This window comes from Hyperolius riggenbachi, chromosome 7 (assembly GCF_040937935.1).
Source record: "Hyperolius riggenbachi isolate aHypRig1 chromosome 7, aHypRig1.pri, whole genome shotgun sequence".
In the NCBI taxonomy this organism is placed as follows: Eukaryota; Metazoa; Chordata; class Amphibia; order Anura; family Hyperoliidae; genus Hyperolius; species Hyperolius riggenbachi.
Genome location: NC_090652.1, coordinates 146369562 through 146513740, shown reverse-complemented (window position 1 = coordinate 146513740; position 144179 = coordinate 146369562). Strand labels below are relative to the sequence as shown.

The window sequence follows — 144179 nt, the reverse complement described above, 5'->3', positions numbered from 1 at the left end:
ACCCCCCAAAATGCGAGGACAGTAAACATACCCCACAAATGACCCCATTTTGGAAAGTAGACACTTCAAGGTATTCAGAGAGGGGCATGGTGAGTCCGTGGCAGATTTCATTTTTTTTTTGTCGCAAGTTAGAAGAAATAGAAACTTTTTTTTTTTTTGTCACAAAGTGTCATTTTCCGCTTACTTGTGACAAAAATTAATATCTTCTATGAACTCACTATGCCTCTCAGTGAATACTTTGGGATGTCTTCTTTCCAAAATGGGGTCATTTGGGGGGTATTTATACTATCCTGGAATTCTAGCCCCTCATGAAACATGTCAGGTGGTCAGAAAAGTCAGAGATGCTTCAAAATGGGAAAATTCACTTTTTGCACCATAGTTTGTAAACGCTATAACTTTTACCCAAACCAATAAATATACACTGAATGGGTTTTTTTTATCAAAAACATGTTTGTCCACATTTTTCGTGCTGCATGTATACAGAAATTTTACTTTATTTGAAAAATGTCAGCACAGAAAGTTAAAAAAAATCATTTTTTTTGCCAAAATTCATGTCTTTTTTGATGAATATAATAAAAAGTTAAAATCGCAGGAGCAATCAAATAGCACCAAAAGAAAGCTGTATTAGTGACAAGAAAAGGAGCCAAAATTAATTTAGGTGGTAGGTTGTATGAGCGAGCAATAAACCGTGAAAGCTGCAGTGGTCTGAATGGAAAAAAAGTGGCCGGTCCTTAAGGGGGGTAAAGCCCTAGGTCCTCAAGTGGTTAAAATGACTTTTCAGCACTTCAGCAATTAAAAAAGTACTGTCAAAATTATTCCATCAAAAATATTTTCTGGTTTGCTAGTGGCTTAAAAGGCATTTTATTTAAGTGTAAAAATATCACCTAGGAGAAAATTTAGGAGAAAAGGTGAATTGAATAAGGACCAATGGGGTTGATGCACATAGCTACAGTAATAATGCCATGCCCAGGCAGCACACAGCAATATTAACGATACTACTGCCAGCAGTGTACCATGCGTTGCGCAATTAGCACATCCCAAGGTACATAGGTAACATGAACGTTATGCCAGTAACTTGCAGTATGCAAGTAACATAATGAGCGTTACCATAGTAATGATCGAGTTACCCATGTACTGCAGGTCACATTAAATGGACCCAAACCAAACATTGTTTTTAATTAAAAATATTTAGTTGCACCACTCTGACACATACAAAGATAAATAAACACTCCTTCAAACCTATGATCATTTCAGTGCATGCTTTTAACCCTTTCTCTTTTCATAGCTAGGGTTATACTGGGGGCAGCCATTAGCAATTCCTCCATTGCCATTTGCAATACACCATCTACTCCACCAGTTTGCCGGAAAAATCCCGGCAATTTGAAAGGAAGGGAGTGGTTCCTCCAATCAATGTAAAATATTTTATATTTGTCATCATGCAGCTGAAAAAAGGCTGCTATTTATTATTATACTTTAGAAAATAGATTTTATTTCTGAAATCTTGGGTTTTTAATTTGGGTCCACTTTAACTGCACAATGCGTGGTACACTTATGGTATTAGTACCGGTAATATTTCTATGTTGTGTTACCATAGCTATGTACATCGATGAGTGTTACAGAAAGCAATTAACCACAAAGGGTGTGCTACCAAGTATTACGTTGAGGTTGCCGATAATAATTTTCGAGGTCATTTTTGATGTTTTTGTGGGATATCTCAAGTTTGTTTTGTTTTCTGGTCTTTTCAGTTCCAAATAAAGAAATAAACATGACAATCCCAATTAGTAATTGCAACAATTTTCTGGTAGAAGTGGTGTGTTTTTTAACATAAATGCAAGAGTACTAATATTTTTGGCCATGATTGTATGCTTGCCTGCACCTGGGCCTGTGGAAAAAGTGAGAAGTCTATGTGCATTAGGCTTTCGGGGCACATGTTGCCCTATGTTTATGATACATAGATAGCTTGCCTGTAGCATGGCTTGGATCTGCTAGATTTGTGGGGATGTAAATCAAAATGACTGTAACATTAAAAGGACCCTGAGCGCTCATTAAAAATGAAATAGTGACTTACCAGGGGCTTCCTCCAGCCCACTGCAGGCCGCAAGGTCCCTCGGCATCCTCCTGGCTCCTCTCCCGGTCCCAGCTGGTGGCTCCATTATGGGATAACTTCAGCCTGAAGTCGTCAGGCCTGCTTCCCGCTTTGCCGATATGCGTAAACATGCCGGCAGGCGTGAGAGTCCTGCGCATGCGCGGGTCAATATTAAGAAAACTGCGCATGCGATTACACATATTGGCAAACCAGGAAGCAGGCCTGATGACTTCAGGCCGAAGTCGTCCCATAACGGAGCCACCAACCAGAACTGGAGAGGAGCCAGAAGGAGGCCGGGGGACCTTGCGGCCTACGGTGGGCTGGTGGAAGTCCCCGGTAAGTCACTGTTTCATTTTTAACAAGTGCTCAGGGTGCCTTGAAGTTTATATTTTTCAGGATTTGTTAATGAAATGAGAGAAGGTGAGGATGACTACAAGAATATATAAGAAACATACGCCAGGGAATGTGCCATTACCTGCTGTCAGTTTTTTTCTGAGACATCCCTAAAATAGAGCATTTTCCAGTGAACAATTGCTTAGAGGAACCGCTTGGATATGAGAAGATGAGGCTGATGATGTATAATAAAAAATGGTACAGTATATGGGAAAAGAGATTTGGAGAATCCTGTTTAAAGTAGAACTGACCACAGGCAAAGCTACCTAAGATAAGCACACAGGTAAATTCACATTTTCAGACAGTGAAAGGCAGGCTTAACCACTTGCCGACCATGTCACGCCGATGGGGGTGGACACGGCGGCAGCCACAGGACCGCCTAACGCTGATTGGCAGAAGGTCCTTGGAGTGTGGTTTGCGGGCAATTGCCCGCTCTGATGGCAGAGCTCCGCTCCGCCTTCAGTCTCCCAGCGGCAATCACCGCTGGGACACTGTTAAATTAAAAAAACTGTTAAAAGCGAAACCACCGTCTTTTATTGCTGTACAGTGCTGCGATCTAAGGCAGCGCTGTACTAGGGACAACCGTGTGACACGGCTGTCCCCTCCAGAAGCAGGGAAGTGATTGGCTATTATAGGCTGAAGCCTATGACAGCCGATCACGCTGATTGCCTGGCGGGGGGAGGGAGGGGGGGGGGGGGTTGAAGAAAAAAATAGGCATATTTATTAAAAAATAATAAAACAAATATTTACAAAAAAATAAACGAACATCTGGGGGACTATCAGACCCCACCAACAGAAAGCTCTGTTGGTAGGGAGAAAAGGGGGGGGGGGGGGATCACTTGTGTGCCGAGTTGGACAGTCCTGCAGCGAGGCCTTAAAGCTGCAGTGGCCTATTAAGTGAAAAATAGCATGGTCTTTAGTAGGTTTAACACTGTGGTCCTCAAGAGGTTAAAGCGAGGGGGAATGGGGAGAGGAACAGACAATGCACAGAGTATGTGAATCCAACATGAGCATACCTCTGTGTTTTACTTAGGTAGCTTTGCCTCAAGTCAGGCATACTTTAAATAGAAGCTATAAGAAAGAAAAGGCAATGGACAGGTTGAAATTAGTCATGGGGATTAAGGAATTAGATCAGGGTAGAAAAGAATAGGGAAAAGAGTAGTGTTGGTATTTTAATCTGGGTTTCCTAATTCAGAAACACAAATTATGCACACACCACACTTCAGTAGCTCAGCTAGTGGAGAGGGTCACAGGGCTGCCGCCCACACTGCATTTCATGTGACTCCAGTGCTTCCTTCTTCCAAGCCGGAATGAGGGAGCATCGGAGTCTCACAAAGCGTGGTGTGAGCTGTGCATGACGGTATCAGTGAATAATGTCGCACAGCGCCTATGCATAAAAATGGCGCCGCATTAAAAAGATACGCTTATCGCTATTTATCGTTAGTACTGCATAATAATGGCGCACAGGGAAAAAAGAAGAAAAACGGCACACACTAACGTTATTTATTGTCACGGACGGTTGCGGGGCCGCAGACGCGTCCTGGAACCGCCCGTGAAGAAAAAGCGATCGCACTCGATTCTCTGCATCGATTGCGCTTCAGATCAATAGAACCAAGATTTGATGTGTAGTATCCCTCTACCTAGGAACAGCTGGGGGATCTGTCTTAGCTGAGTAAAAGCCTGGGGGGAGGTGTTAATTAGCTTGGACATATTCCCTGTAGAAGGCACAATTCCCCTGTTAGCAGCTGGCAGGAAGACTGGCCCTGTGACTGCTGATTAAGCCAGAGGTGTAAACTCAAAGTTTGTCTAAGCTGATCTCACATTCAGATGTTAATTGAAGGAGCCAACAGGGCCTTTCATAGAGGGGATCCCAAGAAGCAGACACAGCTGGGCGCCAGTCAGCCTGGCTCCAGCCTTGGCAGGAAGGAATGAATGTACTATATAATCTTTTGCCCATTTACAGAATACAATAAATAGGGTGGTTATGAGAGCGGTATCATTGGATCCGTAGGGTCATGCTGGATCTCTTGATACCAGTCGAGAGGAGCCCGGGGCCCCTACAACCCAGGTATGAATCTACCCAGGACCCTGATCTGCTGCACTAGCCATGTCGGATATCATATTAATCTGTATTTTCCACCAAGTATGAAGCTGTTACCCCCCTAAATATAACGTGTATGGTTCAGGAGTTACAGCATTTCATAAGTTTAGCCCTAAAATCTCTCAGAGGGAATGGACTGGCATTGGTTGGTGACTCGGCATTGCCACACCCCCAAACCAGCTTCATCAAAAGCACCTGGCCAGCAGGCGGGCTGCGAGTCCTCCCATTCCATCCAGATGAGAACATCCTGCTGCCAGCCAGAGGACCTAGGGCTGGTGGCCATTTTGCTGACCCATCTGAAACAAAGGACACATGTGCTAGCGGCCATCTTGATTGGCATCTTCTGTAACCTGGAACAGAATTCTGCTGAACTTTGATTGAAACCAAGAGCTTTAAGAACTTGAAACCGTTTTGCTTGAACTTTCTGATTTTCCCACAAAAGGACATAGGTATTTCCACAAACCATAAGTATTTTCTCCCTTTTTATTTCATACTGGCTATTACTGTCTTAATAATTGTGATTTTAATAATTGTCTGTATATATTAATTATTTATATTGCGTGAATAAACGACTTTCTCCAAGTCATTCACTGTCCGCGACCCTGCTTATCAGCACACACAGAACTGATCCCGGGTCTCTGAAGATACGCTACTGTTTGTTTGTTGTTGGCTAGACAGAATACCGTGTGTTTAAACCGTTTTATTCGCAGGACTAGTCAGTCAGTAAATCAGGTCCACTGGCCCCTACCAGTGGTGGTGGCAGATACCGTGGAATCGTGTGTACGTTGTAATTACCCGTATCTCACAGGCGCCCTCGTGGTTTGTCTGCGACTATCTCTTAACGGTTCCGACGCATTGACTGCGACCAGAGTTCGCACGATCTGTGCGCTGGCATCGTTTAGAAGGCTAAGTGCGGTCAGACCACTAGGGCTCTTGTGACATTTATCAATAGTGGCACACACTAACGTTATTTATCAATAGTGCCGCTTATTTGCCAAACAGCAGATGTTATTGCCCACGGTAATGTTATTTATCAATAGCGCCCTACATAAGCCAAACTGCAGACGTTATTTAACTGCAAAACAGTGAATGGATTTAATGTAACACTGTTTAGGTTAGGGATAGGCACCACGGGGGGGGGGGGGGCCTTAGGGTTAGGCACCACCAGGGGGGTCTTAGGGTTAGGCACCACCAGGGGGGTGGTTAGGGACCACCAAGGGGGTGGTTAGGGTTAGGCACCACCAGGGGGGTGGTTAGGGTTAGGCACCACCAGGGGGGTCTTAGGGTTAGGCACCACCAGGGGTGTCTTAGGGTTAGGCATCACCAGGGGGGTCTTAGGGTTAGGCATCACCAGGGGGGTCTTAGGGTTAGGCACCACCAGGGGGACTTAGGGTTAGGCACCACCAGGGGGGGGGTCTTAGGGTTAGGCACCACCAGGGGGGGTTTAGGGGTTAGGGATAGGTACAGAGAGGGTTCTGTGTGTTAACGCTAAATAACGATAAGGCTTTAACGCTAAATAACAATAAGGCTTTAACGTTAAATAGCGATAAGCGGCAAACGGATTGGCGGAAACACCGTACGCCATTATTCGCAGGCGCCATTTTCAGATGGATCCGTGTGTGACCTGCCCATGACCATCTCCACTAGGTTTGGTGCTGAAGTGTTGTGTGCGGCATAATACAGGTTTCCAAATGAACCACTTGAGGACCCACCCTTTACCCCCCCTTAAGGACCAGCGTTATTTTTTGTGATCTGTGCTGGGTGAGCTCTGCAGCCCCCAGCACAGATCAGGTTTCATGCAGAGCGATCAGATCGCCCCCCTTTTTTCCCCCCTATGGGGATGGTGTGCAGGGGGGGTCTGATCGCTCTGGTGGGCAGGCTTGTTGCGGGGGGGGCACCTCAAAGCCCCCCTCCGCGGCAAAATTCCCCCCTCCCTCTCCTACCTGCTCATCCCCGGTGATCGGGGCTGCACAGGACGCTATCCGTCCTGTGCAGCCAGTGACAGGACGTCCCCTGTCACATGGCGGCGATCCCCGGCCGCTGATTGGCCGGGGATCGCCGATCTGCCTTACGGCGCTGCTGCGCAGCTGCGCCGTACAATGTAAACAAAGCGGATTATTTCCGCTTGTGTTTACATTTAGCCTGCGAGCCGCCATCGGCGGCCCGCAGGCTATTCACGGAGCCCCCCGCCGTGAATTGACAGGAAGCAGCCGCTCGCGCGAGCGGCTGCTTCCTGATTAATCAGCCTGCAGCTGGCGACGCAGTACTGCGTCGCTGGTCCTGCAGCTGCCACTTTGCCGACGCACGGTATAAGCGTGCGGTCGGCAAGTGGTTAAGAAACCTGGATTCGAACACCAACAGTAGAAATGAATACATATTAACTAACTCTGGTCCTCATTAGAACCAATTGTTGGTATTACAAAAACACTGGGAACATAGGTGGAGGATCCTAAATGATGGAATATTGTTTGCCTGCCATACTAGGGGAATAATTGTGGAGTTAAAAATCAGAATATTAAAATGACCAGACAATTAAATTAAATAGGACTAGTTTGCTTGTAAGCAGAGAGATAGTGGAATGAAAAAGTGGTCATTGTCATGTCTGTGGAGTTATTCCAAAAACATTAATTATTTGATAGTAGGGACATTAAGAGGTATGATATTAAGTTGTTTATCGCACATGACTGCTGGTGCCTGCGGCAGTCCTTAACAATAGCGATCAAGTATGGTTTTTCCAGCATGTGTAATCACGAACATGCTGTCAGAGACACTTGGACACACTTTGGCACCCAAATCGATGTCAATTAATAATTTCAGTGATGTAAATAATAAGTGTGTACCAGAGGCATAACTATGAATCATGGAGCCCTGCAGTAAAATTTTAATTTGGCCCTTTAAACGTTCATATACTTTTTCCTGGTTCCCCTTGGTGACCTCCCACGCCCTTGGAGACCATCTGCCAGGCTTTATAAAACAACTGGGCCCATCATGATCATCCACAAGAACTGATCTAGAAGATGAACTTCTTTATTGGAGGAAAAGCTCTGTCCAGCTATGGATCAACCTGTGATTGCAGGGTCTGCTCCCCTTATAGTTACTCCCCTGGTGTTACTATTACTAAACAGAAAACCAGGGTATGACCACAGGGCTGTCTGTATGGCTGATATTGTAATGAAACCCCTCCCACAGTGTGATGTCATGACCATGGTCCTGACAGTTTGCTGTATGTATGGCTGATATTGTAGTGAAACCCCTCCCACAGTGTGATGTCATGACCATGATCCTGACAGTTTGCTGTCTGCGAACCTTGTTGCATTGTGAGAAATAATGGCTTTTTTTTTTTTTACAACTGCCAAGCAAGCAATATCACCCTCTGTGCATAGAACTCTCAGTAACGAACATTCCGTACAGATCACCTGGCAGAACGAAAGATGTCACCACCAATGCTAAATTTCAGAATGTAAATCAGGAAGAGGAAAGATTTTACAATGGGAAAACATTGACTAAATAATCTATAAATGAATATTGTAAAAAATAATCATTTTTATTCATTATGTTATTTTCACTACAGTTCCTTTTTAAAACTATGACTTAAAGGGAAGGTCCAAGCAAAATAAAAAAATGAGTTTCACTTACCGGGGGCTTCTACCAACCCCATGCAGCCATCCTGTGCCCTCGTAGTCACTCACTGCTGCTCCAGTCCCCTGCTGGCAGCTTGCCGACCTCAGAGGTCGGCGGGCCGCATTGCGTACATTTTTACGCATTCCCGCTAGTGCAGGAACATTAACACATACATTTTTACACGTTAGTAGTTCAATGCGTAAAAATTTACGCATAGAACCAGTAATGCGTAAAAATGTATGTGTTAATGTTCCTGCACTAGCGGGAATGCGTAAAAATGTACTCAATGCGGCCCCCGACCTCCGAGGTCAGCAAGCTGCCAGCGGGGGACTGGAGCAGCAGTGAGTGACTACGAGGGCACAGGATGGCAGCATGGGGCTGGTAGAAGCCCCCGGTAAGTGAAACTCATTTTTTTATTTTGCTTGGACCTTCCCTTTAAAGCTAACCTGAGACGAGCGGGGTAAAAGAATTCATACTTACCTGGGGCTTCCACCAGCCCATGTTCTCTGTTGCCCTCCTCGCCATCCTCCTGGGTGCCTTTGTTCGTCTGTGTCTGACTGTCAGGCTCTTCTGCGCATGCACTTGATATGTCACGTCGCCGGGAGCATTCTGGGCCTGCACAGGTAGTAGTGTGCAAGCACAGAACACTCTCTGCAACATGAATGCAAGTCAATGGCCTACTACATGATAACATGAATGTTTTTTGGGAGGGGCACAGACATACAATTTGCATATAATGTTAATCAGTGGAAACACAGAAAAATGGCATGTTACAAAAAAAAGAACATCTGATTTAGAGGTCAATTAGATACTGTATATTGTCATGTAAATTAACCTTATTGACATGCAAGGGGAAAAATCGCATTCCAAAATATTTATTAAAAGCGATCAAACAAAAGAAGAATTATAACTGAAAACACGGCCGAAAATCGCAGGGATAAGTGTGAAAGCAGCCTCAGTGTTTATGCAGCACCGAGTGTACAGCACAAAGACAATGCGATGCAAATCAATCTGCTATGCAGATTAGATATGATGCACATTTTTATGCTATGCAGATTAGATACAGCACATTGCAGGAGAGGAATAGAATAAGGGCTAACAGATTACGGTTTTAGGAATACACCTTGCCCTTGTCTCTATGGCAATGTTGAGAAGTGTTTTTGCATACCCAGGAGAGTAAACTCTTGTGCACTTGGGAAAAAAGAACATTATCATTATATACTAGTATTCTGAACCACAAGACGCCCACCAGTTATAAAAAGACACCTTTAGTAGTATCTATTCTTAAAGGGCAACTGAAGTGAGAAATATATGGAGGCTGCCATATTTATTTCCTTTTATACAATATCAGTTGCCTGGAAGTCCTGCTGGTCTATTAGGATGCAGTAATGTCTGAATAATGCCAGAAACAAGCATAAAGCTAATCTTTCAGATCTGACAATAATGTCAGAAACACCTGATCTGCTGCATGCTTGTTCAGGGTTTATGGCTAAAAGTATTAGAGGCATGGCCGGATTTCTGGCAAGGCCACATAGGCCATGGCCTAGGGCACCAGATAACCAAGGGGCGGCCTGCACACAGTGGGCATTATTTGCAGGGCATTATTTGCAAGTGTCCAAACAAATGAAAGTGGTCAGGATAACTGCACTATTAGTACCAGCTGGCATCTGCCTGTGCTGTGCTACAGGCAGCTGCAGTCCGTTAACCAAACGTTTGTGAACAGTGTGTGACTAGCAAAAAGCCAGACCTTGTGCAATAACATAGCAGCAGCTCCAGACAGTTACAGAAGGCCGGGTCTCACGCACTTGGTGTGGGGGATGAAAAGACCAGGGGCAGCACCAGCAAATAGTACAGAATACAGAAGGCAGCGTCTCACAGTACCATTTCTTAATTATTGATTGGCCAGCGCTGTTACCCTGGAGAAAGCAGTGGGTACAGGACTCACTTTAACGTGTTGCTGACCCCACCCACTGTCCAATTGTGAGCCACTTTTGACTATGTGTGTGTGGTGGTGGCTCCCACCACGCCCATCACCTGTAGATCGCTTGATTGACCAGTTTCCCCGTGTGACATGATTGATTCACTTCACGTTGCCATGGAGACCCTGGCACTAGCCCCAATAGTGGACACCATCGGCCCAAATTTTTTTGGATGGGTGTGTGTGGAGAGAGGTGGTAGGATACGGTTTCGGTTGGGGCGGCTGGTAATAGTCGGCCTTGGGCGGTAAGAAGTACAAATCCGGCCCTGATTAGAGGTAGAGGATTAGCAGGATTGCCAGGCAACTGGTATTGCTTAAAAGGAAATAAATATCAACCCTCTCCATGTTTTATTGGGTTGCCCTTACCCAATTCTATATTTGGCTCAAAATGCCCTTGTTAAAGAGGAACTCCAGTGAAAATAATGTAATAAAAAGTGCTTCATTTTTACAATAATTATGTATAAATGATTTAGTCAGTGTTTGCCCATTGTAAAATATTTTAAATCCCTGATTTATATTCTGACATTTATTACATGGTGACATTTTTACTGCTGGCAAGTGGTGTAGCTGCTGCATGCTGTTTTGGCAGTTGGAAACAGCTGTAAACAGCTATTTCCCACAAGGCAACAAGGTTCACAGACAGGAAACTGCCAGAAGTACCTCGGTACTCAGAGCTTCTTGTGGGAGGGGTTTCACCACAATATCAGTCATACAGCGCCCCCTGATGGTCTGTTTGTGAAAATGAATAGATTTCTCATGTAAAAGGGCTACGGATTGGGATTAAGTTCAATTCTTGGTCGGAGTTTCTCTTTAATTACATTTTTACGGTAACCAAAATAAAAATAGCAGCAGCCTGGAATACTCAATCCTTATCTTTTGAGGCTATTAAAACAGACTTGGCAACATTTTATTCTTTGAAAAGCTGAGAGCTCGTATGAATTAAAACATGAAAAAGTATCATAAAATCTGGGATCCCTTAATCGCTTATCTGTTAAGCCCTGAACAAATAAGAATGGTGGGTAACCAATGCTACCTCTACCTGGTTGCCTCCATAGACACCAAGTATAAAGGAAATCAGTTTTGGCACTCCTCGTCTCTAGTCTCTATACACTCTCTAAACTTTCTTGACTTTCTTAAATTTCTCTCACCTTTTTTCATATTCCTCTGTACTTTACTTCATCTCTCTACTTTTCTTAAAGGTATCCTTCTCAAATGCAAACAACTATGCTAAGTTGCAGATACAATAGCCCTCTACCAAAACTTTATTGAAGGCTATAGTATTAAAAGCCTTTTTTCCTTTCTTTTTTTACGGGCTATCTATGGTAGTAAGTACCCAACTCAATGGGAATAACGTTCTCGCTAGTTAAAAAGCATACCTGTCCTCGCTGGAGGACTGGTCTCATAATCATGGGTATTGAACAAGTCAATCTAGGTTTGTTTCCATTCGACCCTGCTTGGGTTAGTGACGGATGGTAGACTTCCTACATAATAGTTTATTGGAAAATCTCCTGTCTACACTTTCATTTTTTAATCTCCCGATAAGTTCTAAGATATTTTAGTTGGATTTAACATGATCAATCCAGGGACCTTTTTTTTGGCCTTCTATCAAATGGTATGAAAATAATGGTTGGTAATGAATGTTACTATGTTGTACATATTTTTATATGACTGATTTAACGTGAAGTTCATCTAATGTCTCAGAAAGTTGCTGTTAATGTATTGCCTGCAATGTAAGCTGTTTATACCTCTTTACAAAAACCTTCAACAAAAATAATTGAAAATAAAAAGGAAATAAATATGCGAACACTGGGAATCCCACGCAGGAGGTCCAATCACAGCTGGCGCCACCATAGACCGTAATAGGAATTACTACTATAGCGGTGCACAATGAGTAACTTCAGCGCCGTCAGAAGACAGAGCTAAAGTTACCTCTAAAACACTGTAATTCAGTCGCCAGCAATCACTGGAAGCTGAATTATATCAATCCCCACCATCCACATCGACCTGGAGGGGGAATAGCGGCTTTTTAATAGGTACACATAAATATGGCCTCCTCCATATCCTTTCTTGAGTTGCCCGTTAAGACATCTCTATAGCTGGCAGTTTAAAATGGAATCTCTAATTGTATTATTTCATTAATAACATGTAGTAATAGCGTGAAACTCGTCGTCCTTTAAAGTGGTCTGAAAGTCAGCATTTCTACTTTGCTCTAAAAGATTCCTCACAGCTTGAAAGCTACTGTCCCAGTTTTTTTTTTTTTTTTTTTAGCAGAGCATCACTGAAATGGTTAAAGCACTTTGTCCTGCTATTCAGCTTCAAATTTGCATCCAAACTGTAGATAACAGCATCTTTATTTAAATTCCAATGTTGTTACAATTTGTGTAAACACAGTGTAACAAGTGAAAAGGAGCTCTCTGTGAAGCTCTCTGTGCTTCAGGCACACAAACAGCTCAGAACAACTCATTAGAAGATGTTAATATATAATAAAAAGCAGTTTGAATAAAATGCAATGCCAGCTTATAGGGCACGATAAACTACACTTTGGAAACTTGTAATTTGTAAACAGACAATATTTCTTATGCACAAAATCAAATATGATAACTGTATGAGTAATAAAAAGTAGGAAAACACATTTTTATTGAATGTTATGTCAGCGTTTCAGACCACTTTAAGGGCCTGTGCACACTGACTGCGTTGTGCTGCATTTTTAAAATCGCAAGCAGATTTTACATCGAAAGGCCTTTAGAAAAATCATGAAAATTGTGATGGCCTGTACACACTGAAGCAATGTGCTTTTAGAAAAACGCAATTGAAGTGACTGCTGTACTTTTTAAGCGCTTGCGTTTTTGAAGGGCAGGTAAACTGCAATGCATGTGATTTTCGTTGTATTTTGTAAGTAAACAATCAGGAAACCAGGAAAAGATAGCCTCGGCAAAATCACAATCGCATCACAAATGCACAAAAATCGCAAGTAGTATTTTGCTTAAAAAATGCAATTGCATCATTCGCAATTGAGTTTTTCAGCGTGTACAGGCCCTTAGTGTAAAATAAACTAAATAAAAAAAAAAATTCCCTACATTGTTGTCCTTGATTGAGCTAAGCCATATTAAATTTTAAACTTATTTTTATATATTTTTGGGGTGCCTCCTCCTCCCCTTAGCTATGTTCATGCAGCTAAAGAAACACTTGCCTAGCAGTCTGTCTGTACAATTATTATTACAATAAAAAGTCACAAAAATAATCTGCACACTGGTTACAGATGTTTGCTCACAGGTTTGTGTGCTATCATCCTTGTTTGATATAACTATAATATTATTATTATTATATAGCAGGGGAATCCCTGCCAACTATCTGAAATGCCACTGCATTTAAAATATTTTAGAAGAAACACCTACCGTAATTCTACATGAGTGAAAGTCTATTTTACATTTTTAATACACCTAACAATTTTTTTGAAAATGATAGGGAAAATGCTGTACTGTATATCTTGTGATTCAAAATGCTATAGATAATGATAATGCTCTTTGCATGTTTTCCCATCTGCACAATATTCTACTCTCCTGAGTATGGAAATGTAACTTCCCAACATTACCATAGAGACAAGGGCACAGTGTATTCCTAAAACAGTAATCTGCTGAGCAGTACAAAGATAGCGGTGGTGGTATTCTCAGTGGTATTTATTCAGCCTTCTATTGAAACCTGAATAAATGTGTAGTGCTGTGAGGTAAAAGATCCATATAAAATGACTAGTGACAAAAAGTAAATTAGTACAGTTTGTTCACATATTGGGATTTCATTTTTGTTATAGATGAATTAGTGAGCATGTTACACACTAATGTTAATGAACAGTGCGTGCATGTGAACTGTGTAAATGAAGAGTGCGTGCATGTGAATTGTGTAAATGAACAGTGCATGCATGTGAATTGTGCTAATGAACAGTGCGTGCATGTGAATTGTGTAAATGAACAGTGGGTGCATGGGAATTGTGTTAATGAACAGTGGGTGCTGGGAATTGTGTAAATGAAGAGTGTGTGCATGTGAATTGTGTAAATGAAGAGTGCGTGCATGTGAATTGTGCTAATGAACTGTGCGTGCATGTGAATTGTGTTAATGAACAGTGCGTGCATGTGAATTGTGTAAATGAACAGTGCGTGCATGTGAATTGTGTAAATGAACATTGCGTGCATGTGAATTGTGTAAATGAACAGTGCGTGCATGGGAATTGTGTAAATGAAGAGTGCGTGCATGTGAATTGTGTAAATGAAGAGTGCGTGCATGTGAATTGTGCTAATGAACAGTGGGTGCATGTGAATTGTGTTAATGAACAGTGCGTGCATGTGAATTGTGTAAATGAAGAGTGCGTGCATGTGAATTGTGTAAATGAAGAGTGCGTGCATGTGAATTGTGTAAATGAACAGTGCGTGCATGTGAATTGTGTAAATGAAGAGTGTGTGCATGTGAATTGTGTAAATGAAGAGTGCGTACATGTGAATTGTGCTAATGAACAGTGGGTACATGTGAATTGTGTTAATGAACAGTGCGTGCATGTGAATTGTGTAAATGAAGAGTGCGTGCATGTGAATTGTGCTAATGAACAGTGGGTGCATGGGAATTGTGTAAATGAACAGTGCGTGCATGTGAATTGTATAAATGAAGAGTGCATGCATGTGAATTGTGCTAATGAACAGTGGGTGCATGTGAATTGTGTAAATGAACAGTGCGTGCATGGGAATTGTGTAAATGAACAGTGCGTGCATGGGAATTGTGTAAATGAAGAGTGCATGCATGTGAATTGTGCTAATGAACAGTGGGTGCATGTGAATTGTGTAAATGAACAGTGCGTGCATGGGAATTGTGTAAATGAACAGTGCGTGCATGGGAATTGTGTAAATGAACAGTGCGTGCATTTGAATTGTGTAAATGAACAGTGCGTGCATGTGAATTGTGTAAATGAACAGTGCGTGCATGTGAATTGTGTTAATGAACACTGCGTGCATGTGAATTGTGTAAATGAACAGTGCGTGGATTTGAATTGTGTAAATGAACAGTGCGTGCATGTGAATTGTGTAAATGAACAGTGCGTGCATGTGAATTGTGTAAATGAACAGTGCGTGCATGTGAATTGTGTAAATGAACAGTGCGTGCATGTGAATTGTGTTAATGAACAGTGCATGCATGTGAATTGTGTTAATGAACAGTGGGTGCATGTGAATTGTGTTAATGAACAGTGGGTGCATGTGAATTGTGTAAATGAACAGTGCGTGCATGGGAATTGTGTTAATGAACAGTGGGTGCATGTGAATTGTGTTAATGAACAGTGGGTGCTTGTGAATTGTGCTAATGAACAGTGGGTGCATGTAAATTGTGTTAATGAACAGTGCGTGCATGTGAATTGTGTAAATGAAGAGTGCGTGCATGTGAATTGTGCTAATGAACAGTGCGTGCATGTGAATTGTGTTAATGAACAGTGCGTGCATGTGAATTGTGTTAATGAACAGTGCGTGCATGTGAATTGTGTAAATGAACAGTGCGTGCATGTGAATTGTGTAAATGAACAGTGCGTGCATGGGAATTGTGGAAATGAACAGTGGGTGCTTGTGAATTGTGCTAATGAACAGTGGGTGCATGTGAATTGTGTTAATGAACAGTGGGTGCTTGTGAATTGTGTTAATGAACAGTGGGTGCTTGTGAATTGTGCTAATGAACAGTGGGTGCATGTAAATTGTGTAAATGAACAGTGCGTGCATGTGAATTGTGTAAATGAAGAGTGCGTGCATGTGAATTGTGTTAATGAACAGTGCGTGCATGTGAATTGTGTTAATGAACAGTGCGTGCATGTGAGTTGTGTTAATGAACAGTGCGTGCATGTGAATTGTGTAAATGAACAGTGCGTGCATGTGAATTGTGTAAATGAACAGTGCGTGCATGGGAATTGTGTAAATGAACAGTGCGTGCATGGGAATCGTGTAAATAAACAGTGCGTGCATGTGAATTGTGTTAATGAACAGTGCGTGCATGTGAATTGTGTAAGTGAAGAGTGCATGCATGTGAATTGTGTTAATGAACAGTGGGTGCATGGGAATTGTGTAAATGAACAGTGCGTGCATGGGAATTGTGTAAATTAACAGTGCGTGCATGTGAATTGTGTAAATGAACAGTGGGTGCATGTGAATTGTGTAAATGAACAGTGCGTGCATGTGAATTGTGTTAATGAACAGTGCGTGCATGTGAATTGTGTAAATGAACAGTGCGTGCATGGGAATTGTGTAAATGAACAGTGCGTGCATGTGAATTGTGTTAATGAACAGTGGGTGCATGGGAATTGTGTAAATGAACAGTGGGTGCATGGGAATTGTGTAAATGAACAGTGCGTGCATGGGAATTGTGTAAATGAACAGTGCGTGCATGGGAATTGTGTAAATGAACAGTGCGTGCATGGGAATTGTGTAAATGAACAGTGCGTGCATGTGAATTGTGTAAATGAACAGTGCGTGCATGTGAATTGTGTAAATGAACAGTGCGTGCATGTGAATTGTGTTAATGAACAGTGCGTGCATGTGAATTGTGTTACTGAACAGTGCGTGCATGTGAATTGTGTAAATGAACAGTGCGTGCATGTGAATTGTGTAAATGAACAGTGCGTGCATGAGAATTGTGTAAATAAACAGTGCGTGCATGTGAATTGTGTAAATGAACAGTGCGTGCATGTGAATTGTGTTAATGAACAGTGCGTGCATGTGAATTGTGTAAATGAAAAGTGCGTGCATGTGAATTGTGTAAATGAACAGTGCGTGCATGTGAATTGTGTAAATGAACAGTGCGTGCATGTGAATTGTGTAAATGAACAGTGCGTGCATGTGAATTGTGTAAATGAACAGTGCGTGTATGTGAATTGTGTAAATAAACAGTGTGTGTGTCAGGCCTGTAGGAATATCCACTCAGGAATCAGCTCCAATGCCCCAATCTACCTCCACACGCTTCACCCTATGTGGCGCGTCCCCGCTTGAACGAGAGGTGAGAGACAACACCTACCCGACTTCGGTTACATCCAGGCCTTTAGTGTGCAAGGTATTGGAGCTGAATGCAGGGTGAGCAAATAAACTTCCAGGCCTAAACAAGAATACAGAGTAGCAAAGTCCAGCAACAGTCCAGGGTCATACAAGGCTAAACAGAGAAGTCGCAGTACAGAAGGGCCAGGCAGGAGAGAGGTCAAAGAACGTATCCAAGGTCAAGGCAGGCAGCAAACAGTTGTAACGATAATCCAGGCAATTGGTCGGTTCAGGCAGCAGACAAGGGGAATCCAGTAAACGAGCAGAGGTCAAAATCCAGATAATCCAATATAATAACAGCAGGTAAACAGAACACCCAGCAAGCTAGAGCTATCACAGGCAGCAAGCAACTGGCACAGCAAGGTTTAAATACTGACAGCATCCAATCAGTGGTCGGCCACATGCACACAACAGCCAATCACATGCAGACATTATTCTTGTTTAACTCTCCTGGTGGTCTATTAAAAACCGCCAGGGGGCAGCACAAGAGTTTTTTTTTATTTTTTATTTTTTAAATCATGTAGCGAGCCTAGGGAAGTATAGTGTAGCATGTAGCAAAGTGTAGCAAAGTGCTAGCTGCATGTAGCAAAAATAAATTATGCAAACGGCCCAGCAGGGCCTGAGAAATCCTCCTGCGCGGCATTACTACGTTCGGGGTTATCGCCAGGAGGGTTAAGTATCAACTGAGAGAGAGATCAGCTGACACGGGTGGCAATACATGTCAGCTGAGTACTCACCAGCAAAACATCTTGACTGTTTGTCAGCTATAGCATAGTGGTTAAGAGCATTGCCTCTGACATGAGAGACCAGGGTTCAATCCCAGCAAGGGTCAGCATCCATATATTATTATTTATTACATAAACCTCTGCCTTAGTGTCAGCTGACTCTACCTCTGTCGCCGCCTCAGACCATACTGCGGCTGAGAGGAGCGATCTCTTACAGTGTGTGTATGTGAATTGTGTTAAGGAACAGTGGCCATTATGCAATTCACTTTTTCTTCTAGGTGATATTTTTAACTTAGTTAATAAAAGGTTTTTTAAGCCACTAGAAAGCAATGAAATACTCAAAATAATTTTGTCAGTATTTTTCACCAACTTTGGGTATTTTTTCAGCCTGACAAATGTCGGAAAGTTATTTTAAATAGAAGATGAAAAATTATCCCCTAGGAGAAAACTTGGGAGAAAAAGTTAATTGCATATGGGCCAGTGTGTGTCTGTGTATTGTGTTAAGGTGATCTAATATATTGTAAGTTGTAATTCTATACATGAACTCTGTATTTGTGTGCAGATACAGAGTTCATATGTAAATTATGTTAACGTAAATTATGTTAAAGTAATGTGGAATTTGATTGGTCCATTTTCAAGCTACATAAATTTACATGAAACACAGAATTATTGACCTAGACATCGTTGTCAAACTCGATTAATGATAAATACCATTGTAATTACAGGCGGGAAATAATAATGAAACAATATTAACGTTAAAAATCATTACGTAATTCAACACTACAGCTTAACCCAACCCTACCCTCACATAGAACCCTCCCCTGGTGGTGCCTAAAACTAACCACTCCCCTGTTGGCTCCTAACCCTAATTACCCCCTCGGTGGTGCCTAACCCTAATTACACCCCCAGTGGTGCCTAACCCTAAACCCCCAGTGATGCCTAACCCTAACCACCCCTCTGGTGGTGCCTAACCCTAACCACCCCCCCATGGTGTTGCCTAAAACTAACCACTCCCCCTGGGGTTGCCTAACCCTAACCACTCCCTCTGCAGAAACATGCTTTTACACATAGAAACAATAATATATTTGATAACGTAAAATCTGTACATATGAATGAAATAATATGACAAAATGTATAACGTTGCAAGCTTCTAAAACGATAACTACCGTATTTCGCGCCGTATAAGACGCTCCGGAATATAAGACGCACCCAGGTTTAGAGGGCAAAAACCAGGGAAAAAAATATATACTAGTCCTGGACCTGGTGTGTCCATATTCCAGGAGCGTCTTATAATGGTGTCCCCTTCTGTCCTCTTTGACCTCCTGTGTGTCCCCTTCTACCCCAGGTGTCCCCTGTGTATCCCCAGGTGTCTTCTTCTGTCGCTGGGTGTCCCCCTTCCGCCCACTGTGTGGCTGCTCTGTCCACTTCTGTCCCCAGGTGTCCTCTATTGTGTTTTCTTCTGTGACTGCCCCCCACCCCCCCTCCTGACCTCTGTGTAGCCTCTGTCCAGCCCCCTTGTCTGTATCTGCCTACGTATTACATGTCCTACTTCCTCCCCTCCCTGTGTGGTCTCTCTGTCTCATGCTCGTGGATTAATGTCCCCCCTTCTGTTACCTGCGTGGCCGCTCTGCCCCGTATTATGTGTCATGTGTATCAAGTCTTTCCTTGCGTCCCGCGCGGCCGCTTAGTCCCACCCGCACCTCCGTCGGTGTCTCCCCGTGACTGTTAAGGGTAGTGCCAGACAGCGTAGCTTACTGCATCCGCGCTGCCCGGGGATCGCCGATGTCCTCACTTCTCGCTCTAGTGACCGGCGCTGATGTAGATGACGTCATCTACATCAGCGCCTGTCACTAGAGCGAGAAGTGAGGACATCGGCGATCCCCGGGCAGTGCGGATGCAGTAAGCTACGCTGTCTGGCACTACCCTTAACAGTCACGGGGAGACACCGACGGGGGTGCGGGTGGGACTAAGCGGCCGCGCGGGACGCAAGGAAAGACTTGATACACATGACACATAATACGGGGCAGAGCGGCCACGCAGGTAACAGAACGGGGGACGCGGCACACCAGAGTGACACATGCGGCTGGGATTATGCAGGGAATCCCCGATGATGCGGCGGGTCGGCGGCTTGTAACAGCGGGCGATCGTAACTTGGGGATTCCCTGCCTTTGTCGTATAAGACGCAGTGACTTTTTCTCCCCATTTTTGGGGGAGAAAAAGTGCGTCTTATATGGCGTAAAATACGGTACTTCAAAAACTATAATGTTATAATGCTTTAACAATATTTTTCGCGGCGCCCATTTTTCTTCTTTTTTCGCTGTATTAACAATAATTGCAATAAAGTCTATGGCAGTGCCCTTTTCATCCACCCTCGTCCTGCACCCTTTTTTCCTGCTATCGTCAAAACACTTGCACACTTGTTCCAATTAAGTTGTTTGGAAAGTATTACAATTAGAAATCTAGCTATGAGCATTTTCATTTTTTTTCATGACAAGCATACTGTAGGTACTGTTTGGGAAAGGTACACATGAATGATGTATGCATGGGAGTGATTTAATGTGTAAATGAGTTATTTTATATATTTGGTTTATTGGCCTGTTCAGTAAGGCTGATTGAGCAGCACACCAATGTTTCCCTTGGAAAAGGATCTAATGTCAAATGATGAATCCAAGTGTGCTAGTGTCAAGACATCTGGCCAAGAACCCATCATTGTGACAAGACAAAGTTACTCGACAATTGATGGCATAAGAGCTGCATAAGTAAGGGATGATGCCAAAAGACTGTACTATAAATAGTGCAGTTGTTCAAAGTACTGACCTGCTGCCAAGATAGAGCACTGTACAGCTTAAGTTTAATTCAGACACAGCAGTATATATGGCCCATAGCTTAACCAGTCCACCACTGAGGAGTTTTTCCCCTTATGCACCAGAGCAATTTTCACCTTTCAGTGCTCTTCCCTTTCATTCGCCAATAACTTTATCACTACTTATCACAACAAAATGATCTATATCTTTTTTTTTCACCACCAATTAGGCTTTCTTTGGGTGGTACATTTTGCTAAGAATTATTTTTTTAAAAATTTGTTTTAATGGGAATAATAAGAAAAAAATGTAAAACATTATTATTTCTCATTTTCAGCCATTGTAGTTTTAAAATAAAACATTCTACTGTAAATAAAACCCACTAATTTTATTCGTCCTGGTTATTACAACGTTTAAAATATTTGCCTAGTACAATGCATGGTGCCAATATTTTATTTGGAAATAAAGGTGCATTTTTTCAGTTTTGCATTTGTCACCAATTACAAGTCCATATAGGGCAAAAATAAATGTAATATACCCTCTTGACTTACAGTAGCAAGAAAAAGTTTGTGAACCCTTCGGAATTATATGGATTACTGCACAAATCCTACCTAATAAAATCCCTGTGTCCCTTCGTCCTCCTCCTGTGTCCCTGTTTCCATGCTTTTGCCGAACCGCGGATGTGCGGCACCCAGGTGCCTATTGGGACAGGAGGAGGATGGGGCCAGGGGGTGGGCATGTGCACGGGCGTGTGTGCACACACTGCATGGGTGGGCCATGCGCGCGGGCTATGCACGCTCATGCGCGCTGACATACGGCGGCGATGGTGACAGGGGCGGGAGGGGAAGGGGGTTGTGAGGGAGACCTAGCGCCCATTATGTTAACGGGCCTTAGGTCTAGTTGGTCATAAAATCTGATCTTCATCTAAGTAACAACAATAGACAATCACAGTCTGCTTAAACTAATACCACACAAATAATTAAATGTTTCCATGTTTTTATTGAACACAACCATGTAAACATTCACAGTGCAGGGGGAAAAGGTATGTGAACCCTTGGATTTAATAACTGGTTGAACCTCCTTTAGTAGCAATAACATCAACCAAACGTTTCCTGTAGTTGCAGATCAGACTTGCACTACGGTCAGGAGTAATTTTTGACCATTCCTCTTTACAGAAATGTTTCAGTTCAGCAATATTCTTGGGATGTCTAATGTGTGTAATTTGCATCTCCATCAGGTTGAGGTTGAGGCTTTCGTTGTCATCACTATTTGAATTTATGCTATATTAAAGTAACTGAGCTATCTATTACAGAGTGGTGCCGGTCCTTTTGATATTGCACCGTTCAAGATCCCTTGGTACAGGGGTGAGGACCTGGGTACGCTTGAACTTTTTGGGCCGTTTTTGGTGCTCCTGGACTTTGTATGGACTCTTTGTATGCATCTCCCTGATCTCCATGTTTTATGTCCATGTCAATAAAAACATGGAAACGTTTAATTATTTGTGTGGTATTAGTTTAAGCAGACTGTGATTGTCTATTGTTGTGACTTAGATGAAGATCAGATCACATTTTATGACTAATTAGTGCAGAAATCCATATAATTCCAAAGGGTACACGTATTTTTTATTGCTACTCTACATATTAAAAAAGTTCAGTTCAGTTTTAATGTTCTTTGGGCAATTATGGGAGAGTATGGGAGGTAAGGGGTTAAGTTTAAATGCTTGCATGAGTCTTTTTATTAAAATAAATGTATGTAGGTTTCATTTTACTATTTGGCCACAAGATGTCCTAGTGCATTATTTCCTGTTAGAGTACTATTAGTAAGGGAACAGGAAGTAATGCATGGACGTGTTACTTCCTTAATTACAATGATGGCAGGCATCTCATTGATGCCGACGATCATTGACATGGGGACTACGTTCCCATTCACTAATCTCCCTACTAACGGCCGATGATGCGAATGAGTGCAGGAGCACGCACAGCGGCAGTCGTGGTGGAGATACGTATATATTTATGCCCCTGGAACTAAGATAAAGTCTTCGGGGTGTAGTTATACTGTATAGTAAATGTTAACTGATTAATAATTTTTCTCCTGAGTTTTCTCCTAGGAAATATTTTCAACCCTTACCAATAAAATATCTTTAAAGAGAAGGTCCGAGCAATTTAAAAATAAAAAATCCTATTAACTGGAGCTTCCTCCAGCCCCCTGTATCCATCCTGTGCCCTCGCCGCAGCTCCGGTGGCTCCCGGTCACCTCCGGTGGAGATTCCAACCTCGTCCGGTCAGCTTCTTCTGCGCTCCAGCGTGCGGCTCACTGGTCGCGCTAACATCATCCGGACTATACAGCGCAGGTGCAGCAGTTCAGTCGGGATGATGTCAGTGCGACTCTGAGAGCTGCCCGCGCAGGCACCGTGGATACCCTGTGCCGGAGGTGACCCCGGGCTATCGGCAGTGAGCGGAGCTACAGCGAGGGCCGAGAACGGCTGGCAGGGGCTGGAGGAAGCCCCAGGTAACTGGATTTTTTTTCCTTTTAAAGTGCTTGGATTTATCCTTTAAAGCTCTCACCATGTAAGAAAACACTCAAAATACGATTGTTATTACTGTTCTACCTATTTTTTAGTACTTTTTCAACTGCTATGTGTTTTTTTTTTTGTTTTTTTGTTTTTTAAGATAAGATTAAATATTATCTCCAGAGAGAAAACTCAGCAGAAAAGTTAATTAGATTTGGGCCCATATGAGAAAGGTCACCTCCAAAATCACACATGGGTTGTATCACAAATGAGTAATTATTTTAAGTTTGAGGATTTTAATTGAATTAGGTCTAATATTAATCTTTTAAATTAGCCTTAAAGGACAACTGTAACGAGAGGGATATGGAAGCTGCTGTATTTCTTACCTTTTAAACAATACCAGTTTCCTGGCTAGCCTGCTGATATACCTTTAGCCATAGACCCTGAACAAGCATGCAGCAGATCAGGCCTTTGTGGCTGTTTGCGGCGGTGCATTGAGTACAGTGAGTTTGGTCTGTTAGTGTGAAGCAGTACTGTAATTACACTACCTGATCCATGTATACACACGCAAGATGTTTTCAAGCACTTTAGGCCTTCAATTTAGGAATGTAATGTGATTTCTGCCCTTTAGGGATTATAACCCTGCTGTGCGTCAAATCTGTAATTTTCCCCGGGACTTTTAGCGTGTATCCCACCCTGCCATGTCCCCCTCCAGGTGTTAGACTCATTGAAACATCTTTTCCATCACTTTTGTGACCAGAAACAGTGTTTGTAGTTTTTCAAGTTCGCTTGCCCATTGAAGTCTATTGCAGTTTGCCGAGTTCGCCGAAGTTCGCGTTCGCGGTTTGCAAACCCAAAATCTGAGGTTCGAGCCATCTCTAGCTGCAATGGCAAACATCCAATGATGCTGTGGGCTGTTCGGGCAAATGGGGGAGCATGCATCAGGAGACAGAGGAGGAAGACACACTCTTGCTCCTTAAACAAATTATTGTCCGGCCAGATGTGGAATAAGGAGGAGAGTTGTTGTCTCTTGCTCCTCAGTCTATCTTACTGCGGCACGCTCTTCAGACCGTGGAGGGAGACTTCAAATAGAATACTATTCTCTTTGCTTCCCACAGCTGTGTCCCTTATGGCTGCTTGCCTGGTGCGGTAGTGGCAGGACCCAGCACCGGGAAAGAGGGAGGAGGTGACCAGCCAAAGCAGCCTATTTGACTGGCCGGTCACTTGCCATAGATAGTATTCATCTGCACCAGGTCACCTGACTCAAATAGTGCCAGAGCCCAGCAGCAATGCAGCATAGCAGGTAGCCAGATTGCCGGGACTTGAGAGTATAGGCAATGGTGGGGACGAGGAATCTTAAGACCACCATATATGGGGAAATATGGTGAGGAGGAGGGGGTAGAGGAGATCTGATAAATGTAAAAAAGTGTTGTCTGGAGGAATAGAGCTCCTGAGTGCCACAGCAGCAACCTAGTCATGGCTAAACACTCAGGCCAGTCTCCGACCGACCGCCCAGCGGTAGGGACCAGTGGTGCTCACCGCCAGGTCGTGATCACGCTTACGCGTGGATTCACGACCATTTTGACGCATTCCGCCTCGGACACGCTAAGCCGTGAATAGATTTTCAACCACGAAAATCTGCTTCGGCTTTGCGTGAATGCGGACAGAAATCCGCATTCACGCTCGTGAAACCCTGCGCTGAAGTCGTGGTTAGTGGAAATGCGTCAAACTATGCGGAAGTGACACATTGCAGGCCAATCAGAGGGCCCCAGCCAGGCCCTACCAACCAATCACAGGAGGGGAGCTATGCCCTCCCCTCCTGAATATAAAGCGGCGGCCATGATGGAAAAGCTCTGTCCTTGCTAGACTGTGGTGCTGAGAGGATTATCTCCAGGCCATTGTTGTTTGAGCAAGTGCATTTATTGTGTTAAAAACAAAGCGTTTTTTTTGCTAACACTGCTCTTATACTGCACACAGTTAGCTAGTCAGTGAGTGATTGCTGTAGTTAGTTGTAGTCCGTGTAGTGTAGTGGGAGTGTGGGAGTCTAGTGATTATTTAACTGTGTAGTGCAGGCAGGTTCAGTGCTGCAGTGTAGTCAGTGTAGTGGGAGTGTGTGTAGTGCAGGCAGGCAGGTTAGTGCAGCTGCAGTGTTCACTTGTATATTCCAGTGACAGTTATACACTTGTACTATTTGCAGGCAGCCAGTCACACCGCCGGCGCCGCCACTCTCTGCCAGCGCTGTTCATTCATTCTGTCAGTGACCTTGTGCCGTGCCCAGTGCCCACTGCTCGCTCGCTGGCATATAAGCATCTCATTACACAGTGTGACATCCTTGTGTGCCCACTGCATCCTTCAGTGACCTAGTTGTATATCCAGTGCCCACTGCTGTGCCCACTGCATCCTTCAGTGACCTTGTACTGTGCCCACTGCATCCTTCAGTGACCTAGTTGTATATCCAGTGCCCACTGCTGTGCCCACTGCATCCTTCAGTGACCTTGTACTGTGCCCACTGCATCCTTCAGTGACCTAGTTGTATATCCAGTGCCCACTGCTGTGCCCACTGCATCCTTCAGTGACCTTGTACTGTGCCCACTGCATCCTTCAGTGACCTAGTTGTATATCCAGTGCCCACTGCTGTACCCACTGCATCCTTCAGTGACCTTGTACTGTGCCCACTGCATCCTTCAGTGACCTAGTTGTATATCCAGTGCCCACTGCTGTGCCCACTGCATCCTTCAGTGACCTTGTACTGTGCCCACTGCATCCTTCAGTGACCTAGTTGTATATCCAGTGCCCACTGCTGTGCCCACTGCATCCTTCAGTGACCTTGTACTGTGCCCACTGCATCCTTCAGTGCCGTTGTACTGTGCCTGGTGCATCCTTCAGTGACCTTGTACTGTGCCCACTGCATCCAGTGATTCATTACTAGCAACATGTCTGTCGCGGGGTGAGAGGAAAGGGAGGTCAATTGCCTCAGCCACTTCTGGGACTGCTCCACGTCCAGGGAGAGGACGCCCAGCTGTACGTGGTCGTGATGCAGCAGAAAGGGGGGCAGCAAAGCCTGGGCCGAGTCAGCGGACGCCATTGTCCAAATATTTTAAAGTTTCTGGTCCCCGTGTGGTGGTTGAGCAAATGCAACCTGACGTACTCATGGACATCATGACTTCCTCCCAGACCTCTACTGTGAGCACCACTCCAAGCAGCAGCAGCAGCAGCAGCCAACGTCCCACGCTTGTTGTGACATCCACCCCAGCACCCACTGGTCAGCAGCCCTCCCAGGATGACAGCGTTCTGTCCCTCAGTCCGGCATCTGGGAACCTGCTGATGCAAGAAGCTCAGGACTTACTGGGGACTGATGTGGCAGAGATTGAGATCGGGCCACAATCACAAGCGTTGTTGAGTTCTGGTGATGAAGAAGAGGGGTCTGTGTCTGGGGATGTAGGGACAGAAGAGGAGGCGGGGGAGTCAGAGGAAGAGCTGGATTATGATGATGCTGCTGATGATGACGACGTTGTGGACCCTAATTATGCGCAGCCAGCTGAGTCCGGGAAAGAATGGTCAGAGCAGGATGACGAGTCACCTCGGCCTAGGCAACTACCACCAGTATGTTGCCATGGTCCTTCTGTGCTGCTGCTGCTGCTGCTGCTGCTGCTGAACTGAACGCCCGCTTTGTCCTCCTCCTCCTCCTGACTCAGTCGCTACCACGGTACCACCAATGCACTCTGTCTGCGTTATCACTGCCCGGGTCACCGGGTGCATTTAATTTTTTGGCCAGCACTATGACACTGTGCTACTACTACTACCACCAGTATGTTGGCATGGTCCTTCTGTGCTGCTGCTGCTGAACTGACCGCCCGCATTGTCCTCCTCCTCCTGACTCAGTCGCTTCCCGCTGCTGCACTCTGCGTTCACACTGCCCGGGTCACTGGGTGCATTTAATTTTTTGGCCAGCACTATGACGCTGTGCTGCTACTACTACCACCAGTATGTTGCCATGTTCCTTCTGTGCTGCTGCTGCTGCTGAACTGAACGCCCGCTTTGTCCTCCTCCTCCTCCTGACTCAGTCGCTACCACGGTACCACCAATGCACTCTGTCTGCGTTATCACTGCCCGGGTCACCGGGTGCATTTAATTTTTTGGCCAGCACTATGACACTGTGCTACTACTACTACCACCAGTATGTTGGCATGGTCCTTCTGTGCTGCTGCTGCTGAACTGACCGCCCGCATTGTCCTCCTCCTCCTGACTCAGTCGCTTCCCGCTGCTGCACTCTGCGTTCACACTGCCCGGGTCACTGGGTGCATTTAATTTTTTGGCCAGCACTATGACGCTGTGCTGCTACTACTACCACCAGTATGTTGCCATGGTCCTTCTGTGCTGCTGAACTGACCGCCCGCATTGTCCTCCTCCTCCTGACTCAATCGCTTCCACCAATGTACTCTGTCTGCGTTCACACTGCCCGGGTCACCGGGTGCATTTAATTTTTTGGCCAGCACTATGACGCTGTGCTGCTACTACTACTACCAGTATGTTGCCGTGGTCCTTCTGTGCTGCTGAACTGACCGCCCGCATAGTCCTTCTCCTGACTCAGTCGCTACCACCACTGCACTCTGCGTTCACACTGCCCGTGTCCACTGACAACTCTGCTGCGATGTCATTGCTAATTGCTGCAAAAAAAAAAAAATTACAAAAACCTCTCTGGGGCCTTCTTGGCGTCAGCCACTCATCCTCCTCCAGCGGTACCTTCGCCGCCAAGTGCCATTGGAACTCGCCTTCACCTCTTTGATTGCTTAACGCATATATCCCTTTTTAAAACCATGTATTACCAATTAATAGCCCCATTTACAGTGGTGATTTGTCTTTAAAAGCCATTAAAAAAAAAAATTTGGAATTTTTTATGTTGAAGTTATGTTGCCCCTTATCACCTCGATAATCCATGCAATTTGGGGGATTGTAGCATGTATGGGGGCTTTGTTATTAACGTTAAAAGAAATTCCGCCTCCGGGCGGGAATCCACGCGTGATTACGCCATTCACGGCAGAAAATCCGCGTGGTTGCGTGGACGCGGACGAAAATCCGCATGCGGCGGGGCCGAATGCGGATTTTTTTTTTGCAACCACGCGGATTGCCGAATTCGTGGATGAGGCACATCCGAGCACCCCTGGTAGGGACATCACTGCTCTAAAACCCACCCCAGTGCAGAAAATATAGCAGAAATAAGTATCCTTTGTTCCTTCTCTCTTGAATAATTGTGTTAGCTAGCTTTTTTGCCCCGAATAACAATAGGTGTTATTTATACACCTCCTGTCTCCGTTGTAACACCCCCGCTTTCAGGGCCGGCGCTACCATTAGGGCAAAGGAGGCAGCTGCCCCAGGGCCCCAGAGCTTGTAGGGGCCCCCAGTGGCTACAAGAGTAAAAAAAAAATTCAAATCGGCCTTATAGTTTTTGAGAAAATCGATTTTAAAGTTTCAAAGGAAAAAAAACACATATAAAAACCTGCCGACTTTAAAGAGAATCTGTATTGTTAAAATCGCACAAAAGTAAACATACCAGTGCGTTAGGGGACATCTCCTATTACCCTCTGTCACAATTTCGCCGCTCCTCGCCGCATTAAAAGTGGTTAAAAACAGTTTTAAAAAGTTTGTTTATAAACAAACAAAATGGCCACCAAAACAGGAAGTAGATCGATGTACAGTATGTCCACACATAGAAAATACATTCATACACAAGCAGGCTGTATACACCTTTCCTTTTGAATCTCAAGAGATCATTTGTGAGTTTCTTTCCCCCTGCAGCTATCTTCCACTGAAGTGTCAGGCTGTTTCTTCCTGCAGAGTGCAGACAGCTCTGACTGTATGTAATTCCTCAGTATGTGAAAACCCAGCAAGCTCAGAGGAGGATTTATCCAGCTTGTAAAAGATAAGAGAGAAGAGAGAAGCTGCCCTAATCCTAAATAATACACAGGCAGTGTGCAGAGAGGGGCCTGGAGGGGGGAGATGCATCACAGAACCACAACACTAAAGAACTTGGCAGCCTTCCAGACACAGGCCTGACAAGTCTGACAAGAGAGAGATAAGTTGATTTATTACAGAGATGGTGATAGTAGAACGTGCTGCAGTAAGCCAGAACACATTAGAATAGCTTTTGGAACTTGTAGGATGATAAAAAACAGGATGCAATTTTTGTTACGGAGTCTCTTTAATGGTTAATAGCAAATCCACCTTAAATACTAGAAACCCTAAATTGCAGGATATGTTAAGGAGATCATTAGGAATAAGAGGAAACAACAATTTTTCAAAAAGACCTTATAGTTTTTGAGAAAATCGATTTTAAAGTTTAGAAGGAAAAAAGTATAGTTTTAAATGCGGTAAATATAACTTTTAGTAGCAAACCCAACGGTAGTGTAATTTTACATGCATCAAACGAAAGCGCAATAAATTTCCTGACAGGGTTTCCAGGGGGTCTATACGCAGCCGCAGCGCTTTGGCCAGGGATCGCTATACAGCCGCAATATGGCTGTATGAAGATCCCTGGCATTTTTTCCTATTTTCCCAATTTTTTTTATGTTTAGAGTGTGGGAACTTTTTTTTTAAAAAAAAATTATGTGGGGTCCCCCCTCCTGAAACTTTTTAAACCCTTGTCCCCCATGCAGTCTGGGATAGCCAGAATGTGGAGCTCTGACCGATTGGGACTTCACACCCTGACTATACCAGCTGCAATTTTTGTTCCGGGGTATATGTTGGGGGGGCCCCCCCCAGGTTAATTTTGCCCTGGGGCCCCATTGTTGCTTAAACCGGCCCTGCCCGCTATCCAAAGACAGCAAGACAACAACAAGGTGGCATGTAAACCCTCTCCTCCACCCCACCAAGTACAGAAGAGGGTGAAGAATTGGGTAATCTCCAGAACCCCCCACTACAGAAAAGGTAGACTCTGTGCTCTGCCCACGGGGTGCAGAATTAGGAAGCCTTTCCCCCCTCGCTCAGTGCAGAAAAGGAAGTCTGTGTAAGCCTTCTCTCCCACCGATCCAGAATGCAGGATTATATGGCCTCTAATCTACTACCCCCCTTCTGTAGAACCCTGCCCAGGTGCAGAATCAGCCCCCACTGGTGCAGAATTAATGTATCTGTATTCTTGCCCAGGCAGACGCAGTCACTCCTGCAACATACATACACTTACTCACTCCTCCCCCCCCCCCCCATTTAATTACATGGCCTCTAGCCTCCCATGCAGATCAAACCATGTTTCATTATGCCCTGGAGTCTGCTACCCGCTTTCAACTAACTTGATCCAAGGCAGGCCTCACTTGGAGAATGTTCACTGGGGCTTTTTGATCTTCTCCTAATCAGCCTCAGTAGTATCGCCTGGTTTACACAGGTACATATCTACATAGCAGCAGGTGGAGTTATATAACAGCTGCGGAAAATTGAGCAGGAGAGTAGGAAATCTGGTCTCAGAAGCCGGAACAGCAGAGGAGCTGTGACAAACAGCTAGGCAGGCGGAATAAGCAACTAAGCTCAGCCACGGAACAGACAGGTGAGGGTCCAGCAAGGCTTAGTTGCACCAGTGTAACCCAGTGTGGTTAGCAGGAAGTAATGAGAGTATAGGTGCTGCAGACAAAAGAGACCAGCGACAAGTGATCGGCGCTTGGAGAAGGGAGGCAGGTGAGCAGTACCTACCAGTCTTCCGCTGTGTTTACTCTGCAGTGGAGGGGGAGCATAGAGGGAGAAGTCGGGCCCCCTCCCCTCGTCTGAGTCCCAATGTGGCAGTGGTTCCCCCCTCTATCACCTATACCGTGGGCACTTATGCCTAGCTAATCTATACTGGGGTCACTTTTACCTTGCTAACCTATACTGGGGGCATCTATGCCTGCCTAACCTATATTGGGGGCTCCTATGCCTAGCTAATCTATACTGGGGGCACTTAAACCTTGCTAGCCTATACTGGGGGCACCTATTTCTGGCTACCTATACTAAAGCCACCTATGCCTGGCTAATCTATACTGGAGACACCAATGCCTGGCCACCTATGCCTGTCAACCTATACTGGGGACACCTGTGCCTGGCTAACTTATACTGGGGGCACCTATGCCTGGCTAATCTATACTGGGGGCACCTATGCCTGGCTAACTTATACTGGGGGCACCTATGCCTGCCTAACCTATATTGGGGCACCTATGCCTAGCTAACCTATACTGGGGGCATTTAGACCTTGCTAGCCTATACCGGGGCACCTATGCCTGGCTACCTATACTGAAGCCACCAATGCCTGGCTAACCTATACTGGGGACACCTATGCATGCTACCTCTACTGGAGCCACCTATGCATGGTAACCTATACTGGAGCCACCTATGCCTGACTACCTATACTGGGGGGGGGGTAAATACCGCATTGCTAATAAAGTTTGCGAGTTCACAGGGGAGGAGCAATTTTTACACCCACGCTCTGGGTGCAATTTAGCCTAGAAATTGCCCTGCCAACTTACCTTTATTTTGGTCTACTAACAAAAGACTTTCTTGGACTTAAAACTTCTAATGGACATGATTATTCCATAGAAGTGTCTGCGTTAAGCTACGTTTGAGGGCGTGATGTAATAGATTTATTCAAACATGATGTGGACACATTACATTGAATGTGCCAGTGTTGCTTGCAAATTTTTGCCCAAGTCATTTTCGCATCGAAAATCCTATTTTCGATTTCGGCAAATTTTCGCGAAAATCTTTGGAAATATTCATGTTTTCGACCAGCATCGAAAATTGAAGAAACTTCGCTTTATGCGGACGCTTATGCCCTTATGCGGAAAAATGTCTGCAATAATCCGCAAGGAACTTCACTGTATGCGGACGCTTATGCCCTTATGCGGAAAAATGTCTGCAATAATCTTCGCTGAATGCGGACGCTTATGTCCAAATGCGTAAAGATGTCCGCAATAATCCGCAAGAAACTTCGCTGCATGCAGATGCTTATGCCCTTATGCGGAAAAATGTCAGCAATAATCCGCTTATACATGCGTGGCGAAGCTTTGCATAGTGGTACTACAACTACGTGGAAATATGTATGCGATGAACTACGGATTTAATGCGAAAATAACGGGCATTATGCAGAAATTAACGCGAAAATATTCGAACGAAAATTCGCCTGTCGAAACAAAATTAGGCGAAAATTCTGCAAAAAGAATTTTTGCATTTTCGCTCATCACTGGAATGTGCCAACTTCATAACGTGAGGAATTGTAATGATTGTAATTCATCAACTTTTGCATTGTCATAGATTACCATTATTTCTGTCAACTCATCAGTTATGTCCAACGCACTGCATGCCGTGCGTCTTGATAACTTGACACGTTAAAGGGGAACTGAAGTAAGAGGTAGACGGAGGCTGCCATATTTATTTCCTTTTAATCAATACCAGTTGCCTGGCAGCCCTGCTGGTCTATTTCTCTGCAGTAGTATCTGAATAACAGCAGAAACAAGCATGCAGCTAGTCTTGTCAGATCTGACTTTAAGGCTGGTTTCACAGTGGGACGTTACAGGCGCACGTTAGAGCAGCCTGTAATGCATCCCACCGCACAGTAATGAAAAATCAATGGGCTGTTCACAGTGCCCACGTTGCGTTACATTGTAACGCTGCGCCACAAGCCAACGTACTGCATGCAGTCAGTGGCGTAGCTACAAACCTCTGGGCCCCGATGCGGAATCTGGATGTGGCCCCCCCCCACGGCAACAACAGCCCCCCCTCCCCCGGCAACACCCGACGCACACACATATCCGAATCCCTATAGCCAGCTATAGGTCCCCCCAGTATAGGTAGCCAGGCATAGGTACGCCAGTATAGTTGCCCCCAGTATAGGTTAGCCAGGTAGGTGCCTCCAGCATAGGTAGCCAGTATAGTTGCCCCCAGTATAGGTTAGATAGGCAGGCGCCGCCAGTACAGGTTAGCTAGGTGGGTGCCTCTAATATAGGTAGCCAGAATAGTTGCCCCCAGCATAGGTTAGATAGGTAGGTGCCCCCAGTATAGGTTAGTTAGGTAGGTGCCTCCAATATAGGTAGCCAGTATAGTTGCCACCTGTATAGGCTAGCTAGGTGCCCCGAATACAGGTTAGACAATTAAGTGCCCCCAGGTTAGATAGGTAGGTGCCCCCCAGTATAGGTTAGATTAGGTAGCTGCCCCCCAGTATAGGTTAGATGAGGTAGGTGCCCCCCAGGATAGGTTAGGTTAGGTAGCTGCCCCCCAGGATAGGTTAGAGTAGGTAGCTGCCCCCCAGGATAGGTTAGGTAGGTAGCTGGCCCCCCAGGATAGGTTAGGTAGGTAGCTGGCCCCCCAGGGTAGGTTAGGTAGGTAGCTGGCCCCCCAGGATAGGTTAGATGAGGTAGGTGCCCCCCAGGATAGGTTAGGTTAGGTAGCTGCCCCCCAGGATAGGTTAGAGTAGGTAGCTGCCCCCCAGGATAGGTTAGGTAGGTAGCTGGCCCCCCAGGGTAGGTTAGGTAGGTAGCTGGCCCCCCAGGATAGGTTAGGTAGGTAGCTGGCCCCCCAGGATAGGTTAGGTAGGTAGCTGGCCCCCCAGGGTAGGTTAGGTAGGTAGCTGGCCCCCCAGGATAGGTTAAGTAGCTAGCTGCCCCCCAGGATAGGTTAGGTAGGTAGCTGGCCCCCCAGGATAGGTTAGGTAGGTAGCTGGCCCCCCAGGATAGGTTAGGTTAGGTAGCTGCCCCCCAGGATAGGTTAGAGTAGGTAGCTGCCCCCCAGGATAGGTTAGGTAGGTAGCTGGCCCCCCAGGGTAGGTTAGGTAGGTAGCTGGCCCCCCAGGATAGGTTAGGTAGGTAGCTGGCCCCCCAGGATAGGTTAGGTAGGTAGCTGGCCCCCCAGGGTAGGTTAGGTAGGTAGCTGGCCCCCCAGGATAGGTTAGGTAGCTAGCTGCCCCCCAGGATAGGTTAGGTAGGTAGCTGGCCCCCCAGGGTAGGTTAGAGTAGGTAGCTGCCCCCCAGGATAGGTTAGGTAGGTAGCTGGCCCCCCAGGATAGGTTAGGTAGGTAGCTGGCCCCCCAGGATAGGTTAGGTAGGTAGCTGGCCCCCCAGGATAGGTTAGGTAGGTAGCTGGCCCCCAAGGATAGGTTAGGTAGGTAGCTGGCCCCCCAGGGTAGGTTAGGTAGGTAGCTGGCCCCCCAGGATAGGTTAGGTAGGTAGCTGGCCCCCCAGGATAGGTTAGGTAGCTGGCCCCCCAGGATAGGTTAGGTAGGTAGCTGGCCCCCAAGGATAGGTTAGGTAGGTAGCTGGCCCCCCAGGATAAGTTAGGTAGCTAGCTGCCCCTCCACCCCCACCTCTCCCTCCCTTCCTCTCCCCCTCAGATGCAGAGTGCGCGGCGCACGGAAGCGCTGTAGGCAGAACTCACCTCCCGTCCCTGCGCCTCTGGTCTCCTCCCGCTCTGTACAGATGTTGTTACACACTGCTTCCTGTTTAGCCGGAAGCAGTGTGTAACAACATCTATACAGAGCGGGAGGAGACCAGCGGCGCTTGGAACGCAGGCAGGTGAGTTCAGCCTACAGCGCTTCCGTGCGCCGCGCACTCTGCATCTGAGGGGGGGGGGGGGGGGCCCGGGGAGAGGAAGGGAGGGAGAGGTCGGGCTGCCCTCCCCACGGCTGCAGCTCCCCCCTCCCAATAACGCACGCAGCCACGCACGGATCTCCGAGAGAGTCCAAACGGACATGGGCCCCCCGGGCCCCTCCCCCGCCTCTTCAGGAGCCGGGCCCGGTCGCCGAGGCGACCGTTGCGACCACAGGCCCTACGCCCCTGCATGCAGTACTTTATACGCGGCTGAGCCGCGTTAGACTGCTGGCACATGCTCAGTAATGTTGGGAGGAGCGGAGAGCGGCCAGGCACATGGCTAATTAATATTCACTGCACGTTGTGACGTGCAGTGTTTACTTCCTGGAGCGGCCGCTCTGTGCGGCGATTGGCCGGCGGGACCACGTGATGCGGAGAGCTCCGCTCACGTGGTCTCCGCAGTGACTCTGCAAGAGCAGGCGCACCAAGAGCTGCTTGTAACGCGGCTCTTGGTAGCGTCCTGCTCCAACACCACCGGGCGTTGCGTTAGGGGCACGTTATGCGACCTTAACGCCCCCTCTAACGCAACGTCCTGGTATGAAACCAGCATAAAGTCTGAAACACCTGAACTGCATGCTTGTTCAGGGGCTATGGCTAATAGTATTAGAGGCAGAGGATCAGCAGGGCTGCCAGGCAACTGGTATTGATTTAAAGGAAATAAATATGGCAACCTCCGTATACCTCTTACTTCAGTTCCCCTTTAAAGCACTGTGAACAGTGCATAATCATAATGTTGCCTTGCGTCTCGCGACGTTATATTGTTCCTATAACATCGCACCTTAACGTCCCACTGTGAACGAGGCCTGATATTTTACTATATCAATCTGTTCATTTGCTACATATTTTTTTAAACTTTTATGTAATTTTGTTAATATTCTTAATGAACTATAAATACTTAAATTTAGTCAATGTTCCCACTCCAATATTGAAATAATTCAATGTAAATATTCTCTTGAGACTTGATTGAAGATCTGACTAACAACGCCCGCACATGTCGCTCCATGCCGCCAGCACTTGCTACACTATAGTATAGTACACCCTAGTATGGTAAGCCCAGCAAAGCATCTTGACCCTCTTAAGTCACCTGGACGTAGCTCCTACGTTTAGAAAGTCTTTAGATATAGCCGCTTTAGGAGCTATGTCCAGCACTAAAACCGCCACTGTAAATGATAGAGCGTGCATGCATACATGCACATGCAAGTCTGCCGCACTACCGATCAGAGCAAGGGACCATGTGGCCCCTCTACCCAACCGGTGCCCTCTGAAGCCGCAATGAACACTGTTACAAGTTTAACAGCGATCATTGAAAAGCGCCACCATACAGGAAGTATTTGGCTGAATAGAGTACTGGTTAATGGCTCTGCCTTTGACATGGGAGACCAGGGTTCAAATCCTGGCTAGGTCAAGTACTCAAAATTCAGTAAGGAGTTCAAGGCAAGACTCCCTAACACTGCAGGGTGGCCTCTTGAGCGCGTCCCAGTGGCTGCAGCTCTTGAGCGCTTTGAGTCTGACAGGAGAAAAGCGCTATACAAATGTTCGGATTATATTATTATTATCGGATTATTATTACTTCTTGTAAATGCATGTGCACGCGGACGTGACCCCAGACCTGCACCACTGATTGGGCAAAGAGATCATGTGATCCTTTGACACTTGTGGCTGCAGTGATTGGTCCAAGGGATCATGTTTTCCCTTGGCCAATCAGTGTCCACCCAGCCTTCAATGAACACTGTTACTGCTAGTGTGTTCATTGATAAGAAAAAAAAAAGTAGTAAAAAAAAAAAAAAAATGTTTAAAACGGTAAAAATAAAAAATAGTACAAAAAAAAGTTGTTCATGTCCTCCCAAGGCAATGATTGGTGCAGGGGATCATGAGGTCCCTGACAATCAGTGTGCCTGAAGATCCATACCCATGATGCGATGTTTGCGGCAACTTTTTTTGCGCCGGGCGACTTTTTCACAAAGAATGATTGTTTTTGTGATATTGAAAAATGTAATTTAAACGAAAATTAGTGAAACAATGTTAAGTGACTTGCGGCGTTTGTGACCATTATGACGGATCACTGAGCGACTGATCGCTCAGATCCCCATTGCCGGCTGTGATCATTTTATCTTCATTAAACGACCGTTCATGCCTTTGTTACCATGGTGGTGAAGATGGATTGGTTAATGATCACTGTTCACCATTGCTCCCCGATCCATATTCATGGAGGCTTAGCTAGGGCTTTCAGCGCCCGGGGACAAAGACTATGAATGCGCCCCTCAAGGCGGGACCTGCGCGCCACGCCAAAAAAGGGGCGTAAAATTGTATCTCAAAGCGCTATAGCCAGCATACATATGCAAACATCAAAGTCCCAGCGAGTGCACTATCACCAGACTTAGGTAAGCCTTTCAAAAGTCAATACATTATTGTTCAGCGCACATCTTTCAATTTCCATTGATTAAATCTTCAAAAACACTGTGTCTTGCAATACTTTCCAGCAGCAGCCTCCACCATGGACACCCAATATTAAACAGACTCACTAGACGTATTGGCTACTGTTAGACTGGCCAACCAAGTCCAGGAAGCCTAGGAACTTCAGGATCCTGGTGTCACCACTGCCAGATACCAATTTTTTCTCATTTGCAAGACCTCAGGAAAAACCTCACATAGCGTGATACTGTTACTAGGGATGCTCAAATACGAATCCGGGTTAAATCCCGATAGTTGCTATATGGATTTCTCCCAGTAAACCTGTGCGAGGTGGGCGGGAGATCAAGCTTACCTGTCTGACGTCTTCTTCGTCCGTCCCTCGGCGCCTCACAAGATGCGGTCCACGCGCACCACGTGACTACAAACACTTCCTCCTTCAACCCGGAAGGTGGAAGTGTTTGTAGTCACGTGACTGCCGCGTGGAACGCATCGTGGAAAGCACCAGGGACGGACGAAGAAGACGTCAAACAAGTAAGCTTGGCCAAGATGGGCGTGATGATGTACTGGTTCCCACCACCAGCTATTACTTGTCCTCCGCTCGTGACGCCGCTCCGGGGGTTCGTTCTCCATTTCCTGGTACGTCCACCTCCGCCCGATCGATTTTGCCACTGGTTTGTGACTCATCAGGGACACCCTGAGATCTCACAGCAGTTAGTTTCTGGGGAGTGTCTGCAACACCTCAACCAAATAACCATGTGTGCTAGAGCTCAAAACAAGAGCAATTTTATGGTAGAGAAAGAAAGCCCTTAAAGAATAGCACCTTCCACAGCAAATTTTGGAAAAATCTAACAAAATTCTTTATTCAACACTAGATATAATAGTCACAATATTGATGATTCAATGAAAATAAAACAATTTAAAAAACAAATAAATGTTCCAACATGATCCCTGCTGCATATGAAAAAAAACACTCTAAGGGCTGGTGCACACCGAGCGGCTTTTTCAGCGTTTCTGCAGCCGCTTGCGGCTGCGGATCCGCTTGGTCAATGTATCTCAATGGGGTGGTGCACACCAGAGCGGGAGACATTTTGCAGAAACGAAAAATGCCTGGGTGAGGCATTTCTTGGATTTCGGATGCGTTTCTGCCTCAATGTTAAGTATAGGAAAAACGCAAACCGCTCTGAAAAACGCCTGTTCAGAGCGGTTTTGCCGGCGTTTTTGTTACAGAAGCTGTTCAGTAACAGCTTTACTGTAACAATATATTAAATCTACTATACTGAAAACCGCAGCAGCAATCCGCAAAACGCCATAGAAAAATTAAAAAAAGCGTTTCAAAATCTGCTAGCATTTTGCGGATCTGCTAGCAGTTTTTGGTGTGCACCGGCCCTAAATGCAATATATTGTATAATGACACAATGCTGCTGTCAGACATAACACCCCACAGTGGGCTCAGTATTGAGCCCAACAGGGGGAGAACCCGGGTTCAGTATACACAACCTAGTGTGATGCAAGACAACACCTGTGCAATAAAATCTTAAAGAAAAAACATATGAATAAATATCACATACTAGCCGACCTGCGGCGTAGCATACGCCGCATAATTATGAATGTCGGTCCTACACTTGTCGCCGAGCAGGAGGGGGTAGCGGGCAGGAAGGGGGTATTGGGCAGAGCAGTGGGGAGGGGGGTCGGACCCCCCTCCCTCACCTGGGTCCCCCAGCTGCGCTCCCCCTCTAGCTTAAGTTCAGCAGCAGCCGCCGCTATTAGTAAGAGGCAGCGGGCGGGGATGACTCACCTCTTCTGCGTTCCAACGTGCGTTCCACTGTCGTCACTTCCTGCAATGTCGCCCACTGTATTGTAAGTGGACGGCATTGCAGGAGGTGTCGACAGTGGAACGCACGTTGAAACGTGGAAGAGGTGAGTCATCCCCGCCCACTGCCTCTTACTAATAGCGGCGGATGCTGCTGAACTTAAGCTAGAAGGGGTGCGCAGATGGGGACCCAGGTGAGGGAGGGGGGGTCCGACCCCCCTCCCCGCCGCTCTGCCCAATACCCCCTTTCTGCCCGCTACCCCCTCCAGCTCGGCGGCAAGTGTAGAACCGGCCCTGGGGGCAGGGCGCTGCTTCTTCTTCTTACTTGGACCGGCCCCTTCTTCTTGCTTGGCCCGGCCCTGGGGGCAGAGCACTACTTCTTCTTCTTGCTTGAATGTTGAGGCACTTACTCAATTATATATATATATATATACAGTGGTTTGCAAAAGTATTCGGCCCCCTTGAAGTTTTCCACATTTTGTCACATTACTGCCACAAACATGAATCTATTTTATTGGAATTCCAGGTGAAAGACCAATACAAAGTGGTGTACACGTGAGAAGTGGAATGAAAATCATACATGATTCCAAACATTTTTTTTTACAAATAAATAACTGCAAAGTGGGGTGTGCGTAATTATTCAGCCCCCTGAGTCAATACTTTGTAGAACCACCTTTTGCTGCAATTACAGCTGCCAGTCTTTTAGGGTATGTCTCTACCAGCTTTGCACATCTAGAGACTGAAATCCTTGCTGTAAGGATCCGCTCAGCTGGCTGCACAGGCATGCAGCTGTTTGACCATTCCTCTAGTCTGAAGGTTACAGGTCTCTGGAAGAGAGACCTGTCTTTCCTTTGCAAGTTTCTGGTCTGTTCTGCTGTTGAGGAATTTGCATACATTCGTTATGCAAATCCCCTACCTGCCTCCTGTGATGACTGGCACTATATAAGCCATGTTTTTCCCAGAATGCATTGCTGCTCATTTCCCCTACATGGTTTGTTTGAAACACTCCTGGAGTGTCAGCCATTGTTGATCTGTTAAAGTTTACCTTAGGGTAATTCTTGGAACTGTACTAGGCAGTTTCCTAGTGCAGTTAGATCGCATATCTGTTTTGTTTGTCTGTTGCGATTGTCCTGTCCCAGCGGTGGTCAACAGGAAATCGTTCTGTTTGTCTGGGTGCTAACCGGAGCAGCGGTTGCTACTGGTAGCCCCTTCTGATCTGTCTTTCTTGGATCGCACTAGCCTCTAGCGGTAGTGGCAGTGGATCCTTCTGATCTGTCTTGTCTGGATCGCACTAGCCCCTAGCGGTAGTGGCTGTGGATGATCTGTATTCTGGAGTGTAAGCTGGAGCAGCGGTTGCTACTAGCTACCTCATCTGATCTGTCTTGTCTGCATCGCACAAGCCTCTTGCGCTAGCGCTGTGGATCCTTCTGTTCTGTCTTGCCTGGATCGCACTAGCCTTGCGCTAGTGCTGTGGATCCTTCTGTTCTGTCTTGCCTGGATCGCACTAGCCTTGCGCTAGAGCTGTGGATTCTTCTGTTCTGTCTTGCCTGGATCGCACTAGCCTTGTGCTAGCACTGTGGATCCTTCTGTTCTGTCTTGCCTGGATCGCACTAGCCTCTAGCGGTAGTGGCTGTGGATCCTTCTACCTTATTCCTGTTTCTCGTTTGTCTGTCTTGTCTGATACGAACGCTTGCTGTAGGCTCGGTGAGGTAACCGTTAAGCAAGCGTTCGCGTTCTGTTTCGTGTTTGTCGGTTGATGGTTAGTTAGGCGTGCTTGTCTCTGTTGTGCTTAACATGCGGAGATCGCGCTGTAAACGCGTTCGCAGTTGCGAATGAGTGCGGTGTTCATGTTTAGTTAGCGTTTGTTTTTTTCGTTATTTCTCATTGTCGTTTGCTGTGCCTTTGCTACTCTTGTGTTCTGTTCTGATCTGCCTTGTGTCACTTCGACACAGGCGATCGCCTCTCTCGCGATTGCGTTCATACTTTGTTTCTGCGAATGTGTGTTCACCGTCGCTGGGTGGCGACTAGATTGGGGAACACACATTTAGCCTATCTCTGTGCTCTTCTCTTTAAGGGCTATCTTGCCCTGCATTGTTGCAATTCGGACAATTCTCATCTGGCGTCTGTGGCAGCGTGGAGACCTTGCTCCTCTGCGCTCCACAGCTCCACCTGCCGGTGAGAATTTCCCTCTACTGGTGCTTGCACCAAAGCTGGGTTCCCCCCTTTATACGCTTGTGGAGGATTTCTGCCGCGTCGGCGCACGCTTTGTGCGCTGATCACGGAGATAGTTCCACAATCGTTACACTTGCCCATTCTTCTTTGCAAAACAGCTCAGTCAGATTAGATGGACAGCAATTGTGAACAGCAGTTTTCAGATCTTGCTACAGATTGTCGATTAGATTTAGATCTGGACTTTGACTGAAACCTGACTAAAGAAAGAAGTGCGCAGACTAGAAAGGAAGTGGCGAAAATCTCAGAATTCAAAAGATAAACACACCCTTGTCTCTCACCTGGAAAGCTACGAAAATGCGATCACCAAGAAAAAATCCTCCTACCTATCACAGGAGATCGCAAAGGCCGCCAACAGACCAGCCCAACTATTCCGCACAGTTGATAGACTATGTAACCCATCCTGCCTAAAGCCTACTATAACTCCCTCAAAGGAGCTATGTGAGAAATTTGCTTGCTCCTTTGCTGACAAAGTATCCTCTATTCGGTCTCTCATTCAGTCCACAGCACCCAAGACTCATGCAACTCCTGGAAATAGCTGTAAAAACAACCTAACACCCTGGACTGACTTCAAAAGTATTAGTGAGGAAGAGATCTCAGACATCCTCTGTCGCCTCCGCCAGACAACCTGCGACCTGGACCCTGGACCAACTAAACATATGCTGAAATGCCCTGACCTGCTTGGTCCAGCATTTCACAAAATAGTAAATTGCTCTCTGCAAGTAGGGAGGTTTCCTACCTCTTTAAAAGAAGGAATCAGTGCAGTTTCTAGGCTAAAATGCACCCAGGGCGAGGGTGTAAAAATTGCGCCCCTCCCCCCCGGAGCAAGGTATGGGTGCCCGCAGTATAGGTTAGCCAGGTCTAGTTTCACTTAGTATAGGTCCCCCCAGTATAGGTAGCCAAGAATAGGTACCTCAGTATAGGTAGCCAGGCATAGGTGAGCCAGTATAGTTGCCCCCGCTATAGGTTAGCCAGGTAGGTGCCTCCAGTATAGGTAGCCAGTATAGTTGCCCCCAGTATAGGTTAGATAGGCAGGCGCCCCCGGTATAAGTTAGATAGGTAGGTGCCCCAGTACAGGTTAGCTAGGTGGGTGCCTCTAATATAGGTAGCCAGAATAGTTGCCCCCAGCATAGGTTAGATAGGTAGGTGCCCCCAGTATAGGTCATTTAGGTAGGTGTCTCCAATATAGGTAGCCAGTATAGTTGTCACCTGTATAGGCTAGCTAGGTAGGTAGGTGCCCCCAATACAGGTTAGATAAGTGCCCCCAGTATAGGTTAGATAAGTAGCTGCCCCCCCCCCCCCAGTATAGGTTAGATAGGTAGCTGCCCCCAAGTATAGGTTAGATAGGTAGGTTCCCCTCAGTATACGTTAGATAGGTAGGTGCCCCCCAGTATAGGTTAGATTAGGTAGCTGCCCCCCCCCCCTTCCAGTATAGGCTAGATTAGACAGGTGCCCCCCAGTATAGGTTAGATAGGTAGCTGCCCCCCAGTGTAGGTTAGATAGGTAGCTGCCCCCCAGGATAGGTTAGATAAGTAGCTGCCCCCCAGCGTAGGTTAGATTAGGTAGGTGCCCCCCAGGATAGGTTAGATAGGTAGCTGCCCCCCAGCGTAGGTTAGATTAGGTAGGTGCCCCCCAGGATAGGTTAGATAGGTAGCTGTCCCCCATAATGGAGGGGGGAAGCACCGTAGCCGCGGGGAGGGCAGCCCGACCTCTCCCTCCCTCTCCCGGGCCGCCCTCCGTGCTCCCCCCTCAGATGTATAGTGAGCAGCAGCAGCCAGGGAGGGAGCGCTGTATACAACATACCTCCCTGGCTCCAAGCGCTGCTCTCTCGTCGCCGGTCTTCTCCCATCTGCCTACACGCGTATACATACGCTGCTTCCGGCTAAACAGGAAGCAGCGTGTGTATAAGCGTGTATGCAGAGAGAAGAAGACCGGCGACGAGAGAGCAGCGCTTGGAGCCAGGGAGGTATGTTGTATACAGCGCTCCCTCCCTCCCATCCTACCCCAAAAAGGACCTGCGTCGCCTGCAATAAGTGCAGAATGCTGCTGCCAGATTGCTAACAAACCAGTTTCGCCACTGTCACATTACACTGATCCTTCGCTCACTGCACTGGCTACCAGTAGAATGGAGAATACTCTTCAAGATTGGACTGCTGACATTCAAATCCCTGCACAATCTGGGCCCTGGATACATGAAGGACTGCACCACACCTCTCACAACCTCAGATCAGCAAGTTCTATAAACATGGTCACTCCCAGAGTGCACCTCCAAAAATCTGGAGATAGAGTCTTCTGTCATGCTGCCCCTACTCTTTGGAACTCCCTGCCACACCCAGTAAAGACAGCACCATCCCTGGAGCTATTCAAATCCAGACTGAAAAGCCACCTGTTTAGCCTGGCATTTCCGGACTTATAAAATTCTTCCTCTGTACCATGATGGTCTGAGCCATGCTTATGCGCTTTGAGTCCTATGGGAGAAAAGCGCTCTACAAATGTTATTTGTTGTTGTTGTTGACTGGGCAATTCTAACACATGAATATGTTTTGTTTTAAAGCATTCCATTGTTGCCCTGGCTTTATGTTTAGGGTCGTTGTCCTCCTGGAAGGTGAACCTCCGCCCAGTCTCAAGTCTTTTGCTGACTCCTAGAGGTTTTCTTCCAAGATTGCCCTGTATTTTGCTCCATCCATCTTCCCATCAACTCTGACCAGCTTCCCTGTCCCTGCTGAAGAGAAGCACCTCCAGAGCAAGATGCTGCCACCACCATATTTGACAGTGGGGATGGTGTGTTCAGAGTGATGTGCAGTGTTAGTTTTCCGCCACACATAGCGTTTTGCATTTTGGCCAAAAAGTTCCATTTTGGTCTCATCTGACCAGAGAGCCTTCCTCAACATGTTTGCTGTGTCCCCCACATGGCTTGTGGCAAACTGCAAACGGGACTTCTTATGCATTTCTGTTAACAATGGCTTTCTTTTTGCCCCTCTTCTGTAAAGGCCAACTTTGTGCAGTGCATGACTAATAGTTGTCCTATAAACAGATTCCCCCACCTGAGCTGTTGATCTCTGCAGCTCGTCCAGAGTCACCATGGGCCTCTTGACTGCATTTCTGATCAGCACTCTCCTTGTTCGGCCTGTGAGTTTAGGTGGACGGCCTTGTCTTAGGTTTACAGTTGTGCCATACTCCTTCGATTTCTGAATGATCGCTTGAAAAGTGCTCCGTGGGATGTTCAAGGCTTTAAAAATCTTTTTGTAGCCCAAGCCTGCTTTAAATTTCTCAATAACTTTATCCCTGACCTGTCTGGTGTGTTCTTTGGACTTCACGGTGCTGTTGCTCCTAATATTCTCTTAGACAACCTCTGAGGCCGTCACAGAGCAGCTGTATTTGTACTGACATTAGATTACACACAGGTGCACTCTATTTAGTCATTAGCACTCATCAGGCAATGTCTATGGGAAACTGACTGCACTCAGACCAAAGGGGGCTGAATAATTAAGCACACCCCACTTTGCAGTTATTTATTTGCAAAAAATGTTTGGAATCATGTATGATTTTCGTTCCACTTCTCACGTGTACACCACTTTGTATTGGTATTTCACGTGGAATTCCAATAAATTTAATTCATGTTTGTGGCAGTAATGTGACAAAATGTGGAAAACTTCAAGGGGGCCGAATACTTTCGCAAGCCACTGTAGATATGAAAATAAAGTGCACAATTGCTATCCAGATATAAAAAATAAAAAAAAATAAACATACTGTTTGTCTACCAACCCCCTGATGCTGGCTCAGCTTTTCTCAAGGAAATAGCAGAACTTGTATCTTGCATAACACTGAAACTCCCTAGGTGGCTAATGGCCCATACTCACGAGGGACTTTTGTCGCCTCAACACGCGGCGCGCGCGTGTTGCGGCGACAGGTCGCCCGTGAGTATGGGCCGTCGCGCGCGCGCGCACCCCGAACTGTCGCCCGTCGCTCATGTCGCCATGCGATTGAAAGTTTCAATAGCATGGCGACAGTCGCCGCCGCACCTCCCCCGCAACTGTCGCTAGTCCGCGTGAGTACGCGGACTAGCAACAGCAACCTCCATTGTTGTAAATGGAGCTTCCGGCGGGGGGAGGAGGAACGTCGGCGACAGCTTCCGTCTCGCTGCTGGTCCCTCTTCCGCGTGTGTACGCGGAGGGACCTGGCGAGGAGCTGTCGCCGGCCTGTCGCCCACACGCTCACGTGTGCTGGCGACAGGCCACTTCTGCAGCCCGTGAGTACGGGCCATTATTCTGGGAGACTTTAACGCATCGGTCGATACACACTCTTCCCAATTAGGAACTGAGCTACTTCTCTCCATGAATGAACTGAGCTTCTCTAAAGCCGTCAACCTCCCTACCCACAAAAAAGGACACACTTTGGACCTAATTTTCCATTCAGAACTCCTAATATCCAATGTGGAAATTGATCCAGTAGTTTGGTCAGACCACCACACAGTCCACTTCTCCTTTACAGCACCGGCTACAAAACACCAAGTGAAAGAACTAATAAAATATCGTTCCTTGAAAGGTTTGATACCCCAACACCTTCAGAACAGCCTCAATCCAGGCGGACTGACAAATCACAACTCAGGCCTTGAATCCATGGTCCTTAAATATAACCACGATGTCTCAGCCGCTTTTGGCGCCATAGCTGGCTTAAAGATGCTCACCTGAAAAAATATCAAACGATGATTAACAAAAAGAAGTCCTTATTTCTGTCTCACGAAATTGCAAATGCAGCCAACAGACTTGCCCAACTCTTCCGCACGGTTGACAGTCTCTGCAATCCATCTTGCAGGAAATCCAGCATCAGACCTTCACAGGAACTGTGCAAGAAATTTGCCCACTTCTTCTCAGACAAAGTCTCGTCCATACGATCTGCCATTCAATTCACAGTCCCAGAAACCCATGCAGAGCCACATAACAGGTGCAAAAATAGTGTACCACCATGGTCTGATTTTTAGGTAATCACTGGAAAATACATCTTGGATATCCTCTCAAACCTTCGCCAGACTACCTGCGATCTGGACCCTGGCCCCACTAAGTTCATGTTTAATTGCCCTGAACTATTTATACCGGCATTCCACAAAATAGTCAACGGTTCCGTACAACAAGGGTGGTTTCCCTCTACTCTGAAAGAAGCAATCGTCAGGCCACTACTCAAGAAACCATACTTAGATCCAGATGCTCTAAACAGCTACAGACCTGTCTCAAACCTCCTCTTTCTGGGAAAAGTTATTGAAAACAAAGGCTGTATACCTCCAACTTGAAGCCAGGCTCTCCAAAAACAACATCCTTGACCCTCTACAATCTGGCTTCAGGAAATATCACAGCTGTGAAACAGCCCTCACCCAGATTTGCAATGATCTGCTCATTGCAAGAGACAAGGGTCAATGTTCCATCCTGATTTTGCTCGACCTCTCAGCGGCTTTTGACACAGTCGTTCATGAAATCCTGCTCAACAGGCTACAAGAGTACTGTGGCATAGATGGCATTGTTCTCCGGTGGTTCAACTCCTTCCTGGATGACAGAACACAAAGGGTAGTCTTAGCGCCCTTCCTCTCCAACCCTGTACCACTAAAATACGGTGTACCTCAGGGCGCAATATTATCCCCTTTACTTTTTACCATATACATGCTGCCACTTGGAGAAATCATACAAAAACATTGCCTGACATATTATTGCTACGCTGATGACACCCAGCTATATTTGTCATTCAAACCTGGCGTCACAGACCCTACTCCACAAATAAACGCATGCTTAGCTGAGCTTCAGGAGTGGATGAATAATAATTGGCTAAAACTTAATGCTGACAAAACTGAGGTTCTTGTTATCCAGGGCCAGGGCTCAACAGCAAAGCAGCCCCAGTCTCAACCAACACCACTAAGGATAGGGAGCTTAGACCTGAACAACTCAGACTGTGTGCGCAGCCTGGGAGTACTGATTGATGGGACATTAAGCTTCAGGAATCAAATCTCAGCTGTTGTGAAACATTCCTTCTTTCATCTAAGGCAGGGGTCTCAAACTCAATTTACCTGGGGGCCGCAGGAGGCAAAGTCGGGATGAGGCTGGGCCGCATATGGAATTTCACAATCGCGGCGCATCGCCGCCTCTGCCCGCCCCTTTCACTCTTCCTTCACAGAGAGGGGCGGAGAGGCAGCGATCTGTGCAGCGATTGACGTCAGGAGGGGCAGAGCTGAAGCTGAAAGCTGATAGTGGCTGAATGGAGTAATGGTTAAGGGATCTGCCTCTGACATGGGAGACCAGGGTTCGAATCTCGGCTCTGCCTGTTCAGTAAGCCAGCACCTATTCAGTAGGAGACCTTAGGCAAGTCTCCCTGACACTGCTACTGCCTATAGAGCGCGTCCTAGTGGCTGCAGCTCTGGCGCTTTGAGTCCGCCAGGAGAAAAGCGCGATATAAGTGTTCTGTGTTTGTTTGTTTGTTTGAAAGCTCTGCTCCTTCCAGGAAATGCCGGCGGATTGCCCCCAAGGCGATTTGGGGGCTCTGCAGCACTCGTTTAGCGGCGGGTATGCGGCGGATTACTTGGGAGCACTGAAGCGAACTATAAGGAGGGCCACAAAATATTGTATCGAGGGCCGCAAATGGCCCGCGGGCCACGAGTTTGAGACCCCTGATCTAAGGAATATTGCAAGGATTAAACACCTAATTCCTTCAGAGGATCTTCGAACCCTAGTTCATGCCTTCGTCACATCAAGGTTAGACTACTGCAACGTCCTCTACACAGGCCTGCATATGAAAGAATTACGCCACCTGCAATTAGTACAGAATGCCGCCGCAAGGCTGTTAACGAGCCAACCCCGCCATTGCCACATAACACCAACCCTGTGCTCACTCCACTGGCTACCGATAAAATGGAGAATTCTGTTTAAGATTGGCTTACTGACATTCAAATCCTTGCACAATCTGGGCCCTGGATACCTGAAGGACTTGTTGCAACTGCATCACCCCCCCCCCCCCCCCCACAATCTTAGATCAATAGGACATAACACCTTGGTCACCCCCAGAGTCCACCTCAAAACCTTTGGAGACAGAGCCTTTTGTAAAGCTGCCTCTACACTTTGGAACTCCCTGCCACACCCAATCAGGACAGCTCCATCCCTGGAAGCATTTAAAGGAGAACTGTAGTGAGAGGTATATGGAGGCTGCCATATTTATTTCCTTTTAAGCAATACCAGTTGCCTGACTATTCAGCTAATCCTCTGCCTCTAATACTTTCAGCCATAGGTCCTGAACAAGCATGCAGCAGATCAGGTGTTTCTGACAAATTTAGACAGATATGACAAGATTAGCTGCATGCTGGTTTCTGGTGTGATTCAGACACTTCTTTAGGCAAATAGACCATCAGGGCTGCCAGGCAACTGGTATTGCTTAAAAGGAAATAAATATGGCAGCCTCCATATCCCTCTCACTACAGTTCTCCTTTAAGTCTAAACTGAAAACCTACCTCCTCAGTCTGGCATTCATGAACATCTGACTATCTCCTCTGTAACACAACCTAGCCTGCAACCCTGTATTAATCTGAGACACAACTATGCGCTTTGAGTCCTATGGGAGAAAAGCGCTTTACAAATGTTATGGTATTGTATTGTATTGTATGAGAAGATGTCTGGTAGAAAATTGAGGCAAAAGAGCAGCCCATAGGAGAAAGAGCATAAAGTGGAGTAGTGCAAAAAATAGGAGATGCTTTACCCAGAAATGATATAGGTCCATCTCAGAGGCACAGCAGGGAACAAGGAATCCCCTCAGAGGACACAATCTCATTAGTTTTGCGGGCTTCTCCCCGCTTTATCAAGGAGAGAGGATCCTCACACTAGGCTGTGGAAGGTGCTATTCTTTAAGGGCTTTCTTTCTCTACCATATATCTCTCACAGCAGTTCTCAAATCCTCAAATCTGTGTTCTGAGGTGGAAGGAGGGGGTCACCTAAATTGAGAGGTCATCTAAATTTGGATGCAGTGAGCGCTGACAGTGGCGTAGCAATAAAGGGTTCAGAGGTTGCGACTGCATTGGGGCCCTTGGGTCAGAGGGACCCCAAGGAGCCCAACTTCAAATACAGTATTAGCTCTCTATTAGTCCTGTGCAGGTAATAATAACTTATACAGATGCTTTGAATAGTATTGATCATTAACAAGCTGTTCCCCAACCCCTGCATGCACCTCTAACACTGTGGTTGTACGATGCACGGCGCCCAACTCTTGCATCTGCTTTTGTCGTCTGGGACTTCATGCAGATGCAATCACACATTTTCCAAATAAAATCTGCATGTGTAACTGGCATGTCACTGCATTGTTTGAACAAGATGAATGCGTTCCAAAGGCTTTGTTCCAGCAGATGATGATTTTTTTTTTTATAATATTTCTTCTGCTGTTTGCGGACTGCAGGGTAGAACATCATTGCCTGGTCAGCTCTGTCCACCCCACTTACTGTTTTGTTGTAGTCCAGGATGACTTGGGGTTTGTCAAAGACTTTGCCTCCTCACGTTCTGGTGGTGCATCATGGACAGTGCTGAGCACACAAACGTCCTTCTTGTCACGCCAGTGGAGTGCCAACATTTTTCCCTTCTGCCAAGCCACAATGTCCCCAGTTTTTAGTATTTTCTTGGCGAAGGCTGTTGGCATTTCTCGACGGTTAGTGCTGTAGGCATCAGTTTTGTTTCTGATGAGGATGTCAAAAACTTCAGGGGAACTATAGAAGTTGTCTGTGGTCACACAGTATCCCTTGTTCATCAAAGGCTCCACTAAAGTCAGCATAGATGAAGTCGCCAGTCCGTAGCTGTTGAAAGCAGGGTTAAATGTTGTCCCTTTTTTGGTATAGATAATGCTTTTCCATATGTATCCCGTTGATGCCTTGCAAAGCATATAAGACTTGACTCCAAAGTGGGCCCTCTTTGATGCAATATACTGCAACCAGGATAGTCTGCCCTTGCAAGCCATCAGGCTTTCATACACACTTATGTCCCTCTCAGGTACATAAGTGTTCCAAAAGTTTTCCACCACCAGCTGGTAAACCTCCCAAATTTTTTTCAGCTTTGGCGCAGGGTGGGTGGACTCGTCGAAGTTGGTGTTGTCCGCAAAGTGCAAACACTTCATAATAAGTTTAAAATGGTACTCCGACATTACCGTGCCAAAGAAGGGGGTAGCAATGATCTTGTTTGTAGACCAATACCACTTCTGCAGGGGCTTCCCCACCACCCCCTGCAGAATAATTAGTCCAAGGAACAGCCACAGGTCCTCCTTGGTGACCAGCTCCCAAGTCCTGCTTCGTTAAAAGGGCCCTTGTGGAGCAGCCAGTTCTTGCCTGGCATACCGGTTCGTCTCCACCACAATTTTGTTAATGACAGTGTCATTGAAAAATAGCTGCAAGTACGCCAGGGGGTGGCTGTGATCACACTCAACCTTCAGGCCAGGCTCCCCAGTAAAAGGGAAATGTGGGGGTAATGGCAGAGCCTGGGTAGTGTCTATTGGGCACCACACCCATGCATCACTAACCTCAGTGTCAGTGGTGATGGAATCACTGTCGCTCTCCGAGTCAGACGACGACAGGTTACTGTCAGTGGAGTCCGCGAGCGACTGCAAATCAGAATCGTTGTCCTCAAACTCAATAAGCTCTCCCGGGGTGAGACGCCTTGAGGGTGACGCCATAGCAGGTGACGGGCAGGTGACAGGCAGTGAAAAATCAAATCCAATGTAGAGGCGGCAAGCAAAGAGAATAGTTGTAGTCCAGGCAGAGGTCGGCACAGGCAGCAGGCAAATAGAACAGTTGTAATCCAGGCAGAGGTTGGTACAGGCATCGGTCAAAAAGAATAGTCGTAATCCAGGCAGAGGTCAGTTCAGGCAGCAGGCAAAGAGAGTAGTCAAAATCCAGGCAAAAATCAGTACACATGTAATCAATCAAAAGAAAGTAGATCAGCTGATCAAAAAGCTCACAGCTCACAAGCAGGGAAGCAAATGGCTACTATGCATTAGATACAAATGTATTTCATACATGTGTATTCAATACATGCACAATTGGGGACAATCAAAGCCTGTCATGTTAAACATTTTAAATTCCCCTCCCCCATGACGTCATGATGCCCGACATCACGTCGCCAACACCGCCGCTCCGCCCATATGGGCATCCGGCCGGAGAATGCCCACAAATCCTGACTCTGTGTGAGGTGGCTGGGGTTAGGCGTAGATAGGGGAAAGTTAGTGTTAAAGGACAACTGTAGTGAGAGGGAAATGGAGGCTGCCATATTTATTTCCTTTTAAGCAGTAGTAGTTGCTTGGCTATCCTGCTGGTCCTCTGCCTCTCATACTTTTAGCCATAGACCCTGAACAAGCATGCAGAATATCAGGTGTTTCAGACATTATTGTCAGATCTGACAAGATTAGCTGCATGCTTATTTCTGGTGTGATTTAGAGACTACTGCAGCCAAATAGACCAGCAGGGCTGCCAGGCAACTGGTATTGCTGAAAAGGAAAAAAAATATCGCAGCTGCCATATACCTCTTACTACAGTTGTCCTTTAAGCATAAACAGGGCATATCTATAATCGCGCAAAAAATGACGGTAATGGCATGAAATAATGGTGATAGAATATCGGTAATTTTTACCAATATCCTATTATCCACTATAGTAGAATATCAGTAATTTAAACAATATTCTGCTATTACCAACCGTACCCTAACTCTCACCTGAACCCTTTGCTAACTATGCCTTATGATATCACCCCTCAATTACTCCTAACCACCAACCACCTACTCCCAACACTATTCATTATCTATCTATAAGAACTGCAAAAAAGCTGTGGGCGCACCTTGAGATTAATCTATTTCTGTGCACCAAGTTTGTTATCAAATGATGTGTATGTGACCTCATTTTAATCATAATGAGTTGTAGAATAAATTTTGATGTGTCTTATAGCTTGTCAAATAAAAATAAGTAGTAAAAAACTCATTCCATTATGAGAAAAATGACATACAATTATGATCAAACTTGGGAAAGTTTCAGGAAAATTACACGAGGCGGTAGCTTACAAAACACACACTTATGAATAGCCCTGGTTGTTAGCTTTCCATAATGGTGACATTTGTGGCCCTTTTCTACTGTCCAGACTCTTCTGGGGCTATGCAAACAAAGAATGGTGCTAAAATGCTTTGTGGAAAAAATTGGCCTGTTTAAAGCCACTTGGACACTTCGTCGTTAATGGCATGCTAGATGCCCAGATAGTTATCAGATGACTTATATGGGGTATCCTTTTAACCGTGAAGACAAATGGTAGAATAGATTATAGCAATATTTTTTTTTTTTTTTCATATATTAAGTACTAAAATAAAACGGTTGTAAAAATAAAACGAAGTGACAGAATTTAAAACAGAATACATCAAATGTTACCTTAAGGACTTTTTATAATATGTATGCCATGAGGTTATATTACTGTTATTTTTGCAAATGAGGTCTTGTAATTATTGCTAGGGTACAATGTGAAAACAAGAAACACAACACAGAAAAAAATACACCTTTACTTCCAAATAACGGAAAATTGTATACTTACCTAACGGTAATTTTCCTTTCCCGATGCATCCATGGCAGCACAACGGGTATTAGCCCCGCCCCAATACCCCACTGGACACCTATATATATATAAAAGACTAACTGACCCTACCATCTATGTCTTGTAACCTCCCTGAACAGTGGGTGGGTCGGTTGTGTTACAATGGATGCATCGGGAAAGAAAAATTACCGTTAGGTGAGTATACAATTTACCATTTTCCCAATGCCTCCATGTCAGCACAACGGGATTTAACTAGGGCAGGAATCAGTCATTAGCCTTCTGAATCTAATGAAATCCTTTGTAAAGTTTTTTTTTTCAGTCCACAGCAATTCCTACTCATTGTAAAGGAAGATAAACTGCTTTGTCAAATTTTATTTATGGTGAGGCCTGTGGACAGGTTTGTGAATTCATGCCATTTTGGAAAATTTAAAATGAAAGGAAAATGGAAACTACTGTTGCATCATACGTTATGTGTGTGCTGTATTGCATACAGACAATAAAATATATGCTTCACTGTAACATACATGTGGTAATGCACTGCGATCCTGTGTGTTAAAATGCTTCTGTTAAACTACAGTGCCCCGCTGTGAGCTCAGCCTAACTCCCTTGGCAGGCCCATTTCTATGGGCGTGCATATAATACAACTGCTCGGGGCGGGCATAGCAGAGTTACAACTCACCTTCTGCGATCCCCCACAGCCCCTTTCTTCTTCCTGTCCCAGGTGTCCGTCGCATTGGTAACAGCGCCCCCTGTGATAACTGCATGTCATTGCAGGGGGTGCTGTTACCAACTCAAGGGGTGCTTGACCGCACACTAGCAACGCAACCAAAAAGGTCGCAATGCAGCATTACCAATGCATACAGCATATACAGTAGAAAATACAGGCAATGAAGAGTATGTCGCCAAGTATTACTGAGCATGTGCAAGCAGTCTAAAGCAGCTAAAAACGTGGATAATGCACAGCATGCACATAGTTCCCATTAATTGATGTATGTCTCCAGCAGAAAAACCAACAACTTCTTATTAGAGGCCGCGGTTTTTCTGATGAAAAAGAAATAAGTCCCCCTTGTACTTCCTGGAAGTAAGCCTCTCACTTCCAGGGCTAAAAAAAAAAAATCTCACTGTGGCCATCTTGTGGCCAAATAGTAAAACTACATCTACATACATTTTTTAATAAAATAAGCCCACATTATTACATTTAAAAGAAACTGTTTACCTCCCACACCAAAAATTACCCCCAAAAAAATTACAATAAAAAAAAAACAACAACATAAATAATCACCTAAGGGTCAGAACTTTTTTTAATATGCATGTGAAGAGGGTATATTACAAACATTTTTTAAATTATAAGCTTGTAAATAGTGATAGACGCAAAACTGAAAAAATGCACCTTTATTTCCAAATAAAATATTGGCGCCATACATTGTGATAGGGACATCATCATCAAATGGTGTAATAACCGGGACAAATGGGTAAATAAAACGCATAGGTTTTAATTACGGTACCATGTATTATTTTAAGGCTATAATGACTGAAAACTGAGAAAAATGACTTTTTTTCATTTTTGTTTTTATATTCCTATTAAAATGCATTTAGAAAAAAATAATTCTTAGAAAAATGTACCACCCAAAGAAAGCCTAATATAGATCAATTAATTGTGATAAATAGTGATAAAGTTATTGGCGAATTAATGGGAGGTGAAAATTGCTCTGATGCATAAGGTGAAAAATACCCACGGGCTGAAATGATAGATAAGATGTTAATTATTCTGACTTGAATAAGAATTAAATGCAAAGCACAGTGTTGTTCGCAAATTTTCACCAAAGTCATTTTCGCATCGAAAATGCTATTTTCAATTTCGAGAACATTTTTTTTAAATTAGCTTGTATTTAGGCAAAAATCTATATTTTTACAGTGAAAAGCGTGAAAAAAACTTTACCTACCGCAAAGATGTTTACTGCAGAACCGTAAAAAATGTATATTTTTACTGTGAGAATTTCTGAAAAACGCGAAAAATAACAAAACTTATGCAAAAATAATTATTTTTTTTATGCAAGTTGGAAAATTTTGCATTGCATTGACAATGTCTATTGACCAACACTTTAAGGCTTTGTCTACATCTAAAATCGAAACGCAAGGGTTTTGTGATTTGGTGCACAATTCTTTTTTAGCACCTTCCGGCACTTGCTTTTAAAGTGCTTTTCTAAAGTGCTTTTACAGAGCGATTTTTTTATTCACTCCCTGATGTAAGTCAGGAAGTGAACTCTTTGACCCGGAAAAGAATGAATACAATGTATTTATTCTTAAAATCGCTAAATATGGTACAGGCACAGACGAAACGCGCTGATATGAACCTTCTCATAAAGATTTATTGCACAAGCGTTTTGTGGGTGATTTTGAAAATCCTTGCGCTTGAAAATGACCAAAAACGCCCTAGATGTGAACGAGCCTCTTTTCCATGGGCAGTTGAACTGTGTGTGCTCAGCAAGCAGTTACTTGGCAGCAGTGAGCAGTTACCAGGCAACAGTGAGCAGTTACCAAGCAGTAGTGATCATTTACCAGGCAGCAGAAAGCAGTTGTGAGAGTTTGAGAGGCATTTCACTGCCTATAAACTGCCCATGGAAAAGAGGCCTAAGGCCTCTTTTCCATGAACTGTTGAGCTGTGTGCTCAACAAGCAGTTGCCAGGCAGCAGTGAGCAGTTGCCAGGCAGCAGCAAGCTGTTACCAGGCAGCAGCAAGCAGTTGTGAGTTTGAGAGGCATTTCACTACCTGTAAAGAGTTCGTGGAAAAGAGGCCTAAAAGGCCTCCTTTTCACGAACTGTTGCGCTGTGTGCTCGGCAATCAGTTACCAGGCAGCAACAAACAGTTACCAGGTAGCAGTGAGCAGTTGTCAGAGTTTGAGAGGCATTTCACTGCCTATCAACAGTTCGTGGAAAGGAGGCCTTAGGCCTCTTTTCCACGAACTGTTGAGCTGTGTGCTCAGCAAGCAGTTGCCAGGCAGCAGTGACCAGTTACTAGGCAGCGACAAGCAGATACCAGGCAGAAGTGAGCAGTTGTGAGAGTTTGAGAGGCATTTCACTGCCTAGAAACAGTTCGTGGAAAAGAGGCCTTAATAAGAACCCTATATGACTGAGTAGTAGGGACTAGGTCAATAAGATGCAAGTAAAGCCTGGTACACACTTCAATTATGATTGGCCAGCCACAGACCAATTTTACCAGATCAGTGTAGTATGAGAGTAAACAGATAATGGGCTCTATTCTCCATGAGGCATGCGGTAAAGGATTTTTTACCGCAAAATTACCGCCAGCGGTAATCTCCGCATTTTTTCCACATTCACTAAAATTTTCCGCATGTGGGAACTATGCATAAAAAAAATTGGGGAACATGCGTAATTACATAGTAAACATGCGGAAACCATGCGGAAAACAGGTTGCATAAAAAAACTTGTTGAAAAAAAAATGAAAATGAAAGTCCATCAAACACAGCACTCATCAATTATATAAACAGGTCCAATGTACACATATATAAAAGATGTATTACATTGAAGGCACATTAAATTGGGAATCTAAAACACCTATAATGGTTATCAAGAACAGTTATCCCACTTATGCTACTAGTATGTAGTAAACTGAGTGTTACTTGAAACTCCACATTTGTATATACAGTACCAATATAGGAACCGAAAACCAGTAGCCACCCTGGCGTTCTATTTCCCCAGGATTTCCGTGCAAAAAGTGGTTCAATTAATTTCCAATAATTTTCAACCAATTTTTTTTGCAATCATTTTTTTTATATTGAATTCAATACAGGTTATTGTATTGAATTCAATAAAAAAAAAGTGTTTGCTGCGAGATTTTGATGATGCTGTGTGACATTGGTGCCATCAACGCCGATCGACGGGGGACATGTGATCGCCAAGGGAGAAGCAAAATCCGCCAAGGGACATGGAAGAAGGCACTGGAGAAGCTATCAGAGGTACGCGGCGAGGGATCAGCATGCCAATGGTGAGTATAAGACCCAGATGTATAGCCAGATGTATTAGCCAGATGTGCAGCCAGGTGTAGTTAGCTAGATGTTTTGCCAGGTATATAGGGAGCAAGATGTTTGCTGGTGTATAGGAGACAGATGTGCAGCCAGGTGTATAGGAGACAGATGTGCAGCCAGGTCTAGGGAGTCATATGTATAGGGAGCTAGGTTTGCGGGTGCCTCTGCCCCCCCCAACCCCATTGCCCCCAATGCCCCCTAACTGTGGCCGGGTGTCCCTTCTGTGGGGGGGGGCTCCCCTTCTGTGCTGGCTGGTAGTGGCCGGCGGGGATCCCCTCTGTGGGGGGGGGGGGAATCCCCATACTGTGCGTGTGGGTGGCCCTTCTGTGTGTGCATTGGGGGGGGGCAGGTATCATCCTTCTATGGGGGCTAGTCGTGGTGGGTCGGGGACACCCCCTTCTGTGGTGGGTGGGAGGTGGGGGTCCCCATCTATGCGGGCTGTGGGTGGCCTCTCCCTCCTCTTCCCCCATCCCTCCCTCTCTGTCCTCCATGCCCCCCCTCTCACCCCTGATCCTGTGTCCCCCCCACTACACACAGCATACAGAACTAGCATCCAGCCACCCTGGGAATCCCTGTGCAGCCGGCGGGGCAGAGAATGTGTGGGGCTGTGCAGGGATTCCCCTTCTTTGCCGGCGGGTGGCTGGTGCGGGGATCCTCTCTGTGCGGGGGGCCGGGGATCCCCGTACTGTGCATGCGGGGTGACCCTTTTGTGTGTGCGGGGGGGCGGGTATCCCCTTCTATGGGGCTGGTCTTGGCCGGTCGGGGACACCCCCTTCTGTGGTGGGGGGAAGGTGGGTGTCCCCATCTATGTGGGCTGTGGGTGGCCTCTCCCTCCTCTTCCCCATCCCTCCCTCTCTGTCCCCCGTGTCCCCCCCCCCCCCCCGATCCCGTGTCTCCCCCCTGTAAGAAGCCCTGATCTACTCACCTGAGGGCTTTCTCCTGCGGCGGCCACGATGGACACCCTCCTCCTCCATCGCGAAGTCTCGTGTTCTCTGTAATTACAGTACGCAGCTTGGTGACGTCACCAAGCCGCGTACTGTAATTACACAGACCGGGACTTCGGCGATGGAGGAGGAGGGTGTCCATCGTGGCCGCCGCAGGAGAAAGCCCTCAGGTGAGTAGATCAGGGCTTCTTACAGGGGGGAGACACGGGATCGGGGGGGGGGGGGGACACGGGGGACAGAGAGGGAGGGATGGGGAAGAGGAGGGAGAGGCCACCCACAGCCCACATAGATGGGGACACCCACCTTCCCCCCACCACAGAAGGGGGTGTCCCCGACCGGCCAAGACCAGCCCCATAGAAGGGGATACCCGCCCCCCCGCACACACAAAAGGGTCACCCCGCATGCACAGTACGGGGATCCCCGGCCCCCCCACAGAGAGGATCCCCGCACCAGCCACCCGCCGGCAAAGAAGGGGAATCCCTGCACAGCCCCACACATTCTCTGCCCCGCCGGCTGCACAGGGATTCCCAGGGTGGCTGGATGCTAGTTCTGTATGCTGTGGGTAGCACAGATCGCTACCCACAGCGTGCTGGCAGGCATCCAGCCATCCTGGGGAATCCCTCTGATGAGGGAAAAGTGCAGCCGGCGGGGAAGAGAAACAAGAAATCTCCCTGGCGGTATTGACGAGCTCAGCTCGTCAATACCGCTTTCAGCAAGTTTTTCCTGGACGAGCTGAGCTCGTCAATACCGCCAGGGAGATTGTAAGAACCTTGTACTGCTTAATATCACCCAATAGTAGGGAGAGAGTGTCAACTAAGACCCCCCCCCCCCCCCCACCTATCCCTGTAGAGTAAGGAGAGAGATAGAGAAGAGAGAAAAGGAGAGAAAGAAGAGAACTGAGAAGAAACTAGAGAGGGGTCAACCATGAGGCCAAGATCCATTTTCTGAATAAGCCAAAAATGTTATGTTCAAAAAGATATATCACCCCACACCTTGTTAAATATATGCATTTTATCCTGAATTTTAGCTGTCAGATATTCCAGATTGTCAGTGCAGTTTCTAGGTTAAATTTCTCCCAGGGCGAGTTTAAAAAAAATACGCCCCCCCCCCAAGAAATTGTGTGACAGCCACCCTAGAACCCCAGCTGGCCAACAAACCTCCTTTAGCTCGAGAGCCCCCCTCCCCCCAAGTGGCCCATGCAGGTCTTCCAAAATCCCCTCATCCAAAGAGACCCCGGGACCACCCACCCCACCCCCACCTTCCCAAGTAATTGTGTGGCACTGGCAGCAACCCTAGCACCCCAAGGCCCTGACACTCAAGGCAGATCAGGGAGTCAGTAACACTGAAATTAATTTCTCAATAGTGCAGGACAGAGAGTCTTCTCAATAGTGCAGGACAAAAGACTTCAAATGATTCTCTACTACTGCTGATGATTACAGTATGCATGCAGCATGCCAAACACAGTCCTTAGAAAGCAACTCGCTATATACACGACACGACCACCCCATAAAAAAACAATGTTCGAGAGACTGGCCACGACTCCATGCACTTGCTAAAAACAAACAACTCCACATCCCCCTCATCATCAGAAGACTCAGACACCTGAAAGATAGGTTGGCGGACTGGAATGAACTACATGCAGAGCTCCCCAACTCTGTCCTCAAGGCCCACCAACAGTACATGTTTTGCAGAAAACCACAAACATGCACAGGTGAGGTAATTAATGTCTCAGCAGAGCTGATTAACTACCTCTGTGGATTTCCAAAACACATGCACTGTTGGTGGGCCTTGAGGACAGGGTTCGGGAACACTGAACTGCAGCACAGGTTGGTGGACTGGAATGAATGACAGGACACGTTGGTGGACTGGAATGAATGACAGGACAGGCTGGTGGACTGGAATGAATGACAGGACAGGCTGGTGGACTGAAATGAATGACAGGACAGGCTGGTGGACTGGAATGAATGACAGGACAGGCTGGTGGACTGGAATGAATGACAGGAAAGGCTGGTGGACTGGAATGAATGACAGGACAGGCTGGTGGACTGGAATGAATGACAGGAAAGGCTGGTGGACTGGAATGAATGACAGGACAGGCTGGTGGACTGAAATGAATGACAGGACAGGCTGGTGGACTGAAATGAATGACAGGACAAGCTGGTGGACTGAAATGACTGACAGACAAGCGACTGGACTAACTGACAGGACTGTGACAAATACTGGGGCGTCCAGAATGTGAGTGTGACAGGGCGGGCAGAGTGGAAAGAGAGGGAAAAGTTGAGAAGGAGAGACTGCCAGACGGAAGGTGGTAAAAGGGAGAGAGAATGCCTATGGATACAGTGACCAGATTTTTGTAGGCTCAACCTGGGACAGGGCGGCAGGGGGGAAGGGGAGGGGGCGGGGGGAAGGGGGTGGGGTGGCGTGCGAAGCACGCCACGCCGAAAAATGGGGGGCTGCTGCGGCGAAAAATGTGTTGGCTGCGCCGTGCCAAAAAATGGGCGTGGCCATGAGATTCTATGGGCGGGGCTAACATAATGATGTAACAGCGAGGCATAAGAAAGCAGTGTTTACGCCATGATGTGGTCAAACGAGGATTCGCATCTTGGGTGTGCAGAAACTGTGTGATGCTATTTAATAGTATACCATAACCCCAAAGCAGTAAACATAGCCAACTATGACCATTAAATAATAAATGCAGCAACAGTTATCCCAGATACCACAAAATAAACGCAATGGGCAACATGTCAGCACAAAATAAACGCATTGCGGCCAACATGTCAGCACAAAATAAACGCATTGCGGGCAACATGTCAGCACAAAATAAATGCATTGCGGGCATTGCAGGCAACATTTCAGCACAAAATAAACGCATTGCGGGCAACATGTCAGCACAAAATAAACGCATTGCAGGCAACATTTCAGCACAAAATAAACGCAATGGGGGCAAACATGTCAGCAAAAAATGAACACATTGCGGGCAACATTTCAGCACAAAATAAACGCAATGGGGGCAAACATGTCAGTATAAAATAAACACATTGCGGGCAACATTTAATTCGGCACAAAATAAACGCATTGCGGGCAACATATCAGCACAAAATAAACGCAATGGGGGCAAACATGTCAGCACAAAATAAACGCAATGTGGGCACATTTCACCTGGAAAGAAAAGCATGTACTCACCTGACAGAAGTCCCCTCACGCAGCCGGCCTCTGATGTGTGTGCAGCTCCCCCGGACGATCCTCCCTCAATCTCCCGCTCTCACAGGCAGAGCAGGGCTATGGCAAGATGGCGTCCGGAGGCGGAGCCCTGTACTGGAGACACAAATAGTCTCCAGTACAGGGCTCCACGTCCGGACGCCATCTTCCCGTAGCCCTGCTCTGCCTGTGCCGGCTGGAGGACAATGCAGGCTGGTGGAGCGGGGCTGCGGGGAATGAACTAGCGCAGCGTCTATGAGGCGCTGCGGCTAGTTCATTCAGTACGGGGGCCAGAGTCCCGAGGCCGGGACGTCCCGCTACTAAAAGTGGGACCTTTCCTGGGACCGCATGCAGCCTGGGACAGCGCCCCCCGAAGGCGGGACGCGTCCCGGGTAAAGCGGGACGTATGGTCACCGTAAAAAGATAACATAACAGACAATATTACCTCCTTCTTTTTGGTCATTTGCCTGGACTCTGCTGCTCACTGAAACACACTGCTGGGCTGTGGGCTGGCTCTGTCCTCCATGTGTCACTGATTCCCTCGGAGACATGCTGGCTCATCTGTGTCTCTTCTCTCCCCCTCCTGTCAGCGTATGGCTCACTGCTCCCTGTCCTGTTGCTGAGACACGCTCCGGTGCTTACAGACTTCCTTCTCACTTGAATCTGTCTCCTCTCTTGAAATTTTGCGCTGACCAGTGACGCATACCATGACAGACAGTGCCGGGGAGGAATGAGGAGGAGGGGCAGCACTGCCTGTCTGTAACAAGATACAGCAGCCCATGGGAGGACCACCAGGAAGCATAGGCACTGCACACTAGCAACATGCCTGGCTGGAGAGAGCAGGGGGCGGCGGTCATGGCAACTATTGTACACACTCTCTCTCAGAGAGAGTAGTACAGAGATAATCTGCGCGGCTGCCACACAAATAGCCACTGGATGCCCAGGAGGAGTGTGTGAAACACGGTGATCGCGCTGGTGTACTGTATTAATCAGCCGGCACCGCGTGTCACTGGCTCCCTCTAGCAGTGTCCTCCATCCTGCGCCCCTCTTCCTTCACCTGCCGGCCTGCGCTCAGTGCAGTCGCACGGCCCGTACGGTGGTAGAAACGGCCATGCAGATTGTATACATATTTAGTTCTAGTTTGGAGTTCCATCATATTGGGGGGTTGTACATCCTTCCAGTGCTTGGAGATCAGGCAACGAGCTGCTGATAGAATGAAGGAAGCCATTTGTTGAGATGCACCGGGGTTTTATACCACATCATCATGATTTTGTAAATATTTTCCTTTGCACGCAAATGGATGTTTTTGCTGCATTCTGCCAAATCTTTAACCAGGAGTCTGGTGAGGTTGTAGTTTGAAACGCTTGGTCCCAGTATAGCATATATTTATGTTGAAGCTCGGTTTGATGTCTCTTGGGATCATTAAGCCATGTATAGAGCATGGAAATTAATCCTTTTTGTTTGGGGCCACCTTTCCAGATAGATTCCAATTCAGATTTTTGAGAAAATTCCAGAGAAGTGGAGATTGAGCTTATGAAATGTCGAATTTGTAGATAGTGGGCTCTATTCTCAAAGAGGCCAAATCACCGCAAAATATTACCGCAAAATTACCGCCAGCGGTAATCTCCGCATTTTTTCTGCATTCACTAAAATTTTCCGCATGTTTTCCGCATGCGGTAAAAAGAGTGTGGAAACAGCAATTAAACGTGCGGTAAACATGCGGTAAAAACTAAAGGTTGCATGAAAAATAGTTTAAAAAAAAAATGCAAAGTCCACCAAGCATAGCACTTAAGCCTCAAGACATCATTAAAATCAATGGGATGCGAAATATATCACCTACTACTTGTAGGTGATAAAAAAATCGGTAAGTAACGCTGAAATAATGCGCCTGAAATATTTTGTGAATGTGGGTTTTTTTTGGCGAAAATACCGACTTTTGCGGAACTTTTTCCGCATTACTACCGCACATTTACCACATGCGGAAATAACATGCGGAATATTTTGTGAATCTCAACATGGCGATGTTTTGGTCACAAATTTCCCACACTGGCCTCAATTCACGGAGCATTATCAAACATTTATCAAACACTTTATCAAACGTTTGATAATTTACCTCATGGGTAAAATCTCATTTTAAATTCACTAAGGTGTTATATATTTATCGAATGTTTTACCGATAAAACATTCGATAAATATATAACACCTTAGTGAATTCAAAATGAGATTTTACCCATGAGGTAAATTATCAAACGTTTGATAAAGTGTTTGATAAACGTTTGATAATGCTCCGTGTATTGAGGCCATCGACTTTACCGCATGCGGGAAGTCATTGAGAATAGAGCCCATTGTAGGTAATAAGAATCTGGTATGTTTAATCTTTCTTTTAGCGCGTCGAATGAGTACAGTTTTCCAGTAAAAGGGTCTAGAAGGTCTCTAATGCACAGAATATGTTTAAGCTTCCATACCAAGTCTGCTGTTACGTTTAGGCCTGGAATAAAGGTCGGGTTACCAAATATAGGGATGTAACTGGAATTCTTTGAAAACAGAGTTTTTCGTTTCCCTAAAGAGGACCATAAACGGATATTGGAAGACACTGAAGAATATATTTTACATGCAGAGAAATTATTACCTAACAAGTTCCACAGTAGTGCACTGGGATGATATGGTTTAATAGCAAGAAACTCAATCTGCGCCCATCTAGCATGTGGGCCTCGTTCCCACCAGGCCACCATCTGTCTGATCTGCCCTGCAATGTAATACTTATATAAATTTGGGACTGATAATCCCCCAGCATGTCTTTGAAGAGTAAGGGTTCGTATAGACGTACGATAAAGATAGTTCGTTACGAACGATTCGTGACGTTTACACGATATTCAAATTAGACCACAAAGATCGTTCGTAATGAACGATTGTGTACGCACGTGAACGATATAAGTATAAAGTACTGAACGACGAACGATAAAAAAATGCGTGCGCAAACGGGAGTGACGTTATGACAGGCAATAAGAACATGCATACTACTCCACAGATAATCATTATCGGACGATCTTTGTACACTGCAACGATTGAACGATTATCTTTCGAAAAAATCCGCCGGATTGGATCGGTCGGATTGAACGATAACGGCCGTTATCGTCCCAAAAAAACGATCGTTGGAAAATTTGGAACGCACGATTCTTGGTCCGATTGTTGTTATCGTTCGTTTTCGAACGATCGTTATCGTACGTGTGTACTCAGCTTAAGTATAGATCTTGCAATACGGGGGGGGGGGGGGGGGGGTCTGCAGTGCCAAATAAATCTTAATAAAGAGCTCTGCAGTGGGATCAGGAATGATTTAGGAATCCAAAATGGTATTGCTGAAAATACATATAACAACTTAGGAAGGGAGTTCATTTTAAATGCTGCCATGCGGCCAAACCAAGAGATATGATAATCTTCCCATTTACGAAGATCGTAAATTACCCTATTTATGATGGGAGTGACATTATGTTTTATAAGGCCACATACACACATCAGACCATAGTCTTTGGAAAATGAAAGATCACAGACCAATCTTACCACCCTTCCTGTAGTATAAGAGCCATACTCTACACAGTCTTTTCTATGGAGCTGAACTCCCCATCAGAAAAAAATCTTTGCAAGATGCTGAACACACAGATCCTGTACAGACACAAAAGATCAGTATCTGCAAAAGATCTGTTCCTGCCAGAAATCCATTCCTGCAAATTGCAATAATAGTCTATGAGATCTGCAGATCATCATACACACATGATTTAACTGACATTCATCTGCAGATCCGCAGATCTGAAAATCCATCCTGGTGGATCTGATCTGCAGATGAATGTCAGTTAAATCATGTGTGTATGATGATCTGCAGATCTCATAGACTATCATTGCAATTTGCAGGAATGGATTTCTGGCAGGAACAGATCTTTTGCAGATACTGATCTTTTGTGTCTGTACAGGATCTGTGTGTTCAGCATCTTGCAAAGATTTTTTTCTGATGGGGAGTTCAGCTCCATAGAAAAGACTGTGTAGAGTATGGCTCTCATACTACATGAAGGGTGGTAAGATTGGTCTGTGATCTTTCATTTTCAAAAGACTATGGTCTGATGTGTGTATGTGGCCTAAGATTGGAGGTGAGTGAAGTAACCTGGATGCCAAGATATTTTAAAACTTGTCCCTTGCCATTTATAAGAGACGCTAGATTTTAAAGCCTCCATAGTCTGTGTAGTTAACTAAAAAGGGAGTATTTCAGATTTACTGGCGTTTATTTTATAGTTGGTCAAGACTCCATTTAAGTTAATGGGAAGCAAAATATATCACCAAGTACTAGTAGGTGATAAAAATTTGTTAGTTAAGTCAGAAATAAGGCGCCTCTTTTTTTGGTGAATTTTTATTTTTTGCGGAAACTACCGACTTTTGCGGACTTTTACCGCATTTTTTACGCATGCAGGTAATTAATGCGTAAAATTTTACGCATGCGGTAAATCATTGAGAATAGAGCCCACTTTGAGAAGATTGTGTAGGTAAACCCTCATACTACATGGAGGTGGTAAAATCAGTCAGTGATTGGCCAACCATATTTGAAAGTGTGTACCAAGCTTAATTCCGCATTAATGTAGGATTAGTCAAATCCTGTATGCAAATATATGTAATTTGATACATTTTCATGGCCCATTTCCACAGACAGTTAAGGGCTCGTTTCCACTATCGCGAATCTGCATGCGTCCAACGCATGCAGATTCGCACATGTAATGCAAGTGGATGGGCCTGTTTCCACTGTAGCGTTGTTGAGGTGCGTTTTTTTCAGCGGTATAAAAACGCACAAAAGAGCCAACGAATTCGCCTGCGAGTGGAATGCATGCGAATCGCCGCTAATGTATTTAATAGGAAATTCGCATGCGGCTATGGTATGCGAATTTTCATGCGAATTCGCATGCGAATTCGCATAGGTACCAATGTAATTCAAACAGGCAGTGACATGGTTAATTTCGCATATACCCTCACCTATGCGAATTCGCATGCGAATTCGCGGCAAAAACCGCGCAAAAATTCGCATCCGCATGCTAATTCATGGAATTTCAACAGCGGTGGAATCCAGGCGATTCTGCACCGCAATAGTGGAAACGAGCCCTAAATGTTTTGCTCAGCAAGCAGTTGCCAGGCAGCAGCAAGCAGTTGTGAGAGTTTGAGAGGCATTTCACTGCCTATCAACTGCTTGTGGAAAAGGGCCCTCAGGCCTCTTTCCCATAGACTGTTGAGCTGTATGCTCAGCGAGCAGTTACCATGCAGCAGTGAGTGGTTACCATGCAGCAACAAGCAGTTACCAGGCAGCAGTGAGCAGTTGTGAGAGTTTGAGAGGCATATCACTGCCTATCAACAGTCTGTGGAAAAGAGGCCGCAATCTGTATATATATATTTGCATAATCATTGCAGCAACTCAGAAATAGTTGCATCTCGTTAACCATTCCTAGTAAAGATGATCAATGTTATTTTTTTTTAGGCTAATTTTCCACAAACTGTTGATAGGCAGTGAAATGCCTCTCAAACTCTCACAACTGCTCACTGCTGCCTGGTAACTGCTTGTTGCTGCCTGGTAACTGCTTGCCGAACACACAGCTCAACAGTTCGTGGAAAAGAGGCCTCAGAGTTGCAAATTTCATCGTAGTTTTTATTCAGACTCATGCTTCTTTTCCACGGACTGTTGAACTGTGAGCTCAGCTATCAGTTGCCAGGCTGCAGTGAGCAGTTGCCAGGCTGCAGTGAGCAGTTATCAGGCATCAGCAAGCAGTTGTAAGCATTTGAGAGGCATTTCACTGCCTATAAGTTCATGGAAACGAGGCCTTAGGCTAGGTTCACATATGACATAGGGCTCTTTTCCCTGGACTGTTGAGATGTGTGCTCAGCAAACAGTTATCAGGCAGCAGTGAGCAGTTGTGAGAGTTTGAGAGGCATTTCATTGCCTATCAACAGTCTGTGGAAAGGAGGCCATAGTGTGAAAAAGTAGTGTTTTTGTATGGTGCATTTGCGTTTTTCTATTGTTTTTGGTGTTTTGCATTTTTTTTACGCAGATACGAGTTTCATGCGTTTTGCATGTATTTTAATGCGTAAGTGGTTCGCTAATGTAAAACGCATATGCGTTTATTTTGCAAATCACTAGGAAGACAACTGGAAGTGGAAGCACATCAGAGAACTTTAATTTTTAATTAAAAACGCATTAAAAAAAATGCATGAAAAACGCAATGCATATGCATTACCATAGACTTTCATTATGTGCATTTTGTCAGCCAGCCTGCATAACATGCAACACTACCAGCGTTTTCAAAACACCTATTGTACAAACGCAGTGTAACGCAGCTTCTCCTGTGTCCCATAGACTAACATTGCTGCATAAAATGCAGCGTTTTCCGCTATGCTAGCGTTTTTGCTATGTGTGCACCCAGCCTCAAACTGGATCAATCAATAAAGGCTAAAACTGCATTTTAATAGTCCATTCTGCATACAAATCCCAACCAAATTGGCAATGTGTTGTTCATCTTTTGGATGTGTGTTAAAACCACTCCCACCTTTCCAGTTGTTGTTGTTTTTTTGGGTTTTTTTTTTTAATTCATTGAAGATGTGTTTAGTTCTAGCACATACCCACAGTTATATAAATATTTAAACATTTATACTTACTGAGGGCCTGTTCAGACTATGCGCGTTCCTAGACGTTTTCAGGGAACGTGTCTGGGTACCAAAAACGCATAGAAATGCTTTTGAATGGGCTAGTTCACATGTATGCGTATGAGACGCATACGTTTCTCATCCGCATTGCTGCACGCAGTTCTGTGCGTCACGCATAGAAACGGACGCAATGAAAGTCTATGGACGCGTATCAAAAACGCATACTATTGCGTTTTTAGCGTCCGTTTCCCTCTGCGGTTCCCATAATTCTTTTTTTTCCCTGGATCACGTGTGTGTGCAAAACGCAATAGAATACGCATTAGAACGCAAGAAAAACGCATGCGTTTTTCAACTTGCGTTTCTTTGATTTTAAACGCATTCTTTATACGCAGATAGTCTGAACAGGCCCTTAGGCCTCTTTTCCACAAACTGTTGAGCTGTGTGCTCAGCAAGCAGTTACCAGGCAGCAGTGAGCAGTTACCAAGCAGCAGTGAGCAGTTGTGAGAGTTTGAGAGGCATTTCACTGCCTATCAACAGTCCATGGAAAAGAGGCCTAAATGTAACAGCCACTCAAAAGAGGTTCTGGTGATGAAATTTGAAGTATATTTGAATAAGTAGCATTGATAAATGTAATTTAACTTTAATTTAAAAACTTTGGTTTCCCATGATGCATCACACCCGAATATGCAAATCATCTCTTTATGCCCTTGAAAGCAAGGCAGCACATCTAGGACTGCTGGTGTATAGTGAGCCTGTAGCTAATAAGTAGCCTGTAATATATAATTTTTTTAAGGTTGGGAGCTCACCGTTTTTGCTTTTTTCACGTTTTCTGCACAGGAAAACTGAGAACCTATGTAAATGAATGTGATAGTGAACACTTCAATACTTTTTATCCCATGCAGGAAAAAAAAACTGACAGCAGTAAGACCTCTTTTCCACGAACTGTTTGCTCAGCAAGCAGTTATCAGGCAGCAGTCAGCAGTTACCAGGCAGCAGTGAGCATTTGTCAGAGTTTGAGAGGCATTTAACTTCCTGTCAACAGTTCGTGGAAAAGAGGCCTAAAGCATACGTTTGCTCTGTCAATTACATTAGCATCTGTGAAAAAAATACACTTTTTCCCACATAGAGACATACACTGTGGGCAGAAACGCATGCAGAAAACACGCGCAGAAAGCTGGCAGACAAATGTGCTCCCAGCCTAAGTAGGACCTACTAAAGTGAATGTAATGAGTGCTCTTTCAATATTACTTTTTAGTTACTCTTTAGCTCATTTTAAATTTAAGCAGTTACGTTTGTTTGTTTTTTCTCTTACAGTGAAGTTTGTTTGTATAATGTGTATTTAAGAGTGGTACAGTGTAAAATATCACCAAAGTCCTATGCTAATGAGAATGGCCTTGTATTTAAAGTGCAAAAGCTATTTCTTGTTGTTTAGCTATTTGTACATTATTTGTTCAGTTTAGAGGAGTTAATCGTTATTAATGATTTATGCCAAGTGTTAAGTATTAAACTGCAACAAGAGCAAGTAAGTTATCGCCCTATTTTCTCTTTCAGAGCCATGGGTCTTTGTCTGTGCAGAAGAACCAAACACTTCAACATTGAAGACAAGGAGAAACAATTCTTGGTAAGATAGCTTTGCTAGATTGTTTTTTTTTAATTCTCTGTAGTTTTGTATTGTACATATTTTGTCTGTTCACTGTCATAACTAATTTTGCTGAGATTGAGCAAGTTTGTCATGTGGGTGAAACCAGTCTAGCATACCTAAGGTTTTGTAGATGTTTAGGTTCTTTTCCACCAAATATCACAATTGGCTTGCGAATGCGCTCTGATCACAATTTTCTCTTTTTTTTTACTGTGTGTTTCAATGAGATTATTGTGCATGCCTGACACTCACTCAATGGTATTGGGGTTGCTCTAATAATTTAGATCAATCGCAAGTGCAGGAAAAATGCTGCATGCAGTGCATATGTGATTGGCCAAAAAAGCTAATCGTATCTGCTATAAAAAGGTAACCATGGTAATTGCAGTGCACTTTGTTATTGGCAAATCGCGTGCAATCCAAATTGTATATAATGAACAGAGGCGCCAAAAGTATAAAATTAGATTAAATGAGCTTAAAAACCAACTTAATTGGCAAAAATGAAGGAGGAAGTGGTGGTCTTACCTCCCTCAAGCAGACACAACGACTGTGATTCAGACAGTCAAACACATTTATTAGAAACTCCCAAAAAATTGCAACGCGTTTCGCAGGCTCAATCCCGCTTCATCAGGTAATACAGGGAGGAGTATCAAGTGATTTGCACAAGGATTCAAGTTAAGCACCTATGTCTGCAGTCCAAACATCATCTTAAAATGTGATGTGCGTGCACACCTTTGACGGATGTTGCCTGTCGGCTGATCCCCCTTGGGCAACGTCGTTGGGCCAGGCTGCACACACCACGTGTCAGTTGGGTTGCTATGTGGAGAGACGAGGTGTGGCACGTGCATGACATCACATGGTAGGTTGGGGAACGGAGCGAACAATGGGATTGGTGGGGGATTGGCATCGCTGGAGGTGAGTAGATCCACCTGGTGGATCGCTGGCATGTTGGGGGATCGCCAGCTGCTGTACACATGCCTGATTATCAGCTGAGGCGGTTGTTATCAGACACTTCAGCCAATTTAAGTCAGGCATGTGTTTGAGGCTTAAGGCTCAACACACACCATACAAATTTTGGTTGTACAGATTTACTAAATCTACGTAACATTAAAAACACTCTGAAAGACTTTGTTTTGATCAGCTCTTATACTACATGAAAGTGGTAAGATTGAACAACCAAGACTGTATTGTGTGTGTTAAGCTCCCAGTCCTTTGTGTTGCATGGCAACAGACAATATCATTGCATTGCGATGACAATTGCCGGTTATTCCCAAAAAAGCTTTGCCAGTGTATCTTAAAGGGGTTGAACCCACCATTGCCATTAGGGTTAATTACAATCGCAGGACATGCAGCATTTTCAGCGCCTTTGTGCTCAATGCTGTATATAGTAACACTGCAAAATTGCTTAGAAAATCGATTTTGCAGCAATTCGGGGGGGGGGGGGAGTGTTTAAGTTTAAATTTAATTTCTTCCTGAAGGGCCTTTTTACACTTACACAATACGTTGGTATACATTGTGAAAACGGTTTGTTAAAACGCGTATGGTGGGAACTGTGCCATAGGAAAACATGGGCATTACTTTCAAAGTCAGTAGTCTTACAGTTATAACTGAGAGCAACTGAGTAAGGCTCCCTGCACACCGATTCTGATTCGCAATTCCGATTTTCCCTGAATGCAATCAACAGAAAAACAGAGGAAAAAATGCAGCATGCAGTAACGATTAAAAATCGGAATCTGATGTAAAAACCGATTAAAAAAACTGGAATCGTGAGTAGGGAGCCTATGGCCTCTTTTCCCCGGACAGTTGATGGGCAATGAAATGCCTCTCAAACTTTCACAACTGCTTGCTGCTGCCTGGTAACTAGAGTTGGGCCGAACCTCCGATTTTAGGTTCGCGAACCTGGTTCGCGAACTTCCGCGGAAGGTTCGGTTCGCATTAAAGTTCGCGAACCGCAATAGACTTCAATGGGGATGCGAACTTTGAAAAAAAAAAAAATTATGCTGGCCACAAAAGTGATGAAAAAGATGTTTCAAGGGGTCTAACACCTGGAGGGGGGCATGGCGGAGTGGGATACATGCCAAAAGTCCCGGGGAAAAATCTGGATTTGACGCAAAGCAGCGTTTTAAGGGCAGAAATCACATTGAATGCTAAATGACAGGCCTAAAGTGCTTTCAAACATCTTGCATGTGTATACATCAATCAGGTAGTGTAATTAAGGTACTGCTTCACACTGACACACCAAACTCACCGTGTAACGCACCGCAAACAGCTGTTTGTGTAGTGACGGCCGTGCTGGACTGGTGCGCACCATGGCGAGAGTGCAGGTTTTGGTGGCTTTACAGCCCATATGGTCGCCTGGCTGATGTAGCTGAATGACAGAACAGTGACTGTCCAGCTGATCAAATTTGGTCTGACCACAATGAGGCAACGACCTTATTATCGTGGGTGTGCCCCCCGAGACACTCATCTAGGCGCAGGTCATTGCTTCATTGTGATACGCAAGCCCCTTCACCACGGCAAGGTAATGATCACGAAGGGGAATGGGCGCATGTACATGCCTTTTCTTTTGTTGTTGCAGCTGCCCGCAGTGCAGCCAGAAAAATTAGGCAGTCATGTACACGCACCAGAAAAATTATTACAGCGGCCGCTGCTAGCAGCGGCCTAAAAAATTCAGCAATCCGCCTGGAGTCCCGGACCCTGTTGGTGGTGGCGGAGAAGGTAGTCAAGCGGCCTGCAGGCAGACATGCTGTGTGGAGGGACTGGGAGCGACTTAGTCTTCTTGGGGCAGGCCAGGCAGCCAGTCACACGGCGTGCAGGCAGAGATGCTGTGTGTGCGGGGACTGACTTAGTCTTGGGGCGGGCAGCAGCCCTCCGGGATCCATGCCTCATTCATTTTGATAAAGGTGAGGTACTTAACACTTTTGTGACTTAGGCGACTTCTCTTCTCTGTGACAATGCCTCCAGCTGCGCTGAAGGTCCTTTCTGACAGGACGCTTGCGGCAGGCCAGGAGAGAAGTTGGATGGCAAATTGGGACAGCTCTGGCCACAGGTCAAGCCTGCGCACCCAGTAGTTCAAGGGTTCCTCATCGCTGTTCACAGCAGTGTCTACATCCACACTTAAAGAGAATCTGTATTGTTAAAATCGCACAAAAGTAAACATACCAGTGCGTTAGGGGACATCTCCTATTACCCTCTGTCACAATTTCGCTGCTCCTCGCCGCATTAAAAGTGGTTAAAAACAGTTTTAAAAAGTTTGTTTATAAACAAACAAAATGGCCACCAAAACAGGAAGTCGTTGATGTACAGTATGTCCACACATAGAAAATACATTCATACACAAGCAGGCTGTATACACCCTTCCTTTTGAATCTCAAGAGATCATTTGTGTGTTTCTTTCCCCCTGCAGCTATCTTCCACTGAAGTGTCAGGCTGTTTCTTCCTGCAGAGTGCAGACAGCTCTGCCTGTATGTAATTCCTCAGTATGTGAAAGCCCAGCCAGCTCAGAGGAGGATTTATCCAGCTTGTAAAACATAAGAGAGAAGAGAGAAGCTGTCCTAATCTGAATAATACACAGGCAGTGTGCATAGAGGGGCCTGGAGGGGGGAGATGCATCACAGAACCAGAACACTGAAGAACTTGGCAGCCTTCCAGACACAGGCTGACAAGTCTGACAAGAGAGAGATAAGTTGATTTATTACAGAGATGGTGATAGTAGAACGTGCTGCAGTAAGCCAGAACACATTAGAATAGGTTTTGGAACTTGTAGGATGATAAAAAACAGGATGCAATTTTTGTTACGGAGTCTCTTTAAGGCCAGGTAGTCGGCTACCTGCCGTTCCAGGCGTTGGTGGAGGGTGGATCCGGAAGGGCTACGGCGAGGCGTTGGACTAAAGAACGTCCGCATGTCCGACATCACCATGAGATCGCTGGAGCGTCCTGTCTTTGACTGCGTGGACACGGGAGGAGGATTAGTGGCAGTGGTACCTTGCTGGCGTTGTGCCGTCACATCACCCTTAAAGGCATTGTAAAGCATAGTTGACAGCTGGTTCTGCATGTGCTGCATCCTTTCCACCTTCCGGTGAGTTGGTAACAGGTCCGCCACTTTGTGCCTGTACCGAGGGTCTAGTAGTGTGGCCACCCAGTACAGCTCATTCCCCTTGAGGTTTTTTATACGGGGGTCCCTCAACAGGCAGGACAGCATAAAAGACGACATCTGCACAAAGTCGGATCCAGTACCCTCCATCTCCTCTTGCTCTTCCTCAGTGACGTCAGGTAAGTCAACCTCCTCCCCCCAGCCGCGAACAATACCACGGGAAGGTTGAGCAGCACAAGCCCCTTGCGATGCCTGCTGAGGTTGTTCTCCTGCCGCTGTCCCCTCCTCCTCCTCCTCCTCCTCCCCCAAAGAAACACCTTGCTCATCATCCTCTGAGTTTGACTCGTCTTCTGCACACGACTTCTCTTCTTCCTCCTCCTCCCCCCTCTGTGCTGCCGCAGGTGTTGAGGAAACAGCTGGGTCTGATGAAAATTGGTCCCATGCCTGTTCCTGCCGTAACGGTTCCTGGTCACGCTCATTCACAGCTTCATCCGCCACTCTACGCACAGCACGCTCCAAGAAGTAAGCGTAGGGAATTAAGTCGCTGATGGTGCCCTCACTGCGGCTCACCAGGTTGGTCACCTCCTCAAACGGCCGCATGAGCCTGCATGCATTCTCCATCAGTGTCCAGTTGTCGGGCCAGAACATCCCCATCTTCCCAGACTGTTTCATTCTACTGTAGTTGTAGAGGTAGTGGGTCACGGCTTTCTTCTGTTCTAGCAGGCGGGAGAACATGAGCAGGGTCGAGTTCCAGCGAGTCGGGCTATCGCAAATGAGGCGTCTCACCGGCATGTTGTTTTTGCGCTGAATTTCCGCAAAGCGTGCCATGGCTGTGTAAGACCGCCTCAAATGCCCACAGAACTTCCTGGCCTGCTTCAGGACATTCGCTAAGCCAGGGTACTTTGCCACAAATCTTTGAACCACTAGATTCATGACATGTGCCATGCAGGGTATGTGTGTCAGCTTCCCCATATGCAAAGCGGCAAGCAGATTGCTGCCGTTGTCGCACACCACGTTGCCTATCTCCAGGTGGTGCGGGGTCAGCCACTCATCCACCTGTTTCTTAAGAGCAGCCAGGAGAGCTGCTCCAGTGTGACTCTCCGCTTTGAGACAAGACATGTCTAAGATGGCGTGACACCGTCTTACCTGGCATGCAGCATAGGCCCTGCAGAGCTGGGGCTGTGTAGCTGGAGAGGAGAACTGCCACTCAGCCAAGGAGGAGGAGGACAGCGAAGAGCATGTAGCAGGAGGAGAGGAGGTGGCAGGAGGCCTGCCTGCAAGCCGTGGAGGTGTCACAATTTGGTCCGCTGCGCCCTGCTTGCCATCGTTCACCACCAGGTTCACCCAATGGGCTGTGTAGGTAATGTAGCGGCCCTGCCCGTGCTTGGCAGACCAGGCATCCGTGGTCAGGTGTACCCTTGACCCAACGCTCTTCGCAAGAGATGACACCACTTGCCTCTCAACTTCACGGTGCAGTTGGGGTATGGCCTTTCTCGAAAAATAAGTGCGGCCTGGCATCTTCCACTGCGGTGTTCCGATGGCCACAAATTTACGGAAGGCCTCAGAGTCCACCAGCCGGTATGGTAACAGCTGCCGAGCTAACAGTTCCGCCACGCCAGCTGTCAGACGCCGGGCAAGGGGGTGACTGGCCGAAATTGGCTTCTTCCGCTCAAACATTTCCTTCACGGACACCTGACTGCTGCTGCGGGCCGAGGAGCAGGAACCGCTCAAGGGCAGAGGCGGAATGGAGGAGGGTGCCTGTGAAGGTGGAAGGGAGAAAGCGGCAGAAGCAGATAATGCACCTGATGGAAGAGGAAGAGGAGAAGGAGGGTGGCTTTGCTTTTGTGTGCTGCTGCTGCTTTTGCTCAGGTGGCCATCCCATTGCTGTTTGTGCCTTTTCTCCAGGTGCCTTCGTAAGGCACTTGTCCCTACGTGAGTGTTGGCCTTTCCACGGCTCAATTTTTGTTGGCAGAGCGAACAGATGGCTTTGGTCCGATCTGAGGCACACACATTAAAAAATGTCCACACCGCTGAGCCACCCTGGGATGTGGGCACTATGGGGACCGTCACCTCAGCAGCTGATGCTGAAGGGCAAGTTGGCTGGCTGTACATAGGTGGCGATACATGGTGCCGGACTCTGCCACCAGCTGTTTCTGACGAAGAGCTGCCCCAGCTTCTTTCAGCAACTTCTCTCCTCCTACTACTCTCTGACTCCCCCTCTGAACTGTCCCCCTCTTCATCTCCTCTATTGGGAACATACAGAGGATCCCTATCATCGTCATCATCGTAATCATCCTGCCCAGCTTCGCTTGCCTCAGACAAATCCAAACATGCACCATCAGTAGGTCCTTCATCCTCCTTACACGTTACATCCATAGTGTTGCCGGGTAACTCAAATATATGAGCTGGTGAAAATTCATCTGGCTGTAACAACAATGGCTGTGCATCAGTGATTTCAACACTAAATAATTCTTGCGAAGTGTCAAATGCAGCGGAAGTGGTGCTAGTAGTAGCGCTTGTGGCTGAGCAAGATGAGGTGTTCTGTGTCGCTAAATACTCAACCACGTCCTGACAATCTTGGGAGGTGATGGGACGTGCCTTCTTCCGAGCACTGTACTGTGGGCCAGGTCCACACGAAATTACATTTACACGACCTCGCGCAGATCTGTCGGGTGGCCTTCCTCTGGCTCTGGCACTACCTCTTCCTCTACCTGTTTTGTCCATATCGGGTATGCACGGAGTGGTATATCACACTGCGTGCACTCACGTAGGTAGGTGGGTTCACTTAACTGCACAGGTATGCGCACTGATGCGGTGGGTTCACTGAACAGAACAGGTATACAGTGGCGGGTTCACAGAACAGAACAGGTATGCAGTGGCAGGTTCACTGAACACAACAGGTATGCAGTGGCGGGTTCACTGAACAGGTATACAGTGGCGGGTCCACTGAACAGAACAGGTATGCAGTGGCGGGTTCACTGAACAGGTATACAGTGGCGGGTCCACTGAACAGAACAGGTATGCAGTGGCGGGTTCACTAAACAGAACAGGTATACAGTGGCGGGTTCACTAAACAGAACAGGTATACAGTGGCGGGTTCACAGAACAGGTATGCAGTGGCGGGTTCACTGAACAGGTATACAGTGGCGGGTCCACTGAACAGTGAACCCGCCACTGCATACCTGTTCTGTTCAGTGGACCCGCCACTGTATACCTGTTCAGTGAACCCGCCACTGCATACCTGTTCTGTGAACCCGCCACTGTATACCTGTTCTGTTTAGTGAACCCGCCACTGTATACCTGTTCTGTTTAGTGAACCCGCCACTGCATACCTGTTCTGTTCAGTGGACCCGCCACTGTATACCTGTTCAGTGAACCCGCCACTGCATACCTGTTCTGTTCAGTGGACCCGCCACTGTATACCTGTTCAGTGAACCCGCCACTGCATACCTGTTGTGTTCAGTGAACCTGCCACTGCATACCTGTTCTGTTCTGTGAACCCGCCACTGTATACCTGTTCAGTGAACCTGCCACTGCATACCTGTTCTGTGAACCCGCCACTGTATACCTGTTCTGTTTAGTGAACCCGCCACTGTATACCTGTTCTGTTTAGTGAACCCGCCACTGCATACCTGTTCTGTTCAGTGGACCCGCCACTGTATACCTGTTCAGTGAACCCGCCACTGCATACCTGTTCTGTTCAGTGGACCCGCCACTGTATACCTGTTCAGTGAACCCGCCACTGCATACCTGTTCTGAACAGGTATACAGTGGCGGGTCCACTGAACAGAACAGGTATGCAGTGGCGGGTTCACTGAACAGGTATACAGTGGCGGGTCCACTGAACAGAACAGGTATGCAGTGGCGGGTTCACTAAACAGAACAGGTATACAGTGGCGGGTTCACTAAACAGAACAGGTATACAGTGGCGGGTTCACAGAACAGGTATGCAGTGGCAGGTTCACTGAACACAACAGGTATGCAGTGGCGGGTTCACTGAACAGGTATACAGTGGCGGGTCCACTGAACAGAACAGGTATGCAGTGGCGGGTTCACTGAACAGGTATACAGTGGCGGGTCCACTGAACAGAACAGGTATGCAGTGGCGGGTTCACTAAACAGAACAGGTATACAGTGGCGGGTTCACTAAACAGAACAGGTATACAGTGGCGGGTTCACTAAACAGAACAGGTATACAGTGGCGGGTTCACTAAACAGAACAGGTATACAGTGGCGGGTTTACTAAACAGAACAGGTATACAGTGGCGGGTTCACAGAACAGGTATGCAGTGGCGGGTCCACTGAACAGAACAGGTATGCAGTGGCGGGTTCACAGCACAGGTATGCAGTGGTGGGTTCACAGCACAGGTATGCAGTGGTGGGTTCAATGAACAGGTATACAGTGGCGGGTCCACTGAACAGAACAGGTATGCAGTGGCAGGTTCACTGAACAGGTATGCAGTGGCAGGTTCACTGAACAGGTATGCAGTGGCAGGTTCACTGAACAGGTATGCAGTGGCAGGTTCACTGAACAGGTATGCAGTGGCAGGTTCACTGAACAGGTATGCAGTGGCGGGTTCACAGCACAGGTATGCAGTGGTGGGTTCACAGCACAGGTATGCAGTGGTGGGTTCACAGCACAGGTATGCAGTGGTGGGTTCACAGCACAGGTATGCAGTGGTGGGTTCACAGCACAGGTATGCAGTGGTGGGTTCACAGCACAGGTATGCAGTGGTGGGTTCACAGAACAGGTATGCAGTGGTGGGTTCACAGCACAGGTATGCAGTGGTGGGTTCAATGAACAGGTATGCAGTGGTGGGTTCACAGCACAGGTATGCAGTGGTGGGTTCAATGAACAGGTATACAGTGGCGGGCCCACTGAACAGAACAGGTATGCAGTGGCAGGTTCACTGAACAGGTATGCAGTGGCAGGTTCACAGCACAGGTATGCAGTGGTGGGTTCACTGAACAGGTATGCAGTGGTGGGTTCACAGCACAGGTATGCAGTGGTGGGTTCACAGCACAGGTATGCAGTGGTGGGTTCACAGCACAGGTATGCAGTGGTGGGTTCACAGCACAGGTATGCAGTGGTGGGTTCACAGAACAGGTATGCAGCCAGACAGGAACAAGTTAAGCCTAACTAATCTTTCCCTGAGAGACAGTCTGCAGCAGCTCGCCCTACTCTCACTAACGCAGGCAGCACACGAGTGACCGTAATGGCCGCCGCTGCCTGCCTTATATAAGGGGGGGTGGGGCTCCAGGGGCTAGTGTAGCCTAATTGGCTACACTGGGCCTGCTGACTGTGATGTAGAGGGTCAAAGTTGACCCTCCATGTGCATTATGGGGCGAACCGAACTTCCGCAAAGGTTCGCCTGCGGGACGCGAACGCGAACCACTGAAGTTCGCATGGAACCGTTCGCAGGCGAACCATTCGGCCCAACTCTACTGGTAACTGCTTGCTGAGCACCGTGGAAAAGAGGCCTTAGTGTAAAAGGGGCCTTAGGGGGCGAGGCTGTGGATGGAAGGCGGACATCAGGACACCTGGTTAAAGTGAATGGGAACCGCATTTAAAAAATGAGACAGATAATTACCCAAGCAGAGGGAAGGCTCTGGGTCCTATAGAGCCTTCCCGCTCCTCTCCTGGTCCCCTCGCTCCAGTGCTGGCTCGCCCGGTAGCAGGATTTGACTAATTTAGTCAAATACTGCTTTACCCGGCCGAAGGAGGCTTCAGAAGTCTTCAGGGAGCCCGAGTGCTCTTGAAGAAGGGCAGCCCTGTACTGCACCTGCGCAAGCACGCTCTCTTGCACGCTCACGTGTGTGCAGTATGGAGCTGCACGTCTTCGGGAGGACACGGCTCCTGAAGACTTCCAAATACCCTTTCGGTGGGGGATTGAAACGGGGGGGGGGGGGGGGGGAGCCAGCACAGGATAGAGAGCACCGAGAGAGGAGACGGAAGGCTCTATACGACCCAGAGCCTTCCCTCTCCTTAGGTATTTTCTTCATTTTTTTAAAAATGCGGTTCCCATTCACTTTAAGTATGACGTTTATTAAATAAAAAAAATAAAAATAAAAACGTTATTCGGAAGCTTCAAAAGTGAAGTGCGAGCGCAATCCTAAAGGAATCGTTGCACACATCGCTGCCACTATTTTAAAGCACTGCAGCGATTCCTAGTGGGATCCAGCCCTTAACCTCCCTGGCAGGCTATTAAAATCACCAGGGGGCAGCGCAGCACTTTAAAAAAAAATTTTGTTTAATCATGTAGCTAGTCTAGCGCTAGCTACATGATAGTCACTGTGCAGCGGCATCCCCTCGCCTCCGGCGATCAGCACGAACAGGAAATCCCGTTCAGAACGGGATTTCCTATTTGGCTTCCCTCGTCGCCATGGCGACAAACATCATTGGGCATCCCGATCCACCCCTCAGCTCTGCCTGGCACTGGTAGGCCAGGCTGCGCAAGTGGTCGGGAGGGCGGGGGGGCGGCGCGGCGGCAATCGGGAAGTACACGCAGCTAGCAAAGTGGTAGCTGCGTGTACCAAAAAAAAATATGCAAATCGGCCTAGCAGGGCCTGAGAAATCCTCCTGCGCAGCATAGCCCGATTAAGCTAGGTACACACATGAGAGAAAAGTCTCTGGAAAATGAAAGATCAAATACCAATTTTACCATCTCCATGTAGTACGAGAGCATACCTACACATTCTTTTCTTAAGCAAAGTACGCACGTCAGATAAAAATCTTTGCAAGTTGAGGTAGGTTAGGTCGCATAGGTTAGTCAGGGAGGTTTGAAAGAGTTTTTTATTTTTATTTTAAGGGCTCATTTCCACGGGCAGTTACCAGGCAGCAGTTAGCAGTTACCAGGCAACAGTCAGAACCCATTTCCACTAGAAGCTATGCGGCAGAGGTGTACCTAGGTTAAATTTGCTGGGTATTATAAGACACCCCCCCCCCCCCCCCAAAAAAAAAGGAAAGGAGCGACTGCGGAAAACTAAGCATGCAGGTAATGCCAGGTATAGGTGCTGCCAATATAGGTAATATAGTTTCCCCAGTATCGGTAGCTAGTGTAGTTGCCCCCAGTATAGGTAGTATAGCTGCTCCAGTATAGGTAGCTATTATAGTTGCCTCCAGTGTAGGTAGCATAGTTGCCCCCAGTGTAGCTAGCATAGTTGCCCCAGGGGTAAACAACGTTAGGAGGGACAGCGGCAGGGAGGGGCGCCAGAACCCCCCTCCCTCACCTAGATCCACTCCTTCTGCGCCTCTCCCCCTCCAGAATAACTGCGGCAAGGAGGTGCGGACGGAGCATTACTCACCTTCTAACTTCCGCGCTCTAAGCGCTGGAATGCAGCAGCGTCCTCCGTCGTCACAGGTCTCCGCCTTCAATGAGGCATTGAAGGCGGAGACCTGTGATGAGGTGAGGGAGGGGGGTTCTGGCCCCCCTCCCCGCCGCTGTCCCCGCTGCCCCTCCTTCTAGCGCTACTTGCTTCCCCTCCTACTCTGCCACTGTAGGGGCCGGGGGACTTGGCGATACCCCCCGCCTGTCAATCACCCAGTTCACCACGCCCCCTGCGCTCAATGATAGGAACTGCACTGCGTGTATGTTGTGCGGAGCAATCAGAGAATCTGCAGCATGCTGCAGATTCTTGCACGACTGCATCTGCCCGCAGCCGTGTCCCATCACTTCAATTGACTTCCGCATCGGGAGATGCAGGAAGGGACACAGATGCCAGTGGAAGTGATGCGATGCAGCTAGGCCCTAAGCAGTTGTGAGCATTTTAGAGGCATTTCACTGCCTATCAACTGCCCATGGAAAAGAGGCCTAAAGATACTGTAGATGTGCAAAAGATCAGTTCCTGCAAAATGCTTTCATTGCCTGTAATATCTGGATATTTCATACACCCTTTTTTTTTTTTTTTTTGTCTGGCTCTTTTGAGATATTGTGTGAACTTTTTTTTTTTTTACAAAGATTATCTGCAGATTTGATTTTTCTTTTTTCAAAGATTTAGCTTGTATGTACCCGGCTTTAGTATTCCAAATCTGTTGGCCCTCATATTACATGGCAGTGGTAAAATTGGCCAGTCATCTGCAAAATTGGATGTGTAGGGACCTTTAGGCTTCTTTTTCATGGACTGTTGATAGGCAGTGAAATGCCTCTTAAACTCTCACAACTGCTTGCTGAGCACAAAGTTCTACAGTTTGTGGAAAAGAGGCCTTAGGCCTCTTTTCCACGGGCAGTTGAACTGTGTGCTCAGCAAGCAGTTACCAGGCAGCAGTGAGCATTTACCAGGTAGCAGGAAGCAGTTGTGAGAGTTTGAGGCATTTCACAGCGTATGAGAGGAATCGGCGTCGGAGACTTTAGCCCAGGATACAACCGGTATATGGCTGATCCTGCTGCTGCACAAGTCCCGGCTGCGTTAAATACTATTCCCCCTCCAAGCCACCATAGATGGTGGGAAATGAATTAATTCAGCTTCCAGCAATTGCTGGAGGCCGAATTATAGTGTTTTAAAAGTAACTTCAGCTCTGTCTTCTGACGGCGCCGAAGTTAATCCCTGTGCGCCGCGATAGCCGTAATTCCTATCACGGTCTATGGTGGCGCCGGCTGCGCCCAAGTCTCCTGCGCTGGAATAGCAGTGTTTGATTTCACAGCCTATCAACTGTCCGTAGAAAAGAGGCCTAAGAGCTTACCTGCACAATCCGTCCAAAGTATTGAAAATCTGTTGGCTCTCATACTACATGGAGGTATTGGCCAATCATAATTGGATGTGTGTACCAGGCTTTACATTAACTTGCTTGGCCATGGATCACCTGCAGATCACAAAAATACATGTGTATGCATACATATAAAATGCACGTTTGTTCCAAATTAAAATGCACTATAATTTTTATTTTTTTTACCATGTTGCTGTTTGTAGATCCTTTTTTCAATGAGTTTTTTTTTTAAGAATGAGGCTACTTTCAAACTGGCATTGCGTGCCCTGGAAAAATAGGATTGCAGCAATAGGGAAAAGTCATGCATGACACACACACAGTACAAAGAAAGTGTGCTTCACTGCTACTGTTAACAGGTGCGTTGTGTTACCACACCGAATTCATCGTTTTATGGCAATGGATCCATTGAACTGCATTGCCAACATGCTGATGTGAACAGTGCCATTAGCATTTTATATGGCCTACCACACTATGCTTGTGATACGCAGCATAAATTTTATGCGTTGCCTCCTCTTTTATCTATCTATCTATCTATCTATCTATCTATCTATCTATCTATCTATCTATCTATCTATCTATCTATATACACACACACACCACACACCACACACCACACACACACACGTTGTAGCTCTGGAAAAATGTGCAATATTAAAATAAATGGCAACCACTGATTTAAAAAAAAAAAGCCAGATGCTTACCTAAAGGAGATGGAAGGCTCTGGGTCCTAATGAGCCTTCCCTCTCCTCTCTTGGTGCCTTCGGTGCAACGCTGTCCCCGGGAGCAGTATTTGACTAATTCTGTCAAATACTGATGGCTCTGCTGGCAAAGGTGACTTCAGAAAGTCTTCGGGAGCGTGAGTGCTCCCAAAGATGAGCATGTGCAGTATGGGAAAAAAAAGTCCCATTAGCTTTAAACAGGACTTGCATAAGGCTCATAAGTATTGGCCTTCTAGGATCAGGAAGATGGTGCTGGAATGTGCCCCTGTTGAGAAATAACTCTCCATCAGTGGCAAGTTGGCAACTGCCTTATTTGTGCAGCTTGAAAATGGATCATTTGAAACCTTCCATGGTGTTTTTTTTTTTTTTTTTTTTTTTTTTTGCTTTTTTCCTTACATAATCCTGCATAAACTGAAAATTTTTCATACATTATTGGCCATCCTTAGTTGGCATACAATTTCATTCCTTAGGCCTCTTTTCCACGGACAGTTGATAGGCAATGAAATGCCTCTCAAACTCTCACGACTGCTTGCTGTTGCCTGGTAACTGATTACAGCTGCCTGGCAACTGCTTGCTGAGCATACAGTGAAATGCCTCTCAAACTCTCACAACTGCTCGCTGCTGTCTGTTTACTGCTTGCTGCTCACTGGTAATGAACTGCTTGCTGAGCACACAGTTCAGCAGTCCATGGAGAAATGCAGGGAGAAGGAAAGCGATTCCAGGAGCAGCTCATCCAGTGTAAAACTCAACTTTTAATCATCTTCATTAAAAGACAGTAATATACGGCTTTAAAATGATACATATAAGAGCAAAAATACTTAGCAGGCCATTGCAGGTAAATAGAGGTGCGGCGGTGTAGTCGACGGCCGTTTCGCCCCAAGATAAGGGCTTTCGAGACCGAACCCATGGAGAAAGAGACCTTATGCTATTTTTCCACGGGCAGTTGCGCTGTGTGCTCAGCAAGCCGTTGCCAGACAGCAGCAAGCAGTTGTGAGAGGTATTTCACTTCCTGTCAAGAGTCCTTAGGCCTCTTTTTTCCATGGACTGTTGAACTAAGTGCTCAGCAAGCAACAGTGAGCAGTTGTGAGAGTTTAAGAGGAATTTCACTGCCTATCAACAGTCCATGGAAAAGAGACCTAAATTTGGTTCTCCAGTGTCAGAATTCTAGCGATTTTATTTATGCAGGAAAAGCGGTCATGTGTATGTATATATAAATATTAATAATCAATACAGTCCTTCTAAAGAAATAAATAATTATTGTTAAAACCTATAATATAATTTAATACTTTGAATTACATTTTTAATGCTGGATTCTGTCAGTGATAGTTAAAGTAAAAGTGGTACTTATCCGTTAGCCGGGCGCATCCGGCAGGTGGCTACAAATCTCCACCAGAGTTACATCTTTCCCTACTATCCATGCTGGCCTGGAGGGGGAATAGTAATTAGCGCCACCTGCCGGATGCGCCCGGCTAACGGATAAGTACCGTAAAACTTTTATAAGATTGTTTTAACTTGCAAGCTAGAAGATTGTTGACGTACTTGTTACAAGGTCGTTACAGATATCAAGAATATAATGCCATGTTTTGACTATGAAACAATTCTGGAATGTAAATACTGAACTTTGTAAGGTTGTCCCATATTTAGGACAAATGATGCCACCTGGTGGTTTCATAGTCTTATAAAATTAATATTATAAATTATTTATGATGAGAAAGTGACCTCTTGCGGTGGAAGTTATTATATTTATTTTATAAGAAATACAAATATATAGAACATGATTTTATATTAAGATTTAATATGCAATTATATCTTGATTGTTTTAAGAAGAATTATATAATAAGCTATATATTTAAATAAGTATATTAGAAGCCCTGTATGCTTCAACAAGCCTTAAATTGCTGAAGGCTCTTACAGGTCCGTGTACAGTGTTATAGTGCCAACCTGACTTGGGAAAGTACAGACACATTCCAAAAACTAATTAGCAGAAGGGGATATTATCAGAAATGCGTCATGAATGACATTGTTTAGTCTCAATGTCTGGGGCAGCCAGCAGACAAGATGGCTGGTGACGTCCCTTTTTAATTAATTGTGTCAGAAATGACCTGATTAGAATGTGTAAACATTGCAAGCACTCCAAATGACGTTAATTCCCACAAGATAAGGTAATTAAGGAATTTATAAACCATAATATTATGACTTTGGTAATCAAAACATGATAAAGCATTGACACACGAAGTTTTAGCCAATCAGAACCTGGGATTCAGGGAAATTCCAGATTGGGCAGCCATATTGCTTCCTATCCCTATAAAAGTAGAAGCTGAAAGCTCATAGTTTGCAGAAGCCCAACAATCTCCTGAGAAGACACATGAGGCAGAAGCTACCTTCCCACACATGGTTCTAGATGCTGACCAGATGACAGAGGAGGGGTAATATGCTTAATATTCTGGTGATTTACTTAATTTTTCAGCATTAGGTTTTGTTAAGATGTTAGCAAGAAGTTTTTTTAGAAGCTATTTTTTATGCTATTTCTTTAATTAGATTACTACAAGTTTTACACAGCTACTAGATACACAGCTATTGATACAGATGAGACTACGTTTGATCTTATTCTACATAACACAACTGTTATATTCTTTTTTGAATGTACTTAGAAGATTGATGATCACTTGGCCTATAAAGCCTTGATGAGATGGAATACTGTTAAAAGGAAACACTACTTGGAACTGTTCATATTTTGTATATATGCTGTATGATAAGCAAATACAATTTTTTATATAAAACCATATACTGAGTGCTCTGATTCATTTTAAGGTACACCGTCAATCTAGAATTACTATTATAAAGGGTTCAGACCCCGCTATGCCGGATTTATATGATAGCAACGCTTTAAGGGCTGGTCCTTTACTGAGTTTGCAATCATGAAAAAGGCAAGAACCGCTCAGGTTTTTGACACCAGGATCCAGAATTTTCAGGGCTGAACCAGATCTCTGGTTGCAAATAAATTAATTAGCAGCTCCTGAATCTAATTAGCCCTCTACTGGAGGCAAAACTACAAACTAGGGATGGTAAATGAGATGGAAATAATGCCGGGCTGAACGGCCTCCATTCACAATGGGCTCTATTCACAATAAATAACTTGTGGTAACTTTTTTTTTTTTTTTTTTTTTTGGTCGCAAAATTACCTCCAGTGATAGACTTTTTTGAGTATTCACAAAAAAAGGTACTTATCCGTTAGCCGGGCGCATCCTCTAGGTGGCGACAAAACACCACCAGAGTTGCATCTTTCCCTACTATCCATGTCGGCCTGGAGGGGGAATAGTAATTAGCGCCACCTGCCGGATGCGCCCGGCTAACGGATAAGTACCCAAAAAAATTTCAGGGTGTGATAAATGTTTGATAAAACAGTCGATAAACGGTCGGTAATGTTGCGGTAAATGTGTTAAGTGTTCGGTAACTTTGCGGTAATTGGTCGGTAATATGTGTGGAACTAAAGCTTTTTTGACCACTGTAAGGCAGCCCATATGCTTGCCACACATTCCACAGAAATGACCCAGGAGAGCCCGTCACATTAACAGTGGACCTGAACTCTTAGGGTACGTACAGACATACGATAACGATCGTTCGTTCTGAACGACGAACGATGTTAAAGGAGGTATCGGCCGATGATCGTTTGAAGAAAGGCTACTTTGAACATCGTTCGTGTACGAACGATCTTGGAACGAGCGTTGCGTGCGCAACATGATGTATAAACTGATTTCAAACACAAGTGTCAAAAAGAACTGTTTGAGCATGTGCAAAGCTTTGAGAACGAACGATCAATGACCGATCGTTGTACAGACATTACTTTTTGAACGATGGTCGTTGGAAAAGATCTGGCAGAATGGATCGTTCTTTACCAACGACATATCTCGTTGGTCGGTCGTTTTAATGATCGTTTGTGCACTTTTTACGAACGATCGTCGGGCAATGCCGTCGGTAACGATCGTTTCAAACGACTATAGTCGCATGTCTGTACGCACCCTAACACAAGACAGAGGGAAAACCTATAGAAATTCACCCTGTGTATTTAGAGAGTTTAGCCTGTCTAATTTCCCCTCATCTGTGACTAATCACAACTGTAATTTGAGCCCTCAGCTGTGCCATCTGGGTGCCTTAGAAGAGCAGCTATTTTGTAAACACAGGATGTTAACAATCTCTGTTTCCATAAAAGCAGGAAGTAGACATACTGGAGATTTAAAGCAGGATTTATATCAGCTGTAACAAGTTTTTTTTAAAGGTTATTATGCTGTTGCTTATCTTTTAGAGCAGAGGGGAATTTCCTCCTTGGCATCTATAATATCATTTAAAAGACTGTACAAGTTCTAAAAGCACGCCTTGAGATTAGACACACTCGTCTTCTGTCTCCCATGTAAAATTGACATAAACTCAAGCAAACCAAGCTCAAAAGGCTCCATCCTAAAGGCCAACAGCAGAGAAGTGAAAATTATCACCTGCCCTCTAAGGGCCCGTTTCCACTGTTGCGACGCGATTTCGCCGGCATTCCGACGCTTGTAAAAACGCATGCGGATGCGTTTCCGCATGCGTTTTTACCCGCGATTTCGCATGGCAGGGTGCCATCCGAAATTAACCATGACACTGCCAGGGCAAAATAACATTGAGAAAGGTGCGAAATCGCGGGTAAAAACGCATGTAACAAACGCATGCGTTTTTACTATTAAATACATTAGCGGCGATTCGCACGGATTCCCGACGCAGGCGAATTCTGTGGGTCCCGTCGTGCAGATTTGGCCCGCCGCCAAATCGCTCCCGCACGCCGCACATGTGGAAACAGCCCCGGCCACTTCAGTGTAACAAGCGAATCCGCATCTCGTCGCCGCATGCGGATTCGCTATGGTGGAAACGAGCCCTAAATCCTTATTTATCACCAATTATCCGCACATTTATTCAATTAAGAATTTCAGTGGAGAAAATGTAGTCACTTTTACTGAACATTTACCGCATGCGGGAAATTAAGGAGATAAATCTTAGAGAATTACATTGGCAAACTTTTGGGTGATATTTTGCACAAACTATTTTTCAGCATGCGGTAAGGCATTGTGAATAGAGCCCATTGTGCAGTAAAGAAACTTGTATAGAAAAAAAAATGCCTCTCAAACTCTCATGGCCTGTTCAGACTATCTGCGTATGAAGAATGCGTTTAAAATCAAAGAAACGCAAGTTGAAAAACGCATGCGTTCTAATGCGTATTCTATTGCGTTTTGCACACACACGTGAGGCGTGACCCAGGGGAAAAAAATGAGGGCTCGTTTCCACTATAGCGAATCCGCATGCGGGCACTGCATGCGGATTCGCATACTTAATGTTAGTGGATGGGTCTGTTTCCACGTGTGCGGCGGCGGCGTTTTTCGGTGCGCTGAAAATCTGCACGACAGGGTCGTGCAGATTCGCCTGCGGCAGGAATGCGGGCGAATCGCCGCTAATGTATTCAATAGGGAAATCGCATGCGAAATCGCGGGGAAATCCTCATGACAAAGCCGCATGCGATTTCCCTATTGAATACATTAGCGGCGATTCGCCCGCATTCCTTTCGCATGAAAGCCAATGGAACTTAACACAGGCAGTGACATGGTTAAATTCGCATGGCTCCTTGCCATGCGAAATCGCGGGTAAATCTGCATGCGGAAACGCAGCCGCATGCGATTTCTTCAGCGGTGGAATCCAGGCGATTCCGCACCGCTACAGTGGAAACGAGCCCTTATGGGAACCGCAGAGGAAAACTGACGCTAAAAACGCAATAGTACGCGTTTTTGATACGCGTCCATAGACTTTCATTGCGTCCGTTTCTATGCGTGACGTACAGAACTGCGTGCAGCAATGCGGATGAGAAACGTATGCGTCTCATATGCATACATGTGAACTAGCCCATTCAAAAGCATTAGGAGCCGTTTCTATGCGTTTTTGGTACCCAGACACATTCCCTGAAAACGTCTAGGAACGCGCATAGTCTGAACAGGCCCTTACAACTGCTTGCTGCTGCCTGGTAACTGATCACTGCTGCCTGGCAAATGCTTGCTGAGCACACAGCCCAACCATCCAGTGAAAAGAGGCCTACGGCCCCATTCACACTTACAAAATGAAAAAACGCTAGCGCCTTTGCTAGCGTTTTGGTCTGGCGTTTTTTGGCGATCAACGCCATTCACACTTGGGGCGATTTTCCCGGCGATCGCGATTAGCGCTTCTATAGCACTAAACGGGGTCGCCGGGAATTCGCCTGGTGCAGGATACACTTCTTTTTTTTTTTTTTTTTTGCAATTTATGTTAATCGCCGGCGATTAACGCAAATCGCTCAAGTGAGAACAGGCCCGTATGTTATTATTGCACTAGTGCTTTAAAAAGCGCTAGCGCTTGAGCATTTTGCCGAAATCGTCGGCAAATCGCTCTAGTGTGAATGAGGCCTACAGGTTGGTAGTTGTGCGTCCTGTGTGCCTCCCTCCGCCCTCACTTCGCAGCTGCATGTACACCCAGTCCTTAGATAGATAGATAGATAGATATGCCTCAACCTTCAAGCAAGAAGTGGTAGTGCCCTGCCCCCAGGGCCGGTCCAAGCAAGAAGGGGCCGGTCCAAGTAAGTAGAGCCGAGCTGGAGAGGGTAGCAGGCAGAAAGGGAGTATTAGGCAGAGAGGGGGGGTTGGACCCCCCTCACCTGGGTCCCCCATCTGCGCACCCACTCTAGCTTAAGTTCAGCAGCAGCAGACACTGCTATTAGTAAGAGGCAGCCGGGGATGACTCCCCTCTTCCACGTTCCAGCGTGCGTTCCACCGTCGTCACTTCCTGCAATGCCGTCCACTTATAATACAGTGTGCGGCATTGCAGGAAGTGAGGACAGTGGAATGCACGCTGGAATGCTGAAGAGGTGAGTCATGCCCGCCCGCTGCCTCGTACTAATAGCGGCGGCTGCTGCTCAACTTAAAGGAATACTATCGATATCCAAGTGTTCTAAAATGACAGTGTGCAAATAATGTCTAAGTAGCTGTGTAAACATTTTCCTACTTTTCATGGTAAATATCAGAGGCAAAAGCTGTAATTGAGGGTAGGATTTAGCTATATTGGGACAAATCAATTGCAGAAGGGGTGTCTGCTTCAATGCACAGCCAGAGTTGCATATCAGACTACAGAAAGCAAATATCAAACATATAAAACTCTGAAAGCAAAAAACAGTATGTATTAGTTACATTTCCTCTGCTCTCTTCACACACTTCAGTCAGACACACAAGACACAGAATCTGCAGCTGTTGGGAGCACGCACGCACGCACGCACGCACGCACGCACGCACGCACGCACGCACGCACGCACACACACACACACACACACACACACACACACACACACACACACACACTTTCCCCTCTCCTCATGGCTCAGTCAGCCGTCAGTTTTGACGTCCATAAAGATTGAAAGTATTTTGCTAACAGTAAACAAAGAAGTTGCTACTAAAATGTATACACCAGTAGGGCTGGAACCCACAAGAGCGTTTTTTTGAGCATTTTGACAGCGCTGCGATACGCTAGCGCTTTGCCAAAACGCTCAGCTGATGTTAATGGATGGGGCAACTTCCACAGGAGCGTTTGCGTTTCCCAGAAACGCAAACGCAGGACCTGCAGCATTTTGGGAGCGTTAGCACTTCAATGTAAAGTATTGAAACGCTAGCAGAAACGCTCAGCAAAACCTAAACTGAGCGGTTTTGCTAGCGTTTTGCGGTTCAGCACACTGTAACAAAATTAAAAATCATTCACAGGACCAATCAGGATAAAAACGCAAAACGCTACACAACCGCTGAGCAAAAAAATACACTGTTGCAAAACGCGACCGAAAACGTGCATGAATCCGCTTGCAAACCGCTCAGACAAAACGCTAGCGGTTGAGTTTTGCGTTTGCGGATTTCAGTGGGTTCCAGGCCGTACTTAGCAGCACTTCCCAAACAATTCCTGTGTCAATTGAAAAAAATATGTGAATCGATAGTATTCCTTTAAGCTAGAGGGGGAGCATAAGCCCCGCCCACGATCGCGCTAAGCCCCGCCCACCCGCAGGAAGCTCCGCCTTTGCCTGGGACACTTTTAACCTCCTGAGCGATAATCCCGAGCTGAGCTCGGGGTATATCGCGCAGGAGGATTTCTCAGGCCCTGGTGGGCCGATTTGCATAATTTTTTTTTTGTTACACGCAGCTAGCACTTGCTAGCTGCGTGTAACTTCCGCTCGCCGCCGATCCGCCGCCGTGCCGTGCAGCCCCCCCCCCTACCGACCCCTTGCGCAGCCTGGCCAATCAGTGCCAGGCAGCGCTGAGGGGTGGATCGGGACTCCCTCTGACGTCACGACGTCCATGACGTCGGTGACGTCATCCCGCCCCGTCGCCATGGCGACCGGGGAAGCCCAGCAGGAAATCCCGTTCTGAACGGGATTTCCTGCTTACTCTGATCGCTGAAGGCGATCGGAGTGGGTGGGGGGATGCCGCTGCGCTGCGGCTATCATGTAGCGAGCCCTGGGCTCGCTACATGATTTAAAAAATAAAAAAATTTAAAAAATAGTGCTGCGCCACCTCCTGGGCGATATAATTGTATCGCCCAGAGGGTTAAGTGAAGAGGCCCAGACAGGAATCCTAGTGTGGCATACTGACCTCTCCCTCCACCTAGGACCCATACTGACCTCTACCTCCCCCAGCACCCATAGTAACCTCTCTCTCCACCTAGTACCCAGTGACCACTCCCTCCCCTAGCACTCACAGTGACCTCTACCTAGGACCCATACTGACCTCTCCCTACTCAGCACCCACAGTGACCTCTCCCTCCACCTAACACCCACATTGACCTCTCCCTCCCCCAGCACCCACAGTGACCTCTCCCTCCACGTGGGACCCACAGTGACCTCTCCCTCCCCAGCACCCACAGTGACCTCTCCCTCCGCCTAGCACCCATAGTGATCTCTCCCTCCACCTAGGACTCATAGTGACCTCTCCCTCCCCCAGCACCCACAGTGACCTCTCCCTCCACCTAGAACCCACAGTGATCTCTCCCTCCACCTAGGACTCATAGTGACCTCTCCCTCCCCCAGCACCCACAGTGACCTCTCCCTCCCCAGCTCTAGCAGTGATCCTGCCTACCCCAGCACCCACACTGACCTATCCCTCCCCAAGCACCCACAGTGATTTTTCCCTCCCCCAGTGGCTACCCTCCTGTCCCCTGAAGCACCCACAGGGACCTCCCATCCCCAAAGCAGCACCTACAGTGACCTTTCCCATTGCCAGCACCCACAGTGGCTTCTCCCAACACCCAGCATCCACTCCCTCCTCCAGTAACCACACTGACTTCTCCCAGCTCCCACAGTGGCCTACCCTTCCCCCAGCACCCACACTGATCTCTACCTCCCTTGGCAGCAAATATGCCATTCATAGCAGCACCCATAGTGACCTCCCACCCCCTGCACCCACAATGACCTCTACCTCCCGAGACCCACAGTGATCTCCCCCAAAGGACCCACAGTGACCTCCCTTTCCTCCAGCACCCATACTGACTTCTACTTTCCACAGCACCCACAGTTACTTCTCCCCCCCCCCCCAGCACCCACAGTGACCTACCCTTCCCCCATCAACCACACTGACCTCGACCTCCCCTAGCAGCAACTATGCCTTTCATAGCAGTACCCAAAGTGATCTCCCACCCCCTGCACCCACAGCAATCCCACCATTATTCAGCACCCACTTTACACTCAACCAGTAACCCCCACTATAGCTAGCACCCAGTACTTGCACCAAGCAGGACCCAATACTCACATCCGGCCTCAATATGGCACTTAGTACTTGCATCAAACAGCCACATGACACCCAATACCTGCATCCCTTCACCCTATAGCTGGCACCCAGTACTCACAGCTACATGGCACAGTACTTGCACCCAGCTCTGACATGTCACTCACTACTCACACCTGCACACAGCCTCCACATGGCACCCACTCACATAACCAGTACTAGCACCCGAAGTACCTGCACTCAGAACCCACGTGACACACAACACCCACCCAGAGCTAGCACCCAGTGCAGGCATGGCACCAAGTATTTGCACCTATGTGATACCCAGTACCCAACACCCACATATTTCATCTGCACTAGTTCCAGTTGCACTAAGCCTCCACTTCACAGCAAGCACTCACATATGACATCCAGTACTTGCACCCAGAACTCAAAAGGGACTGAGTACCTGCAATCAACACCTACATGATGGTTGATACACACCCATACAGCCAGACTCCACATGACACCCTGTGCCAGCACCCAGAACCCACATGGCACCCAGCATCTGCCTTTAGCACCCACATGACAACAAATACCCCACTAGCCAGCACCCATCACCCATATGTCACCATGTACTCACTCCCAGTACCCACTTGGCACTCAGTATTTGCACCTAAGACCCACATATACCTATAATCAACAACCACATGGCACAGTACTCACATGTCACCAAGTTCCAAAGCCATTATATGCACCTAGTACCTGTCCATGGCCAGCACCCAAATAGCACCCAGTACCCATCCTTGGTCCGAACCCATACGAGACACAGTACTCTCCCATGGCACACATCCAGACCACACATGGCACTCCCTACTCACTCATGTCCAACACTCACATGGCTCCCTGTACCAATTAGCACTCACACGGCACCCACTATTGTTACGATCTGCTACTCATTCAGCACCCAATACTGCATAGCACCCATTGCAAATAAACACCCAATACAAACTGGACCTCGGTACCCAAAGCAGCTTGACACAGACTTTACTTTGGCATCTCAGCACCCACTGCAACTTACCACAAAGTGAACCTTTGCGTCTTACCATTACTGCATCTGGGCACCCACTGCACCCTGGCACTTACTGCAGTTTTGCATCTACTAATGCTTAGCAACCACTGCATATTGGTAACCACTTCTTTGCCTGAAAAGAGGTTTGGGTGCTGATCAAAAGGGACAGAGGTCCCAGTAATGAAAGGTGAGTCTGTGCCTCCACAGTGGGCTCCACTGTGCCCACTCTAACCCACTAACAGTGGGCACCTATCACTGCTGATTTGAGGGTGGTAGCACCAAAAGAGTTGGAAGGAGACACAAAGTCTGCCTGATACTGCTATAAAGGTGTGTGTTTGGGGGGGGGGGGGGGTTAAGACTGCCTTATGCTTTCTGGAGAGGGGGTATTACATACACAATTTAGCACGATTTACGATTTCAAATTTGAGCACCACACCCTTGAGGATCCTCTGCATGGCCCTGCCCCTTCCTGCAGCCCCACACTAACCTCTACTTTTCCCATCAGCCACCCCTTCCCCTCATAGCTGGCACCCAGATCTCACACTCATATGACACCAAGTATCTGCACCCAGGCCTAAAATTGCACCCAGTACTTACACCTGCACACAGCTTCCACATGGCACCCACTATCTGCACCAAGTATCCACTTAACCCGTACCCAAACCCAAAGTACCTGCATTCAAAACCCATGTGATGCCCAAAGCCCACCCATAGCCAGCACCCAGTACAGGCATGACGCCAAGTATTCGCACCCATGTCACACCCGGTACCTGCACCCAGCACCCACATGACATCCAGTACATGCACCCAGATCTTACATGGCACTAAGTTTTTGCAATCAACACCCGCATGACACTCTATACCCAACCATAGCCAGAACCCACATGACACTCAGTACTTACACCCAGAACCCACATGGCACCCATCATTTGCATTCAGCAGCATGACAATCAATACCCCCCTAGCCAGAAACGAGGCGGGGGGGGGGGGGCATGCAGGGGAAGGCATTGCCAGGCCCCTTTTTTAAATTTGAGCACCCCCCACTTAAGAACCCTCTGCACGGCTCTGCCTATTGCACTTGCATTGTTGATCCTTATATGCACTGTTCATCTATGACTGTCGGACCACATGTCCTTTGAGCATTCTCCAAATACACTAGCACTTCTAATCATGCACTTTGGGTTTCTAATCTCAAACTTCAAGTGACTTCACTTTACTGTAGCTACAATAGACCCGGGTCTGGGATTGTCTTACACTGGGTTCAAAACTGAACCCAGTTTACAATCCATGCATCTTGCAGGGCTTATCAGGATTTTAGGAGGTGAGGCATTGTTGATTGTATATCCCACATATTGTGTTGTGGTGAGTTGCTGATTTTATCATGTTAATACATAGTGTTAAAGGACAACTGTAGGGAGGCTGCCATATGTTTTTTTTTTTTTCTCTTTTTGTGCAATACCAGTTGCCTGGCTGTCCTGCTGATCCTCTGCCTCTAATACTTTTAGCCATAGCCCCTGAACAAGCATGCAGCAGATCAGGTGTTTCCGACATTAACCACTTACCAACCGCCCACTGCACAGGGGCAGCCGGAAAGTGGATCCCGCAAGGACCGCCGCATGTACAATTGGCGGCGGTCCTTGTACGGGCATGGGCGGAGCGATCGCGTCAATCGTGACGCGATCAGCCACCGGCGACTGGCTCCGCCCCCCTCGCGCTGTAACCCGCCGGCCGTTCGGAAGCGCCGGCGGGTTACTAGCACCCGGATCACCGCATACAAAGTGTATAATACACTTTGTAATGTATACAAAGTGTATTATACAGGGTGCTATTTTTTTTTTTATGCCTTAAACTGCCCCCTGCTCCCTCCTGATCACCCCCACCCCTCAGATTCTCATCAACCCCCCCCCCCCCGTGTACTGTATGCATCTATCCCCCCTAATCACCTGTCAATCACCCCCTGTCACTGCCACCCATCAATCAGCCCCTAGCCTGCCCCTTGCGGGCAATCTGATCACCCACCCACACCAATAGATCGCCCGCAGATCCGACGTCAGATCACCTCCCAAGTGCATTGTTTACATCTGTTCTCTACCCTAAACACCCACTAATTACCCATCAATCACCCCCTGTCACTGCTATCCATCAGATTAGACCCCTATCTGCCCCTAGGGCACTCAATCACCCGCCCACACCCTCCAGAATGTCCTCAGACCCCAGCCCTGATCACCTCGCCAGTGCATTGCTTGCATCTATTTCCCCCCCTCCTCTAATCACACCTTGAGACACCCATCAATCACCTCCTGTCACCCCCTAGCACACCTACCCATCAGATCAGGCCCTAATTTGCCCCGTGTGGGCTCCTGATCACTCGGCCAAACCCTCAGATCCCCTTCCGATCACCTCCCCAGTGCATTGCTTGCATCTATTTCCCCCCTCCTCTAATCACACCTTGAGACACCCATCAATCACCTCCTGTCACCCCCCCCCCCAGCACCTGTCATCTAAAAGGCCACCCTGCTTATGACCGGTTCCACAAAATTCGCCCCCTCATACACTACCTGTCATCAGAATTTGCAGATGCTTATACCCCTGAACAGTCATCTTGAGACATTTGGTTTCCAGACTACTCACGGTTTTGGGCCCGTAAAATGCCAGGGCGGTATAGGAACCCCACAAGTGACCCCATTTTAGAAAACATACACCCGAAGGTATTCTGTTAGGTGTATGACGAGTTCATAGAAGATTTTATTTTTTGTCAAAAGTTAGCGGAAATTGATTTTTGTTTTTTTTCACAAAGTGTCATTTTTCACTAACTTGTGACAAAAAATAAAATCTTCTATGAACTCGTCATACACCTAACAGAATACCTTGGGGTGTCTTCTTTCTAAAATGGGGTCACTTGTGGGGTTCCTATACTGCCCTGGCATTTTAGGGGCCCTAAACCGTGAGGCGTAGTCTACAAAACAAATGCCTCAAAATGACCTGTGAATAAGACGTTGGGCCCCTTAGCGCACCTAGGCTGCAAAAAAGTGTCACACATGTGGTATCGCCGTACTCAGGAGAAGTAGTATAATGTGTTTTGGGGTGTATTTTACACATACCCATGCTGGGTGGGAGAAATCTCTCTGTAAATGGACAGTTGTGTGTGTGTGTGTATAAAAAAAAAAAAAATTAAAAAAAAAAAAAAAATCAAACAATTGTCATTTACAGATATATAAGATAGATATAGAGATATTTCTCCTACCCAGCATGGGTATGTGTAAAAATACACCACAAAACACATTATACTACTTCTCCTGAGTACGGCGGTACCACGTGTGGCACTTTTTTGCACCCTAACTGCGCTAAGGGGCCCAAAGTCCAATGAGTACCTTTAGGATTTCACAGGTCATTTTGCGACATTTGGTTTCAAGACTACTCCTCACGGTTTAGGGCCCCTAAAATGCCAGGGCAGTATAGGAACCCCACAAATGACCCCATTTTAGAAAGAAGACACCCAAAGGTATTCCGTTAGGAGTATGGTGAGTTCATAGAAGATTTTATTTTTTTGTCACAAGTTAGCGAAAAATGACACTTTGTGAAAAGAAACAATTAAAATCAATTTCCGCTAACTTGTGACAAAAAATAAAATCTATGAACTCGTCATACACCTAACAGAATACCTTGGGGTGTCTTCTTTCTAAAATGGGGTCATTAGTGGGGTTCCTATACTGCCCTGGTATTTTAGGGGCCCTAAACCGTGAGGAGTAGTCTTGAAACAAAAATGACCTGTGAAATCCTAAAGGTACTCATTGGACTTTGGGCCCCTTAGCGCAGTTAGGGTGCAAAAAAGTGCCACACATGTGGTATCGCCGTACTCAGGAGAAGTAGTATAATGTGTTTTGGGGTGTATTTTTACACATACCCATGCTGAGTGGGAGAAATATCTCTGTAAATGGACAATTCTATAAAAAAAAAAAATCAAACAATTGTCATTTACAGAGATATTTCTCCCACCCAGCATGGGTATGTGTAAAAATACACCTCAAAACACATTATACTACTTCTCCTGAGTACGGCAATACCACATGTGTGGCACTTTTTTGCAGCCTAACTGCGCGAAGGGGCCCAAAGTCCAATGAGCACCTTTAGGCTTTACAGGGGTGCTTACAAATTAGCACCCCCCAAAATGCCAGGACAGTAAACAAATTCCACAAATGACCCCATTTTGGAAAGAAGACACTTCAAGGTATTCAGAGAGGGGCATGGTGAGTCCGTGGCAGATTTCATTTTTTTTTTTTTTTTTTTTTTGTCACAAGTTAGCAGAAATGGAAACTTTTTTTTTTTCTTGTCACAAACTGTCATTTTCCGCTAACTTGTGACAAAAAATATCTTCTATGAACTCACTATGCCTCTCAGTGAATACTTTGGGATGTCTTCTTTCCAAAATGGGGTCATTTGGGGGGTATTTATACTATCCTGGAATTCTAGCCCCTCATGAAACATGACAGGTGGTCAGAAAAGTCATAGATGCTACAAAATGGGAAAATTCACTTTTTGCACCATAGTTAGTAAACGCTATAACTTTTACCTAAACCAATAAATAGGCTGTTTTTTTTTTTTTTATCAAAAACATGCTTGTCCACATTTTTCGTGCTGCATGTATACAGAAATTTTACTTTATTTGAAAAATGTCAGCACAGAAAGTTAAAAAAATCATTTTTTTGACAAAATTCATGTATTTTTTGATGAATATAATAAAAAGTAAAAATCGCAGCAGCAATCAAATAGCTCTAAAAGAAATCTTTATTAGTGACAAGAAAAGGAGCCAAAATTAATTTAGGTGGCAGGTTGTATGAGCGAGCAATAAACCGTGAAAGCTGCAGTGGTCTGAATGGGAAAAAAAAAAAGGGTCTGGTCCTTAAGGGGGGTAAAGCCCGCGGTCCTCAAGTGGTTAATGTCGGAACTGACAAGATTAGCTGCATGCTTGTTTCTGGTGTTGTTCAGATAATACTGCACCCAAATAGATCAGCAGGGCTGCCAGGCAACTGGTATTGCTTAAGGGTGAATAAATATGGCAGCCTCCATATACCTCTCCCTACAGTTGTCCTTTAAATAAAGATTTGCGATATTATTAGTGGTGCAGACCCTTTTCTGTTCAGGATTCCTTTTTAGGGTTGCCCAGGTAGTACTTTTTAATACCCGCCCGGATCGGATACCCAGATATCTGGATCCAATTCGGGTACCCAGATCCGAGCTTGCGGATACCCGAGTGAATTCGGGTATCCGACCAAATTACCCGCGGGTACCCGACCTATTCGGGTATCTGGATAGAAAAACCGGAAGTGCCCTTTAAATGGCTTTAAAAAGGGTTTTTAGGGTAAATGATGCATGTAGCACCATGTTTTTTTTTTTTGTTTTTTTTTAAAGGGAAACACTAATTTATTATTTGGTGGACATAAAATGAAAACAAAAACAAAAAAGAAAGCTGTCAATTAACATCAGGACTAGGTTCCAGACAGCGGTCGTGCAGCCCACATTGTGTCCAAAGTCCAATCGCACAACTGGGACATGACCGTTTTCAGCCCAGACACCTCCAAAAAATGACACCGCATGTGTGTTTTGGGTTGAATATAGGTAGTGGTATCAGCAGCAGTGGCCTGTGGCACCGTGGCGGTGGGAGCCAGCGCCAGCTTGCTTCAGCCTCTTGAACTCCTCATGCTCAACAACATGTTTTTTGGCCAGATGGGTGATGAAGCTGGAGGTGCCATACTTGTAGGGGTCACAACCTCTGCTCATCTGTAGTTTGCACACATTGCATATTGCAAACTTGCTGTCCAATGAGGGCAGAGTGAAAAACCGCCAGATTGGGGAGGTGAAGATTCCCCTGCGGCCTGAATGGGATGCTGCGGCTTTTCTCCCTGTGGCGGTTGGGGGTTGAGTGGTGCGGCTGGTGGTAGCGGCAGAAGGATGTGGTGGGTCCCGCATTCCATGGCCACTGTGCAATGCTAATCCTCCGTGCCAAACCCACCGATGCATCCTCCTCCTCAGTCAGAGCTGACATCCCTATCCTGTGGATGGTAGTCATGGTCCTTCATCCCATTATCAACATCATACCCCCCCCCCTCCTCAAAACCCAGAACATCCTCCTCAAACTCCTTGCGGCTAACAGCCCTGAGTTTAATCGTGGCACCTGGAGCGAAAAGCTCGCTGACTGAGGGTAGGCTGCCCGCTGGGCTCGACACTGACACCGCAGACCTTCTGAGGGTGGCCGTAATGTTGCTCCCTGTCCTCTTGCCCTTGCTGCCCCTCCCCTGGCTGCCGGTGCCAGCAGACATAGTAAAACTTATACGTGATGATGTCACCAGATGATGTGGGGTACTGTTACTTTAATTAAATCGGGGTTGGACTTTAAATCAAATCAGCACGGAGTGACAGACTGCAGAGTAGAGCACAGACAGTGCACACTATCTGTCTAAAGGTGCATACACACCTCAGACTATAGTCTTTGGAAAATGAAAGATCACAGACCAATCTTATCACCCTTCATGTAGTATGAGAGCCATACTCTACACAGTCTTTTCTATGGAGCTGAACTCCACATCAGAAAAAAATCTTTGCAAGATGCTGCACACACAGATGCTGTACAGACACAAAAGATCAGTATCTGCAAAAGATCTGTTCCTGCCAAAAATCCATTCCTGCAAATTGCAATGATAGTCTATGAGATCTGCAGATCATCATACACACATGATTTAACTGACATTGATCTGCAGATCAAGCAATCATCTGCAGATCTGAAAATCCATCCTGGTGGATCTGATCTGTCAGTTAAATCGTGTGTATGATGATCTGCAGATCTCATAGACTATCATTGCAATTTGCAGGAATGGATTTTTGGCAGGAACAGATGTTTTGCAGCTACTGATCTGTTGAGTGTGTGCAGCATGTTTGTGTGCAGCATCTTGCAAAGATTTTTTTTCTGATGGGGAATTCAGCTCCATAGAATAGACTGTGTAGGTATGGCTCTCATACTACATGGAAGGGGGTAAAATTGGTCTGTGGTCTTTCATTTTCCAAAGACTATGGTCTGATGTGTGTATGCACCTTAACTGTCACACTGACAATGCTCAGCACAGCAGCACTGCAGTAATCTGTAGTAAGCTAACACAGTACTACTCTCTCTAACAACTAACTGCAGTACTAACTATATAATACAATAACACAGTAATCCTATTCCCTAACCTATACTGTCCTGCTGGCCTGCACAGCACACACAGACAGACAGGACCTAACTGAGTTAATTAAATCAAACAATTACACTAGCTAGCTAAAAAAAAAAACAATAATAGTGTAGTGAAGGTGTTTGGCACTCAAAGCTTTAGGATTATCACTGTATACAGGCAGTAGTTGCTAAACCAACAGCACTGGAGCAAGTCTGTCAGTGACCAGCCAGCCACACAAGCAAGGACGATCTGTCTCATCATGTCAGCCCTCCTTATTACACAAGGGGGCTGGCCAGGGTTCCCTTCTGTGATTGGGTGCCAGGGCTTAAGCTACGTACACACATGCGACAACGATCGTTCGTTGTCAACGACGAACGAACTTTTAATTGATGAAAGAACGACCTAAGTAAAGTTAGTTTTAAAAGGTGTGTAATGATCAGATCGTTAGAACGAACGTTACATCACGTAAAAGTAACTATTGCGCCTGCGCATAAAAATGAAAAGTTCCATGGAGAAATAGTGAAATGCGCATGTCAAGCCTAGTACGAACAATCGTTCCCAACGATGTACTACTTTTGAAAACGATCGTCATTGGGAAAAATCCGCCAAGCTAGATCATTCGTTTTGAACGATGTAGCTCGTCCGTCGTTAGACTTCATGGTCGTTGGCTGCTTTTTTTCAAACGATCGTCGTTTGAAAGGATCGGGGAACGATAGTTTCAAACGACTATAGTCGCATGTGTGTACACACCTTTAGGCTGGGAGGCCTCTGATTGGCTCAATGAGGTCAGGTGGGGCTAGCTAGAGTTCCCCTCTGAGATTGGTTGCTAGGGCTTCTGCTGGAGCCCTCTGATTGGCTGGGAGCCCTCTGATTGGCTCAATAACATCATCTCCCTTGTTACAGTACCCAGGTCCGGATATCCTTCAGACATCCGCTGGTACCCGCGGGTATCCGGATTATGCAGCCAGATACCCGCATAGAGCTATCCAGATATTGGCCCAGGTATCTGGATCTGGATCCGACCCGGATAGCGTAAAAATGGTTGGGATCCGGATGAGCATCCCTGTTCCTTTTTGATTTTTTGGCCAATACTACTGATGGCGCCACCAACTATAAGGTATAGGGTATATATCTTAAGGCCCCGTCCACATTACAAAACGCGGATGGCCATGCATGCGCAACGCAACGCATGCGAACGCACGCCATCCGCGTTTGTGTGCGTTGCGTGGCTGATCCCATCACTGAAAAGTGAATGGGACAGCCATGCGTTTTTGCATTCTATGCACTGTCTGATGTCGTGCGTGTCGGCCTCCTGCACGCGTTTCCAAAACGCGTCTGGAAACACGTGCAGTGTGAATGGGGCCTTACATTATATACAAGTGTGTATACATATGAGAAGGTGTCCAGGTGTCTGCCTTTTTGAGAGGTGATTTAGCAATACTGATTGCAGCATTGGAGTGTAATGCCATAGTTCAATATATAACAGATCCCATGTTCAGACGGATGGGCTATTAACTTAATACTTAGGTGTTTGTAACGTTTAAAGGGACTCCGAGCAGTGCAGAAACTATGGAAAGATGCACATCATTTTAAAGCGCTCTTTCTCCTCTTTCCAATGATATATAAACCACCACCCTACGTCTTTTAGTTTTCGCTATTTTCGCGATTGAAATTGCCACGGCCGCAATTTCGATCGCGAAAATAGAGAAAACTAAAAGGTGTAGGGCAACGATTTAGGTGTCGTCAGAAAGAGGAGAAAGAGAGCTTTAAAATGATATCCATCAAGCCATAGTTATATTGTATTACACAGGACGACACTTTCCCCAGTGTCAGCAGCTCCATTTTGCTGAATGCAGCTGCTGACTTTGACAAAAAGTCGCCCTGTGTAATACAATATAACTATGGCTTGATGGATATCATTTTAAAGCTCTCTTTCTCCTCTTTCTGACGACACCTAAATCGTTGCCCTACACCTTTTAGTTTTCTCTATTTTTGTGATCGAAATCGCGGCCGTGGCAATTTCAATCGCGAAAATAGCGAAAACTAAAAGGCGTAGGGTGGCGGTTTATATATCATTGGAAAGAGGAGAAAGAGAGCTTTAAAATTATGTGCATCTTTCCATAGTTTCTGCACTGCTCGGAGTCCTTTTAAGGTTCATACCCCCAACTCAAGTTGGAGTTAAGCGTGCTGGGCAGCGGTTCCTCCTCACACTGACCGCTCCACTCAGAGGTAGTCCTACCTACTTGTTGTTGCTGGTTAGGTAGCTTCAGACTGCCTCTGTAATTGTTTGGGTAGTTAGGGTGCAGACATACTCCTACTTTTGGTTTTGGTAGGTTACTGTAGGGTGGGAAAGGTTATGGGTTTTACCTCTTACCTCTGTTTTCTTCCTCTCTTCTCTTTCTTTCGGCTCTGGGCTCATCTCCTGGTCCCCCCCCCCCCCCTCAAATGGATGGTATTCGTTATTACTGTTACATGTCATGCCTAAAACTGTATTTCACCAATGGAGTCACTTCACCTCCTTGGCGGTATGGACGAGCTCAGCTTGTCCATGACCGCCGGAGGGCACCACTCCAGCCTCGCTCTGCCGATTTCCATAATTTTTTTTTTTTTTTTAAACGTGCAGCAAGCACTTTGCTTGCTGCATGTTGTGGACGCTTGTCGCCGATGCGCCTGTAACCGCCGCCCCCCGGGACCCCTGCGCAGCCTGGCCAATCACTGCCAGGCAGCGCTGAGGGGTGGATCGGGACTCCGTCTGACGTCACAACGTCGATGATGTCATCGCGATTGTCGTCATGGCGACGGGGGAAGCCCTTAAGGAAATCCCATTCAGAACGGGATTTCCTTACGTGGGTACGCGCCGGCGGCGATCAGGCGGTACGGGAGGACGCCGCAGGGAGGGGGGCATCATGTAGCTAGGGCTAGGCTAGCTACATGATTTAAAAAAAAAAAAAAACTGCTGCGCCGCCACCCTGGCTCAATAAATAGAACGCCAGGGTGGTTAAGTGCATCTGCTGGAACACTAGTGTTGTCCGGATGATGAACGATTCGGATCTTTGATCCGAATCTATATTTTGTGAGTCGAATCATCCGAATCATCAAAATGAGTGATTCGGATCGCAAAAGGGGCGGGGCCAGAAGCGACACGCCCCCTCTCAGCTGGCAGCGGGGTCCTGGAAGCAGAGCTGAGATGGATCGCTCTGTTGGATGGGAGCCAGCCTTGCAGGGAGACAGGTAGATGAGAGAGAGGGGACATGGGTGCCACTGCCAGATATGTGTAGAGCACACATACTGGCTATAACGTGCTGCTGATTATAGGCTGTCTGTTCTGTAGTTGTGCACAGTGAACACATTGGAAGCTTTTGGCTCAGCTCAGCACAGCTCAGTAACTTTGCAGGCACTGTGATTGCAGCGCAATCTGATCCTCCTGCACTGCTCTAAACAGCTGCACTTTACTTCTGGGAATGCTTTGGGGAATGCTTTCTTTCACTGTGCGACGTTTGCATTCAAAGTACACAGATGAGCATATAGGTGAAATACATGTAAAGCATATGATTGCAGCATGTGGGTATTGTGTGCAAGCAAACCTTTCTGCTCGTCCCTCCTCCCTTCTCTGTCCACTCCCTGCCCTCTGTCCATCTTCTCCCCTTCTCTGTGTGTCCACCCCCCTCCCCTTCTCCTGTCCACAGCAGGGAAAGACCTGTCCTGCTATTCATTTCACCCCCGAATGCTTCGGTAGTAAAATGATCCGAGATTCGGATCAAAGATCCGGATCTCTTCAATGATCCGATTCGAATCATCCAGATCATTGAAAATATCCGAACTTCTCATCTCTATGGAACACTAGAGGGCTGGGGTCTAAGATTAAGCAATCTTTAATTACCTGAAACAATATACCCCACACATATGTATTCTATTCGAAACGCATCTCTTGGGTAATACAATTTTATCACTCAAACGCCCCTGGGTTGATACTGCTTAATTTTGAACTATATGGTATAGAATATATAATTGCTGGTATTTATGTCCCACCTCCAGTCAACAAACAAATCTTATATGATGTAATCTCTAGGTCCTCCAAGTGCCATGGTGACAGACTTATTATAATGAGTGATTTTAATTTAACAATGGACCCTTCCGTAGACAGATCAGGTAGCTCCACCCGGAATGGGAAATAATTAAAAACATGGGCTGAGGGTAATCTGGCGCTGGAAACACCCCTTACAGAAAGTGTATACTTGTTTCTCTCAGCACATCAATCTATGTCCCAAATAGATATGGCTTTTGCCTCTCCCCCGGTATTACCTCAAGTTCACTCTATAGATATATAAACCATCTGGCATTTCTGATCATGCTCCTATACTTCTTACACTAACTATTTCCACTAAACCAGGTATGTCAAACTGGTCCCCTACGAGGGCCGAGATCCTCACATTTTTTAGCTCAAATGAATTGATGGGTCTAAATCAGGAAAGCTGTGGTCTCCTTTCTTTCTCAGTCCATCGTAAACACTGGCATGGATCTGGCCCTCCAGGCCTGGAGTTCGACACGTGCACTAAACCAAAGGATAGACTGTGGAGAGTCTCTTGCAGGGCCGCACCTGGGCGGGTGCTGCGGGTCCATGGCACCCAGGCGCCTGTCTCTGACAGGCGCTGCCCGGCTGCCGCTCACCCCCTCTGTCCGCGGCTCTCTCCCTCCCTAAAGCCGTCGCGTCACTCAGACCTCAATCAGGCGGCGACCAATCGTGCGGGTGCTAGGACCCAGCGCCTGCACTGATATGCGGAAGTGACATCACTTCCGCATATAGAGCGGGTGCGTCCGGCGCCCGCTCGTACTGGTCGGGTCGCCGCCGATCCTGAGGTCTGAGTGACACTGTAAGGTAAGGGGGGAGCGGCGGCTGGGGGCTCCCTGTCACTCACTCACTGCCTAAAGGGGCTCCCTGTCACTCACTCACTGCCTAAAGGGGCTCCCTGTCACTCACTCACTGCCTAAAGGGGCTCCCTTTCACTCACTCACTGCCTAAAGGGGCTCCCTTTCACTCACTCACTGCCTAAAGGGGCTCCCTGTCACTCACTCACTAGCTAAAGGGGCTCCCTGTCACTCACTCACTAGCTAAAGGGGCTCCCTGTCACTCACTCACTAGCTAAAGGGGCTCCCTGTCACTCACTCACTCCCTAATGGGGCTCCCTGTCACTCATTCACTAACTAATGGGGCTCCCTGTCGCTCACTCACTGCCTAAAGGGGCTCCCTGTCGCTCACTCACTGCCTAAAGGGGCTCCCTGTCGCTCACTCACTGCCTAAAGGGGCTCCCTGTCGCTCACTCACTGCCTAAAGGGGCTCCCTGTCGCTCACTCACTGCCTAAAGGGGCTCCCTGTCGCTCACTCACTGCCTAAAGGGGCTCCCTGTCGCTCACTCACTGCCTAAAGGGGCTCCCTGTCGCTCACTCACTGCCTAAAGGGGCTCCCTGTCGCTCACTCACTGCCTAAAGGGGCTCCCTGTCGCTCACTCACTGCCTAAAGGGGCTCCCTGTCGCTCACTCACTGCCTAAAGGGGCTCCCTGTCGCTCACTCACTGCCTAAAGGGGCTCCCTGTCGCTCACTCACTGCCTAAAGGGGCTCCCTGTCGCTCACTCACTGCCTAAAGGGGCTCCCTGTCGCTCACTCACTGCCTAAAGGGGCTCCCTGTCGCTCACTCACTGCCTAAAGGGGCTCCCTGTCGCTCACTCACTGCCTAAAGGGGCTCCCTGTCGCTCACTCACTGCCTAAAGGGGCTCCCTGTCGCTCACTCACTGCCTAAAGGGGCTCCCTGTCGCTCACTCACTGCCTAAAGGGGCTCCCTGTCGCTCACTCACTGCCTAAAGGGGCTCCCTGTCGCTCACTCACTGCCTAAAGGGGCTCCCTGTCGCTCACTCACTGCCTAAAGGGGCTCCCTGTCGCTCACTCACTGCCTAAAGGGGCTCCCTGTCGCTCACTCACTGCCTAAAGGGGCTCCCTGTCGCTCACTCACTGCCTAAAGGGGCTCCCTGTCGCTCACTCACTGCCTAAAGGGGCTCCCTGTCGCTCACTCACTGCCTAAAGGGGCTCCCTGTCGCTCACTCACTGCCTAAAGGGGCTCCCTGTCGCTCACTCACTGCCTAAAGGGGCTCCCTGTCGCTCACTCACTGCCTAAAGGGGCTCCCTGTCGCTCACTCACTGCCTAAAGGGGCTCCCTGTCGCTCACTCACTGCCTAAAGGGGCTCCCTGTCGCTCACTCACTGCCTAAAGGGGCTCCCTGTCGCTCACTCACTGCCTAAAGGGGCTCCCTGTCGCTCACTCACTGCCTAAAGGGGCTCCCTGTCGCTCACTCACTGCCTAAAGGGGCTCCCTGTCGCTCACTCACTGCCTAAAGGGGCTCCCTGTCGCTCACTCACTGCCTAAAGGGGCTCCCTGTCGCTCACTCACTGCCTAAAGGGGCTCCCTGTCGCTCACTCACTGCCTAAAGGGGCTCCCTGTCGCTCACTCACTGCCTAAAGGGGCTCCCTGTCGCCCACTCACTGCCTAAAGGGGCTCCCTGTCGCCCACTCACTGCCTAAAGGGGCTCCCTGTCGCCCACTCACTGCCTAAAGGGGCTCCCTGTCGCCCACTCACTGCCTAAAGGGGCTCCCTGTCGCCCACTCACTGCCTAAAGGGGCTCCCTGTCGCCCACTCACTGCCTAAAGGGGCTCCCTGTCGCCCACTCACTGCCTAAAGGGGCTCCCTGTCGCCCACTCACTGCCTAAAGGGGCTCCCTGTCGCCCACTCACTGCCTAAAGGGGCTCCCTGTCGCCCACTCACTGCCTAAAGGGGCTCCCTGTCGCCCACTCACTGCCTAAAGGGGCTCCCTGTCGCCCACTCACTGCCTAAAGGGGCTCCCTGTCGCCCACTCACTGCCTAAAGGGGCTCCCTGTCGCCCACTCACTGCCTAAAGGGGCTCCCTGTCGCCCACTCACTGCCTAAAGGGGCTCCCTGTCGCCCACTCACTGCCTAAAGGGGCTCCCTGTCGCCCACTCACTGCCTAAAGGGGCTCCCTGTCGCCCACTCACTGCCTAAAGGGGCTCCCTGTCGCCCACTCACTGCCTAAAGGGGCTCCCTGTCGCCCACTCACTGCCTAAAGGGGCTCCCTGTCGCCCACTCACTGCCTAAAGGGGCTCCCTGTCGCCCACTCACTGCCTAAAGGGGCTCCCTGTCGCCCACTCACTGCCTAAAGGGGCTCCCTGTCGCCCACTCACTGCCTAAAGGGGCTCCCTGTCGCCCACTCACTGCCTAAAGGGGCTCCCTGTCGCCCACTCACTGCCTAAAGGGGCTCCCTGTCGCCCACTCACTGCCTAAAGGGGCTCCCTGTCGCCCACTCACTGCCTAAAGGGGCTCCCTGTCGCCCACTCACTGCCTAAAGGGGCTCCCTGTCGCCCACTCACTGCCTAAAGGGGCTCCCTGTCGCCCACTCACTGCCTAAAGGGGCTCCCTGTCGCCCACTCACTGCCTAAAGGGGCTCCCTGTCGCCCACTCACTGCCTAAAGGGGCTCCCTGTCGCCCACTCACTGCCTAAAGGGGCTCCCTGTCGCCCACTCACTGCCTAAAGGGGCTCCCTGTCGCCCACTCACTGCCTAAAGGGGCTCCCTGTCGCCCACTCACTGCCTAAAGGGGCTCCCTGTCGCCCACTCACTGCCTAAAGGGGCTCCCTGTCGCCCACTCACTGCCTAAAGGGGCTCCCTGTCGCCCACTCACTGCCTAAAGGGGCTCCCTGTCGCCCACTCACTGCCTAAAGGGGCTCCCTGTCGCCCACTCACTGCCTAAAGGGGCTCCCTGTCGCCCACTCACTGCCTAAAGGGGCTCCCTGTCGCCCACTCACTGCCTAAAGGGGCTCCCTGTCGCCCACTCACTGCCTAAAGGGGCTCCCTGTCGCCCACTCACTGCCTAAAGGGGCTCCCTGTCGCCCACTCACTGCCTAAAGGGGCTCCCTGTCGCCCACTCACTGCCTAAAGGGGCTCCCTGTCGCCCACTCACTGCCTAAAGGGGCTCCCTGTCGCCCACTCACTGCCTAAAGGGGCTCCCTGTCGCCCACTCACTGCCTAAAGGGGCTCCCTGTCGCCCACTCACTGCCTAAAGGGGCTCCCTGTCGCCCACTCACTGCCTAAAGGGGCTCCCTGTCGCCCACTCACTGCCTAAAGGGGCTCCCTGTCGCCCACTCACTGCCTAAAGGGGCTCCCTGTCGCCCACTCACTGCCTAAAGGGGCTCCCTGTCGCCCACTCACTGCCTAAAGGGGCTCCCTGTCGCCCACTCACTGCCTAAAGGGGCTCCCTGTCGCCCACTCACTGCCTAAAGGGGCTCCCTGTCGCCCACTCACTGCCTAAAGGGGCTCCCTGTCGCCCACTCACTGCCTAAAGGGGCTCCCTGTCGCCCACTCACTGCCTAAAGGGGCTCCCTGTCGCCCACTCACTGCCTAAAGGGGCTCCCTGTCGCCCACTCACTGCCTAAAGGGGCTCCCTGTCGCCCACTCACTGCCTAAAGGGGCTCCCTGTCGCCCACTCACTGCCTAAAGGGGCTCCCTGTCGCCCACTCACTGCCTAAAGGGGCTCCCTGTCGCCCACTCACTGCCTAAAGGGGCTCCCTGTCGCCCACTCACTGCCTAAAGGGGCTCCCTGTCGCCCACTCACTGCCTAAAGGGGCTCCCTGTCGCCCACTCACTGCCTAAAGGGGCTCCCTGTCGCCCACTCACTGCCTAAAGGGGCTCCCTGTCGCCCACTCACTGCCTAAAGGGGCTCCCTGTCGCCCACTCACTGCCTAAAGGGGCTCCCTGTCGCCCACTCACTGCCTAAAGGGGCTCCCTGTCGCCCACTCACTGCCTAAAGGGGCTCCCTGTCGCCCACTCACTGCCTAAAGGGGCTCCCTGTCGCCCACTCACTGCCTAAAGGGGCTCCCTGTCGCCCACTCACTGCCTAAAGGGGCTCCCTGTCGCCCACTCACTGCCTAAAGGGGCTCCCTGTCGCCCACTCACTGCCTAAAGGGGCTCCCTGTCGCCCACTCACTGCCTAAAGGGGCTCCCTGTCGCCCACTCACTGCCTAAAGGGGCTCCCTGTCGCCCACTCACTGCCTAAAGGGGCTCCCTGTCGCCCACTCACTGCCTAAAGGGGCTCCCTGTCGCCCACTCACTGCCTAAAGGGGCTCCCTGTCGCCCACTCACTGCCTAAAGGGGCTCCCTGTCGCCCACTCACTGCCTAAAGGGGCTCCCTGTCGCCCACTCACTGCCTAAAGGGGCTCCCTGTCGCCCACTCACTGCCTAAAGGGGCTCCCTGTCGCCCACTCACTGCCTAAAGGGGCTCCCTGTCGCCCACTCACTGCCTAAAGGGGCTCCCTGTCGCCCACTCACTGCCTAAAGGGGCTCCCTGTCGCCCACTCACTGCCTAAAGGGGCTCCCTGTCGCCCACTCACTGCCTAAAGGGGCTCCCTGTCGCCCACTCACTGCCTAAAGGGGCTCCCTGTCGCCCACTCACTGCCTAAAGGGGCTCCCTGTCGCCCACTCACTGCCTAAAGGGGCTCCCTGTCGCCCACTCACTGCCTAAAGGGGCTCCCTGTCGCCCACTCACTGCCTAAAGGGGCTCCCTGTCGCCCACTCACTGCCTAAAGGGGCTCCCTGTCGCCCACTCACTGCCTAAAGGGGCTCCCTGTCGCCCACTCACTGCCTAAAGGGGCTCCCTGTCGCCCACTCACTGCCTAAAGGGGCTCCCTGTCGCCCACTCACTGCCTAAAGGGGCTCCCTGTCGCCCACTCACTGCCTAAAGGGGCTCCCTGTCGCCCACTCACTGCCTAAAGGGGCTCCCTGTCGCCCACTCACTGCCTAAAGGGGCTCCCTGTCGCCCACTCACTGCCTAAAGGGGCTCCCTGTCGCCCACTCACTGCCTAAAGGGGCTCCCTGTCGCCCACTCACTGCCTAAAGGGGCTCCCTGTCGCCCACTCACTGCCTAAAGGGGCTCCCTGTCGCCCACTCACTGCCTAAAGGGGCTCCCTGTCGCCCACTCACTGCCTAAAGGGGCTCCCTGTCGCCCACTCACTGCCTAAAGGGGCTCCCTGTCGCCCACTCACTGCCTAAAGGGGCTCCCTGTCGCCCACTCACTGCCTAAAGGGGCTCCCTGTCGCCCACTCACTGCCTAAAGGGGCTCCCTGTCGCCCACTCACTGCCTAAAGGGGCTCCCTGTCGCCCACTCACTGCCTAAAGGGGCTCCCTGTCGCCCACTCACTGCCTAAAGGGGCTCCCTGTCGCCCACTCACTGCCTAAAGGGGCTCCCTGTCGCCCACTCACTGCCTAAAGGGGCTCCCTGTCGCCCACTCACTGCCTAAAGGGGCTCCCTGTCGCCCACTCACTGCCTAAAGGGGCTCCCTGTCGCCCACTCACTGCCTAAAGGGGCTCCCTGTCGCCCACTCACTGCCTAAAGGGGCTCCCTGTCGCCCACTCACTGCCTAAAGGGGCTCCCTGTCGCCCACTCACTGCCTAAAGGGGCTCCCTGTCGCCCACTCACTGCCTAAAGGGGCTCCCTGTCGCCCACTCACTGCCTAAAGGGGCTCCCTGTCGCCCACTCACTGCCTAAAGGGGCTCCCTGTCGCCCACTCACTGCCTAAAGGGGCTCCCTGTCGCCCACTCACTGCCTAAAGGGGCTCCCTGTCGCCCACTCACTGCCTAAAGGGGCTCCCTGTCGCCCACTCACTGCCTAAAGGGGCTCCCTGTCGCCCACTCACTGCCTAAAGGGGCTCCCTGTCGCCCACTCACTGCCTAAAGGGGCTCCCTGTCGCCCACTCACTGCCTAAAGGGGCTCCCTGTCGCCCACTCACTGCCTAAAGGGGCTCCCTGTCGCCCACTCACTGCCTAAAGGGGCTCCCTGTCGCCCACTCACTGCCTAAAGGGGCTCCCTGTCGCCCACTCACTGCCTAAAGGGGCTCCCTGTCGCCCACTCACTGCCTAAAGGGGCTCCCTGTCGCCCACTCACTGCCTAAAGGGGCTCCCTGTCGCCCACTCACTGCCTAAAGGGGCTCCCTGTCGCCCACTCACTGCCTAAAGGGGCTCCCTGTCGCCCACTCACTGCCTAAAGGGGCTCCCTGTCGCCCACTCACTGCCTAAAGGGGCTCCCTGTCGCCCACTCACTGCCTAAAGGGGCTCCCTGTCGCCCACTCACTGCCTAAAGGGGCTCCCTGTCGCCCACTCACTGCCTAAAGGGGCTCCCTGTCGCCCACTCACTGCCTAAAGGGGCTCCCTGTCGCCCACTCACTGCCTAAAGGGGCTCCCTGTCGCCCACTCACTGCCTAAAGGGGCTCCCTGTCGCCCACTCACTGCCTAAAGGGGCTCCCTGTCGCCCACTCACTGCCTAAAGGGGCTCCCTGTCGCCCACTCACTGCCTAAAGGGGCTCCCTGTCGCCCACTCACTGCCTAAAGGGGCTCCCTGTCGCCCACTCACTGCCTAAAGGGGCTCCCTGTCGCCCACTCACTGCCTAAAGGGGCTCCCTGTCGCCCACTCACTGCCTAAAGGGGCTCCCTGTCGCCCACTCACTGCCTAAAGGGGCTCCCTGTCGCCCACTCACTGCCTAAAGGGGCTCCCTGTCGCCCACTCACTGCCTAAAGGGGCTCCCTGTCGCCCACTCACTGCCTAAAGGGGCTCCCTGTCGCCCACTCACTGCCTAAAGGGGCTCCCTGTCGCCCACTCACTGCCTAAAGGGGCTCCCTGTCGCCCACTCACTGCCTAAAGGGGCTCCCTGTCGCCCACTCACTGCCTAAAGGGGCTCCCTGTCGCCCACTCACTGCCTAAAGGGGCTCCCTGTCGCCCACTCACTGCCTAAAGGGGCTCCCTGTCGCCCACTCACTGCCTAAAGGGGCTCCCTGTCGCCCACTCACTGCCTAAAGGGGCTCCCTGTCGCCCACTCACTGCCTAAAGGGGCTCCCTGTCGCCCACTCACTGCCTAAAGGGGCTCCCTGTCGCCCACTCACTGCCTAAAGGGGCTCCCTGTCGCCCACTCACTGCCTAAAGGGGCTCCCTGTCGCCCACTCACTGCCTAAAGGGGCTCCCTGTCGCCCACTCACTGCCTAAAGGGGCTCCCTGTCGCCCACTCACTGCCTAAAGGGGCTCCCTGTCGCCCACTCACTGCCTAAAGGGGCTCCCTGTCGCCCACTCACTGCCTAAAGGGGCTCCCTGTCGCCCACTCACTGCCTAAAGGGGCTCCCTGTCGCCCACTCACTGCCTAAAGGGGCTCCCTGTCGCCCACTCACTGCCTAAAGGGGCTCCCTGTCGCCCACTCACTGCCTAAAGGGGCTCCCTGTCGCCCACTCACTGCCTAAAGGGGCTCCCTGTCGCCCACTCACTGCCTAAAGGGGCTCCCTGTCGCCCACTCACTGCCTAAAGGGGCTCCCTGTCGCCCACTCACTGCCTAAAGGGGCTCCCTGTCGCCCACTCACTGCCTAAAGGGGCTCCCTGTCGCCCACTCACTGCCTAAAGGGGCTCCCTGTCGCCCACTCACTGCCTAAAGGGGCTCCCTGTCGCCCACTCACTGCCTAAAGGGGCTCCCTGTCGCCCACTCACTGCCTAAAGGGGCTCCCTGTCGCCCACTCACTGCCTAAAGGGGCTCCCTGTCGCCCACTCACTGCCTAAAGGGGCTCCCTGTCGCCCACTCACTGCCTAAAGGGGCTCCCTGTCGCCCACTCACTGCCTAAAGGGGCTCCCTGTCGCCCACTCACTGCCTAAAGGGGCTCCCTGTCGCCCACTCACTGCCTAAAGGGGCTCCCTGTCGCCCACTCACTGCCTAAAGGGGCTCCCTGTCGCCCACTCACTGCCTAAAGGGGCTCCCTGTCGCCCACTCACTGCCTAAAGGGGCTCCCTGTCGCCCACTCACTGCCTAAAGGGGCTCCCTGTCGCCCACTCACTGCCTAAAGGGGCTCCCTGTCGCCCACTCACTGCCTAAAGGGGCTCCCTGTCGCCCACTCACTGCCTAAAGGGGCTCCCTGTCGCCCACTCACTGCCTAAAGGGGCTCCCTGTCGCCCACTCACTGCCTAAAGGGGCTCCCTGTCGCCCACTCACTGCCTAAAGGGGCTCCCTGTCGCCCACTCACTGCCTAAAGGGGCTCCCTGTCGCCCACTCACTGCCTAAAGGGGCTCCCTGTCGCCCACTCACTGCCTAAAGGGGCTCCCTGTCGCCCACTCACTGCCTAAAGGGGCTCCCTGTCGCCCACTCACTGCCTAAAGGGGCTCCCTGTCGCCCACTCACTGCCTAAAGGGGCTCCCTGTCGCCCACTCACTGCCTAAAGGGGCTCCCTGTCGCCCACTCACTGCCTAAAGGGGCTCCCTGTCGCCCACTCACTGCCTAAAGGGGCTCCCTGTCGCCCACTCACTGCCTAAAGGGGCTCCCTGTCGCCCACTCACTGCCTAAAGGGGCTCCCTGTCGCCCACTCACTGCCTAAAGGGGCTCCCTGTCGCCCACTCACTGCCTAAAGGGGCTCCCTGTCGCCCACTCACTGCCTAAAGGGGCTCCCTGTCGCCCACTCACTGCCTAAAGGGGCTCCCTGTCGCCCACTCACTGCCTAAAGGGGCTCCCTGTCGCCCACTCACTGCCTAAAGGGGCTCCCTGTCGCCCACTCACTGCCTAAAGGGGCTCCCTGTCGCCCACTCACTGCCTAAAGGGGCTCCCTGTCGCCCACTCACTGCCTAAAGGGGCTCCCTGTCGCCCACTCACTGCCTAAAGGGGCTCCCTGTCGCCCACTCACTGCCTAAAGGGGCTCCCTGTCGCCCACTCACTGCCTAAAGGGGCTCCCTGTCGCCCACTCACTGCCTAAAGGGGCTCCCTGTCGCCCACTCACTGCCTAAAGGGGCTCCCTGTCGCCCACTCACTGCCTAAAGGGGCTCCCTGTCGCCCACTCACTGCCTAAAGGGGCTCCCTGTCGCCCACTCACTGCCTAAAGGGGCTCCCTGTCGCCCACTCACTGCCTAAAGGGGCTCCCTGTCGCCCACTCACTGCCTAAAGGGGCTCCCTGTCGCCCACTCACTGCCTAAAGGGGCTCCCTGTCGCCCACTCACTGCCTAAAGGGGCTCCCTGTCGCCCACTCACTGCCTAAAGGGGCTCCCTGTCGCCCACTCACTGCCTAAAGGGGCTCCCTGTCGCCCACTCACTGCCTAAAGGGGCTCCCTGTCGCCCACTCACTGCCTAAAGGGGCTCCCTGTCGCCCACTCACTGCCTAAAGGGGCTCCCTGTCGCCCACTCACTGCCTAAAGGGGCTCCCTGTCGCCCACTCACTGCCTAAAGGGGCTCCCTGTCGCCCACTCACTGCCTAAAGGGGCTCCCTGTCGCCCACTCACTGCCTAAAGGGGCTCCCTGTCGCCCACTCACTGCCTAAAGGGGCTCCCTGTCGCCCACTCACTGCCTAAAGGGGCTCCCTGTCGCCCACTCACTGCCTAAAGGGGCTCCCTGTCGCCCACTCACTGCCTAAAGGGGCTCCCTGTCGCCCACTCACTGCCTAAAGGGGCTCCCTGTCGCCCACTCACTGCCTAAAGGGGCTCCCTGTCGCCCACTCACTGCCTAAAGGGGCTCCCTGTCGCCCACTCACTGCCTAAAGGGGCTCCCTGTCGCCCACTCACTGCCTAAAGGGGCTCCCTGTCGCCCACTCACTGCCTAAAGGGGCTCCCTGTCGCCCACTCACTGCCTAAAGGGGCTCCCTGTCGCCCACTCACTGCCTAAAGGGGCTCCCTGTCGCCCACTCACTGCCTAAAGGGGCTCCCTGTCGCCCACTCACTGCCTAAAGGGGCTCCCTGTCGCCCACTCACTGCCTAAAGGGGCTCCCTGTCGCCCACTCACTGCCTAAAGGGGCTCCCTGTCGCCCACTCACTGCCTAAAGGGGCTCCCTGTCGCCCACTCACTGCCTAAAGGGGCTCCCTGTCGCCCACTCACTGCCTAAAGGGGCTCCCTGTCGCCCACTCACTGCCTAAAGGGGCTCCCTGTCGCCCACTCACTGCCTAAAGGGGCTCCCTGTCGCCCACTCACTGCCTAAAGGGGCTCCCTGTCGCCCACTCACTGCCTAAAGGGGCTCCCTGTCGCCCACTCACTGCCTAAAGGGGCTCCCTGTCGCCCACTCACTGCCTAAAGGGGCTCCCTGTCGCCCACTCACTGCCTAAAGGGGCTCCCTGTCGCCCACTCACTGCCTAAAGGGGCTCCCTGTCGCCCACTCACTGCCTAAAGGGGCTCCCTGTCGCCCACTCACTGCCTAAAGGGGCTCCCTGTCGCCCACTCACTGCCTAAAGGGGCTCCCTGTCGCCCACTCACTGCCTAAAGGGGCTCCCTGTCGCCCACTCACTGCCTAAAGGGGCTCCCTGTCGCCCACTCACTGCCTAAAGGGGCTCCCTGTCGCCCACTCACTGCCTAAAGGGGCTCCCTGTCGCCCACTCACTGCCTAAAGGGGCTCCCTGTCGCCCACTCACTGCCTAAAGGGGCTCCCTGTCGCCCACTCACTGCCTAAAGGGGCTCCCTGTCGCCCACTCACTGCCTAAAGGGGCTCCCTGTCGCCCACTCACTGCCTAAAGGGGCTCCCTGTCGCCCACTCACTGCCTAAAGGGGCTCCCTGTCGCCCACTCACTGCCTAAAGGGGCTCCCTGTCGCCCACTCACTGCCTAAAGGGGCTCCCTGTCGCCCACTCACTGCCTAAAGGGGCTCCCTGTCGCCCACTCACTGCCTAAAGGGGCTCCCTGTCGCCCACTCACTGCCTAAAGGGGCTCCCTGTCGCCCACTCACTGCCTAAAGGGGCTCCCTGTCGCCCACTCACTGCCTAAAGGGGCTCCCTGTCGCCCACTCACTGCCTAAAGGGGCTCCCTGTCGCCCACTCACTGCCTAAAGGGGCTCCCTGTCGCCCACTCACTGCCTAAAGGGGCTCCCTGTCGCCCACTCACTGCCTAAAGGGGCTCCCTGTCGCCCACTCACTGCCTAAAGGGGCTCCCTGTCGCCCACTCACTGCCTAAAGGGGCTCCCTGTCGCCCACTCACTGCCTAAAGGGGCTCCCTGTCGCCCACTCACTGCCTAAAGGGGCTCCCTGTCGCCCACTCACTGCCTAAAGGGGCTCCCTGTCGCCCACTCACTGCCTAAAGGGGCTCCCTGTCGCCCACTCACTGCCTAAAGGGGCTCCCTGTCGCCCACTCACTGCCTAAAGGGGCTCCCTGTCGCCCACTCACTGCCTAAAGGGGCTCCCTGTCGCCCACTCACTGCCTAAAGGGGCTCCCTGTCGCCCACTCACTGCCTAAAGGGGCTCCCTGTCGCCCACTCACTGCCTAAAGGGGCTCCCTGTCGCCCACTCACTGCCTAAAGGGGCTCCCTGTCGCCCACTCACTGCCTAAAGGGGCTCCCTGTCGCCCACTCACTGCCTAAAGGGGCTCCCTGTCGCCCACTCACTGCCTAAAGGGGCTCCCTGTCGCCCACTCACTGCCTAAAGGGGCTCCCTGTCGCCCACTCACTGCCTAAAGGGGCTCCCTGTCGCCCACTCACTGCCTAAAGGGGCTCCCTGTCGCCCACTCACTGCCTAAAGGGGCTCCCTGTCGCCCACTCACTGCCTAAAGGGGCTCCCTGTCGCCCACTCACTGCCTAAAGGGGCTCCCTGTCGCCCACTCACTGCCTAAAGGGGCTCCCTGTCGCCCACTCACTGCCTAAAGGGGCTCCCTGTCGCCCACTCACTGCCTAAAGGGGCTCCCTGTCGCCCACTCACTGCCTAAAGGGGCTCCCTGTCGCCCACTCACTGCCTAAAGGGGCTCCCTGTCGCCCACTCACTGCCTAAAGGGGCTCCCTGTCGCCCACTCACTGCCTAAAGGGGCTCCCTGTCGCCCACTCACTGCCTAAAGGGGCTCCCTGTCGCCCACTCACTGCCTAAAGGGGCTCCCTGTCGCCCACTCACTGCCTAAAGGGGCTCCCTGTCGCCCACTCACTGCCTAAAGGGGCTCCCTGTCGCCCACTCACTGCCTAAAGGGGCTCCCTGTCGCCCACTCACTGCCTAAAGGGGCTCCCTGTCGCCCACTCACTGCCTAAAGGGGCTCCCTGTCGCCCACTCACTGCCTAAAGGGGCTCCCTGTCGCCCACTCACTGCCTAAAGGGGCTCCCTGTCGCCCACTCACTGCCTAAAGGGGCTCCCTGTCGCCCACTCACTGCCTAAAGGGGCTCCCTGTCGCCCACTCACTGCCTAAAGGGGCTCCCTGTCGCCCACTCACTGCCTAAAGGGGCTCCCTGTCGCCCACTCACTGCCTAAAGGGGCTCCCTGTCGCCCACTCACTGCCTAAAGGGGCTCCCTGTCGCCCACTCACTGCCTAAAGGGGCTCCCTGTCGCCCACTCACTGCCTAAAGGGGCTCCCTGTCGCCCACTCACTGCCTAAAGGGGCTCCCTGTCGCCCACTCACTGCCTAAAGGGGCTCCCTGTCGCCCACTCACTGCCTAAAGGGGCTCCCTGTCGCCCACTCACTGCCTAAAGGGGCTCCCTGTCGCCCACTCACTGCCTAAAGGGGCTCCCTGTCGCCCACTCACTGCCTAAAGGGGCTCCCTGTCGCCCACTCACTGCCTAAAGGGGCTCCCTGTCGCCCACTCACTGCCTAAAGGGGCTCCCTGTCGCCCACTCACTGCCTAAAGGGGCTCCCTGTCGCCCACTCACTGCCTAAAGGGGCTCCCTGTCGCCCACTCACTGCCTAAAGGGGCTCCCTGTCGCCCACTCACTGCCTAAAGGGGCTCCCTGTCGCCCACTCACTGCCTAAAGGGGCTCCCTGTCGCCCACTCACTGCCTAAAGGGGCTCCCTGTCGCCCACTCACTGCCTAAAGGGGCTCCCTGTCGCCCACTCACTGCCTAAAGGGGCTCCCTGTCGCCCACTCACTGCCTAAAGGGGCTCCCTGTCGCCCACTCACTGCCTAAAGGGGCTCCCTGTCGCCCACTCACTGCCTAAAGGGGCTCCCTGTCGCCCACTCACTGCCTAAAGGGGCTCCCTGTCGCCCACTCACTGCCTAAAGGGGCTCCCTGTCGCCCACTCACTGCCTAAAGGGGCTCCCTGTCGCCCACTCACTGCCTAAAGGGGCTCCCTGTCGCCCACTCACTGCCTAAAGGGGCTCCCTGTCGCCCACTCACTGCCTAAAGGGGCTCCCTGTCGCCCACTCACTGCCTAAAGGGGCTCCCTGTCGCCCACTCACTGCCTAAAGGGGCTCCCTGTCGCCCACTCACTGCCTAAAGGGGCTCCCTGTCGCCCACTCACTGCCTAAAGGGGCTCCCTGTCGCCCACTCACTGCCTAAAGGGGCTCCCTGTCGCCCACTCACTGCCTAAAGGGGCTCCCTGTCGCCCACTCACTGCCTAAAGGGGCTCCCTGTCGCCCACTCACTGCCTAAAGGGGCTCCCTGTCGCCCACTCACTGCCTAAAGGGGCTCCCTGTCGCCCACTCACTGCCTAAAGGGGCTCCCTGTCGCCCACTCACTGCCTAAAGGGGCTCCCTGTCGCCCACTCACTGCCTAAAGGGGCTCCCTGTCGCCCACTCACTGCCTAAAGGGGCTCCCTGTCGCCCACTCACTGCCTAAAGGGGCTCCCTGTCGCCCACTCACTGCCTAAAGGGGCTCCCTGTCGCCCACTCACTGCCTAAAGGGGCTCCCTGTCGCCCACTCACTGCCTAAAGGGGCTCCCTGTCGCCCACTCACTGCCTAAAGGGGCTCCCTGTCGCCCACTCACTGCCTAAAGGGGCTCCCTGTCGCCCACTCACTGCCTAAAGGGGCTCCCTGTCGCCCACTCACTGCCTAAAGGGGCTCCCTGTCGCCCACTCACTGCCTAAAGGGGCTCCCTGTCGCCCACTCACTGCCTAAAGGGGCTCCCTGTCGCCCACTCACTGCCTAAAGGGGCTCCCTGTCGCCCACTCACTGCCTAAAGGGGCTCCCTGTCGCCCACTCACTGCCTAAAGGGGCTCCCTGTCGCCCACTCACTGCCTAAAGGGGCTCCCTGTCGCCCACTCACTGCCTAAAGGGGCTCCCTGTCGCCCACTCACTGCCTAAAGGGGCTCCCTGTCGCCCACTCACTGCCTAAAGGGGCTCCCTGTCGCCCACTCACTGCCTAAAGGGGCTCCCTGTCGCCCACTCACTGCCTAAAGGGGCTCCCTGTCGCCCACTCACTGCCTAAAGGGGCTCCCTGTCGCCCACTCACTGCCTAAAGGGGCTCCCTGTCGCCCACTCACTGCCTAAAGGGGCTCCCTGTCGCCCACTCACTGCCTAAAGGGGCTCCCTGTCGCCCACTCACTGCCTAAAGGGGCTCCCTGTCGCCCACTCACTGCCTAAAGGGGCTCCCTGTCGCCCACTCACTGCCTAAAGGGGCTCCCTGTCGCCCACTCACTGCCTAAAGGGGCTCCCTGTCGCCCACTCACTGCCTAAAGGGGCTCCCTGTCGCCCACTCACTGCCTAAAGGGGCTCCCTGTCGCCCACTCACTGCCTAAAGGGGCTCCCTGTCGCCCACTCACTGCCTAAAGGGGCTCCCTGTCGCCCACTCACTGCCTAAAGGGGCTCCCTGTCGCCCACTCACTGCCTAAAGGGGCTCCCTGTCGCCCACTCACTGCCTAAAGGGGCTCCCTGTCGCCCACTCACTGCCTAAAGGGGCTCCCTGTCGCCCACTCACTGCCTAAAGGGGCTCCCTGTCGCCCACTCACTGCCTAAAGGGGCTCCCTGTCGCCCACTCACTGCCTAAAGGGGCTCCCTGTCGCCCACTCACTGCCTAAAGGGGCTCCCTGTCGCCCACTCACTGCCTAAAGGGGCTCCCTGTCGCCCACTCACTGCCTAAAGGGGCTCCCTGTCGCCCACTCACTGCCTAAAGGGGCTCCCTGTCGCCCACTCACTGCCTAAAGGGGCTCCCTGTCGCCCACTCACTGCCTAAAGGGGCTCCCTGTCGCCCACTCACTGCCTAAAGGGGCTCCCTGTCGCCCACTCACTGCCTAAAGGGGCTCCCTGTCGCCCACTCACTGCCTAAAGGGGCTCCCTGTCGCCCACTCACTGCCTAAAGGGGCTCCCTGTCGCCCACTCACTGCCTAAAGGGGCTCCCTGTCGCCCACTCACTGCCTAAAGGGGCTCCCTGTCGCCCACTCACTGCCTAAAGGGGCTCCCTGTCGCCCACTCACTGCCTAAAGGGGCTCCCTGTCGCCCACTCACTGCCTAAAGGGGCTCCCTGTCGCCCACTCACTGCCTAAAGGGGCTCCCTGTCGCCCACTCACTGCCTAAAGGGGCTCCCTGTCGCCCACTCACTGCCTAAAGGGGCTCCCTGTCGCCCACTCACTGCCTAAAGGGGCTCCCTGTCGCCCACTCACTGCCTAAAGGGGCTCCCTGTCGCCCACTCACTGCCTAAAGGGGCTCCCTGTCGCCCACTCACTGCCTAAAGGGGCTCCCTGTCGCCCACTCACTGCCTAAAGGGGCTCCCTGTCGCCCACTCACTGCCTAAAGGGGCTCCCTGTCGCCCACTCACTGCCTAAAGGGGCTCCCTGTCGCCCACTCACTGCCTAAAGGGGCTCCCTGTCGCCCACTCACTGCCTAAAGGGGCTCCCTGTCGCCCACTCACTGCCTAAAGGGGCTCCCTGTCGCCCACTCACTGCCTAAAGGGGCTCCCTGTCGCCCACTCACTGCCTAAAGGGGCTCCCTGTCGCCCACTCACTGCCTAAAGGGGCTCCCTGTCGCCCACTCACTGCCTAATGGGGCTCCCTGTCGCCCACTCACTGCCTAATGGGGCTCCCTGTCGCCCACTCACTGCCTAATGGGGCTCCCTGTCGCTCACTCACTGCCTAATGGGGCTCCCTGTCGCTCACTCACTGCCTAATGGGGCTCCCTGTCGCTCACTCCCTCCCTAATGGGGCTCCCTGTCGCTCACTCCCTCCCTAATGGGGCTCCCTGTCGCTCACTCCCTCCCTAATGGGGCTCCCTGTCACTCACTCGCTCACTCCCTCCCTAATGGGGCTCCCTGTCACTCACTCGCTCACTCCCTCCCTAATGGGGCTCCCTGTCACTCACTCGCTCACTCCCTCCCTAATGGGGCTCCCTGTCACTCACTCGCTCACTCCCTCCCTAATGGGGCTCCCTGTCACTCACTCGCTCACTCCCTCCCTAATGGGGCTCCCTGTCACTCACTCGCTCACTCCCTCCCTAATGGGGCTCCCTGTCACTCACTCGCTCGCTCCCTCCCTAATGGGGCTCCCTGTCACTCACTCGCTCGCTCCCTCCCTAATGGGGCTCCCTGTCACTCACTCGCTCACTCCCTCCCTAATGGGGCTCCCTGTCACTCACTCGCTCACTCCCTCCCTAATGGGGCTCCCTGTCACTCACTCGCTCACTCCCTCCCTAATGGGGCTCCCTGTCACTCACTCGCTCACTCCCTCCCTAATGGGGCTCCCTGTCACTCACTCACTCACTCCCTCCCTAATGGGGCTCCCTGTCACTCACTCACTCACTCCCTCCCTAATGGGGCTCCCTGTCACTCACTCACTCACTCACTGCCTAATGGGGCTCCCTGTCACTCACTCACTCACTCACTGCCTAATGGGGCTCCCTGTCACTCACTCACTCACTGCCTAATGGGGCTCCCTGTCACTCACTCACTACCTAAAGAGGGTCCAGGCTGGCTACATATACTGGGGACACTGGCTGTTGTCATTATGTGCATTTACTGGTGAAACGCTGTCTCTTATGTGCATTTAGTGGGGAAATTTTGTCAGTAAAAATCTTGTCAGTAAATGTTTAGGTATTTGTCAGTAAAAAATGTGAAAGGTTGGCAACACTGGCAGGCTGCGCGGCGCAACGGGAAAGATACAGGCAGCCCACCTTACGCTTGGGCTTGGCGGGGGGAGGAGCTGCCAACGACAGCGAGCGAGAGTAGGGTGGCCGCAGGCAGCCATAAATATGCAGTGTGTGAGGTGTGGTGGAAGGTGTGGGTGTGATTAGGCAGGACATGGGTGTGGTTATGTGGTTGGGCGCGGTTAATTTAACCACTCCCATAGGCGCCAGAGAAAATCTTGCACCCAGGTGCCAGGCACCCCAGGCTCCCCCCTGGTCTCTTGGTATTATATTAATGAACCTCTTATTCAGCCACAAAACTCCCAGGCCTTATGTCATTACTTGGAAATAAATTCTAATTCTACCACAGATGTAGTAGTCTGGGATGCGGGGAAGGCGGTCATTTGAGGCCATTATATGTCTGAGCTAAAAAAATACAAAGCAAACTCGAGAGCACATATACTCAACCTCGAGACCAAAGCTGCTGAAAACTTATTTATACACACAAATACCTCTGAACACTGGAGAGAATTGCAACATTTGGTTAGGCAGTGGAGGCTTGCATTGCTCTCCTTAACCCTCCTGGCGGTTTGTCAAAATCCGCCAGGGGGCAGCAAATACGTTTTTTTTTTAATTTTTTATTTTTTTTTTGTCATGTAGCGAGACGAGGTCTCACTACATGATAGCCGCTGCTGAGCGGCATCCCCCCCAGCCCCTCCGATCGCCGCCGGCGATCGGAGATCAGGAGATCCCGTTCAAAGAACGGGATCACCTGGAGGGCTTCCCCCGTCGCCATGGCGACGGGGCGGGATGACGTCATCGACGTCGTGACCTCAAAGGGGACTCTGATCCACCCCACGGCGCTGCCTGGCACTGATTGGCCAGGCAGCGCACGGGGTCTAGGGGGGGGGGGGGCGGCTGCGGCGACGCATATAGCGGCGGATCGGCGGGTAGCGGCGGCGATCGGGCACTGCACACAGCTGGCAAAGTGCTAGCTGCGTGCAGCAAAAAAAAATTATGCAAATCGGCCCAGCGGGGCCTGAGCGGTGCCTCCCGGCGGCATAGCCCATGCTCAGCACGGGCTTACCGCCAGGGAGGTTAACCAAAAGTGCTTTATTACACCAAACTAAACATATTTTTGAGTTTGGAGACAAAAATAGTAAGCTCCTAGCCTGGCTATCCAAAGACATGGATACCTCCTATAGCCATCCCTGCCATTCTTGACCAGAACAATACTCTCCACGTTGATTCAGAACAAATCAATGATATCTTGTAACGATTGTGGAATTCTCTCCGTGGTCAGCGCACAGGATGCGCGCCGACACTGCGGAAATCCTCCACAAGCGTATAATCTGAGAGAACCCAGCAAAAGGTGCAATGCACCTGTAGAGGGGAATTCCTGCCGGCAGATGGAGCCGTGGAGTGCAGAGGAACAGATCCTCTACACAGCCACAGATGCCAGATAAGAATTGTACGAGGAGAAGCAATGCAGGGCAAGATGGCCCCTAAAGAGAGAGAGCACAGCGACAGGGTGTATGTGTGTCCACCAATCTAGTCACCAACCCGCAACGATGAACACACAACAGAGAAAACCAAGTGAGAACGCAATCACAAGAGAAGCGATTGCGAATGAGCACAGGGACAGAATGTATGTGTGTACCAATCTAGTCGCCAACACAACAGCAGAAACAGAGTAGGAATGCAATCGCGAGAGAGGCGATTGCCAGAGGTGACACAACACTTAAGCAAGACAGAGCACGAGAGTAGCAAAGGCACAGCAAACAACAATGAGGAGATGAGGAAAATAACAAACGCTAACTAAACGTGAACGCCGCACTCCTTCACAACAGAGAACGCGTTCCTGGCGCGGTCTCCGCACGTTAAGCGCAACAGAGGCAAGCACGCCACCCTAACTAACCACCGACACACAAACACGAAACAGAGAACGCGAGCGCTTGCTTAACGGTTACCTCACCGAGCCTACAGCAAGCGTTCGTATCAGACAAGACAGACGGATGGAAAACAAGAATATGAGAGATACGATTCACCGCTCTTCCGCGAGAGCGATCCGGGTTCAGGGACAGGACAGGAAAGATCCACTGCTCTTTCCGCCAGAGCGAGTGCGATCTGGGTTCAGGAACAGGATAGGAAATATCCACTGCTCTTTCCGCCAGAGCGAGTGCGATCCAGGTTCAGGGACAGGGTCACAGATCAGACGGATCCACAGCCGCTACCGCTAGGGGCTAGTGCGATCCAAGTAAGACAGATGAACAGAAAGGGCTACCAGTAGTAACCCCTGCTCTGGTTAGCACCCCCAGACAGAACGATTTCCTATCGACCACCATTGGCGACAGGACAATCACAGCAGAGAGGCAACACAGACAGAACAGATAAAGCAACCTGACTAGCACTAGAGAAGCTGCCTAGTGCAGTTCCCAGGAATTACTCTAAGATAATGTTTAGCAACAATAGCAAGGCTGACACTCCAGGAGTGTATTAACAAACCATCATGACCAGCAAAGGCTTGGGGGAGAACATGGCTTTTATACTGCCAGCCTTCAAAGGAGGCAGGTAGGCAATTTGCATAATGAATATATGCAAATTCCTCAGCAGCAGAACAGGTCTGAAACCTGCAAAGCAAAGACAGGTCTCTCTTCCAGAGACCTGCAGCCCACAGACTTGAGGAATGGTCAAACAGCTGTCTGCCTGTGCAGCCAGCTGAGCGGATTATTACATATCTTTGCCAATTTTTATTAAAACCCTCTACTCCTCGAAAATTTGTTATTCCCCTATAGACTTAGAAAGATTATTTAAACTCCATTGATATCCCCAAACTCTCGGAACAAAACACAATATCTTTAGATAAATCAATTACTATTGATGAGGTTCAAAGTGCTATCGCTGAGCTCAAACCTAATAAAACGCCAGATGCTGATGTCCTCCCATATGAATTTTATCAATGCTACTCTGAAGTCCTAGCTCCCAAACTATGCTCACTGTTTAACGAAGTTCTGGAAGGACAATCTTTACCAAATACTTTTCGGAAGCTATAATAATACTCATACTTAAGCCCGGGAAGGATCGCTCTGTGTGGATCTTGTACACCGATCTCCCTACTGAATATTGATGCTAAAATTCTTACAAAGATACTAGCCAGTTGGGTTAAGTCGGTCATCACTACACTTGTTCATAGTGATTAGTCCGGTTTTCATTCAACAAGGGCACAGATATTAATCTACGACGCCTATTCACCAACATTTCGCTTTCCGCCTCGGGGTTCAGTCGTAGGATAGTAGCCTCACTGGACACCGAGAAGGCATTTGATTCTGTAGAGTGGCCTTACCTATGGGAAGTTCTGGAGAGCTTGGTTTTGGGTCTAAATTTGTAACATGGGTCCAAGCCCTTTATAGAGCTCCCAGGGCCAGAATTCGTACTGGTAACAATGTCTCAGATCCCTTCCTGTTGCATCGGGGCACTCGACCGGGCTGCCCACTTTCCCCTTATCTCTTCGCATTAGCAATCAAGCCCATGGCCATACAAATACGTTCTTCTGAAAATGTGAAAGGAATACCAGTTGGTAATATAGAGGAGCGTGTATCGCTTTACACAGACGATACCTTGCTTTATCTAGGTGATCCAGAATCTTCCTTAAATGCAGTCTTCGGGTTAATCATGGAAAGTCTGTCATCATGCCCTTGGACAATATTTCCTCTAGTGATAATCATAGTTCCCTACAGTGGGTATCTGAATTCAAATACCTAAGTATTTTTCATAAATAACCAGTTGCAGGATTACTTTAGACTTAATACCTGTGGTGGATGCATTCCGCAAGAAGAGTCAAAGCTGGAGACACTTGCCGCTCTCACTCATCAGGAAAATAAACATCTTTAAAATGATCCTACCGAAATTCTTATATACTCTTCGGAACACACCAACCACCATCCCTAAAAAAAATTCTTCCAAAAACTACACTCCCCCATCTCCGCATTTATCTGGGCTGGTGTGGTCCCTAAAATTGCCCTCAGTACATTACAACTATCTATAGATCAAGGAGGTCTAGCTCTGCCTAATATGCAGCTATACTATTACGCGGCCATCTTAGTTACAGCTAGATGGTGGTTTGCGCAGGATAGCTACAACCCCACATTAGTAACCGAAGTGGTGTGTCTGGGTTCATACGAAAGACTTACACATCTTGTTTTCAGAGGCACATCGAATGATGAAAGATGTACTATACCAATGAACACAGTATGTAATGTATGGTCGGAGGTTAAATATCTTGAAGTGGAACAGCGGGTTTCTCCACACACCCCTATATGGGATAATCCCAACCTACAACATTTTCTACAGATTCCTCATCCTAAGATTTGGGCTAAAGCAGGCGTAAAATCACTACAACATATTATTAAAGACAGCTCTTTGCTGACCTTTAATGAACTTAAACAAATGTTCTCCCTCTCCATTTAAATGTTTTTCAGTTTTTTGCAACAATACTTTCTCCGCACAATTCCCAGCTGGGGCTCCTAATCCTAGAGACCAATGATATGGAACTAACTTTAATGACCCAATACATAGATAAACCATTATCAGCAATATACTCTATTCTCCTTCAAAAGAGTAATGAAAAACGTCTTCGTTGCCAAGAAAAGTGGAATGAAGACATTTCAGTCCTAGATAACAGTGATTGGGAGAACATTTTAGAGGATTTCACTAAAATTCCTATATCGGCTCGCGACTGTTTGATTCAGGATAAATTCCTGGATTATTATTGATTTGTAAAGCGCCAACATATTCCATGGAGCTGTACAAAGTAAGAAACAAACATGGGGTACATAATACAGACAATGGTGTACACTAATATACAGGGCCGGATTTACCATTAGGCACTGTAGGCACGTGTCTAGGGGCGAAGCAGATTGTGAGGGGCGGGCAGATCACTGCCCACCCAACGTGTTTCTTTCTATTTCTCCCTCCCTCCCCTGCATTTGTTAAAAAATGTGGCAGCGCAGCAGGCAGCGGCTCCATCCTTCGGTGAGCAGCCCATGTAAAATTAGGTTTCCTGCATTTCAGACCCTGCGCTGATGTCACTCCTGAGCAGCACCCCCTGCATCCTCTCCATGTCACGCTGCGTGTAACCATGGAGAGGATGCAGGGGGCACTGCTCAGGAGTGACATCAGCTGCCTGGAACGCATGAACGAGCTGTGATCCATCATCTCTCTTACCGCCGAGGGTGTCCTTTGCGCAGCCGGCGCTCCTCCGAACCCCGTTCGGGTCTCCTATGCCATCGCCTTCTGCCTTCAAGTTCCCCTCAGCCACTGTCTGGAGTCATGCAGCATATTTGGGAGAAGAGGGACTTGATGTTACTGTGGCTCCGCCCCCTCCGACTCCTAGGAGAGCTGCCTGCCTGTTTCTGAACTCATGCACAGAACAGAAGGTAAACACGTGCACTTTATGTATTAGAGAGTTCAGCCTATCTAATTTAGCCTGTCTAATTCAGCCTGTCTAATTCCCACTAACCTGTGTCTAATCACAATTCTCCCCTGTGTCACCTGACAACCACTGTACTTAAAGGAGTTATGAATGAGATAGTGCTACCCCCAGTACTACTTACCCAGTGCTTCCTCCAGCCCCTGGCAGCCGCTATGTCTCTCGCCGCAGCTCCGCTCTCCGCTGCTGGGCCCCCGGTCCCAAACCTCCAGGTCATCCTCTACTGCGCCTGTGCAAGCGCCGCTGTCATTCACTTCCATGTGGCCCGGGGTGTACCGCGCAGGCTCAGTAATTCTGCGCCTGCGCAATACGCTCTGGACCATGTGGAGGTGATTGACAGTGGCGCAGTAGAGGGAGCTGGCGAGGCACCGTCAGGGGCCAGGAGCCAGCGGCGAAGAGCGGAGCTGCAGCGAGGGACATAGTGGCTGTGAGGGGCTGGAAGAGCCCTGGGTAAGTAGTACTGGGGGGGGGTAGCATTATCTGATTGATGACTCTCTTAATCTCAATTGAAAACACAGGATGTTAAGCCTATGTCTGCTTCCATGAAAGAAGGAAGTAGACACAATGCAGATTTATTGCAGGATTTGTATCAGCTGTAACACATCTTTAAAGGTGATTATTCTATTCAGGGCTGTGGAATCGATACAAAAATCATCCAACTCCGACTCCTCAGTTTATGAAAAAAACGACTCCAACTCTGACTCCATGTACCCAAAATGACTCCGACTCCTCGACTCCTTAGTCTAATACTAACAAACCAGGGCTGTGGATTTAGTACAAAAATCTTCTGACTCCCGACTCAGACTCCTCAGTTTATGAAACCTCCGACTCTAACTCCGACTTCAGGTACCCAAATTTGCTCCGACTCCAACTCCACAGCCCTGATGCTGTTGTGAGTGTTTTAGAGCACAGCGGAAGTTCTGTGTTCAGGTCTGCTTTAACCCTTCCACAGACTGCTCTCTGTATGTGCTCTCTTTACCTATCTTGCCTGCTGTACTCTCAGACCTACCTGCCCCTACTTTCTCCTCTCTGTGCTCTCCCACCTACCTACCCCCACTGACTCCTCTCTGCAGTGCTCTCCCACCTACCTACCCCCACTGACTCCTCTCTGCAGTGCTCTCCCACCTACCTACCCCCACTGACTCCTCTCTGTGCTGTCTATACCTACCTACTGTACTACTTACTGTACTGCTGTACTAAGCAGGGGCATAACTGTAGCAGGGACCCGGGGCCCACCCAAGGCCTTATTGGGGGGGGGCAGAAGCGTCATGTGCAGGGGGAGCGCTGCCGCCTGTTTGAGGGACCTCAAAAGTGTTGAACTGGCCGTGTCGTCCAATAGACGACGCACCAGTTCTCTCCCAACTACCCGCAGCTCACCTCAGCCTGCAGGGCTACGAGAAGATGGTTTCCGAAACCCTGCACTGGAGACTATTTGAGTCTCCAGTACAGGGCTTCAGACGCCATCTCCCGTAGCCCTGTTATACCTTTCAGCGTGGGAGATTTGAGCAGGAGGATCATTGGGGGAGCTGCGCAAGGCTGAGGCCGGCTGGGAGAGGAGACTTCTGCCAGGTGAGTACATTTTTTTTTTTTTTTTGCAGGTGAAACGCTGCCCACATTGTGATTATTTTATGGTGAAATGTGCCCACTGTACGATTATTTTCTGCTGAAATGCTGCCCACATTGCGATCATTTTCTGGTGAAATGCTGCACACATTGTGATTATTTTCTGATGAAATGCTGCCCACATTGCGATTATTTTCTGGTGAAACATTGCAGAATTACGATTATTTTATAGTGAAACGCTGCCCCAATACGATTATTTGGCACCTATTGGGGGGGCCATCCAAATTTTTGGGGAGAGGGCCCAGTGATTTCTAGATACAGCCCTGCACCTAACTATCCCCACTGACTTCTCTCTGTGCTGTCTATACCTACCTACTGTATTTTCCTACCTACCTACCTACCCCCACTGACTTCTTTCTGTGCCCTCTATACCTACCTGCTGGGCTCTCCCACCTACCTATCTGGATATCTACATTACATTCAGTGGTTTTATTAAATAAGAAAAAGGGGTGTGGCATTAGGGTGTGTGGTCTGTGTTAAGGGGCGGGGTTTAGGGCGCCAGAGCTTATGTGCCTATAGGCTCCTGAGCTGTAAATCCGGCCCTGCTAATATACAAGATACATAATTAGTGACAAAATACAAGAAATGATACAGCATACAGAATACAAAATAGAGAAGTGGTAATGACAGTGATAAAAGTAACATGATAAATAAAATGTATAATGATTTCAAAGACATAAAAGGGGGATAGAGCCCTGCCCTTGCGAGCTTACAATCTAAATGATTAGGCATAACAAGCGGGAAGATATTGGAGTTAGGCACCACTGGGAGGGGTCTAAGGATTAGGCACCACCGGGGGTGGGGGTCTAAGGGGGGGGGGTGTCTTAGGATTACGCACCACAGGGGGGGGGGGCTTAGGGTTAGTCACCACCAGGGGGTTTGGGGGTTTTTAGGGTTAGGCACCACCAGGAGGGTGTTAGGTTTAGGAACCACCAAAGGGAGGGGGGGTAGGCACCACCAGGGGGGTTAGGCACCACTAGGGGAGGTTTCTGTGCGAGTAGGGAGAATTTAGCTCATAGTAATCACCAGTAAGGGGGCTTTTAGGACCATTGTAGTCCCTTACACACTCCAATGAGTTCTGGGTCACCATGAGCTTGCTGGTTAGTCTGTGCCTCTAGTAATCACCAGTGTCTTAGGGTTAGTCACCACCAGGGTGGGGTTAGGGTTAGGCACCACTGTAGGGGGTTATGGTTAGGCACCACCAGGGTTGGGTTAGGCACCACCAAGGGGGTCTCTGGGATAAGCAACAACAGGGGAGGGTTCTGTGTGAGAGTAAGCTAGGTCATAATAATCAGTTTTCTCAGCTATATCCAGAGCTCTTTTATAGCCCAACAAATTTTACCTATAACCGCATCGTTTTTATAAACTAAAACTAACTTTTCGCCCTTTGTAGCCGAATCTGGCTTTTTTTTTCGTCTAAATCAGGCGCCCTTTTCTTCCAGGCGCCCTTTTCAAATGTACGCCTTGTTTAGTGAGTATGGGTACTTCTGGTGATGGTTCCCTGGTGAGAACTGTTAAGAACAAGGTTGATTTTGTCAATCTAGCTCAACTCCGTTATCTCATTCTGTACGAGCGGAATTACAAATTTAATGTCATGATTGATCAGGGGATTCTTGTATAACTTCTGTGACAATTATTAAAAAGGTACAGATTTATAAAAGTTGCCTTTTAATTTATTTATTTACCGTCCCTCCCCTAGGTAATGAATGTGAATGACAGTGGAAAGAAAATCTGCCCAGGAATCATAGAACTTACAGAGACTTCTTTAATTTTTCATATTAAAAGAGGAGGGTTTGTGAAATGGCCTTATATCAGCCTGGTGAAATATGGCTACAATTCAAACCTCTTTTCGTTTGTCTGCAATAGGCGTTGTCAGACGGGAGAAGGTAAGTTTTGTTAATGTGATCTACAACGTAGATTATCGGTCAAGTCTATTCAAACAGAAATGTCTGCAGGCAGGGGTGAAGGCCATCTCTTGGACATTCCCCTGTTTTTCTTTTCTTTTCCTCCTTCTTTGTTCCATCATCCTCCTAAAGGAGGCCACACACCATACAATTTTTAAATATCTGTTCAATTTAAGAATTGCAATCAATTTTTCTTACTGATTGTAACATTTCAAAAATCTGACCAATGTACCACACACCTATGTTCAATTTTCCCCCAATTATGATAAAAATGAATCATAAACGGTGGAATACAGATGAATCACCACACACACTGGCCGCAACCGCCATCCACGCTGGGAACCTCCAGCCACCCACTCTGTCATCTCTATGATGGCAGAGTTACTGTGAGCCAGTAAGGAGCCACTTTCATTGGCTCGTGACCTTATCTATCAATATAAGTCAATAAGAGTTGCTTACATTGATAGACAGGGTCAGGAGCCCATGAAATCGGCTCCTGATCAGCTCACAGGGCTCTGCCTTAATAGAAACGGCAGGGCAAGTGAGCTGCAGCATACAGAGAGCGACGCAATTGGCGATGACCTGCAGTGGTGGTTCGCTGAAATCCACGCCCTGGCAGCCACAACAGCATCCAAAACGGGGCGTAGATTTCAACTAGTGTCGCCCTTAACTGGTTAAGAAAAAAAAAGGTCCTACAAAGAAAAGCTCATTTGACCCCAAAGAACAATCTTTTGTAATTTTGACTTCACGTTTGTGTCACTTCCTGGACTTGCTCCAATAGAGCAATTGCTGAACCAGTTGTGTGCTTGTCTCATCATTTTTTAGTCTGGCGTCAGCATCCAAACTTTTCAAGAAGATGATAAAAGCAGAGGCTGTGTCCAATTTTCATCTTAACATGAAAATAATTCCATATTTCAACAACTTCCTCCTTCTCAAAACCACAAGAACTTCTACTACATTCACAAACTTGCATCAAGTCCTTTACCAGATTGGGGTGGCTAATAAAAAAAAAAGTCCAGCCTAGAACCATCTCTCGGTTCTCTCATATCATGGATTCTACCTCAGAATAGAAGATCAAGAAAGGATGTTCAGAGAACAAAAGGAGTTTAGAAAAGTATGTCTCTAAGGGATACTTAAAGAGACACTGAATCGAAAAAAAATATATGATATAATGAATTGGTTGTGTACTATGAATAATTACTAGAAGATTAGCAGCAAAGAAAATATTCTCATTTTTATTTTCAGGTACCGTATATAGTGTTCTTTCTAACATTGCATCATTCTCTAAAGCCTCATCTACACGCGTAGATGAGGCTGCGATCCGGCGGCTCGATTAGCCGCCGGATCGCCTCTTCCGCGTGCCCGCCGCGTCCCCGCTTGCCGCGCCTGCTCCGCATTTGATTCCCCGCTCGTCCCCGCCGGCGCCGCTTATCTTCCGCTCGATTCCCTGCCATTGTCCCCTCGCGGGGAGCGAGCAGGGAATCGGCGGAAGCAAGATCCGTCCTGTTGGATCTTATCAATCGAGCCGCATCAGCGGCTCGATTGATAAGGAGCATCGCGGCCGCATCTACGTTTGTAGATGTGGCTTAATATGTGCAGATTACACAACACTCAGCATTCAAAATGATTATTTCAGAGCAGTCTGTGAACTAATGACCTCTCCTCTGCTAGAGGAAAAGTAAATAGTTAACTAACAGTTGAAATAATAAGTCAGATAACAGCTCTCTCCACGACTTTGAAAGTCGTAGAGATAATGGCTTTTTTGTATAGAGATAACTGGAGTTTAACTCTTCCTGTCCTGGAAACAATTAGACTGATGTATCTGATCTTAATGTTTTATTTCTTAGCTGTACTACACATACAAATCATAATATCATAGGTTTTTTTTTCGCTTCAGTGTCTCTTTAAGTCACCTTAAAAAATAAAAAAAAAAGTTTTTTACCTGGGGTTTCTACCAGCCCTCTGCAGCAGTCCTGTGCCCATGCTGGTCTGCAATGATCCACTGCCTGCCAACCCCCACGCCGCCAGCTAGTTTCATTTTTGCTGACCCTGAGTCGGCGAGTCACTGCGCAGGACGCTCTTGCAGATGGCAAGCCATGCAAGAATTCACATTGCGAGGGCTGCGAAGGCGCAGTGGCCCGCCGACTGAGTCGGCAAAAATGAAACTTGCTGGCTGCAGGGAAACAGTGGAGCGTTGTGGACCGACGCGGGCACAGGACCGCTGCAGGGGGCTGGTAAAAGCCCAGGTAAGTGAGACTTTTTTTTTTAGGTGACTTGAAGGAACTCCGAGCACCTCTCATGGGTATGCCTTTAAAAGAGACTCCGACCAGTACTGCAAAGTACTTAAAGATGCATACCTTTCTGTAGCTTGTGCTCAACTCTTTCATTTGAAATCACTGTTCTACCCATATAGTTTTCATTTAATTTCAATTTAAAAATCGCAGCTGCCATCTTGGTTATGTTAAAACTTCTGGGTCACCCCTGTCTTCTCTGTTAGAAAAGTACATCACTGAATGACGCAAAAAGAGGAAGTGACATGCATGGCCATTGCAAGAGGCTCCTCCAGAGAGGTCATAGCATGACTTTGTTGGAAGTCGTCTGGCTTAAAGGCAAACCCATGAGAGGTGCTCGAAGTCACTTTAAGTATCCCTTTAACCTCCCTGGCATTCTATTAAGATCGCCAGGGCGGCTGCAGGAGGGTTTTTTTTTTTTAATAAAAAAAAAAACTATTACATGCAGCGAACTGAAAGTTGGCTGCATGAAAGCCCACTAGAGGGCGCTCCTAATGCGTACTTCTGATCGCCTCCGGCGATCAGAAGTAACAAGGAAGGCCGCAATGAGCAGCCTTCCTTGTTTCGCTTTCCTCGTCGCCGTGGCCACAAGCGGAGTGACGTCATGGACGTCAGCCGACGTCCTGACGTCTGCCGCCTCTGATCCAGCCCTTAGCGCTGGCCGGAACTGTTTGTTCCGGCTGCGCTGGGCTCAGGCGGCTGGGGGGACCCTCTTTCGCTGCTGCATGCGGTGGTTCACCGTGCTACGGCGGTGGTTCACCGTGCTACGGCTGCGATCAGGTAGCACACGCGGCTGGCAAAGTGTCGGCTGCATGTGCTCCTTTTTAATTGAAACAAATCGGCCCAGCAGGGCCTGAGCGGCACCCTCCGGCGGTAATGACGAGCTGAGCTCGTCCAGACCGCTAAGGAGGTTAAATCCTTCAGCCATTTTTCCTCAGCCAGTCATCACTTGTCGAGATTATATTCCTCCTGGTTCTAATGAGTTCCTTAATCCAAACAGTGATTTGGGTGCAATTTCATTAAACAAGCGTGAAACAGTGGTTTCCCCAAAATCAGGACCAGAAGTGGTGTTCTCTCAATCACAAGACAAAGGTAGACAGATAAATCAAATCTGCCAACCTTTGGACCAGGAAGGCCCCCATGATTTTACAGGACAACCTGGTACGCCACATATTTAATCAAGATTGGTGGCAAGAGGATTCCAGACATATTATGTCAGCATAATATGTCATATTAACACAGCAGCAGTCTGAATAACTCTACCATAGCAGCGAAGAAGCTACCGCTCTATTTGCTGATGCCAAAGTCAGTTGCAGCTCTCATGTTAATTGTTAAAGGGGTTCTTCCGCAAATGAGGAAAAAAATAAAAAGTTGTTTATGCATAAACTATTAAACATCCTTCTAAAATAGAGTAATTTTTTGAATGGTTTAATCCATACAACATGTAATGTAATCAGTGACAGATGACAGCTGGGAGGCTAATCCATTTGTTAGGGGTGTTTTTTTTTTTTTTTTACTTTCTTTTAACAACCAGAACTCCTGCCTAAGTAGTTTTCAGTGGTACAACCCACTTCTAGCAAGAATCGCAGTTACAGTCCTAACAGCTGAGTTCAGCTGAGCTGCTGAATATTTATGTTTACTTTGTTGCTAGGCAACCACAGAGTGCAGAGACTCGTTTGTGAAAAAAGTCATAAGCTGCTGGGAGAATGAATCGGTCCCATCTACACCATATGATTCTTTGTCAGATTCGATTCAATTTGATTTGATTCAATCTGACATGTCTGATTCATGATTCGATTCAAATTGAATCGAGTGGTGTTGCTACTGACATTAGATTACACGCAGGTGCACTCTATTTAGTCATTAGCACTCATCAGGCAATGTCTATCGGCAACTGACTGCACTCAGACAAAAGGGGGCTGAATAATTACGCACACCCCACTTTACAGTTATTGATTTGTAAAAAAAATGTTTGGAATCGTGTATATTCCTTCCACTTCTCACGTGTACACCGCTTTGTATTGGTCTTTCACGTGGAATTCCAATAAAATTGATTCATATTTGTGGCAGTGATGTGACAAAATGTGGAAAACTTCAAGGGGGACGAATACTTTTGCAAACCACTATTTATTTTCTTTTGAACAATGAACATTGCCTGGCTGTCCTGCTGATCCTGTGCCTCTAATACGGTTAGCCATAGACCCTGAACAAGCATAAAGATCAGATGTTTCTGCCAAAAATATGACAAGATTAGCGGCATGCTGGTTTCTGGTATGTGATTTAGGCACTATCGCAGCCAAAGAGATAAGGACTGCCAGGCAACTGATATTGTGTAAAAGGAAATAAAATATGGCAGCCTCTCACCCGGGGTTCCTTTTGCATTAGCTAAGGATGATTTCATTAAAGGGAAGGTTCAGGGAGGGGATTAAAAAAATAAAAATAAATTTCCACTTACCTGGGGCTTCCTCCAGCCCGTGGCAGGCAGGCGGTGCCCTCGCCGCCACTCCGCAGGCTCCCGGTGGTCTCCGGTGCCCGACCTGGCCAGGCCGGCTGCCAGGTCGGGCTCTTCTGCGCTCCATTTCCTGGCACTTCTGCGTCCCACGCCGGCGCGCTGACGTCATCGGATGTCCGCCGGGCTGTACTGCGCATGCGCAGAAGTACTGCGCCTGCGCAGTACAGCCCGGCGGACATCCGATGAGTGGAAATTTATTTTTATTTTTTTAATCCCCTCCCTGAACCTTCCCTTTAAGCTATTCTTTCAGGTAATGCGATTCCTTCAAAGATTTTAACTTTTTAAGAACTTTCTTTGAATATGAAAATTGTGACAACTTTCTTTGGAAACACTTCAGAGTACCAGTTAAATCTGTAAACCTCGCCTCCATTATCTTGGTAAGAAGAGAAGGAGATATTCAGACTTTTCCTATGAATAATCAGTGGATGACCATTTTCCAGGATCAAATAGTTTTCAGGCCTGACCCTACTTAACTACAAAAAAATAAGCTGAACATTCCAAAGGTCAGAGGAAATGTATTAGTTCTTCCTTTTGCCTGGATCAAGAAAACAAGGAAAAAAGCTTTTCCTCCTTTAAAATAGAAAAGAGCAATTGTAATCCATTTTAACAGAACCAGGATCTGTGGTTATTTGAAACACCTCTTTGTGGTTTGGTTTCAGACTTGTTTGGAATAGAGTGCCTGAGGGGAACCAATGTAAAACCTCTACTGGGCTCCTTAGCTATGCCACTGCAAATAGTTTAAAGGGAACCTGGAGTGAGAGGGATATGGAGGCTGACATATTTAATTGTTAAGCAATAGTCCTGCTGATCCTCTGCCTCTGTGTCGAACTCCAGGCCTGGAGGGCCAGATCCATTCCAGTGTTTAGGATGGACTGAAAGGAAATAAATATGGAAGCATCCATATACCTCTTGCTTCGGATTACCTTTAGGCTATACTGTATTTACATTGTGTTTTTGTTTTGTTGTTTCACCACAATATGAACCTGGGTGTAAATGCATTGCCCATGTTACTCAATAGACTTTTTCCCTTATGTTTTTCAGTGATCAGAATGACAAATGACATCACATGACAATTATGCATACAAGTGATCGTTAAATAGTTATTTTGTTCTTTGTTTTTGTGTCTGTGCGGTCTGTTTTCTAGGTATATTTGGTTTCCGCTGCAATCGAGCAGAAGAACTGTTTAATTTATTACATGGATGTGTGCAGAACAACAGGATAAGTGTCATCTCTGATACAGATTGTGACCTTGCAGTGGGTAAGCAGATGCTTAGAAACAGTCCTTTTTGCTAGGTATGAATGTTTGAGGTGAAGTCTCAAGCTGCAATGAAAATGAAATGTTCTATTACTGATTCATTCATTGGCCTTAATTAATAAAGCATTACCTCATGAGGTAATGCAGAAAACAGCTGGCTTTACCAAGCACTTAGGAAAATGTCAATTCATAAAGGCTGTTACTGCATGGAAAGCTAAAAAAACAAGCAGTGAGGTAAATTACAGACTTGTGCGGTAAATACCTCAACACATATCTGTAATTGTCAATTCATAAAGACTAGACCATGCGGTAAAGCCCAGAAACCTTACCGGCAGCTGTGGTATGTCGAAAGCGGTGCAGAGACTGTGCGGAAGCCGTGACTCATGGAAGTTTTTTTAGGTTCCTGTTTGAAGATGCATAGGAGCTAGTGGGGAAATCTCCTAAGCATGGCCTGTTTAAAGATTATTGGACTTCTGTTAAGCTGTGGTAATAAAATATGTTAAGAAAGGCTCATGGACAGATTTAGAGGGAGCAGAAGCAGTATAACAAACCTGTACATTCCAAAGGAATATCGGGAATGCCTCTTACTATTGTAATGCCCCACTGCACAGAACAGAATGTAACAAATCACAGACAAGTCCACACTGCTCTGCTGTTACCGAATAGATTTTTGTCAACTGAAGTCTATTTCTTTTGCACCTATAAACATTTATATAAATTACCAAACTAAAGTCTAAAATACAGAATGCAGTATTCTAACAACCTGATTCTTTAATTTACAAAAAAAAAAATTCATCGCACAGCCCTTTATGAATCGAGGCCATTGTGAAGTAATTTTAATTTTTCATCACTCTGACTTGCTTACCCTTTGTGTTTAATTTTAAATCCTCTTCATGTAAGGATTTGTAGTTTTTTCATCTAGCTGCAGATTAGATGTTCCTGCCGAAAATCTGAGATTAGCTGCATGCTTATTTTCAAGTAGATGATCCAGACATTGATGCCAGAATTATAATCAGGGCTGTCAGGCAACTAGTATTGTTTGAAAGGAAATAAATATGGCAGCCTCTATATAAATCTTGCTTCGGGTTCCCTTTTAAAGGCCCCTACACAACAATAGTTGTCCAAAATACTTGTTCTTCCTTGTTTCAGAAGGCCTTTCCCAATACACACATACTGTTGGCTCCTACCTACCTGTGTGTTCTGGTCTTATGGAGAGGGGGGGGTGTAAAAGCAGGAGGTAATTTGCCAGTGCCTGCCACTGTACAAAACATTCATATGGAAATGTTTTATCAGCATGCCTGGCCCCTACAGAGTTGTAGGGGGTAAAATGTACACATTTTGAAAAAGGTGCCCAAAATTATCTTGCACTTTCATCTAGGGTGCAATTAGTTGCAATATAGATCGATAGTAAAATATAAATCGTGTTTCGTCCATTTCATTTTTTAACACCATATTTCTTACATCTATTATTGCAGATGCAAGCAAAAGTTTACCATACAGAAGTGAAACTTATCCTACATTCCCAGACAGTTCAACCATGCGATCCTCTTCACAAAGACCTCAGCCTATTGGAAGCGAACTCCCACTTGATCCACCATCCATAGAATCCTCAGATGTAAGTTTCCGATGACACTCTGTAATCTGCTCAAAGCTTATTTCTCTGATGTTTTGACTACAATACTATATATATATATTTTTTGTCTTTAGTCATCCTCATCTGTTGAATATAATGACGTGAGAAGAAGACGCAGATTGCATATACCAGTACAAAAGAAGGTCTCGGATAGCGGTGTTAGCCAGATGTCTGTGCCCAGCTATACAGAAGTGGGGGAAACTAACGGAATTAGACGTTTATCAGATTTTAAGTCTAAAAAGAAAATGTACAGTGAAGAACTAAAGATTATAAGCAGTGGTGCCATCTGGGACAAAAATAATGATGTTCATCAGCAGCAGGAAGGTTCACATAATAGAAGTGCGGGTTATGAAAATGTGTCTGCTATTCTGCAAGGGTCTACTAGGTCTCGAACAATGCTAGTTTCTGTTAGCAGCTCAGACTCTCAATGTACTAGTTGTCTTCCTGCACAAATGGCAACAGACTGTTTTGTCAGCCAGCCATCTTCACCTCTTGTCTTTGAGGAGAGGTATAGCGTAGACCAGAAGATAGTATATGTTAATGAAGACCGACAAATATTCAAACCCTCTCCTGCGAGAACTTCACTAACTCGTCATGAACTATTGCCTACCTATTTTAATTTTGATTTAAGACCATCATCTCAAGAATCAAAAGTGCTCAACTACATCCAGGTAGAAGTGGAGAGTGGCTGTGATTCAGACAATCCTCAAACGCCACAAACCCCTATTGGATGTTTGCTGTGGCCCACAGGCCACCAGTCTGAATGTTACATCGAGCTAGACTTGGAGAAAACTGCCGCTTTGTCGATGATCCAAAAGCACAAACCAAAAGATGATGGTACTAGAAGAACCAGGCATAATAGCAAGCATCTGCCAGTTTGACTGAGAGGCTTTTGCGTTTGACTATATTTAAGTGATTAAGCAAGATGACTACCAATAAGCTGTAACTGGACTTAGCATAGCATGGTTAAATAGCTATCAATGTAGAAAATGTATCTTTGCTTAAATTCTGTAGATATTGCAGAATTGCTGTTATCTTGACTGCCCTTTTGCGGTTTTATGTTGACACTATAGACATTTGCTATCTGCTAATAACAACATTTAGTTTTTAAAATGACGCTGGTTAAGAAGTCAATCTACCAAAACCTAATATATATATTTTTTAATATTTCTCTTTTTAGTAACTGCTCGTAAAGTTGGTCACTAGCGTCTCTTCCCACTGACGTAGTAGTAGTAGTAGTAGTAGTAGTAGTAGTATTGAGATTTTATACCATAGTTTCTGCTCAGAATGTTTGCTTATGAGTTGGTTTTTTTTCCCTCAAATATAGAAGTTCGTTGTAACAACACTGCCATGAGATGCTAGTGGATTCTCCAAAGACACACATGAAGGACCATACCATCTGAAATGGGGAACTGAAAGTTCTCCTCATAGGAGGGTACTAAAATTGATCAAAATTAAGAAATAACTGTTAATTGGCCTAATGAAAACTGATGGCTGAGTCTAATCCTATTGTCAGAGTTGAATTTTGAGCCTACAGGCATTTGTTGCCTACAATTAAAGACTACATGTAAGGGGAAACCAAAGTTCCCGTGGGGGTACTTACATCGGGAGGGGAAGCCTTTAGAGCCTAAAAAAGCTTCCCCCATCCTCCACAGCAGAGGGGATCCAGCACTGGGACAACCGAAGATCTTAGCGCACTAATGGCTCTACGCTGGGGCTCCTGCGGAAATAGCCGAGCCAGATTGGGTCTGCTCTACCGCACAGACACAAACAGTCTGCATATATGCAGTAGAGAGGACTCGATCGGGCTCAGCTATCTCGGCTAAAGCCCGATCGGAAAACAGATACTGCGCATGAGTGCCCCGGCCACTGAAGTTGTTTTATTTACTTTTGTTTCAAGGAGTCGGCACTGGATAGGGGCTGCAGGAGAGGACTGGGAAAGCCTCATTAAGATCCAGAAGCTTCCCCCTCCAGAGTTAAGTACCCCTCTGGGGTACTTTTTTTTCTTACAGGTTTTCTTTAAAGAAGAAAAATGTTCTTATTTACAAAAAAAAAAAATTAAGTTCAAAGCACTGGTTAGGTTTCTGCTACGGGTTGATCGCTCCTAGCCCTTCACTTGCATGCAAAAATGGTGCCATGGAACTAGGGTATGCTGCACCAACTGATTGTTTTTTCACTTGGGTTTAGCCATCACTTTTTTTTTTTTTTTTTTTTGCGTGTGCGCATTAGGGGCGTGCTTTTATTTATGGAACTCCGGACATGATCCTCCTCCAGTGTCCCAAAATGATTTTGATAACTCATTCTCATTTTTAGTTTTATAAACTGCAGCTTAGTGACTGAACTGTAGTAGATATGGTTATGATTTTTTTTTTGGAAGGCAAATGGTTTTAAAAATGCATTTCTAGTGAAGACTCAACTGTTTTACAGTACTTTCAGTCTAGTCTGCACTACTGTACTATTGTAAGATGTATGTTCCCTTAACTGAAAATTAAACTTCAACCTGCACTACTCATTAGTAATGTTGCCTTTTGAGAATGTTTCATAGAGCACTAGCAAGAAGAAAAGCACTCATGGAAAGGAAACACATTGTTCCAGTTATGATTATATCATAATCTCAATTTGTCTGAGGCTTCACATCTGTTAAAGGATGGTTAATGAGATGCAATTCCAAGTTGATAAAGGATTATGCAAATTTTGTATGCTCATACAGAGCGCTTGAAAATGAACCATTCGGGCCCTGTCAAAATGAAATTCTATTAGTCAAATTTTTGTTGCCGCATAAGTTTGCACACAAAAGTTGCATAATCCTGTATGAACTCAGAATTATTTGTATCTTATTGGCCAGCTGTATTTTTCACGAAGTAATGGTGGATCCCAAATGATCAGGAGATCATGTATACAACTATCACCAAGAACCAGTTGAAAGGTAAAAGAGCAGAGTACAGTATGTTTTCCAAGATGGGATGAGCAGATTATCAAACTTTATAAAACAGAATGGCAAACAATACAGTATAACCAAAGTGTTAAACAATAGCACACAAAATAGTGAAACGAACAATGGTATGCAGATTGCAAGGTAGGGATGAATAGAAAACTAGTCACTAAGTCCATATTGGGCATTATTCACAAAGGTTTTTCACCTGTTCTCATCTGTTTTGACCTTATCTATGTTATATTTTGAAGCTCCCAAAAAGTGAAAAAAATATATAATTAGGGTAAAGAAAGTAATATTGAAATGAATTTAATCAGGAACAACCTACTTTGAGTGATTATTTTGCTTGTAAATGTGCGGAAAGGTTATTTTTATTAGGTGAAAAATAAGTCATTTATGAGAAATTTTGTGAATTGACTTCCTTGTGTCAGAGTACAGATTGCTTAAAGCGGAACTGAACTCAGAACGTCCTCTCTGTTCTAAAAGATAACCAACAGCATAATAACCTTTAAACAAAAAATTTTGTTACAGCTGATACAAAATATAATAAATCTGCAGTGTATATACTGTACTTCCTGATTCATGGAAGCAGACTCTTGTTAACATCCTGTGCTTTCTAATGAGCTTATCTGCCATGGCAGTTATGTGACACTGGAGAGAGAGATCAGATTACAACTTGTAATTAGACATAAATGACAGGGAATCAAATAGGCCAAACTCTAAATACATATAAGGTGCATTTCTCTGTTTTCCTTCTGTCCTGTGCAAGAGTTCAGGTCCACTTTAAAAAAAAAAAAAAAAAAAAAGAGGTTAGGGAGGAGATGTGTATACTGTATGTAAAGAGCCAGGCTCAGATAACTTAGTCTTCTAACCTAATAAAACCTAATAAAATTGCAGGTGCCTGTGTCCACCTGCGTCTTTGTGTTCTGCTAGGGTTAATGGAACAGGCTAAATTACTAGTAATATATAAAACCAGAAGGGAGACTCTCCCAAATGGGATTCAGTAATAAAAACTGGTAAATGTTACACTACATAAACACTGTGCATCTGCCGGCATTAGGCTCCGCCCACCCACAACGTCAACCCGCCGGCTATTTAGAAGCGCCGGCGGGTTGTTAACCCCCGATCTGCCGCTACAAAGTGTATAATACACTTTGTAATGTATATAAACAGGCTGCCTCCTGCCCTGGTGGTGCCAGTGATCGAGGGACCACCAGGGCAAGAGGCAGCCCCCCTAGTATGCACAACAGCACACTGATCCTGCCCCCTTATTGCCCACAGCACCCCTCAGACACCCCGATCACCCCCTCAGACCCAATCACCCCCCTAATCACCCATCAATCACTCCCTGTCACTATCTGTCAACGCTATCCTATAGATTGGGTCCTAAACTGCCCCCCTGGGGGCTCCTGATGGCCCCCCCCCACACACCCTCAGATCCTCCCCAGACCCCCCCCCCCCCCCCCCGTGTACTGGATACATCTATTCTCCCCTGTAATCACCCACTGATCACTCAATCACGTGTCAATCACTCATCAATCACCCCCTGTCGCTGCCACCCATCAGATCAGACCCTCATCTGCCCCTTGCGGGCACCCAATCACCCGCCCACACCCTCAGACCCCCCGATCACCTTGCCAGTGTATTGCTTGCATCTATTCTCCCCTCTAATCACACCCTGATCACCTATCAATCACCCAGTCACCCCCTGTCACCACCTGTCACTGCTACCCATCAGATCAGACCCTAATCTGCTCCTTGCGGGCACACAAACACCCACCCACACCCTCATATCACCCTCAGACCCCCCCTGATCACCT

General features: G+C 48.1%; 1 protein-coding gene across 1 annotated transcript; it reads left to right on the top strand.

The window, feature by feature from the left end:
* The first annotated feature begins 69288 nt into the window (after window positions 1-69288).
* Window positions 69289-141016, top strand: LOC137525681 (fibroblast growth factor receptor substrate 2-like). Its single transcript, XM_068246846.1, has 5 exons — window positions 69289-69354; window positions 131532-131718; window positions 137684-137797; window positions 139270-139409; window positions 139502-141016. Exons 1-5 carry the CDS (start codon window positions 69289-69291, stop codon window positions 140306-140308), a joined length of 1314 nt encoding a protein of 437 aa, XP_068102947.1. The 3' UTR covers window positions 140309-141016.
* Window positions 141017-144179: the final 3163 nt, after the last annotated feature.

Excerpts from the sequence above, each read along its gene's own strand:
- LOC137525681 (XM_068246846.1), top strand. The coding sequence starts at position 69,289 with ATGGGTCTTTGTCTGTGCAGAAGAACCAAACACTTCAACATTGAAGAC. Across the intron at positions 137,798-139,269 it reads AGATTGTGACCTTGCAGTGG|ATGCAAGCAAAAGTTTACCA; the intron begins GTAAGCAGATGC and ends CTATTATTGCAG. Across the intron at positions 139,410-139,501 it reads CATCCATAGAATCCTCAGAT|TCATCCTCATCTGTTGAATA; the intron begins GTAAGTTTCCGA and ends TTTTGTCTTTAG.